The following is a 144,179-nucleotide window of genomic DNA, read 5'->3' as shown; positions in this document are numbered from 1 at the left end:
TGCACCTCAGGATTCCTGCACCCTGACTTTCCTAGTTGCATTGTGTGGATTAGGAACAGCTGCAAGTTGTTCCCTGAGAACTGGGTAATTACAGCATAAATACATTTTGAGCTACCAGTTCCTGCGGTAATTCTTAATTTTTGGACCTTTGCTCACCTGTATATTTTTTCAGGTTTTTCAGCTGAAATGTCTTTGGTGGTTTCATCGGGAGTGTGGTTTTATCATAAAAGTGTCTTCTAAACTTGTGTAACAGCACCTTAGTCTGGGCACTAGATGTAGGCTGGTATTGGTGATAAATGCGCAGACATTGCCATGTCAAGTCAGGTGCACCTGAACGCAGGTGAGACTCTGCCTCAGCACCCACTGTGATACAGCCATGAGCCCTATTTTCCCTCCAGAACCACATTGTACTAATTTTAAACAACTGAAGTATTTATTGTAAATTTCTCATTTAATAAGTGTGGCTGTCATTAACCAAGTGTTTGTCTTATGTCATTGTATATTTGTATCTCCAACGGAGTTTGTTGTTATGACTAATTTGATCTCCGCAAAGAGGGAAACCTCCTTCGCTTCAGAAAGTCTCTGAAAACAATTCTGTTCAGAGAGGCTTTGAGATTAGCCTAAGCACATTCCCCTTTTGGTCATCCTGCTGAGTAAGATGCTGTTTCCTTTCGGTCAAAAGCGCCTTGAGACCTGCCGGTGAGTTGGCGCTATATAAACCGGAAATACAAATACAAATACAAATACCAGTTTGATCTGTCTGACTTTGAAACAGTGAGTGAATGAATGAGGGATTTTGTGGACATTACTAAGATACTGTTTGAGGTATGAACAAAACTAGTGTCTCGTCTGAAAAATTGACAAATGAACTGCAGGGCATTTGTAACCCAATCTCGTGCCACTGCTCTAAAGGCGGGAAGCTGACCCTTGAAAAAAAAAACATATATATTTTTTTTTTCATATCAAACGTGAAAAGATCTACCTTCCCTTGGAGACTTTTTGATCCACAGCATTCAGCTGAAATGCACCGATTGCAATAGCTTGATTAGTTTCTGGTCACATTCAGTTGATGCACAAAGGAAACAAGAAAAAAAGATACCGTAGCTGCAGATCATTCGAGAAAAGCCATTGCTAGACACCACTGACGTCATAAGCCAATTACCATCCCATTGTGGGGTGATGATAGCTGGGCTCTGTGCTCAATAGCATTGATTTCCAACTAATTTAGTTAGCCCCGCTTTTGCCCTCTTATTTCCGCACTTATTCACATGTCCAGTGTAACCTGGAAGCTTCTAGAACATCTTCAATCAGCGGGGGACGCCATGGCCTTCCGGTCTGTGCCTGTTTGACTTCCTGATACTTGCCCCTGAGGCAGATTGAAGACAGAAGCAAAAAGTGACGAGCTAAAAATAGGCATCAACTTTAAAACAGCAATGACAAAATGTAACACGCCACAAAAGCAGGTTACAGACATTTAATTAAGTTGGCTTGGTATTCGTTATTTCCTCTCCTAGCTGTAGCTTTCATCAGGGGCAGGAGGGCATGCACTACACAGAGTTTAATTCAATGCTCAGATTCTCGTTTATAAATTTCATCAGAAGCCAGTACTTTTCCACGCATCTTTTTAAGGCAGTCAAGTAAAGAGACGCATGTGCACGCACAAAATCATACAGGCATGTGCGTTCAATGAATTAATCAGAGTGTTTTACTAGTTATTTTGGCTCAGCTGAATCGAAGTATAGGATTATTGCACCTGATAACTATAATCGGTAATAGTAAAGTTCTCCTTTATAAAAAAAAATGCCCGAGAGACATTCAGTAACCCTAATGTCACGTCCATCAACCCTAGCGCTAACACACACATGCATTTCCACACCCACAAACACACACACATTGCTTAATTTCATCACAATATAAGATGTGCATAAGCATATTTGACATATTTTTTAGAGGTAGATATCCTCACTGTTAGACCTTGCATCCTTGCTGTGGTTTTCCCACTAACATTTTGCCTTCAGACCTCCCTGTTTGTGGTAACTCGTTTTTGCTAGAGATAGGACTGTGCACAGCTTACAATGCTAAAGTGCTTGTGCTCTCTCCTTAGATTGGCTTATACCTTATTGGCATAAGTCGCCCCAAGGGTAGACCCTAGACACCCTAGAGTGAAGGGTGCAATGTATTTAAAAGGAATGATATGTACTTTTAAGTTTTACATGTTCTGGTAGTGAAAGACTCTTAAATTGTTTTTCCCTTCCGCAAGAGCTATCTCTCGCATAGGATAGCACTGGGGTTGCCTTATTACATTTGATAAGTGTCATTTCCAAATGCTAATAGGTAGCCAATTTATCTTTGGTGTCTGTGTAACTGGAATTTGAATTCCTAAATTATGGTGAAGTCGAAATACAAATAGCAATTTTTAAAATGCCACTTTCGAAACATTGGTATTTTCTTGACTTATTCATTTGATGCCTGAAGCCTGTCTATGGGTCACATGACTGGATGTAGTTGACAGTTAGGCTTGTGTATTCTTTCTAGACAGCCAGCCACGTTAGGGTGCTTAGTTATGACTGGATTGGCCGTCATTGGCTAGATGGAAGAGAGGTGCTTGGGCCAGCCCAAATTACACTTGACTAGGCGGGGTCCTGTTTCCACTTTAAGGGCTGCCTACACCCTGTAGTGAACCTGGAGCCAGGGCTATGAAGTACATGTGTACTTCAGAGGCATGCTTCTAGAAGCTTCTCTCTACATCAAAGGCACACGGGGTATAACTATTGGACTTCAGACACCACGTCTTCAGTAAACTTCTGAACCTATGGATACTCAGCCAGGAAGAAGGGCTGCCACTCTCCTGGACTGCTGCTCTGAAGGAGGGCTGTTGTGCTCTGCTGACCTTCTGCCTGCTGCCCCCTTGCCTTTGTGAGAACAAATGGGCTTGCAACTCTTGATCCCAGAAATCAGAGTGACTCTAAAGGCTAGTTAACTGGCCTCCTGATCTACACCCTCAGGGACATAACAGGCTTCCAACAAACTTGCACCTGCACCTGGACTCTGCCATCTCGGACTCTACCCTTCCAAGTGGTGCCACCACAGTCCTGGACTCTTGGAAGTGGGCTTAAGGTGCTCTGCCAGCCCCTCCAGATCTAGTGCAGCTGACACATGTCCTCTGATCTGCTACACAACACTGAGCAGAATCAACATATATCCGCTGCTACATGGACTGGACCCATCACAAAGACACACATCACAACCGCAGCCCACAATGCCTTCAGAACAGCTGCTGTGTGATGCATCCTTTGTGCAACCTCTTGCATCCCTCCTCAACTGCAGCCTCGATGATGACGCTTGACTCTGCATCACAGCCCTGCAGCTCCTCAGAACCGACTCATCACCCTGACTGCATGCAACATCCTTGATGCAGGATTCCACATCGCAAGACCTATCAAGAGAAACTTGACAATGATGCAGGCATTCGCAATGTAGTCTCACTGCATTTTGGAACCGATGAATCACTTCAGCTGCATGATGCATCTATGAGACAGATCTCTGCAATGCTCCGCCAACTTGAATTTAAGGTACTATATTGAGCGTTCCTAACTCGGTCCCTGTAGCTGGCCCATGCTTCATTGTGTTCAGCCTGAACTTGTGACTTTGTCCCGGTCCAGCGCGACTAGATAGGCACAGTTGGTGCTTTGGCCTTTTTTGTGCTATTGTCACCAAAAGCTAGAAAATTGTATATCTCCGGTTTTCCTGATTGTATATTTTAATTGTTTTGGTCTTATTTTATTTTTTAAAGAAAGCTCTATTCTTCTAATTTTGTGTGGGATCATTTTTGTGTGGTGTTTACTGCTTGACGTGTTGCACAAATACCTTACACATTGCCTCAGTGCCAAACTACCATAGGGTTGAGCACAAGTTAATTTAGGATTTGCTTGTCCCTGACAAGGATTGTGGTAGCTACTTGATGAGGGTTCACACTCCAATCAACCAACAACCCAATTTCTCACACTCACTTTTAAGAAAAAAGGGATGTTTATTGAGTCTTAGAGTAACAGTATAACCCCTTGCAGGGACAGATCCCTCAGCGCCTCATCATCTGCCCACAGACTCCTCTTACCTTATCATGGAGAATAGATTGTCACATTAACTATACAACACACCCATCTTTACCAAACAAAAACAAAATAAGCAGTATGGTTAAATTAAAAACACGTACACAAAAGTAAGATAAACATATGTTAGCATAAAACAAATTAAATAGATTGTAAAAATGACACCACCTGTCAATACTAACACTTTGCATTAAGGCATTCCACAGCCATTACAGGTTTTGTTTTCTTGATAGAAGTGAATATAACAAAAGAAAATCTAGAACATACATAGTTTTCAAATCTTTTGGGTTTGATCTTTATCCGACTTTGACCCCCAGACACTTCCTTTTTTTTCTATCTCAGACTGACCTTCTGAAGTATCTTAGCTCCTCCAAAATGTTATTTCCAATTCGCTGCACCAAGGTACCTTCATCATATTTCACCACTTGCCACCAGACAAACATATCATTTTACCATTTGCCTCACACACTTCCTTAGGACACAGCCATTTGTAATTGCCTTTTTTGCAGATTTGTACTTTAACTCACACTTAACTTCACTTCCTTATTACCCTACAGTGTTCTATCACTTTATTGTGTCTACAGATGTTTGAAAAAAATAACGAGGAAATGATTGCAGGACTTGGGTATCCCCACCATTGTAACCAAAAACAACAAACCCAACTCCCACACCCTAGGACAAGTAGGTTGCTATCCCCATCCAAACAAATCAAAATCGGGGGAGAACCCCTGAAGTGACTAGGAGGGACCTGGTCAAGTGGTTTCCCCCTGCAGCAGTTACCCTGGCCAGTATTATGCTCAGGATATGTGGTCTCAGCCTGGGGAAAAAGAACACGGGTACCTTATGCAAAAGAATTGTGTTTTTTGACCAAAAAGGATCAACACCCAAACTGTTGTCAATGTGTCCAATGCTCGATATGATGTCATTTGGGGTAGCATCAACTTCAAGCCTGTTGACATGGTGGAGTCTTGATCAGAGTCTCTCATGTTACCATCCTCCTCCGGTGTCGTGTAGCTTGCCCCTCATCCGCTAAGCAATGCCACTACCACCATTGCCTGCTAAATATCAGGCTGTCCTTCCACCTGCGATGGGGCAGTTGAACTGTGTGCTGCCCTCCTCGCCTGGGCTTGGATCTGCGCAGATGTTGTGAGCACGGGCCCTGCTCAGGCTGCGGTCCCTGTTGGTGGGAGAGCCAGTCCCGTATCTCCTGAGGGGAGCAAAATATTTTGGTGCCCTCTGGCATCATCACCCTGAAACGGGCCGGGAATTGCATTGCATAGGCATGGCCCATCTGTTGCAAGCATCTTTTTGCATCCTGGAAGGAGGCTATTTGCTTCTGCATCTCCCTCAAAAGTCTGGGGAGATCCTCACCACCAAATTGTTGCAGTTCTCATATTCAAATTTTAGCCTACTTTTTAGTCATGTTCTTGGTGGTCGAGGTGAGTGCTAGGGATATATATGCCAGTGTGCTCTCATTTGTGATGACATGTTTCACAAGGCGCTTGTGGACTTTGCCCAAGAGAGCCAGATCCAAGCGCATGGTGTTTATGTCAGTCTCCAATGCCTCTTGGGGGGAAGTGATAGCCAGTATAACATCTTGCACCGTAAGGTCCTCTGCCGTTCTGGTGCCTTCAACTCAGAGCATGTGTCAGTCGGGGGCCCACCATGCCTCCCGGGTTTGATCCTTTCTGCGGGTGGTCTTGCCCATGTTTCTCACAAGTCAGAATGGGCCAACCAGAATTTGGCGTCACCCTTCGTTTTTGCTGTATGTTTGTAGTTTTCAATGTTAGTATAGGGATCAAGCCAGCAACAGATTCTCTGTGCCAGTCAAGCACCAGGGTAGTAGGTACAGGGGTTGCAGCAACATGGAACCTCTTATATGTCCTGGGAGCCCTGGATAGCAATGCCCCCTATTCCTTCTCGTGTGCATGCCAGGCGTCAAGCTGCGACAGCGCTCCAGCAACTCATCAGTACACCTCAATAGACAGACATACCAGTGTAAGTCCAATGCCCTTCTCCGCCATGCCCCATTCGGTGCTAAAGAGCACTTAGCCAAGTGTCCAGTATCTCCCAGAGCCACTTACAGTCTTCAGTCATAGATGAGCCACATGGGTATAGCCAGGAAGAACCTCCAGATGAGGTTCAAGGACGTCAGACTCTCCCAGAGAGGCAAAGGTTCAAGGCCCTAGGAGCGATCTGCACCTAGTAATCACCCACGGCCAGACCAGCTCCGTCCCAAGTGCCAGGGGGCTGCCTCACTCAGCCCTGTACATCAAGAGTGCCTGCTGATATGTGGGCTGAGAGGCCCATATCGTCTGGGCTATTCAGACACATAAGTGCTGTGCATGTATTTCAAATCGAACACTTTCTCACGTTTTAACCTCTCGGCTCACTTCACACTAACGTAACAAGCACTTTTAAACCCCGAACACTCCAGAAACTTAGGCATGTGATAAATGTTTTATATATCCAATTGACTGTCTTGACATGCTTTGATATGCTTTACATTAGAGATATGTGATGGCTATATTTAATTTGTTTTTGATTCGTTAGAGCTCCTTGAGAAAGGGCATGACAGCCCGAAATGCATCGGAGCTTTGCATTAAGATGTTGGATATATGGATAATACAGTGATGATGAACTCGATATACAAAAAGATCTTATAAATAAACATGGAAAAATACTAAAAGAACAGAAAAAAACTGTGTGGCGTCTTTCATAAAAAGAACCTAAAGTGTGCCCACACCAGGGATGCATTCATGATGCATGTTTGCACAAACTAAGGGTTAAGTAGGAACGTACAGGTCGGATAAGTTACCTGTTGGAGCACCTTACCCTAATACTCAAAATATCTAAACTTTTTTGGAATAAATTAGTGTTGTGCACCTCCTACAATCACAGTGATACAGTACTTACTTGCTGTACATTACACAGGATGGTATGAATTTGAACACATCATGTAACAAGTGCAACTTAAATTAAGTGAATTATATGAACCTAATTTAAGTATCACCTAGGCCTAACCCTCACCAACAAGCTATTGCCTGCCAACCATAGGTGTGGCACCTGAAATCACCAACTGCGCAGATGACTTCGCCCCACTAAAAAACACCCACAGCGAGACCACCACCAGAAAACCTTCATGGTTCACAGACGCCCTCAAAGCCGCAAAGAAATCCTGCCGCACCCTCGAAAAGACCTGGCGCAAGGAACGGACATCGGAGAACATGACAGCCCTCAAAACCGCCACCCGCGAATACCACCAGCAGATCCAGGAACACCAAGAGGAAGTCGCTCAAGGAACGACTAGACAACAACACCCACAACAGCAAGGAACTCTTCAACATCATCAAAGAGTTTTCGAGCCCTGATGCCAGCAACAACGACATCAACCCTTCGCAAGACCTCTGCAACTCCCTCGCGTCGTACTTCCACCGCAAGATCACAGACATACACGACAGCTTCGGACCCCAATCTCCACCCCCAGACACCAGCCCAACGACCCCCACCACCACCATCAACTCCTGGACCCCCATCAGCAGTGAAGACACCATCCACATCATGAACACCATCCACTCCGGCTCCCCCGCAGACCTATGCCCTCATCACATCTTCAACAAGGCCGACATCACCATCGCACCCCACCTACGGAACGTCATTAAGAGCTCCTTCATGTCAGCCACCTTCCCAGAAAGCTGGAAGCATGCTGAGATCAACGCCCTCCTGAAAAAACCCACCGCCGACCCCAGGGACCTCAAGAACTTCCGGCCCATCTCGCTTCTCCCCTTCCCAGCCAAAGTCATCGAGAAGACCGTCAACAAACAACTGACCGCCTTCATCAAGGACAACAACCTGCTCGACCCCTCCCAGTCCGGATTCCGAGCAAATCACAGCACCGAGACCGCCCTCATCGCAGCCACTGACGACATTAGAACCCTGCTGGACAACGGAGAAACAGCCGCCCTCATCTTCCTGGACAACTCTGCAGCCTTTGACACCGTATGCCACCGCACCCTAGTACACCGCCTCAACAACACGGGCATCCAGGAGAAGGCTCTGGAATGGATCACCTCGTTCCGCACCGGCAGAACCCAGAGAGTCCGCCTCCCCCCCTTCCGATCCTCGGCAACTGAAATCATCTGCGGCGTACCCCAAGGATGCTCTCTCAGCCCAACACTCTTCAACATCTACATGAGCCCCTCGCCACCATCGCAAGAAAACACAACATCAACATCATCTCCTACGCCGACGACACCCAGCTCATACTCTCCCTTACCAAGGACCCAGCCATCGCCAATTCAAACTTCCAGGAAGGAGTGAAGGAGGTAGCTGACTGGATAAAGCACAGCCGCCTCAAACTCAACTCGGACAAGACTGAGGTCCTCATCCTCGGACAATCCCCCTCAGCATGGGACAACTCCTGGTGGCCCTCGGCACTGGTGTGGAAAAGTAAATTTTGCCATGTTCTGTGTCCCCGGAGGCATCCAGTAACTTTCCGCCACCACTAGTTCCGATCAAGTTACGTCACAAACAGACCGCAGCTGATATTTTCATCTCGTCCTATTTGGACGACACAGTCCCGGAATATGCAAATCCTGTTCCTGCTCCGCCAGTCCCTGTAAATCAGGTAATTCCTGCTCCTCCAGACACCGGGGTACCCTTTGCAGTCCCCCCGGTTCAGCCCGCCATACAAGTCCAGCCCGCATTTCAATTTCCCACCCTGCCAGGACGAAAAGCGTCAGTTGATGATTCCAGTTTAGGGGCCGCAGGAGGAGGTCCTCCTCAAACCCCGCCGCCACATAAGCGTTTAGATGCAGCCGCATTACATATGCAAGCGTCACAACGTACGCCCAGACTGTCCGTTGCAGAAATAAGAAAATCCCTTGCCGAATGCTGTTATGACCCAGTCCCAGGTGAAGATGATATGGTTTTATATTCATTACGCGTAAGAAATGTGGCCGAGTATCTGGTCACCCTACCAGATATGAAGGAAGATCTAGACAGAATATATTGTTTCATCCGTACAGGGGAAGATCCAGAAAGTATTAGTGACGTCATGTCGCACAGGAAAGCTGAGACCCAGCTCATGATATTAAAGTTCCTGATCAATTGTCTAATAAGAGAACAAGATTACCCGTCCAATAATAAGGCCGAAATGAAAGCCCTGATGAAGTGGAGTAATAGTATAGCCGAGGGTAAGCATAAGACTATCAGTGCTATGGAGAGTATGTACAAGAAAATCCGTAGAGAAATAATAAAGATACACGAACAACGTAAAGCAGCACAAGTAAGCGAGAAAGAAAGTAACTCTGATACTGAAGAGATAGACGACGAGAATTCCGCCAGAATAGCGTATGTAGGAAAACCTAGATTTCCAGATCGCCATTTACGTCTAGAACCCAAGTCCACTTTCCATCATTCAGCACCAGAACAAGGTTCCCTAGAACAAGTATTCCAAGCTACCGATCACATTCTGAAATCACGAATCGGTTATAGCGAGTTAAGTACTATGCATGAACAAGAACTAGCCCGGTCAGCAGTCCGATGGATTACTGATTCTACCACTTTTCCAGACGAAATAGTGGCACAAATGTTTCTGAAACTGCCCCCAGCCGAGCAGCGACTGGTGGGTATGTATATGATCCAGCACCTCATTACATTGTATGAGGGTCAGCATTCTGATCCAGGTCCGTTACATGATATCCTGAACGAGTTACTCCAGTACAAATGGAGAGGTCTAGGTACCGATTTAATTAGTGTCATTCTAGAACAGCGTCACAAATATAGAACATTCCTGAACCCGCATTTCGTTCATGTCTCACCCCCAGAAAGTAAACCATTTTACATAGACAGACAGAATCCGTTACGAGAAGTCCACCCAGTCAGAGGAACGGGTGGCGAAATGCAGCGAGTGTTTGTATACACTCCGATTACAAAGATGGAACTTCTAGAGATGAAGAAATTAATTCCCTGCCATGATAAAGATCCAGCAGGGTTCCATAGAGAATTAAAAGACATGCTCCGTATGGGAGAATACACGTACCCGGATATAATTAAAATGTTAAAGGTTCTGTTGCCCGCAGGGGTGTATGAAAAGCTCAAAGAAAAAGAATGGGAGGTGGGAGAGAAAAAGATAGATTGGGCAGTCCTAGAAGCTGAAGACAAGATACGAGTACCAGGTACTGGTCTCGGAGAGAAATGTAAAGAATTACCTGAATTATTAATTCAAGTTTTACCTAGATTATTAACAACGAAAAAGGAAGACTGGGATGCAATCTCAGCCTGTAAACAGAAACAAGAAGAAGACATTAGTGATTTTTATTCTAGATTTGAAAAATGCTTTAGCATTAACAGTGGTCTCAAGACGAGTAGTGAGTCGTACCCTCACCTTTTTGTTACTAAATTAGTCGAGAATTCAAGTCCACCAATTAAAAACCGAGTTCTGAAAGTCGAAAGTACCTGGCAAGCTAATACCCCGTCCCAGATGTTGCAGATGCTCCAATACCACCAGAATAGAATCAGAGAAGAGCAAGAACATGAGAGAAAACGTATAAAAGATACGAAAATGAAAGTACTAGTTGCACAATCTGTTCCTCAAGACAGTCAGAAGAGGGGTCCGAGTCAAGCCAGTCATCCTGCAGCTCCCGTTAAAGGGAACTGCAATTATTGTAAACAGCCAGGTCATTTTATAAACGAGTGTGCAGTTCTGAAACATAACATAGCTACTGGTAAGACTAAAGAAAGACCACGTCCGCCTAGACAAGAACAAGTTTCACAGACTCCTCAGTCACAGAATGCACCACAGACAGTTACAGCACCACAGCCTATTGCTGCAACACAGCACGTTACACAGCAGATGTACCAGTATGTACAGTCTGAGTATCCAGAGTATCAGCAGTATTCATGAAACAGCCTAGAGAGGGAGGTAGGCTTGCCTCTCATCGAGATACCTGTAGATCAAGAAGGTCCCTATGTTCACAGTCAAGTATTAGGGAAAGATAGAAAGTTTTTGATTGATACAGGGGCAAGTAGGACCACAATTAGTCACGCTGAAGTTCCAGGGGCTCCGCTCTCAGGCTCAAGAAATGTTTCCCTTGGATTTTCAGGAAAGCCTATCGTAAATGAGATCTCAAAGCCAGTTACTCTAGAAGTAGGTCCATTGTCCCGCACTACTGATCTGTTACTTACTAAGTCATGTCCAGAAAATCTATTAGGCATTAAAACACTGAAAGAGTTAGGTGCAGTTATATGCTGTTCCCCAGAGGGAATACGATTGTTCCTACGTGACTTTAAGGGTCACTATGTATTACGAGATTTTGATCCCAGACTGTCTAATGTCCCGCAGCATTTATGGGCGCAAGGTCCAACTGATGTTGGTTATATGCAAATCACACCCCATCGTGTGACTCTCAAACCAGGTGTAGTGTTACCACGAATCAGACAGTATAGATTGCCACCTGAGGCTGTAGCAGCCTTATCCAAAATTATTGACGAGCTCATGGCTCAAGGAGTAGTTGTAGAAACTGACTCCAATGTATGCAACTCTCCGATCATTCCAGTCATGAAACGTACTGATCCAAATGCACCCCCAGTATATCGACTAGTGATTGACCTACGAGAACTTAACAAATGTATTATTCCTCAATACCCAGTTGTTCCAGATATCTCTTCCCTATTGACAGCCATTGATTCCGAAGCCATGTTCTTTACTGTAATCGACCTTAAGAATGCATTTTTTAGTGTCCCCATTCATCCAGACAGCCAGTTTCTTTTCGGATTCTGTTTAAATGGAAGGAGCTATATGTTTACACGAGCTCCTCAAGGTTTCACAGAAAGCCCTAGTATTTACAGTCAAGCACTTAAGAGACAACTAGACAACATTCACATGCCAACTGACACTGCCCTGCTCCAGTATGTCGATGATCTACTGATCACAGCCCGTTCTGAACGTGACTGCGAACGAGCGTCACTGACGGTTCTGTATTTCCTGGCCGAGATGGGGCACAAGGTGTCCCCTTCGAAGCTTCAATTCTGTGTCCAGCAAGTGGTCTACTTGGGACACTTACTGTCCAAGAGGGGTAGGCAGTTGACACCAGACCGTATCCAGTTGATAGCGAGTCTTCCTCAGCCCAGGACCCAGAAGGAGGTACGTGCCTTTATTGGCCTTACTTCTTATTGTAGACAATGGATTCCGCAGTATGCATTTCTAGCCAAGCCACTGATACAGTTAACGACACAGGAGGCAGCCGCACCGACTGTTCTCCCTTGGACATCTGAACATACACTTAGTTTCAACGAGTTAAAGAAAGCTTTATGCCAAGCTCCAGTTCTAGCTACACCGAACTACAGTAAGCCTTTTACACTTTTCGTCACTGAACGCGAAGGTACAGCTTTATCTGTTCTCACACAAGATCAAGCAGGACAATACAAGCCATGTGCTTATTTTTCTAGCACATTAGATCCAGTCGCCCAGGCTTTGCCTGCGTGCCTCAAGTCAGTTGCAGCCACAGCACTAGCTATCAGACAAAGTGATTCCATAGTTTTAGGACATTCCCTGACAGTACAAGTTCCACACTCCGTGGAAGTTCTTTTAAATCGAACACAAACTCAGCACTTGACAATTGCACGTTTAACTGGTTATGAACTGACACTATTCCAGCCACACATAGAAATCAGACGCTGCAACATCCTTAATCCTGCTACACTGTTGCCATCAGTTAATTCAAATTCTGCCGCACACGACTGTGTGGAAGTAGTTAACATTACGACAAAACCAAGACAAGATCTGACAGATATTCCATTACCAGATCCCGACCTGACACTTTATGTGGATGGTTCATGTATGAGAACAAGTACAGGAGAACTAGTCGCCGCGTATGCAGTGACTACTGACACTGAAGTTATTGAGACACACCGCATTGACACTCTGTCCGCTCAAGCAGCAGAACTAGTTGCTCTGACACAAGCCTGCATATACGCCAAGAACCAGAAAGTTAATGTTTACACAGATTCACGCTACGCATTTGGAGTCGTCCACGACTTCGGAGTGCTCTGGCAGGAGAGAGGTTTCATGACTTCTCATGGAACCAAGATTCAGCATGGTCTCCTTATTCAAGCTCTGTTAGATGCAATACATTTACCGACATCCATTGCTATCATGAAATGCAAAGCACATACGAAAGTTACTGACATTATTTCCCAAGGCAATGATCTAGCAGATCGCACAGCCAAGCTTACAGCACAGACTCCAGACATTCAAGTTAATCCGACACAGACACATACTCCAGGTCCGACTACATGTATGGCAGTTAAGGACCCTACACAAGATGTCATAGACATACAGTTACATGCTACTCCCGAAGAAATTAAGAAATGGTCCGAACAAGGAGGGGTCCAGACAGATCAAGGATGGTTAACGAAGGGTAGAGCCACTTGGTTTCTCCCCGACTCTATGGTTCAAGTCATTATTAATACCGCACATAGTCCTGCACATTTAGGTGAAAAGGCAATGTTAGACAGTATCCAGAACATTTGGTTCAACAAGCATTTACGAGCTGCAGCCAAGCAGAAAGTCCGTACCTGTATGATATGTTGTCAGTTTAATCCAGGTAAAAGTGTCCCGGTGGAACAAGGTGGATTCCAGCCTCCTGACCACCCTTTTGAGGTCCTCCAGATGGATTACATTCAGATGGAGCGATGTCGAGGTTTCAAGTATGTCCTTGTAGTTGTATGCGCTTTGTCCAGGTGGACAGAAGCATATCCAGTCCCAGATTACACAGCCGCGACCACTGCCAAGCAGTTGGTTCGTGAGTTCTTCCCTCGTTATGGACTCCCTAGAGTCGTATATTCTGACAATGGTCAGCCATTCTCATCTGAACTCATGAAGCATGTTTCCCTGTTGTTAGGGTACCAGTGGAAGTTTCATTGTGTACGCCATCCTGAAGCAGCCGGTCTCGTCGAGAGACATAATCAGACTCTGAAAATCCGAATCGCCAAAATATGTAAAGAAAAAGGTGTGGACTGGCTAGTAGCTCTGCCAGTTGCTTTGTTTTATATGCGCATGGTCGCACATTCCAGATCAGGTCTGTCCCCGTACGAGGTCGTATTCGGCCGCCCCCCAAATATGTGGGGTACTCCTAGACCCCGAAGTATTACCGATGTTTCAAGTAATATGCTGACAGATTACCTAGCTTCCTTGATGTCTGCCCTCAACTCGTTCACAGGTTGCCGCCGCATTTCCAGACAATACCGAGGTGGCACCGCATGAAATCGTTCCGGGATCAATGGTTCTTGTCCGCAACTTTGACAGATCAAGTCCGCTGGAGCCAAGCTGGAAGGAGCCCCGACAAGTCCTCCTCACCACCCGTACAGCCGTGAAGTTGGAAGGACGCAAAGGCTGGGTGCACCTTTCGCACGTTAAAAATTTTTATGGATTAAAGCCCGTCTCCAAGAACATTTCCCAGGATTTAAAGAATTGCCAAAATATTGTTCTCAAGGACTGTCCCGCAAATGACATTGTTACTACAACCCCTCCCCTGTTAGAGAAAACTCCGCAGCAGGAGTACAAGCTAAAGCTCCGGTCTAGTAAAATAAGTCAGTCAGTTTGATTGTATAAGTCCTCCCCTAGGTGAAACGGTTAGACTGTTTCTGACATGTATAAAATAGACCCCCATAGTGAGAGAGTTAGTTAAAACTCAATCCGATGTATCGTTTTTCTAAGTTTCATATTATTTCTCAGCATTATGATTTCCTGCACCAGTTATGCGTTCTATCTGTATCTTCCAGTTCCTCATGTAAATAAGCCTTCTAATATTACAGTAGAGCACACGTTTAGTGATCTGCCTCCTCATGAATTCTCATACCGCCTCGCAATGCGAAATAATACTTTTATCCGCATGTTACATTATTCACACCAGACCAGCAATGCCACTAATTGTTGGGTGTGTGGTCGACTCCCCCCTTTCCAGACACCAAAAGGAGTTCTGCCACTTTTTCCTTATCCTTTTTCACATAATGGTTCGTGTGGAGCATGGTCCACGTTGACGTCATCCTCAACAGATATGTCTTTTCTTAACAGTACATGTTTTCCAGACAAGCAAGGTCTCCCCCACAGAACAGGTTTAGATCTAGAAAATGAAGTGTACAATTTAGGTAACTATTCGTCGAATTTTATGGTCCTGAATGTTCAGTCTGATACCACTCCAGACTTACCTGCTATTTCAGTATTACCAGTCAAAGGTGAATTATGTGTCCGAAATTATGGTTCTGTACATGTAGGACATAGTGATTGTAATACTATTGTCAAGTATAGTGACAGTAGGAAATCTATTTTCAAAGCTTCACGTCATTCTTATTTTGTTTGTGGTCAGACCGCATATGTTCGTCTGCCCCTTGATTGGGATGGAACATGTTACATTGCCTTCCTACTGCCACCAGTTTTCCTAGCCCCACCTGACTATCATAGGAATTCCCACCTAGTACATACTAGACACAAGAGAGACCTCCCGATTGTCGATTATACTGAAACTGCTCTAGAGCAATACATAGATATCAATAAAGGTGTCTTCCCCTACTTAGGTACTGTTGTAAATAGTAAACTGATACGTAGATTAACCAGAACACTTGAAGCAGTAGTGATTGAGACTACTTCTGCTCTAGGTAATTTAACCGAAGAGCAATCCTTTATGAGAATTGTCGTGCTCCAGAATCGTCTCGTCCTTGACGTCATACTGGCCGATAGGGGCGGGGCCTGTAGAGTCATCGGATCTAGTTGCTGCATTTTCATTCCAAATAACGCGCCGTCTGTTTATTCAGCTATAACCAGACTCCATAAAATTGCCCATCTGTTACACCAAGATCCAGGCACCTGGACATGGTCCGGTTGGTTCTGGAATATAATTTCCGCCTGGGGATGGAAAATATTGTCCTTTCTAGGTATTGCAGTAGCGATCATATTCAGCTGCTGCCTCTGTATACAATGTGGCCCTGCGATTTGCGGCATTTGTGCTACCTCTTGTATTCCTAGTCCCAAGCCCCGTTCTAAATCCCGTTCCAAGACAATTCGAGATGAGCAAATGATACTGTATGAAATGATAGATGGTATCATGAATATTGATGTTTCCTGATGGAAACGTAGTGACAAGGAGGGAATGTGGAAAAGTAAATTTTGCCATGTTCTGTGTCCCTACGTGTCATCCATCATATGTTATGTGTGCATGATTAATATGCATATGTATTCTCCATGTTTGATTAAAGACGCAATTATAGTTGTGTCCACCTCTAGTATGTCAGTTTCCAGTCCTCGTGAATACTACGAATATCAGGCCTATGTAAAGCTACGTTGCCACGTTTCTCAGTGTGCACGTTATTTCATTGAAAAAGTCCCCGTTTCTAGGCCTCAAAAGAGCCCGGACATCAGATTCAGCTCCTGTCTCCTGAACCCTCGCTGAGGAGCGATCCAGCCCCCACCTGTATCCTCGACCTTTCACTTACTTCCTGCCTCGCAGTGCCCGGTGCAGCCTGGCTTTGCTTCTGAGTCTGCCAAGACTATGGGCCAGATGTAGGTAAATCTATTTTACCGACACTTAAATACCGAATTTTACCGATTCGGTATTTAAGAGTCGGTAAAATAGATGTACCGAGATGTAGGTAAATCCAGATGTGGATTTACCGATTCTTTAAAAGTCGGTATTTACCGATTCGGTAAATACCGACCTGTAATGCTCCATTCATTCCTATGGGCTTTGAAGCCCATAGGAATGAATGGGGCATTACAGGTCGGTATTTACCGATCGGTAAATACCGATTTTTAGCAAGGGTGCAGGGGGTGTCACTTTGACACCCTCTAGCACCCCCAAAAAAGGTTCGGGGGCCATATGGCAGGCAGACATGCCCTAAGGGCAGGTCTGCCTGCCATATGGCACAGGTGTGCATGCACACATTTGCATGCTCACCTGAATCGGTATTTCACCATCAAATTGAATTTGATGGTAAAATACCGATTTCTTAGGCCTTGTGGGACTCATCAGAGTCCCACCTACATATCGATTTTACAGAATCGGTAATTTTACCGTTCTGTAAATTTACCGACCGGTATATTTACAGATTCTGTAAAATTACAGATCGGTAAATTTACAGAACGGTAAAATTACCGATTCTGCCCCCTACATCTCAAATGCCTTTTACCGGTCGGTAACGGCCGAATTCGGCCGTTACCGACCGGTAAAAGCCTACCTACATCTGGCCCTATGTTATGATTCCAGTTATCAGTTCAGTCCTCCTTCTCTGCATTCCTAAGCTACTGAACTGCATCAATAGTTCCGTCATTGTCTAGCCTTCGCGTCTCCATGTAAGAGAAATACTGTATTTAATGGTCATTTAATATTCTTCATCACGCACTACATGTAGAATAATGCATGCTTCAGTCTTAGAGTCCGTTAGCTTTTCCCCTCCTGACTTCTAGTTTATATCAACGTGTTCCCTAAACATCAGATACTAGATACTGCTTGGGTACATGTCGCCCTGACTCTCCAGACTTTAGTCTCTGCTCCTAGCACAGAGTTCATAGCCCCCAGTTTCTCCTAGTAACACGTCATTGCCAGTTTGCGCGCACCACCAGGTTAGAGGTCCCGGCTCCTTAGGTATCCCCCTTCAATGTTTCCGCCCATTCATGACATATTCTGTTACATTTGCATCACATGTCTATGTATACGCCCTGTTACACCTTCTTTTCGCCCTTATCTTTCGCGACTGCTACGCGTCACGCCTCTTGCTCCACCCACTGTTACGCCTACTGTAATGTAATGCTATGTGTTTGCGCTATGTATATATGCTCATGTACTGTTATTAAAAGGTTATCCCTTGTCCAGATTCTGACCACGGCAGCGCTGCCAGGGCTTGCCATCCTATTCCTGTGCAGGTTGTCCTGTTCCTGTCCTTATGCTGTATTAAACCTGCAAAACTCCTACTACCTCGAATTTTGACTCTTATTTATTGAGCTATCTGTTATTCATTTATGCATTTAAAAAATAGGGTATTATTTATTTATTTACCACACTGGGCACCGCACCAACACCCACAGACCACGCACGCAACCTGGGTTTCATCCTGGACCCGTCACTCACAATGACCAAACAAGTCAACGCCGTCTTTTCCTCATGCTTCAGCACCCTGCACATGCTCCGAAAGATCTTCTGATGGATCCCCACCGATACCAGAAGAACAGTCACCCAGGCCCTCGTCAACAGCTGACTGGACTACGGGAACGCCCTCTATGCTGGAACAACCACCAAACTCCAGAACCGTCTCCAGCGAATACAAAACGCCTCCGCACGACTCATCCTTAACATCCCCCGCCACAGCCACATTTCAACCCACCTGAGAGATCTTCACTGGCTCCCCGTCAGCAAAAGGATCACGTTCAGGCTGCTCACCCACGCAGACAAAGCACTCCACAACCTGGGCCCGGAATACCTCAATAGCCGACTCACGTTCTACACCCCTGCCCGCCAGCTCCGCTCAGCCAACCTCGCTCTGGCCACCATCCCACGGATCCGCAGAACCACCACCGGAGGAAGATCATTCTCCTACCTGGCAGCAAAGACCTGGAATTCCCTCCCCACCCACCTACGACCGACCCAGGACCACCTCAGCTTCAGGAGGCGCCTAAAGACCTGGCTCTTTGAGCAGTAGCAGCACCCCGCACCCCCAGCGCCTTGAGACCCTAACGGGTGAGTAGCGCGCTTTACAAATTTCATGATTGATTGATTGATTGAAAGAACCTTCCTTAAAACCCTCTTTGGACCTGTCCCAATGAAAAAATCTTGTCCGAGTGAAGGTGCCATAAGTCTTCGCTGACAAGGGACTTAACTTGGTTCGAAATTCACCTTTTCCACATTTGAGGTTTTCTCACCAAAACCAACAGCTCTAGCAGTGACTTGTGGAATGTATATCTGTTTTTGAGATTACTTCCTCAGGGACAGCCTACAGCCTTTGTCTGCTGTAGGGTTTTGACTTCCATTTCAGAGACTAACAGCTAGATGCATCAAGCGAAATACAGTTCGGAAAGGGGCAGATTCTCAGAATCTGCCTCTCTGCGACCGGTATTTATGCATTTGGGATGCATCATCCCAAATGCATAAATCTCTATTTGCGATTGCATTTAAGGAATCTCAAATTGAGATTCCTTAAATGCAATGCATGAATGTAAAATAGCTAGCGATTTTGCTGATAGGGGTCGCTATTTACCGTGAAATCAACGATCATGGTAAATAGCGAAAAATGCACTAAAGTGCATCTTTCAAAGTTGTATGTTACACACACACATGTCCTTGAGACATGTGTGTGCGCAATACCAGTGTCCAGGTCAATTTACAGGGTGCAACAGGGTGTCCTTTGGACACCCGTCATCCTTGAAATCGCATTCTCAAATTGCGATGAGATAATTGCTAATCGCAAATTGAGAATTCCTCCCCATTCATTCTTATGGGCCTCTTGGCCCATAGGAATCAATGAGATGTCATTCCTTATTTGCGAATCGCACTCTGCGAGTCGCAGATAAGGAATATTTAGGATTTGCTTGTATTTTAGCAAATCCTACATGCATCTGATTTTGCGAGTCCCTAAATGCGAATCCTTAAACTTCGCAGTTAAGGACTCGCAAAATCGAACGTTGATGCATCTAGCAGTAAGTTCCAGGGTAAAATCTTTGATCAGGACGAATCTGTTTAGTTTATCCGACCCTCTCTTTATTGGCCAATAGTTTGCAAATCAACTGCATAATCTAGTATAATGAATGATAATGCTGTATCAGATCCTGAGGGAAGGACTGGCGATAATTTAGATGAGGTTTGGGAAAAGTTAATTAAACTGATCCCAAAAGATTTACCCTGTAAATATGTGAATTTGTTTGCTAGGAAACGAAGAAATAATTCATTGAGTAGACGCAGTGATTCATAACTTTGCCTAATTTAGTCAATGAAGCATCAGAGACATGTAAAGATTGTATCCACCACATGTAGAGTTGAGCAGGAAGATTTATTCAAGCATAAGAATACAGGTCTAACAGGCCCAGAGGATCGGCACCAACTGAAGCTGATGTTCTCATCCACTGTTATCCAACATTCTATTACAGCATAACACTAGATATAAGGACATGAACATTATCTTTCCATTGAGAAGAATCAGAAACTGAATTAATTAAAGAAACAAGATTCTTCTGACCAGGTCTTAGGATCCTACCAAATTCAGCCTGGTGCCACCATCCTAAAACATTTATGCCTTTGAGGATGACATACACTTTGACATGGATTTTTGTATTTTGAAAAGTAATGTCAGCCCAAAAATAGCCTGCAAGATCAATCCTGCTGCCCTCAAACACAGAGGTAATTACTTCAGGAGGAAGTAAAACCATTTTGGACCAAGGTTGTTTAAATTTAGCAATTAAAATGATGGGAATTCTGGCTCCTGAATCTATGAGCAATGGAATTTCATGAGACTGAATGGATACTTGAACAAAGGGATCCCCACACCTTTTATCTGAATGTACATTATTAATATTTAAATACTCAACTGACACAACAGATAAAGACAATTCTTACATTCCCTTATCTAATTCATCAGAAATTATGTTGGAATGTAAATCTTGAACACTTCTTTTTTAGAGTTTAAGATGCTTTCTTGAGATTATAAAACAATGTAAAACATAATAACAAAGTCTAGAGAAGCAGGAAACTTAATAACGTGGATCATGGACTAAAAACAGTATTGTTCATAATCCTTATGAGATATAACTGTACTAGGTGAGAATGTATTTTTAGAAAATTTTCCGTGAAGAGAAAAAGGAGAGAAAGAGGAGAGGGGGAGAAAAGGAAAGAAAGAAATAGGAAAGAAAGTTCAAGTTCAAGTTCAGGAATTTATAAAGCGCACTACTCACCCAGAGGGTCTCAAGGCGCTAGGGGGAGGGGTTTATTGTTTATCAAAAATCCAAGTTTTCAATTCTTTCCTGAAGGAGATGTGATTCTGATTAAGGCGGAGGTGGGTGGGGAGTGAGTTCCAGGTCTTGGCAGCCAGGAAGGAGAAGGATCTGCCGCCCATGGTGGTTTTTCGGATGCGCGGGACTGCGGCGAGGGCTTGACTGGATGATCTTAGTTGGCGGGTGGGATAGTAGAAGGACAGTCGGGAGTTGAGGCATTCTGGTCCTAGATTATAAAGGGCCTTGTGTGCGTGGGTGAGAAGGCGGAAAGTAATTCTTTTGTTGACGGGGAGCCAATGGAGGTTTTTTAAGTGTCCGGTGATGTGCTCTTGGCGCGGGATGTCTAATATGAGTCTCGCTGATGCGTTTTGGATGCGCTGGAGCTTTTTCTGCAATTTTGTTGTAATTCCGGCGTAGAGAGTGTTGCCATAGTCCAGTCGACTCGTGACCAGTGCGTGGGTGACAGTCTTTCTTGTTTCGAGGGGGATCCAGCGGAAGATTTTTTTGAGAATGCGAAGGACGTTGAAGCAGGAGGACGATACTGCGTTGACTTGTCTGGACATTGAGAGAGAGGAGTCTAGAATGAAGCCAAGGTTACATGCATGGTCAGTAGGAGTGGGCGCTGATCCCAAAGCGGAAGGCCACCAAGAGTCGTCCCACGCTGAGGGGGAGGATCCGAGGATGAGCACCTCAGTTTTGTCTGAGTTGAGTTTTAGGCGGCTCTGTTTCATCCATTCGGCTACTTCTTTCATGCCTTCATGAAGGTTGTCCTTGGCGGTGTTGGGGTCTTTGGTGAGGGAAAGTATCAGCTGGGTGTCGTCGGCGTAGGAGATGATGTTGAGGTTGTGTCGACGTGCGATGGGGGCGAGGGGACTCATGTAGACGTTGAAGAGGGTGGGACTGAGTGAGGAGCCTTGAGGTACACCGCAGATGACTTCGGTGGGCTCTGAGTAGAAAGGGGGAAGTCGGAATTTCTGTGTTCTCCCTGCTAGGAACGAGATGATCCAGTCCAGGGCTTTTCCTTGTATGCCGATGTTGTTGAGGCGTTGTATGAGGGTGCTGTGACATACAGTGTCGAAGGCGGCGGAGAGGTCGAGAAGAATGAGGGCTACTGTTTCACCGTTGTCCAGGAGTGCCCGGATGTCGTCGGTCGCCGCAATGAGGGCGGTCTCGGTGCTGTGTTTGGTTCGAAAGCCGTTCTGTGAGGGATCCAGGGAGTTGTTGGATTCAAGGAAGGCTGCGAGTTGGCTATTGACGGCTTTCTCGATGACTTTGGCCGGGAAAGGGAGGAGGGAGATGGGTCGGTAGTTTTTCAGTTTTGAGGGGTCCGCTGTTGGTTTTTTCAGAAGGGCGCTGAGTTCGGCGTGTTTCCATATTTCTGGAAAGGAGGCTGAGTTGAAGGAGCAGTTGATGACATCGCGGAGTTGGGGAGCGATGATGGAGTTAGCTTTGTTGAAGATGTAGTGGGGGCATGGGTCAGAAGGTTAGCCAGAGTGGATTGAGTTCATGAGGCGAATGGTGTCTTCAATGGTGATTGGGTTCCAGGAGTTGAGGTAGTTAGTTGGAGGGGTGGGATCAGAAGGGGTTGGGGTGAGTTGGTCATTGGGAGTCTTCTTGAAGCTGTTGTGGATGTCGGCAATTTTGTTGTAGAAGAAGGAGGATAGCGCATTGCAGAGGTCTTGGGAGTTAATGATGTCGTTGGATGCTGCGGGAGGGTTCGTGAATTCTTTGACGATATTGAAGAGTTCCTTGCTGTTGTGAGAGTTGTTGTCGAGGCGGTCCTTAAATGCTGATTTCTTGGTGGATCGAATCAGTTGGTGGTGTTTGCGGGTGGCTGTCTTGAGGGAGGTCATGTTGTCTGAGGTTGGTTCTTTTCTCCAATTCTTCTCCAGGGTGCGGCAAGTCTTCTTGGATTTTTTAAGGTCATCATTGAACCAGGGAGCCTTTTTGCTGAATGATTTCAACTGGTGTTTTAAAGAAAGAAAAAAGGAGGAGAAGAAAAAGAGAAGAGTCCAAAGAGAGACTGAGATATAGAGAAATAAACATAGTAAGAACCAAGTTAAAGTACATTAAATAACATTGCAAAAATTGTAACATTAAGATTAGGTTAATTTCCTAGATGAAAAGTTAGTTAAAGGTAACCATAATAAGTCTCTTTTAATCACCAAAGAAGTAGAAGTGGCGTAGACTCTGTCCATTCTGTGATGGTGGCATAATAAATTCCACCATGCTTGAAAGGAGATTTTTGAGGTGTCTTTCCAATTGAAGGTAAAAATCTGAAAAGTAACAGCTAAAAATAAATTGATACAATTGCCAACATCCCTGTGATTATCAAATACAGGGGAGAGGTTACCAAGGAAGACATGTTCAATGTGAAAAGGAATGTCTGACAAAAGAATTTCATTTAACTTAGACCAAATAGTAGACCATAAGGTATCTATTAGGGCACATTGGAAGAACATATGAAGAAGATAAAAACGTGGGGGCAGGACCAGCATTTAGGAGAGTCAAGTAATTTGAATCTATGAAGGTCACTGGGGGTAAGAAATAACCTATTTTAGAAATAATATAGAGTCTGTGTTGTGCTGGCTGAGCGGGAATTGGTGTGGATCCTGGACCAGAGGAGATAAAGGAAGATCAAGGCCTAAGTCCTTCTCCCATAGAATTTCTAAAGGGGACTTAATTCTAATAGAAGGTGTATAGGATATTAGCTTATAAATGGTAGCTGCTTTAAATTGGGAGAAGAAGTCAATAGGGGTAGGGGAGGGAGATGAGTGAATGGGAAAAAAAGCGGAACCAGTGTTTGCAGGATAATAATAACATGTGAGAGCATCTCTGAGAATACTATAATGAGAGGAATGATATGGGGAGATGTCATATAGAGATTGAAGCTCAGAGAAGGGTAAGAAAGTATAATCTTTCTTCAAATGTTGGGGGCTGATGACGCCTTTATCAATCCACTCCTTCAAAAATAAGGCGCGATTATTCATCTTAACATTTTTGTTATAACAAAGAGGGATATCAAAAGAGCGGGTGGTAGAAGAAAAGTGCTCAGCAATGCAGGAGAGAACTAAAGCCTTAGAGTGAACAAGGGTAGGTGAGGACATGGGTTTCTGAGGTAAGGTGACCTGAATGGCTGAGAGAAGAGAGAAAGGAGAACATTGGGCCAGTTCTAAAGCACTCCACGCAGTGCATGGTAAGGCATTGGAATTGGACAGAAAGGTCCAAATTTGTTTCAAAGAGAAATCAGAATGATATCGTCTGAGGTTGGGAAAATGAACTCCTCCTAGATTTTTAGGGAGTTGAAGACGAGCCAATGAGATTCTGGGTTTACGATTGTTCCAAAGAAATTTGATGAGGAAACTATTGATAGTGCGAAAGAAAGTGTTGGGGAGAGAAATAAGAAGCATGGAAAGGTAAACATTAATAATGGGGAAAAGCATCATTTTCATCGTAGCTAATCTACCCCACAATGAAAGTAAAAGAGGAGACCAGCTATCAGTAAGGGGCGAGAGTTTTTAAAGAATTTCAGTATGATTGAGTTTAATAAGGTCTTTAAGATTATTGCAGTATAAAATACCAAGACATTTAATATGGGAAGGAGTCCATTCGAAACCAGAATCAGAAAACATAGAAGGGAGACAGTATTTATTTAGAGGAATGATTTCTGATTTGTCAACGTTCAATTTATATCCTGAGACGCTGGAGTATGCAGTTAATAAATAAAAAAAGGCCGGTAGGGAGACAATTGAGTTGGAGATAAAAAGGAGGATATCATCGGCATAAGCAGTGAACTTTATGTGATGGTCTCTAGGAAGGGTTTAAGAGCTAGGATGAAAAGAAGGGGAGAAAGGGGACAACCCTGTCTGGTACCTCTGAGAAGGGGAAGTATCGCGATTGACAACCGTTTACCCAGACCGATGTAGTAGGTGCAGAGTATAAAAGTTTAATGAAGTTAATGATAGTGGAGCTGAATCCATGCCATTTCAGAGACCCGAATATGAAGTCCCAGCTTACCCTATCGAACGCTTTTTCAGCGTCTAAAGTGATAGCTGCAATAGGGGAATCAGATTTCGAGGCTAAGTGTATGATGTTAAGAAAAGTGCGTGAATTATCTGTAATTGAGCGTCCTTTCACAAAACCCGATTGGTAAATGTTAACTAAGTTAGGAATGACCTTGTTAATGCGGAGGGCAAGAAGTTTAGCATACATTTTACAGTCGGTATTTATTAAGGAGATTGGTCTATAGTTCTTGCACAAAGAGGGATCTTTATCTTTTTTGGGTATTAGGCACAACATTGCTTGTGTAAAAGAGCCCTGTGACTCGCCCATGAGCAAAAAGGAATTTATAAGTGACAAAATATGGGGGATCATAAATGCTTTGAAGTGTAGAAAAAATCGAACAGAAAAGCCATCCGGACCCAGAGTCTTATCTTTAGGTAACAGGGCTAATGCCTCCGTAAGTTCGGTAGCCGAGATAGGAGTGTCAAGAGAAGTAAGATCTGGGACATTTTTTAGGGGATTTAGGAATGTTTTCCAAGAAAGAGTTGATAAGATCAGAAGACGGTTTAATCTCAGGCGTATGGAGAGAGGAGTAATATTTTGAAAAGCAGTCAAGTAAGGAAGAATCTGAAAAATGTAGAGATCCTGAATCATCCTTGATGGCTGTGTGGAAAATTAGTACGGTTTGGTAAACATTATCTGCGCCATCTTGCCTTTTCCCCTGATGCCACACTTTTGTCGTGTGCACCCGCCATTTTAGGTGCCTCGATCAGAACCACCCTCTGCACGCCACTGGCCCCCAGCATAGCCCTTCGCCCTCGCAAAGCCCGCACGCTGACAACCCCCACACTCGCATGCCTTGGGTCATAAACCCCCCTTCAACGCAGCTCTGCCTCAGAACCCCATCCTGTTCCCAGCGCGACACCTCCCTTCATTCCTTTTCATGGTCCCAGGCCCTTTGATACCAACCCCCCCCCCCTTTTTTCTGTGTGCCCGTTTGTCTTCCTCTTTCCCAGGCCGACACCTAGCTCTGCCGATACTGTTTATTGCCCCTCCCCGTACAGTAGAAAGCTTCCCTCATCAAAGGACCCCCGAGTTGATCAAAGCCCCCACCCTATGAGATCCGATCAAACCCCCACATTCCGTGAATCGGCGGAATGTCCAGCTGCGCGATAATCATCACCTGTTGTGACCGGGGTGGGGACTTCAACTGTAAATGTGTGTGGGAACGGGCCTGTAGGGGAGATTCAGAGGATGTCCTTTCATACTTCAAAGCATTACAAGACTGTGTTACCTGCAATAAAATTCATTTAACTGTGTATAAGAGGCCAGGCCTCAGAGATGCGGTTAGAGCACCTCGTGACGATACCTGCTGTCTGAACTGATGTGTTCTCCTCCGGAGAGAATAAACCTTGTTTCCTGCCTTCCCGTCTCCAGCGCCTGCCTCTTCATTGATTAATATTTTGTGGGTTATAGAGGCGATACCGCCGGGCAAATATTGATTGTCCCTGACCTTAGATTTAACAATTGGCGTCCCAAGCGTGGGGCCCATCAGTGACTCGTGGATCCAGTGGGAGAGGTCCTGACGACAGAGTGAACGACTGCAACGATCGGGAGAGCTCTTGCCCAATAGACCCTCGTCTGGCAGCCGATCATCCGAACTTCACTGGCTCCGAACAGACCTCTCTCGAGTGATCTACGGTCCTGACTGGGAACCATCAGGAGTGCCGCGAGGAATACGAGAAAAGGAGGACGATCGGGCGCTGGATTCGGAAGATAAGAAACTGTCCATACGGTCCGGGTAAGGTCGTGTAGACACTACGAATTGCGAAATAGTTGTTTAATTGTTTAGAAAATACTAGTATTACTCTTTGTTGACCTATTTGGAGATTCACTGTCTGCAAAAGGAGAAACAGTAGGCTCTTTCTCTTTGCAAACAGTGAAGGATAAGTAACGCAGCCAGCGTGCCTATCTTTCTCCCCCACTGATTGTTCATTTGTTCACGAATTATTTTCGGGAGATTTTCCCCTCCCACACTGATTAACGGTTTTTTGACCTCGAACTACTGTTCGCGGATTGTTTTCTGGAGATTCTCTGTCTACAAACAGGAAAGAACAGGTTCCCCTTTGCAGATAGTGAAAGGGTAGAGGACACAGACCTTTGCGGATCTACTTATTCTCCCCACTGGTCGTTTATTTATTGTTTTGATATTGGTTCATGAGGTATTCACTGCCTGCAAACAACGTAGAATAGAAATATTCTGTCTAGTCTTTGCACGCAGTGATAAGATAGGCAGTGCTGACTTTTTGTCCTCTTCGCGAGCCGTCATGTCTGTCTTCTCCCCACTGGTCGATAATTGGTTCAGCCCGGACCGTTTATTAGAGGTGGATCATCTAGCTCCGCTGGAAGGCACCACTAATAAAGACATGTTCATAAACTATGGATTAGTTACCATAGCCTATAGTAAACTGTGGCACAGGTATACCAAAGAAAATCAAGAGAAACAGTGGCCACTGATAGGATCCTTCGATCTTGATAAAATAGAAACGTTAGAAATAGCCCTTCGTAATAATAAGACAACGCCTATTATGCTCGACAGTCTCGGTATGTGGCGCAAAGAAGCAATGCAACGAAAGAAAAGAGACGAGGACAGAGCAGGTAAAGGAATATATCGACAGGACAACCCCAAGACACAACGTCCCGAAAGTAATCCCCCGACACTACGCACAGGACGGCCAGACTTAGGACAAAACCAATGTGCTTTTTGTAAATATGCCGGGCACTGGAAAGCCCAATGTCCGACTCTACTGAACGAGAGTAGGAGCAGAGGGCCGACAGGAATAACAGGCCGGCAGAAAGGGAAAAGGCGCGAGACAAAGATGAATCAGACTGACATGGTCAGGCCAGATAGAACCACCACGTTCGATTATGCCCGATGGCACAGATTTCGCCAGGCCGATTTCAGCGACATGTTCGAGTCCTCCTAGATCAAACAACGCCAAGACGGGAAACCCAGTCTAGCTCTAAATTAACAGGCGACGAACCCCGTACTATCACTACTGTTCCCCACCAATTGACACCAACGGTTTGTCTCAGCCTGGAAACGTACTTGCTAAAGTGACTCGAAAAAAAAACCTCTGTGAACATTAGCCCGACTAGGTTAGTTCATGACCAGTTGCCAAAGGCGTAAGTGCGTACAATCAAAGCCACCAGAAAAAGGCAGCCAACGAATAAAAAGATAAGAAACAGGTAAAAAGAACTCAGAACAATAAGTATGCGCAGCATACAGAAAAAGATAATTATGGCCAATAACTGTTTTATGTTTGTCTTGGGTCTTTGTATATAATACTTGTACTGTCTCCCCGTCTGAGTTTGTGTGTACGTGATGCATGAATCTACGTCATCCCTCTGCCTGTGTTTCCGTGTTACTTAACTTCTGTTAACAGAAGCTTTAGCATGAAACAACCTGGAAAGAAAGGAATGGGAAAACGAAATCAGTAGGCCACTGATGAACATGAACTTTTATTTAACATAACGAGCAAGAAACAATAACAATACGTAATAATAACACCTATTAATGCCCTAACAACAGGAAACGTTAGAAACAAGAACGGTAAACTGTAGAAAATGAAAGTCAGCAGAACATCCGCCCCCCCCACTCTGGAAACTTCCAAGGTGGGGCAGGGTTGCGGCTACGCCCAGCCGGCAGCAACCCATATAAGGCGGGTCCTGCTGCCAACAGTCGGCCGGGAAATCGTAACATAGGGTGGAGCCGGAGGAGAGACAGGGGCCAGCGGGACCCAGCCAGGGGATCGCCTTGACCACACTGGAGAGTTGTAGGGGGGGGATGTCTATGTCCTCGACTCTCTCTCTCTCTCCCAGTCCGGCCGCGGTGGCACGTGACAGTTGCAGATAGTCCCGCCACATGCTCCCCCGGTCCGGCCACCAATGGCCGGGGACTGGGGCCAACTGGATCCAGCTGCAGCCGATGAGCCAAGGAACCCGTTCATGGGGCCAGAGCAAGGGGCGTCCGGCCGAAATCCACCGGAAGCCCGGCCCAGAGACGGACGGGACACTTCTTTCTTTTCTCCTCCGTAATGGCAGCAGCAACACGCCAGGCGCCACTTCTTTCTTGAATAATGGCTGCGACAACTCTGGGCGGAGGGATGTCTTGTACATACATCCGCGAAAATTAGTCCAGGTCGGGCTGGGAGGGAGAGGCGACGCGGACGAGCCTCTCCCACCTCCACAGGTAGGAGGCTTCCCAGCCCCAGTCCGGCCATCACAAATACCTCTGCAGAAATTTGTCCAGGTTGGGCTGGGAGGGAGAGGCGACGCGGACGAGCCTCTCCCACCTCCACGGATAGGAGGCTTGCCAGCCCCCGGCCCGGCGCCGAAATCCTCCAACCGGGCGGCGCCAATACTAGCGCAGCACTGAACATGCAACGGTGCCCATATTTGCGCAGCACCGAACATGCAACGGTGCCCAATACTTGCACAGCACCGAACATGCACCGCAGGTGGCCTTACTTCCGCAGCACTGGACATGGGGCTTGAGGAACACGGGATGTGGAGTGGCCATCATGCATGCCCATGAAAGAGAGCAGTGTGGGGTGCACCGGGAGAGGGAGATGGCGCGAACGAGTCTCCCTCGCCCCCCCAGGTGGGGGCGCCACAGCTGCACCCTAGCCGAATGTCCTGCTCCAACGACACAGAGTTCCATTTCTTTTCACTCCAAAGGGTCTCCTCCACTCTTGCAGACTCGACGAAGGGCGGCTGCTGCAGGGCCTCAAAATGGCGTCCGGGCCCCCTGGAAGGCGGGTCTAGGCCGCTAGAGTAACTTTGACCTGACAAGGTAGCTGCTGCTGCGAGAGCGCTTCGCGCGTTTTAGCAGTAAAACTGCTGTTTTAAAAACGCTTATTTATAATTTCTGCTGGCTTTGGTCATTTTGACCCTTTTTTAAATCCCCCCTTACCTGCACCATAATTTTGTGCCCCTCACCGCCGTTTGGGCGGGTCTGGTCCTGGGGTGGGTGCCCTGCTCGTTTTTGGTGGCCATCTTGGAGTGGGGTGAGTGGAGTGAGGCATTTCCATCTGCTAGCGCTTGTTTGCGCATGTGACGCCTGGGAACACCTACTTAAGGCGAGTCCCTCCTGTTCTCAGCCCCTGACAAGGTAGCTGCTGCTGCGAGAGCGCTTCGCGCGTTTTTGCAGTAAAACTGCTGTTTTAAAAACGCTTATTTATAATTTCTGCTGGCTTTGGTCATTTTGACCCTTTTTTAAATCCCCCCTTACCTGCACCATAATTTTGTGCCCCTCACCGCCGTTTGGGCGGGTCTGGTCCTGGGGTGGGTGCCCTGCTCGTTTTTGGTGGCCATCTTGGAGTGGGGTGAGTGGAGTGAGGCATTTCCATCTGCTAGCGCTTGTTTGCGCATGTGACGCCTGGGAACACCTACTTAAGGCGAGTCCCTCCTGTTCTCAGCCCCTGACAAGGTAGCTGCTGCTGCGAGAGCGCTTCGCGCGTTTTTGCAGTAAAACTGCTGTTTTAAAAACGCTTATTTATATTTTCTGCTGGCTTTGGTCATTTTGACCCTTTTTTAAATCCCCCCTTACCTGCACCATAATTTTGTGCCCCTCACCGCCGTTTGGGCGGGTCTGGTCCTGGGGTGGGTGCCCTGCTCGTTTTTGGTGGCCATCTTGGAGTGGGGTGAGTGGAGTGAGGCATTTCCATCTGCTAGCGCTTTTTTGCGCATGTGACGCCTGGGAACACCTACTTAATGCTCCTCCCCTAGCGCAGCGGGATCGCGCAGCGGGCGTGTCCTCGCGTGGCCGGAGTCGTGCCAGAGTCCTGCCCGTCTGCGCCCGTCCGCGCTCGGTTGCGCTGGTTTCGCGGTGGCCTTAACATCAGGTACATCATTAATTATGCTTACGTACACCAGGGAAACTCTCCTGGCGATTAACAATTGCCTGCCTCCTTGCGCTGGAGCCCGTGTTGACCCTTTGTGTGGCCCCCACCATTGTGCTTGTGGTGGTTGGCTACTCGAAGCACCATCTTGCTTGGGGTCCAGTATAGTGCAGCCTGCCATAAGCAGCAACGTCTCTTCGCGACATCTCACCATCTGGAATTTGAACGTAAGATCGGCGGTCAAGCATTATCAGGATATTGCTGATCTTATGGACAATGACCCCCCTGACATCTTCTGTCTGACAGAGACATGGCTGCAGGATACCGATTCTACTGTATTGAATTTGGCGCTCCCCGCGGAGTATTCCATCTACACGCTCAACCGCTCTTCGAGAGGGGGTGGAGTCGCTCTTGCAGTTAAATCTTGTTATCCTTGCGCCTGGAGAGTGCAGAACATCACGGGATGCGAGAGCGCCCTGTTCAAGGTTGCAGTTACATCGCATTTTACCATGTCAGGATTGCTTATTTATCGCCCACCTGGTAGTTCCGTGGCATTTAGGGAGGCTCTTCCCGAGGCAGTTAGTTCACTAGCAGTAGGGTCTGCCAATTTTTCTATCATTGGAGACTTGAATCTCCATTTTGACACTCTGTGTCTTTCTTCAGTGGGAGGGATGGTGGCGGATCTCGAGGCCCTTCAACTGTTCCAGCTGGTCTCGGACCCCACTCATAAGGGTGGCCACATTCTGGACCCCTTTTTCTCCAACTTAGAGGGGGCTACAGTGGCCCCCCCTCTCCCCCTGACCTGGTCAGACCACTCGCTCGTGACTATCTACTGTCCTCTTATAGAAGCCCCACTTAAGGCGCCACTGCGAGCTATGCCCAGACGGCGCTGGAGCAAACTTAAGGCGGAAGATCTCCATCGCCTTCTCACTGATGATCCTCTGGGTGCAGTGGAGAACGTGGAATCTGGTTATGACCATTTCTGCGGATGGGTAACCAGAGCCCTCGACTCCCTTATCCCGATGGTTTCCAGTAAGTGTGGCCTCCGCGCCCCCAGACCCTGGTATGATGGCAATCTGAGGGCTCTAAAAAGTGTCTGTAGACGTGCAGAGAGAGACTGGAGGAAGAGGTATGACAGCAGCAAAAAAAACCTGTATATGGCTGCGGTTAAGTCCTATCACCGCGCGGTCTGTAGAACCCGGGCGGCATATTACGCTCTGGAGTTTCGCAGCAGTGGGAATCCTGTTAAAACCATCTTTAAGGCCCTTAAAGACCTTGTGGCTAGGAAGCCTGCCGGCAATTCCATCAGCTCCAATACCCATTGTGAAGCGCTGGCGGCTTTCTTCCTGGAGAAGGTCCAGACCATCTATAGGGCCTTCCCCACCACTGCACAAACCAGTACGGGGCCACCCATCCAGCAGGTTCAGGTGGTGCTAGATTCTCTCCCCTGTCTCTCTTTGGAGTCTTACACGGCATTGGCCCTTCGAGTCAAGTCTGGGTCGCCGGTTGACCCGCTCAAGCCACCAATGTTCAGAGACCAGACTTTTGCTCGCCCGGTCTGCGACTTAATCAACATGTCGCTATCTTCTGGCCAGGTGCCTTTGAAATGGAAGCATGCGGTAGTTATGCCCATTTTGAAAAAACCATCTCTCGACCCCTTAAAATCGGAGAACTACCGCCCGATTTCGCTTCTCCCGTGGCCAGCCAAACTCGCGGAGGTGCATGTTAACACCGCCCTCACTGATCATCTGTCGCGTGCCAACATTCTGGACGACACCCAGAATGGTTTTCGGGCCGGCCACAGTACGGAGACAGCATTGTTATTTATGGTCGAGCACCTGCGGGCAGTTCTGGATGCAGGTCAAACGGCGGCGCTTGTTTTGTTAGACCTAAGCGCCGCCTTTGACACGGTCTCCCATGAAATTCTCCTGCAGCGGCTGGAGGAGATAGGGGTGACTGGCACTGCACACCAGTGGTTTCGTTCGTTTCTCAGGGATCGTTCCTTCTGTGTGGCGTCCCCGCCCTATCAGTCCAAATGTCATCCTCTGTCTCTTGGGGTTCCGCAGGGTTCCTCGCTGAGTCCCACGTTGTTTAACATCTACGTGAGGCCGCTGGCTGAGGTGGTGAAGCTCTGTGGTATGACCATGGTGTCATACGCAGATGATACCCAGCTAGCGGTCACGATCAGCGGGGACTCTGGGGTGGATGCCCCAAGATTCAGAGAAGGACTTAGGGCGGTGGCTGGTTGGATGACGTCCAACTGTCTCCAACTTAACGCCAAAAAAACGGAGGTGATGGTCTTTGGGAAGCGGACGGACCTTTGGGGAGATACCTGGTGGCCCCCTGAGTTGGGTCCCACCCCCACTCCGGTTGCGGAGATCAAAAATCTTGGTGTCTGGCTGGACCCTTCCCTCAACTTTGTTGGTCACACTAAAAGGACGGCGGCGTGCTGCTTTGGCATCTTGCGCAATCTGCGACCTGCCCTTAAATATTTTGATGCCGCAACCCGTCAACTTGTGGTACAAGCAACGGTTTTGGCTCGGCTGGACTATGCCAGCTCCCTTTTCATAGGGTTAAACCAGGCCGAGCTAACCCGACTTCAAAGAGTGCAGAACGCAGCGGCCAGAGCAATCGTAGGTCTTCCTAGGTTTTGCTCGGCCGGTCCAACCTTGCGAGCCTTGCATTGGTTACCCGTTAGGCAGCGGATCCATTTTAAAGTACTGTGCATATCTTTCAAGATTCTGAAGGGCCTACCGCCTCCCTTACTGTGCCAACTTTTGTGCTCTTACATCCCGGGCCGCACTTTGCGTTCGTTGGACCAAGAACTAGCGGCAGCCCCTCGGTTCAAACTCAGTCGGGCGGGGGGTCGCTCTTTTAGGGTGCGGGCAGCCGCGCTCTGGAACGCTCTCCCCTTGAAACTCCGGACCCTTGGCGACTTGCTTTCCTTCCGCAAGGCCGCTAAAACCCTTCTGTTCTCTGAGTTATGTTAAAATCCATACCCCCATTTTTAAATAATATTTTCTGTTTTCTGTTGTGTTGTGTTCGCCACCTTGTCGGTGCGCCGGGACGCTCCTTCGCTGGAGCAGCCGTGCGCAATACAAATAGCCCTAACATAACCAGCAATGTAACTCGGACGCTTGTCCACCGGGGCACGAGCCCCCACCTCCGACAGCATCCCCACAGCCTTGAAGATTCTACAAAAGTCCCAGGAGCCCTCGGCCCCTGCCGGCTCCCGGCGAGGAACGACTGCCTTGGTCGCTAACGAAAATAACCACGACATAGCCACCCCTTCGGTTAGCACGAGTGTTTGAACTGCCGAAGAGGACTCTGGTCCAACCGCCGGTTATGGGAAACATTTTGTCTCTGATGCTACTTCCGGACTAGCCCGGCCCCGCCCAAAATGGCGCCGGAATCAATGAGAACTCACAAACACCTCGTGGTGTTTTTAGCTAAAAAGACTCGATGTTCTGAAATATGTATATGATCCTTTGTACACTTGACGAAAAAGAGGGAGGGTTCACTCGATAAACATGTAAAAGGGCCCTGTGAAAAATGTTTTTTTCAATGTACAATTTATTATGACATTATTGTAGCCGATACATAACCTCGCTTACGACACACGCACACGGTATACATATAGGAAATTTGATTGCAACTAGTCCAACTGTACTGCCAACTATGAAATGAATGCCCCTTGATCCCTCAACTATCGATAGACATTTTAGTTCCCTGCAAATGAATGAATAAGCCTTTTTAATATTTTTAATATTCCCAATACTGCAAAATAACCCCCCTACTGTACGCACTTTAGCCATTGCCGTGCCCGGCCAAATACGATTGCACTATCATATCTACATGCTGAACGATTGTGCAAATAAAGGTTTTCCGAACTATGAAATGGGTATTGCATGCTTTTTTTTTTAAAAATGTGGGGTCAGCGGGAGAGTTTTTGTGCACCCTGCTTTGTTCTCTTTTTAAGGTTATTAGAAGATGGTTGCTCAGCTCCAGAGGGAGGATCGAATCCAAGACACGATACTCTGCCTCCAAGTATGCGACTGGCTCTGGAACTAACGCATGGAGAAGGACCTCGACTTCTGAAGACGGGTAACGTGAAGCGGTGTAAATGATAGAACGTTATGAAGGTACGACACTCAAAGGTACTAGGGAACAGAGTTGGCCGAAGAGCTGGTATGCCTTAGGCCATCACAGCATTGGAAAAGATTTAAGGGCCCCGATAGCTAGATACATCTACCAAATAGATACCCCGCACTAAGAGCCCCTGATTTTTAACGTTTCCCTACACGCGACCTATAAGGACACACTGCCCCCTTTCCCCCCCCCTGGCTTCAGAAACCAAGACCCCAGGGATTCTATCCCGAGGAGACAAGACGAGTATGAGGTAAGTAAAGAACGTTCGTGCCCATGCATTTGAAATGCGCGAATGTTGTCCCCCTCCCTTCCCCTCTTTTCCTCCCTCTACAGGTTACACCAGAAATTACGACCAAGGTATGGTGAAAATCTGAAGCCTCGCCATGTCTGATACATGAAGCGGACCAACACTGCAAGGTGGCACCTAAGCACACCCACCAACTGCTCTTGTAACGAAAGAGCTAATAAGTTGTATAATATGATAAAACACGGTCACCCCTAATCCGTGTTGCGTGAATGGGCACGTGTCACGTATGTCTGAAAACACGGTCACCCCTAATCCGTGCTGTGCGAATGGACACGTGTCACGTATGTCTGAAACTATGAGAACATGTTTTTGTGCAACTGAGGCGCTGACTTGACTGGTCGGCGGACCGAGAGTGCGAGAAGTGCGATACAATGGTGTCTTTTACTCAATGCATGCCCCCTCTACCCTGCCTAATGCTCGTCCGTCCCAAACTGCATGTTTTCGAAATTCTAACACGGACCCGTAATGTCTTATGCTGTGTAATGCGCTGAATAGCCTATCTTAATACACGGCCACCCCCCATGTCGCACGTGTACTATTTAGCCTATTGTTGCACATCTCTCTCTCTCTCTCTCTCTCTCTCTCTCTCTCTCTCTCTCTCTCTCCCTCCCCTCCACACTCTCGCTCTTCCGAACGACTAACACCAAAATTGGCAGACCGCCACCCCTAGTGCACCCCCCAATTGGCTCCAAATACCGCAAGTATTTGCACAAAATGTGTCTTAAATATAATCACCCTGATGCCGTGTCACTACCTCTCCTTTCTGCTAAATATTGATGAAACCTAGAATTGGCCAAACGGGAAAGGACAGGTAAGACGACTAAGGTTCCCTAATCTGGCCCGTAATAAGGGAACTACATGTCAGCGGCTTCTATGACAAAAAAGGTGCCTCAGATAACGCGACCTTCCCCGTCCCGAATTGTCGAAATACCCAAACAGTAAAGGTGATCGAAACATCCCCGTCTTCCCAGAACCCCCTCAGTTTTGTATCAGCTGCCCCGGACGAGAGTTTTAAAAATGTCCCTCACCCCTGTTGTAAGAAACAAGTCGACTTACAACTAACACAGGCCAGCCGTTGTTCCTAGAAACGATCTGTTGATGAGCAAGCTACGGAATTTTAGAATTCGAGAAATGTCACTGAACGCTTACCAACTGAACGGTGGCCTTCTGCTAAATAACGCCCTTATGACACAAAGCAAGATGATAGTCCCTAACCACAGTTTGCTATGTCCCTAGTTGTTTCCATAAGACCCCGGTTTTTTAATTAAGTAGTCAGGTTGTAAGAGGCTATGCAGGAACTAGAATGATGTTTGCAAAGTTAAGATTAGACCGAAGTGAAGAAATCGTTGCAATGAACCCTGTTGAAAGTAAAATGTTTAGCTGAAAGGCAGGATGCATTGATAGAATGAAAAATGTTTAGCCTGTGTTCGTCTCTCAGAAAGATACCTATCAGACCATGGTGATAGCACGTTGCAGCTTTTTTAAATGTAAAGCCCTGGAGAACGGTATAGCTTTGTAAGGTTCGTACTAGGAAGGTGGGTCTCAGTCAGAAGAACTGACGTAACTGTAATACACAAAATGCGATGAATAGGTACCAGATTTCGTACCACGACAATGAATGTAACGCCAACAAGCACCAAAGAAATAGTTACGAAGGAAAGTTATAGGAAATCCAACAAGCCCATCATCAATTATTTACATGATGGTTGTGAACCCCAATGTAACGGATGTTTCTCATTTGCGTGGAGCTGGGAGAGAAATAGATTTATGTGATTACCTTCCTCTGCCAATTCTCTAAAGACTGTCTTTTCAAACTCATTTAAGGGTACCGCTGTCGGAGGAAAGAGAGACCGGATGTGGGAGCACGTGGCCTGACTACAGATCGTGGAACATCTGCGACATTGGCCAAGGCGAGATCGCGACAGAAAGGAGTTGCAGGACGAGGCACTGTTTCCGACAAAATGAGAGGAAAGGGCTGACCGGATGCCCCTGCTCAATGTTCAACGTGTGCCGAAAAGTCCCCGCTCTCTGAATTCAGTCATGAGCCCGCCTACCTGAAATTTTCCGTACCCCTGGTCTGTTCCCGATTTGGCCCTGCTCCATCCCCCCTTTTTTCTCCGACCTACCCTATGGACTACTTACACACACTCTTCTTCCACCTGAACTTTTTGACAATGGACTCAAAAGGACACAGGGCGAAAAGGACCTCTTTGACCAGAAAAGCGAGGAAAGGGTCATGCCCTGCAACGCGAGACTTAGAATAGAGCTGGATCCATAGCTCCACCGCCGGTGCTCCACAGTGCCAACAAACGACGACAACGAATGCTGAGAACTCACTAACTTCGAACAACGACACCCTTGATTATTGTTTTTACTATGTCTCATTTCTCTCCCAGCCACCATTGTATTTATTATGCTCCAACCAAATATGAACAGAACTTGCATATGTAATGACCTATCAGTTTACATTCCGAACGACTATAAGTATCTATGAAATGTACTCCATGCTCTCACTACAGAATCGTTTTTGTCCGATATTTCATTACTACGACTTTCCTGCAAACGAGTTATCGATAGACCCGCCTCCTAAGACGAAAGATTTTAAATGTAAAGTTTATAGCTCCTTCACCTAGGTTCCTGCTTCTCTGCTTCTTTCACCACAGTAGACATGGGTAGGAACTAGGCCAGCAAGATGTCTTGGATATGTTAAAGGGAGGACTGTGGAAAATTAGTACGGTTTGGTAAACATTATCTGCGCCATCTTGCCTTTTCCCCTGATGCCACACTTTTGTCGTGTGCACCCGCCATTTTAGGTGCCTCGATCAGAACCACCCTCTGCACGCCACTGGCCCCCAGCATAGCCCTTCGCCCTCGCAAAGCCCGCACGCTGACAACCCCCACACTCGCATGCCTTGGGTCATAAACCCCCCTTCAACGCAGCTCTGCCTCAGAACCCCATCCTGTTCCCAGCGCGACACCTCCCTTAGTTCCTTTTCATGGTCCCAGGCCCTTTGATACCAACCCCCCCCTTTTTTCTGTGTGCCCGTTTGTCTTCCTCTTTCCCAGGCCGACACCTAGCTCTGCCGATACTGTTTATTGCCCCTCCCCGTACAGTAGAAAGCTTCCCTCATCAAAGGACCCCCGAGTTGATCAAAGCCCCCACCCTATGAGATCCGATCAAACCCCCACATTCCGTGAATCGGCGGAATGTCCAGCTGCGCGATAATCATCACCTGTTGTGACCGGGGTGGGGACTTCAACTGTAAATGTGTGTGGGAACGGGCCTGTAGGGGAGATTCAGAGGATGTCCTTTCATACTTCAAAGCATTACAAGACTGTGTTACCTGCAATAAAATTCATTTAACTGTGTATAAGAGGCCAGGCCTCAGAGATGCGGTTAGAGCACCTTGTGACGATACCTGCTGTCTGAACTGATGTGTTCTCCTCCGGAGAGAATAAACCTTGTTTCCTGCCTTCCCGTCTCCAGCGCCTGCCTCTTCATTGATTAATATTTTGTGGGTTATAGAGGCGATACCGCCGGGCAAATATTGATTGTCCCTGACCTTAGATTTAACAGCTGCAATTTTAGATTTTTGTTTCTTAATTTTGAGATAATTTGCGAAAGATCTGCCAGCCTTATTGCGACCACCATACATTTTAGCATTGAATTTTAGAAGTGTGTTGCTTGCCGAATCCCAAGAGAATTTTTTATATTGAATTTTGGCTTGAATAAGGAGAGGTAAGGTATCACGACAATTAGAAGTAAAGTATTTGTGCTCCAGGGCATTAATTTGTTTAAGTAGCGATAAGGAGTGTGAAAGAGCTTTCTTTTTTTTCCGGGATACAAAGTCAATGAAAAAAAACCCTAGCAGAGGATTTGAAAGCATCCCAAACAATGTGAAACTGAGAGACAAAGGCAAGGTTCTGTTGAAAAAACTCCTGGGCAAATTGAAGAAATTGGTCGGAAAATTGCTTATCTAGAAGGAGGGAGTTGTTAAAGCGCCACCTCTTGGAAGAAGGAGAAGGAAGGGGATAGTCCAAATTCGAGAATTACAGGGGCATGGTCAAAAATCAGTATGGAACCAATCTCGACTTTAATCATAAATTGAAATGCAGATTGTGTAAAAAAAATATAGTCAATCCGTGAATGTGATTTGTGAACGGGGGAAAAGAAAGAAAATTCTAGAGTATGTGAGGTGCACCAGGAATCTATTAGTCCCCTATTGGTAATGGTTTTAAAGAAGCCTTTCTGCATCCTATTCGGGATATATCTGGTCTGGGATTTCCTATCAAGGAAAGGGTCCATGAGTTGGTTACAATCCCCACCCAAGATTAAGTGCTCAGCTGCATGTGATGAAAGAAAGGTGGAAAGGTCACTCCAAAAAGATACTTCCACGCCATTTGGACCATACACATTGCAAATATATATAATATAATTCACATTTATAAAGCGCAAACAATCACTCATAAGGGTCTCTAGGCGCTGAGGGCCGTCTGGAAGATTAAGCAAGCTATTGCCCAGAGTCACATGGTACTGGGCTAATCTGCCGCTGGTGCTGGGGATCGAACCGTGATCCCCACGTTCCGGAGTCAGTCACCCTGGCCGTGGCGTCACATCTTTTGCAAAAAGATAACTGGTAGCTATTAACAGTAACATCTAAATATAACTATCTACCATCAGAATATGAGAATGCGTTCTGTAATGTAACATTTAAAGATTTGTGATACAAAATAATCACACCATTCTTAATATTAACAGCAGGTGAGCAAAAGGTGAGCAAAAGATTTCACCAACCCAATGTTTATGTAACATAGATAAATCTTCAAGCTTGAGGTGTGACTCTTGCAACATAGCAATTTGACAATTCAATCTAGCAAGGTGCGATACCACCCTTTGTCCTGGGATTGCGTTGTCCCTTAACATTCCACGTTATAATACGTAATCCTTTCATAAATGGGAGAGATAAAAAGATAGAAAGTTGAGAGAAAAGTTAGAAGGAGGGAGACCGTTAACAGTGTGTGTCTTAAAATAAAGGAAAGAACAAATAGGAAACATGAACGAACCGGTTTGAAAAAATATAAAAAAGAGAAAATAGGAAGAGATAGAGAGGTCGTACAACAAAAGAAAGAGATTGTAGGGATAAAAAACTCCGAAAATTTTGAAAAAAACAAAACAGCAACTGATAGAAGAAAACATGGTGAAAGAAGAAGGAAAAAAAGAGACCGAGAAATCTGAGGAACGAAAAAACAGAAGAGGACCCATAAAAAGAGGAGAAGAAAAAAAGAAAAGAGAGAGGAACAAGTACGAGGGGAAAAGTTGGTGGAAGAAAAAATTGCACCCAACCTAAAATCCGAAAGAAGATGACCAAAAGTCCACAGACTTTAGCCATAGAATGATTCAGTAGAGAAGACAATGAATAGGGGAGGGGGCGGCGAAAGGCAAAACAACCACAGAGAAGAGGAACAACGAGAAGAAAGAAGTGATGATGCGGGACAAATAGATGGAGAGAAATGTATTATGATTATGAAAGAGACTGATAAAGAAGTGACAATAAACAGGAATTTCAATAAGGAAAAATAAGGGAAGCTTACCATACACTGGGGGAGACAGGACCATGTAGTAATACAATTTGAAAAGGACATACATGAGGGCCACGAGTGGAAGGGATATCATCAACCATAATGGTGGAGACAAAGCTAGAGGACAAAAAAGAGAATGAGGATGTTGGAACTGGGGTCACCAGTCCCCTAGGGTAGCATGGCACGAGCGGGTAGGCATCCGAAAGCACATGTGTTAAGCGATCATGCAGCACACACTCACACTGAGACAGAAACCTGGGCACGCAATAAATGACTCCACTCCAGAGCTTGTATAAAAACAAGTGATTTGTATTAAGATAAATAATCAGATAGATAGAGCAGGATCAGGGAAATCATAAATTCATTTAAAATACATGTGTCTCAAAACTTGCAATCAATATCGGATGAACAGATATTAAATAATCAATAATTATTAAATATTGGATCAATAAATAGTTAAATACAATTTTAGTGGGACACAGGCCCAACCTACGCCTTGCTTCTTGGTCAGTACCTGAAAGGAATACATCTCAAAGTCATAAGAACAACACTGCATTAAGCATCAATATTCATTTCCTCAGGTAAACAAAGGGACAGTTCCATAACAGAAACATCTCCCCGCTGTAGGAATAAACAATTCGTTAAGTGTAGTTCAAACATTTCCTTAAATATGAAACATTTCATTTGCCACAAAAGTATGTGGACGTAACTCTCCTCCTGTAATAGGAAGTAAACATTTCATTAAGAATAATTATTCCATATAACAAGGTTGGGCATCCCTTTGGGAGAACTTCTCATTGGGCCCAGCTAACCATTGCATTAGCCAGCACTAACTAGGAGAAAACATTGCAATCTAGGTAACCATCCCCTTGTGCAGGTTTAACTGTATCAGGGCTACACCAACATTCCATCAGGGAAGTAGAAATCCCTACATTGAGCAGGTGTAAGTAGATCTCTGTTATAGCAGGGGTATGAGACCCTTCCCTGGGCAGGAGTAAACATTGCCTCAAGTGAGGTCAACACCTTTCATTAGGCATAAAGTATTTCTTTAGGCATCACACACCATCCTATTACCTGATGCCTGAACAGGCAGGGCCTTCCCCCTATTAATCAGGAGCTTACAGGTAAAACATGTCCTGCAATAGAGATAATCAGTTTAGCAGAAGTAAAACACTTCACTGAGGGTAAAACATTTCATTAACCATTTCCTTAGGCAGGAATGAAACTCCTATGGCAGGAATAAAAACACGCCACTGCGGATAAAACATCTCATTAGGCAGTGTAACTATATCCTAATAGCATTAACGTTCCCCTACTCAGCAATCAACAGTTAACAACTCTTCAAGGCAGAGATAACCATTTTTAACAGGCAAGCCTGAGCTTAGAAGACTTGGTTTATGCATGTAAAGCCTTTTAGTAAATGTAAACATTTCTTTAAAGCAAGGAGCACCTCACTCCATAACTGTGGGCATGTGCTCCACCTTTCAACCAACATGAATAAATGTTTCATTAGTCAGCAGACACAGTTCATTATGCAGCTGTTGGCGTTTCCACCCCCAGGCCAGGATCAACATTCTAATTCCTACATTAAGCAGGCATAAACCTTTCAGCACCCAAGAGTAATCCTGTAAATAAGTAGAGGTTATAACACTGGGGCAGGGGTGTAATAAAACTTCTATAGTTATTATTATTATTATTATTATTATTTATTTTTGTAAAGCGCGTAGTCACCCAGAGGTATCCCAGCGCTAGGGACCCTAATTCTGAAGTACGGTGGGCCAAGGACCAAGAGAAAAAGAAGGAGGTGGGGAGGGACAAAGATACAGAATAAGGAGAGGGCAGACAGATATGATTAGGGAAAGAGATGAGTCTTTAACTGCTTCCTGAAGCGCAGATATTGTGGTTCAAGTCGTAGGTCACGAGGGAGCGAATTCCAGAGACGTGCAGCCTGGACCGAAAAACGTCTTCCTCCTGATCGGGCTTTCTTGAATCTTGGGGCGTTAATGAAGTTTTCTGCGTCTGAGCGGAGGGATCTTGTAGATTTATAGGGGGTGATGAATTTGCTAAGGACTGGGGGGCCTTGATTGTGCAGTGATTTATGGACAAGGCACAAGGCCTTGAATTTAATTCGCTCCCTTATCGGGAGCCAATGGAGGAGTTTGAGAGCAGGTTTAGCCGAGGTTCTGGCCGGGGTGTTTGTGATAATCCGGGCAGCGGTGTTCTGGATACTCTGAAGCTTGTTGAGGGTCGCTTCAGGGGCTCCCAGATAAATCACATTACTGTAATCCAACCTCGATATTATAAGGCCTTGGATTAACAGTTTTTGGGACTTGGGGGGTAGGAGGGGCAGGACTTTCCTCAGAGTTTTTAGGAGACCAACGCAGGTCCCGACTACCTTCTTAGCTTGAATATTGAATGAAAGATCAGAGTCGATCCAAACACCCAGACTTTTTACCTCTGTTTTAGGTTCAGGGGGAGGGCCCAGACAGGCTGGCCAGATGTCCGGGGAAAGTGAGATTCCTTTTGGACCAAGCAGAAGGACCTCAGTTTTCGTCCCATTTAGCTTAAGGGCTGATCTATTCATCCAGCGGTGGACCTGCGTAAGGCAGTTGAATAGGTCAGCTGTGTGTTGTCTGGGGTGGGACAGAGACACCACTAGTTGCGTGTCGTCAGCGTAGCTGACGACGCTCACTCCGAATGGGGTGATAACCTCCTCCAATGTGGACATATAGATATTAAATAATGTGGGGCTCAGGGAGGAGCCCTGAGGCACACCACATTGGAGGGGCATTTCGGAGGAGCGGGCGTTCTTCTCCCAGATCTGGTAGGTCCGTTGGGCCAAAAAGGATGAGAGCCAGGACAGGGCTGTGCCTTCCACGCCAACTCTTTTAAGTCTTTCAATGAGGAGTTGGTGGTCAACGGTGTCGAACGCCGCACTAAGGTCGAGGAGGATCACTGCCACTGATCCTCCCCCATCCAATAGCGCTCTGGCCTCCTCTACCGCTGCCAGGAGGGCGATGTCAGTGCCCTGCCCTGGTCGAAAGCCCGTCTGGGAGCTTTTTAGTTTATTATTGACCTCCAGAAACTGTGAGAGTATCCTATTGACTAGTTTTTCTGCGATTTTGCTGACTCCTGGGAGAAGGGAAATAGGCCTGTAATTGGCCAGATTCTCAGGGTCAAGAGATGGTTTCTTCAATAGGGCTTTTACGACAGCCGTCTTCCAACTCAGGGGTACAACTCCTTGTTGGAATGAGGCGTTGATCAGATGAGTAAGGGGGGGGATGATAGTGGAAGCTACCTCCTTGAGGATCCGGAGTGGAGCAGGGTCCCTAGGGGAACCGCTCTTCATGGAATTAAGCATGTTTCCTACTTCATCTATTGTAACTTGGCCCCACGAGGAGAGACAAGTAGGAGATGACGGGCATGGGAGAACGATTTCTTCACACGAGCTCGGGGGAGGAATTGAATCCAGAATTGTTCGGATTTTAGTTCAGAATAATCCTGGTTCCAAGCAGGAATAACCACTTCAAAACTCTTCCCCAAGCCTAGGTAACACCCCCCTAATCAGGAGTAAACATTACAGGGAAGGAATCAGGCATAGGCATTTCATTAAGTAACTTATAAATAGAACATTACTCATTGCTAGCGAGCAACATCTCATTAAGCAAGCACAGGCCTTGCTTTAGACTAGTAAAACATTTCTGTTAATTAAGGTGAACATTTCAATAAGCAATTCAGTAAAGCATTCTCAATGAGCATTTTACTATGCCTTGGACTCCCCTATGCAGGGCTAAGCCATCGCAGGTGAACTCAGTATGTCTTTAGGCCTACGCCGGAACCAGGGCCCAAACAGTTAATGAATGGCAAGCCTGTCCTCAGGCATAAACAGTAACTTAATGGCCTCCACGTCACTAGAGGCACATAGGGGCCAACAGGTGGGCACTTAAGGTCAAAAATACAGCGTTTCTCTGGGGCCTACAAGAGAGCACTTGGAGGCACAATTACAGCGCTTCTATGGGACATTCAAGAATGCGCTTGGAGTGAAATTACAGCGCATCCCTGGGCACTACCTCAGTTCCTCACATGACAGCGCTTGGCCACAGGCAATGCTGGGGACAGGGCTTCAGCAGGCAATCAGGTTTAGATAATAGCACCCTGCAGGTATAGCACTTCACAAGGCAGCAACCCCCTTCAGTACCTCAGCACTCTTCACAGGGACAGCAAAGGAGCGTTGGGGGAGCAGGGAGTCAGCGCTTCAGAAGGCAGCAACTTCTAGAGCCACAGAAGTTCTTGGTGACACAGCGCTTCAGGGGGATAGCGCTTTTCAGGATTCACAGCGCTACGATATAGCAGGCAATTCACAGCAGAGGTAGCGCTCGGCAGACAGTTCATTCCAGGTAGCGCTGCTGAAGGGCACCACAGAATATAGCGCTTCAGGCAGGAATCACGCCCAGGATTCTAGCGCTTTACAGACAGCAGGGTGCAGGGCTATAGCGCTTTGGCCCACACGAGGTGGGGGCAAGACCAGCAGGTCTAATAACATTCAGTTCAGGGTGCTGCAGTTCAGGCAAATATAGCGCTTCAGAAGGCAGCAACCCCCTCCATTACTTCAGCGCTCTTCACAGGGTCAGCAAGGGCAGCGCTAGATATACAGGACAGGTGACACCCCAGTAGCAGGTTAGCAAGGGAGACCCCAGGTGACATCAGGAAACGCAGGATCAGTACCGCGCCAATACCTGTTTGCTTCTTCAAAAGTCCTGTGATGATTTAATTTCTTCTTAGCGCTTTAGGTTTCTTGCGCCCTTGTAAATAGAGGCTTAGTTTCTTCTTGGCGTGATGTTTCTTGCGCCCTTGTAACTAGAAGCTTAGTTTCTTGTTGGCGTGATGTTTCTTGTGCCCTTTGGTTTCTTGTTTCCTTGAAGGGGGTTAAGTTGGTGGCTGGTGTTAGATCTCCTCAGCCAATCCCCTAAAGTGGTCCCTGGGGGTTCCCTGCCGCGGGCTTAGGTCAGTGGGGGGGGTACAGGATGCCTCAATACTTGTAAAGCAGCACTCTAGGCCCTGTCATTTCCAGCATCATAAGACCCTGCCCTGACCCTCACTGCCTATCCTCCTGCGTAGGTTCTTCCCCAGGTCTTCCCCTCAGTCACTCTGACAGGAAAGTTTTCCTTCCTTTCCTTATACAGTGCCAGTTGACAGTTGGCAGTGGCAGTTGGTGTCACCTCACCGGTTCCAGAAGGTTCCAGGGGGTTCTAGGAGGTTCCACCATTCTACCTGTGGGCAGGCTGGCAGGCTAAGTTGATACATTGTTTGGAGGGTTCCAGCCAGGACCTAGCCACTAGAATGTGCCCACTAACCCCGCTGCAGCAGCAGTGGTCAGTGGCAGCCATGTTAGGGGTATAAGACACCTGCATCTTAACATCAGTTTCACAGTACACAGGGCTTTCCTCACTACACAAGGCCTATACATTGTTGTTACAATAGGGGCATTCTAAATTAAAAGGGGTAAAAAACGAAAAATTTCTGGGGAAAGGGCCAAGTCCCACACAGGAAAACTATGTTAAATAATTATAAAGAATATTAAGTTCCATTAGTTCTCCTTTGTGAGAGTGGATAAACTTTTGGAGTTCAGCTGGATCTTCAAAACTCAGAGTTCTGTCCTTATAGGTGACTTTAAAGAAACAGGGGTGGATTAAGCCGTAGCGTGCATTCATTGAGCGCAATGCATGTCTCAAGTCAAGGAATTCTTTCCGTTGAATGGTGGTTGACTTAGCAACATCTTGACTGAAGAAGATTCTGTGGCCAGACCAGAAGAGTTGTTAATGTTTTTTTGCAGCGCTGAGGATAGCCATGAGATCTGAATTAAGAAGGAAATAGGCGATGAGGCCTCTTGGCTTGGAAGAAGTGGAAGCATTTTGAGGCCCAAGTCTATGTGCCCTTTGGATATTGAGATCCATAGTCTTAGGAAGGCCGACAAGTTGGATAACTTGGGTTTTCAGGAACGTGATCAAGTGGGTACCTTCAGAATTCTCCAGAATACCATAAATACCCAAATTATTGTGTCTGTTGCGGTTTTCCAAATCCTCTGTGATCTTTTTCAATTGAGTTACTTCTTTTGTAAGGTTTTCAACTTTGGATACAACATCTTGGGCATCACTAACCTTCTGTTCGATGTCTGACAGTCTGGTGTCAAGACCCGTCCACTTATCTTCGAGGCGTTGTAGTGCGGCAGCAGACTTAGTCTTGAAAGGCCTAATGAGGTGCAGTTCCTCCATGATGTCTTCCAGTGTGAGAGGGAGTGGCGACTTGGAGGGTGAGGGGGGTCCCATTTAAGGCGTTTGCCTGCTCCAGCATTGTAATCTTTGCGCCCACCAGATGAGGGACCCTGAGATTTGTTGGAGTGATCGAAAATTGCAAAAAAACTGAAGCAATAAGAATGATAAATAACCGCAGAGATGATGGGAAGATAGCACCAGTTGAAGTTGCGTCAGTGCCCTCAGAGTAAACAGCAAAATAGCACCAGCGGAGAATTGACAAGAGAAAATAAGGAAAGTCACTGAAAACGGTGCATTAAAATATTTTCACATCCACCAGAATGAAGCAAGAGGTGGTAATACAGTCAGCGTAGGGAAGTTCTTGATAGCATTGAAAAAGGAGTAAAAGGAAACCAAAGCCTCTGTGTTGCCACTGCTTTGTGCTCCAAAAACAGCTTGGTTATGCAGTATGAAGGTGATGAGGGAGATTGAGAAAGAAAATGCGGTGTAGCAACATCGCACTGACAGGGATTCTAGCGCTGAGAGAGAGGAGCTAAAATGGCGGTTGCAAGGTGTCGGGAAAAACGAACGTGCAAAAACAGATCATTCAGACCCTAAAAAGGTCTGAAACTTCCACAGTGTTGTCACCAGGCATTCCGATGCCTGAATCTTCTGTCGGGATGAAGCAGAAAGTTCTGTAAGAGGTCCCTGGTATTTCGAGCGCTGCTCGATGTGTTGGGACTCTTCAGGTGGCGGCCATCTTGCATCACTGTCCCAAATCTTGAACACTTCTGACCGGAAAACCTTTGCCCCCTCTACACATTTTCAAAAATCCAGTATAAATGTAGTAAAATAGTACTTGAAAACAATTGTTTCCAAACTGAAGCTCATAAAAAACAAATAGCTCCACCTGGGGCTATTATGACATTGTGACAGCAATACATCCAAAGAACGGCACTGACCGCGAGGTGCACGACATCAGGTATGGAGTCCCACGGACCCCCAAACAAACAGCACCTAGGAAACAAAGTCTAAGTAGAGAATACGATCTTTGATTAACACATATTGCAAAGAGTAACTATTTCTCTACATAGCTGTAAAGAGTTTCATCTGAAGAAGTATAATACCTAACGATGTGTTAAAACACATGTCTTGAAACATCTCAGAATAGGTTCATATCTGGGCCATATGCCATTTTTATAATGCATTAGTAGTATGTTAAGAAGAAACATGGATGGTGAATGATTCTGATGTCTACAGCTATGTGGTACGTTGCAATTCTGCATTTCCATCCAGGAATCACACGCTATGGATAGCTTAGCCATATTATTGGCAGGAATTTTAGCGGTGAAGGTAAGAGGTTTAATTTGATTCTACTTTTGATGATAGTACAACAGATATAGTTCATCAAATGTATTACCACTCTTTCCTTTTAGAACTGTAGGTGATTTAACACTCATGTTTCCGTGGACGTTTATGTTTCATCTGCTTTAGTCAATCTGTATGTGAGCGGGTTGGTACATTCCCCAGAATATTACAATTCCACAGTGGTAAATGATAAAGACACAGAATGCTAATTGACTGGGAATCTATGTTAAATGTGGCCTTCATTAATAGTTGAGCAATTGGAGATTAACAAGGTGCAAGGTTTGCCCTTGCAAATTGAAAACTGTGAGGCTGGCCTTTTTACTCTTAAACTTGGACCTCAACACTCTGTATCGGGAATTCTTGTTTACAGACCCCCAGGAAGGCTCAACGATTTTAAATCTAGCCTAGTGGAAGCTGTGGCTCATTTAGCCATAAGGAAGAGCAGAATCCTGATATTAGGAGATCTCAATATTCACCTTGAGGATGAACAAGCTAAAGAGGCTAGTGACATCAGGCAAGAACTCCAGGCCTTACAACTAGAATTAAAAAATAGTGCCCCTACCCATAAACACGGCCACTTACTGGACCCTGTTTTTTGTAGCTGGAACGGAGTGAGGGTGAATTCGCCCTTACCCATACCGTGGTCGGATCACTTCTTAATTCCTTTTGATATTCATATTCCTGAGTCGAACACAAGCAGGGAGAACAACAACGGTTACCCGCGTGGCAAATGGAAGAACTTCTCACAAGACACCTTCAACAAACTATTAGAGTTAGGTGGTCAGTCAGGGGATGCGGACTGCGAAAGCGCAAATAGCGAGCTAGAGATGCGCATTCTAAATGCCCTAGATGCAGCGGCCCCGATTTGCTCATCTAAGGTAGGGAGCAGAAGGAAAAAATCTGCCCCTTGGTTTACATCTGAGTTACAAACTGCCAAATCAGACTGCAAAAAATTAGAGCGGAGATGGCGGTTAGACTTCTGTCCTCAAATTAAGTTGAGTTATAAGGAAGCACAAAGAAAATATCAAACTAAACTGCGTGGAGCTAAAGCTACGTATTATAAAGATCGCATTGGGGAGGCAGAAAACTCCTCGAGAGAGCTTTTTAACATTTTCAAGGAGATTTCAGTGGTAGTTAACGCTATTTCTTCACAAAATAACTCAGTTGAAGAATGTAACAGAGTAGCTAACTACTTTGCAGGAAAGGTTAGAGATATTTATGCGACTTTTCCTGGCAACTCGATATGTGGACGCGATTTTGAAGAGAAGGCAGGTGCAAGTAAAGTAGAGGAATGTCTAAAGGTCTTTTTGGTACCCCCTCCAGAGACACTAAGCAGTATATGCCAGAGTATTAAATCTGGTACCCCTCGGGATCCAGCACCACCTCGGGTGTTGAGAGAGAGCCTCACGGTGCTGGAACCGCATATTAGGCATGTGCTTCAGATCTCATTTGCATCCGCAATACTCCCGGAAGATTGGGAAAAAGCGATTGTGCTTCCCATTAAAAAGAAACCTAATGTAAGCAATGAAATACTTGAAAACCTAAGACCGATCTCCCTGCTACCGTACTTAGCCAAGGTGGCGGAGAAAGTGGCCAATACTCAGCTAATGGCACATCTGGAGAAGAACAACCTCCTGCACCCCTCTCAATCTGGGTTCAGGCCGGGCTTCTCTACGGAGACGGCCCTTCTGAGAGCGACTGAGACCTTGCGACAAGGGGCAGATGCCGGACACACCATGGCACTGATTATGCTGGACCTCAGTGCGGCGTTTGACACTGTAGCGCATTCCATCTTGCTGCAGTGTCTAAACAAAGCAGGTGTCACTGAGTCTGCGTTGGGATGGTTGAAAGCGTTTCTTACAGATTGCAGCTTTCAGGTCCAGCGGGGCTCCTTTACATCATCTACGATAGCCTTAGAACAAGGGGTGCCTCAGGGCTCGGCCCTGAGCCCTACTTTGTTCAACTTATATATGGCCCACCTAGCAGATGTGGTGCAAGAGTTCGGTGTAGAGCTAGTCTCATACGCCGACGACACCAAACTGCTGATCTCCTTGTCCCAAGCTCCGCCAATAGCAGCAGCTAATTTTAAGTCCTGTATGCAGGCCCTAGCTGGATGGATGAACTCTCACTGCTTGAAGCTTAACGGCTCCAAGACGGAGGTAATGGTGATTGGAGGGAACAATTCTAGCTGGACGGCTGACTGGTGGCCGCCCTGTCTGGGCCCTACGCCCATTCCCTGTAAAGAGGCTAAAAACCTGGGAGTGTGGGTTGATCACAAACTATCTTATGAGAGCCACATTCACCGACTAGTGGGAAAGTGCTTTGGGGTGTTAAAAACCCTCAACCACACCCTAGATCTACTTCCGCAGGAGGCCAGACGCACCATGACCCAAGCATTGGTAACCTCCCGTATGGATTACGGTAATGTACTACTCCTAGGCACCACAGAAAAAAACAGGGGGCGCCTACAAGTTCTCCAAAATACAGCAGCACGCTTGATCTTAAAACTCCCTAGAAGAACAGCTTCTAAACCCGCTCTGGCGGCTCTGCATTGGCTGCTGGTCAGGAAGAGAGTCATGTATAAAGCACTCTTAATATGCCATAGGATTATATGGCATAAAGCTCCATCCTATCTCCAGGACCTTATTCACACCTATGAGCCTAACAGAGCACTACGCTCAGCAGGAACGGGCCTACTGAGGATCCCCGTGTAAAAAAAGCAAAACTGGGAGGCCGCTCTTTTAGAGTGTTAGCAGCTAACAACTGGAATCTGCTCCCGGCCGACCTTAGGCTGGAAGAATTTGAGACCAATTTTAGAAAACACTTGAAAACGTATCTATACAATCTCTAGCACGCTGATGGGGGGAGGAGCCAACCATAACACTGAACTTACCTTATCTCCATAGCGCCGGGACACGCTGTGATGGCGTCACCAGGCGCTTTATAAATGTCCTTATTATTATTATTATTATTATTATTATTATTAATATTATTATTACTACCAGGCTTTGATGTGTATGTAAATAAATCGCTGATAATTTATGTGTGACTTATGGTAACTTAGATATGGTGACTCACCAACAGACCTGGTTTGATGCCATAAGTAATCTTAATTTCATTGATAGATCTTTGTGACTAGTCAATCAAACATTCAAGAGACTGGTATGGGTATAGTTTTACAGGGCAAAGAAATGGCATAATGAAATCAAGTGATCATATCAAATGTAAATGTGAAAGGCCATTAGATCAACTTTATACTGTGAAATCTATAGATCATCCATTGGTGTATGGTTTGAAGTTACCATTACCTGATATATAAAGTCACCATAATAATACATATATGCCTATTTGATCAGTTAATTACAGAGACCACATTCAATAGTACTAAAGGGGAAAAAGTAAGCCACAGTAACCAGCTTTGCGAAGAAAGACCTTTATACGCAGAATGAAGTAACTAGAGGATGTGTAAGTAAAAATGTTTGGAGTCACAGGATTGATAAAGAGAAGGGCACAAGGAAACAACGGTGTCCTATTAACAATGTGTCCATTAGTATGGGCCAAGATTTTATGTCTTCGCTTTAAAATACATATTAAATCTGGTAGACTAGCTCTGTCTTGAAAAAGGGAGTTTAATCTTACGAATTTTTAAAAAGGGTCAAAAGATTTACGCTGCCAGACACATCAGTGACTTTGTGCTTTTCAGACTGTACATAAATAAAAAAGGCAATATTGAAACAGATACATCATAAGATTCCTATTCCCATATGCATAGGCATATATCAAGATCATTGATCTTGAGTCATTCTACACACTAAAACTGGTCAACACTGGCAAATAAAAAACACATGGTTAATGACCAATTTATTTCTATATTGACAAATTTCTTATGTATTTGTATTGTTGTTGATGTATATATATTTATGTATTGAGATGTTAATAAATTCACCAACAGTCCTTTATTAGACCTGTGTTAACTGTATGCTTTGATGGTCTTACTTAAGCCACCACCTCTTTATCTTGAGTCTTTTTCCCTACCTAACCATAGGAAGGCAGCCTTTCATTTGCAGACTCTGTAGCCAGGTCCTTGCTTATCGGGAAGTAGACACCATGTAACATTTTTAAGAATGCTAGGTTTTCTATAAGACTGCAATGATAGCAGGAAAAATTATGTGACTAAGTTAAATGTCTTTTCTAATCAGGGATCACCAAAAAATGACACCACAGACATGCACACAGGCGGGAATATTTATGTAGAAGTTGCAGCACAGCATGTCGTTCTGCCGTGCTGCCCTGTATAACAGGGAGAGGGCAGGAATGTGCTTTATTTATCATAATACACCATATTCCTCCCTTTTCCTAGTGCTGGCGCACAATGCGATGCCTATCTACAAAGCAGGCCCTCTCGCACCACGGTCTACCCTAGGAAGGGGTAGCATTTTAGCGCATTCCCGAGTCTACGAGTAAGGCTAAATTTGTAAATGCATCAAACTCCATTGGTGCTGCATGGGAACACCCAGACATGGAACGCCACCCTGGGGCAGAGTAACAGAAAGTAGTGATTTGCGCTGTGTTGTGCTACTCAAGCCTCTCAGGCTCATGAAATGTGGCCTTACGTGGCTTGATAAATCACATTCTAGGGCTGGGTCATGTATGCAACCCACACATAACTATGGCCCAAAATGCTTTCTAACCTTAAAAATATGTCCATCAATCCAGAACCCCTTTGCCATAGAGCTAGGTTAGCATGGAGTTTCCAAAGGCTTGCCCAGAGGAAACTGAGAGACATGGTTGAAGGCTATGGTAGGTTTCTAAATATTTTTTTTTAGTTTAAAGATAATGGGGCATATTACCAAGCAATAGCGATAATTATCGCTATTGCTTGGTTAGAGACAAAATTTTACCGCTGTGCTGCGGCGATTTTTATCGCAGATAAACCTTGGTATTACCAAGGTTTATCGCAAATGCGATAAAAAACAGCCGCAATGCATGAATATCGCTGAAAAGTCAGCGATATTCATGCATTACCGAGCTAATGCTCTTAGCCATGTTATCCACCTCCCATTGGATAACATGGCTAAGAACTGCTCAGGGCAGGTGTTAGCTTGCTGAGATATTCGCGCTTAGCGCGAATATCTCCAAAAGTTGGTAATAGGAGATAGCGATGTTAGCGACTATTTCCAGTCGCTAACATCTTGGCACGCCCACTTTGCATGTCATTAGTGATAAATATCACTGACATGCAAAGTGGGGCCCAAGATGGTCGCTATCTCCTACTAGCTGTCGCTAACTGGTGTTAGCGACAGCTAGGTAAAAGGGAGATAATTTTATCTCCGCTTTCTTGGCTTTTAAAGCCAAAAAAGCGGAGATAAACCCCCTTGATAATATGCCCCAATGTTTAGTAAAGAAGGAAGAAGTAAGAACAATTTACAATGTATAATAATATATTAGGATATCTACTGAGATAATAAATAACCTTTATAACAGAAATTAGAAAGGACACAGAGAAAAAAAAGGTGTGGCAGGAGAGATAAAGATGTCACAATACCATTATGAATTAAGGTTGGGAAGAATTAATATAAAACACCAAAATAGCAACAGTGTGGAATGAAATGGATAATAAATTGGATAAATTAAATAAATATTGATACAAAACTCAATTAAATAAACACAGTAGTTAAGGAAGGAAAATCGTTAATGGTGACCAAAGAATGTCTTTCTTGACAGCTAAAAATAGTGTGGTGGTATATGCTCTACTCTATAATTGTAACACCATACCACCATGCTAGGAATTAAACAGATTTTTTCAGGTTGTTGTTATTTGTTGGAATGCAATTGCAATTAGTAAATTTTCAATATGTACATTGAAATCACAATCATTCCAATCATCAAAAGACTTCCTAAGACCAGATTTGTAAAGGTAAAAGGTATGTGTGTATGAGAAATAGAGTTAATTTGTCACAAAACCTTTAACCAGCATTGATAAGTGGTAGGGAATTCAAATGAAACATGTTTTATGTATGAAATAGAGACATAACATGACCAGCAGGATAAATGAATAGTGGGATTACATTTCTTCAAGTTAGCTGGCTTGACTATAAGCCAGTTTAAAAGGAAAACTAGAGTTTGAGTTGTGTTGGTAGCATGAGAAGTTTTGAGTATCTTGAGCCCTATTTTATTTCATCGATAGGGAGAAAAAAGAGGTATGTAAATCAGTTTCCCATTGTAACTCTGATAATAATATTCTGTCTAATATCTGGGTAGGAAGTAAGGATACTATAAATACGGAATGCTTTGGGAAAGGTCAATAGCAAGGATTATGGAGGGGAATCAGTAAAGATAGAAGTGGTGATTACACAGACAGAAGCAAAGGTGTTGGAAATTGACAAACACGATGAATTACATTTATTACTATTGAGTTAGGAAAGTTAAAGAGGAGTTGAGCCTGAGAAAATGAGATAAAAGACTGATCTTGAAAGAATTGATGTGTCTATAATAAACGTTTCTCACTCCAGAATTTCCAAAAGACAACTATGTTATTAATTGTAATGTGCTTATTGTACCATATCGAGGATTGAAGAAATTGATTAACCATAGAAGAAAAAGAAACATAAATGTGGCGTAATAATCCGCAGCCATTTTTGAGAATAGGAGCAGATATAGAAGAAGGGTTTTGTGAAAATGATGAAGAACCCGGAAAAGGAGAAGGGATTTTTACAAAATAATCTAAATCAGGCGTTATGATATGATTGGAAATCAGAGAAATTAACTCCTCCTTAAAGTTTAGAAATTTTTGATCTGCCATGAGCCATACAAGGTTTTTATTGTTCCATGAGAAAGTAGTTATGCTAGTGCATAGTTTTTTAAGAATGGGATGTTAATGGGGATTACATAAAGATAGAAAAGGGTACCACTATCAATTTGGTAGAATGGAATCTACCCCATCATGACAGTAACAATAGATGTCATTGGGAATCGTAAGAGCGGATATGTTGGTAAGAAGAATAGAAGAATTAAGAGAAACAGTATTTTCACATTTCGCAATCTCACATTTTCAAAAATAAACCTAAAACCGGGAAGAGAGGCAAAATTAGTTTCTGTGTCCAAGGATGGTTGTAAAATGATTCAGGGGGAGACATATATAAAGGAATTTCAGTATAAAGTGAGGAATAAAGTTGTTTGTCTCAATATTGGTAGCCCTGTATGTTTTTATGTTGTGGAATCATTGATAAAAGGGGGCTGAGTGCAAGAATAAAAAGGAGAGGAAAAAGAGTACAGTCTTGCCGACCTCTCTGTGAAGAGAAAGTGAGGTAGTGATTTGGCCATTGACTGACATTAATGCTTTAGGAGATGAATATAAAAGGGACACTAGATTGGTGAACTTTTGCCCATAACCAAACCAAGTGTACGTAGAAAAAGTAAAACTCCAGTGCATACAGTTGAAGCCCTTCTCAGGGTCCATGAAGATAGCAGCAAATTCATGTTTAGACATTTTAAATTTACTCAAGATGTCAAAGAAGAGGTTGGCATAACTGGAACAATTCCTGCCATTAATATATCAATTTTGTTCCCTGCCAATTCTATTTGGGATTCGGAGATCTGGATGTAAAGCAAGAATTTTTGCAAAAATGTGATATTCTGAATTTGCAAGGGAGATTAGCCTATAATTTTTATATAATCAACGATATTTATTATCTTTAGGAATAAAACCTGATCAAATCATCTTGAAAAGTAACAGTAGCGGATTTGGAAGAGGCAACAAATTTAAGCAATTGATGTAAATTTAGGAATGAACTTTTTCGACTAATGGAGATAACATTCGATAGGGAATCCATCAGGCCCAGGGATTTGCCTTTTTTTAACAGAACTGATTGTAGTGTGAATGTCTTGAACTGAAATATCTGCTTAAAAGGAATTAAAAATAGTTGTTTAAATTGAATTCACTACAGCTCAATAAGCGGTATGCGTTCATGTCAATTTGAAATTGATTAGTTTCTGGTGTTTAAAGAGCTTTATGTATTCTGTAAATTCATAGAATGGTTTCTATTTTGCTGCATTCCTTTGATACTTTTAGAAAATTTGCCCATTATATGCATGCTTTATTTTGGCCTCCATAGTATTTGACACTGGATTTAAGAAGATAGGAGACAGCATCTTTCATAGAGAATTTAATCTATTCAAATTTAGCTTTTACTAACTCATCTAAGCATGGCTTGGATTTCAATGAAAAATAGGAGTATTCTAGACTTCTAATATGAGTTATGATATCTAATTGTTTTCCGAATTTGCTCTCTTTTTGTTAGGAACATAGTTAATAATAAAGTCTTTAGAGGCAGCATTGAAGGAATCCCAAACACAATGAAAAGATATATCCAGAGAGTAGTTCAACATAAAGAAATTAGTTCTAAAGAATCAAATCATCTTGAGAAGAGGAAAACGAAAATCTAAATCTAACGTAACTGGGGCATGATTTGAAATTAAAATGGTACCGATTTCAGCTTGTATGATGTGTTGAGATAAAGTCTTAGAGACAAATATGTAATCAATCCTGGACTGAGAGGAGTGAATGGGAGAAAATAATGTAAATTCCCTTAAACATGGACACCAAATTCTCTATGAATCGATAAGGTACCTTTGTTTAATGGTTGAAGTGAATTGTTTGTGTTTCGAAGAGGGAACAAAAGTAGTTTTGGAGGAACAATCTAAAAAAGGATCCATAGCAGGATTACAATCACCACCAAAGATTAAATAGTCATCAGTGGGGGCGTGGCTTACGCGCCGACGAGTTATGGCGCTGCCGCCGTGAGCTCCGTGACGACGCGGGATTTGAAGTTACTTTCCCGATACTTTCTGCACCTACGGAGACCAGCAAGCGGCATCCCTGCACGGCGGAACATGGTCCCCGTGTGCTGCGAGATGCGGCGGCCCTCCTAATTGCCGTTTTCAACCAGTTTTGCCGCTCAACATCTCTCGGCTGTTGTGGAACGCGAGCGGCCGCCATTTTGTGCCGCCGAGCTCGCGTTCCGTTTTTCTTTTCACCTTTGCCGCATTAGCAGCCTGTTCCCTCTCCTGCTACGCCATATGGACATATGTTGCTCAGGTATGTTGTAGGGCACGTCTAGTATGCTCCTACTCTATCTTCATGACTTTTGGCGCCGCAGCTGTCTTCATGTCCTCTCATTAAATTACTACTGATTAGCGGCGGCCATTTTGTGGTGTTTCTTACACACTATCCAACACATCCCTCTCATCTACTTATAACCCTCTGTGGAGTACCAATTGATCCCCTTGGGTCTCATTTCCTATGGACGCTTTGCTGTTGCTCTACTACAATACTCCTGGATGGTTTTCTGCATGCGTATTGCTTTGATTTTTGCTCCATTTCGTCGCACGTCAAGAGGATTTGAGTTGTTGCTTCTCCATTGTTCCTTAGTACCTCTTCTGTGACCTCTTCCTTCCAGTGCCTCTGCTAGCTATATATTTAGGGTCTCAACTTGTTGGCTATTGCGGTGTGACTTTCATTCCTGCGGTCCTCCTAGTTTGCCCATCTGTTGATATCATGTCGCAGAACGCGGGGTCATACGAGATCGTCTGTCACTAGCACTACACCGAAACGCCTCAAGAATGACCCTCCTTCTCCAATTCGTTCCTCTCAGAACCCTGTGCTGGACTCCATCTTAGAAGAGGTACGTGGCTTACAACCATTTATGGTGGCAACTAATGAGAAGCTCAAGCAGATAGAAGAGCGTTGGGTCGTTATGGAGAACAAGGTTTTACAACTCGAACAACGCATCAGTGACGTCCAGGATGTCTCTACTAAAATTCCTATTCTTGAAAAGGAGATACAGCAGTTAAACCTTCACACAGAGGACCTTCAAAATCGTAACAGAAGGAATAACCTTCGTATTTATGGTGTTCCGGAGTCCCTTGAGGGGGCCGACATGGTGTCCTTCGTCCGCAAATTCCTCTATGAACTTTTGGACCTCCAACCAGAGTCTACTCCTCTAAATATACAGCGTGCTCACCGCTTGGGCCGGCCCACGTCGAACCCGACCAAACCTAGAGGCATTATCCTGCTTTTTCTTGAATTCACCGAATTGATGACTGTTCTTAAAGCTGCGAGACTAAAACGTCGCCTCCTCTGGTCGGGCCATACCATTTTTCTTGCCCAGGACTTATCAAACGCCACGAATGCTCGTCGCAAGGAGTTCCTCAATCTACGACCACATATGAGGGACTTGCACATTCAATATGGAATCCTACATCCTTGTCTCTGCAAAATAACTCACAACGGTCGTTCCCGTACATTTGATGATCCTCTGAAGCTTCGAGAATATCTCCGGAATGTTTCTGCTTCATCTTCCACTATGGACACCAATGACTGAAAATGATTCTTATCTCTTTCCTGCATTCACATATCTTATGTCCTGACGACTGTTGTGGCCTTGTCCTGGTCTCTCTCATGTAATTCTTCCCTATGACTTCTCTTCTTTTTGTTTATCTCCTATCTCTATTCCCGCGTTTTCCCTCGCTCTGTGGGGTTGGCGCCTTCGCCGGCGTCTCCATGCTCCTAATGTCTAGATCTTCTCTGGTCTCTCAGATCTGGCTTCTTTGCCTTGATCTGTTTGTTATCTTTCTCCATCTCTTTCTTTCTTCTCTCTTTTCTCTTTTCACAGGCCATGCATGTTTTCCCCATGTTCATTTAGGTTCCGTGGTCTTCTTTGTGTGCATATCTTCCTTTCTTCTTATTACCTACCGTACTTTTCATTGCTCCCCTTCTTCTATCCTTCTGCTTGAAATGCTCCTTCGTCTAATGTTTCCCTGTTTTTACCCGACTTTCCTTGCTTTTTGCCATAATCAGTATTTGGTTCTCATTTCTAACATGTTTGTCTCCACTGTCTCCCCTTGTAGTTGTTCACCCGCAGTGTATTGGACCCAGATGTTATCCTTATACCTTGTCTTCCATCATGTGTAATTTTGTGACGTGGAATGTTCGTGGTCTTGGACACCCTGTTAAACGTCAAAAGGTACTGTCCCACTTATCCAAGTTAAATGCTCAGATTGCTTTTCTCCAAGAGACTCATTGTACAGATGTTGAATCATTGAAACTTAAGAGGGCTTGGGTGGGTCAAGTTGTATTCTCTCCTGCTGTTGATAAAAAAGGTGGTGTTGCTATACTATTTCGTAAAGGTTTGGATGTTCAAATTCTCTCATCTCAATCGGATGATGGGGGTCGCTGGGTTATGTCAAAAGTGGTGTTACAAAACAAAACGATGGTCCTCTTAAATATTTATGGGCCTGTCCGACCTGATCCTAAGTTTTGGTCTGACATCAAAGTCCTCATTTCCTCCATTGACTGCCCTAACATTATCATAGCTGGCGACCTTAACCAATGGTTAGATCCCTTTTCAGATAGACTGTCTTCCTCCAAATTCCAGCCTGATAAGACACATAAATCCTTTCAATCAGCCATTGCCTCCCGTCCCCTTTTTGATGTCTGGAAAACATGCAATCCGAACTCGCTTGAATATACATTTTACTCCAATGTTCACCACACCAGGTCCAGAATTGACTATATTCTAGTCAGCAAATCCCTTCTCCCTGCAATTCAGAAATCCGAGATTGGTTCTATTTTTTTGTCGGACCATGCACCTGCTTATGCCACTTTTGACCTGGTTAAACCTCCTCCTCTTTTAATCGTAGGAAATTTAATACTTTCCTTCTCTCAGATTCTGTCTTTATGTCTAAAGTTAAAGATTTTATCTCTGAATACTTTTCCCTCAATTTACCTAATGACACGTCAGTCTCGAATAATTGGGATGCCTTTAAAGCTACCTTACGTGGTTTCACAACTTCGTATGTTTCTCAAAAGAAAAAACTCACCCGCGCTAAATATATCGCCCAACTCTCTAACATCAAGACCCTAGAACACTCTTACTTTTCTTCCAAGAATCCTGACGCTCTCCTCCAACTTATCAAAGCCAAATCTGACCTCAATCAGCTTGCCATGGTTGAAGCTTGTAACACCCTTTTGAAGATTAAATCTAAATTTCATGGAGGGCAGAATAAAGCTGGGAAAATGCTAGCAAATTATCTCAAAATTAAATCTGAACGGAAATCAATTGGCCCCATTCTCAATGAAGTAACTAACACCCTGGTTTCTTCTGATGAGGATATTGCACAAGTATTCCATAATTACTATAAACTCCTATATACTGATGATACGCTTCCTGATGATGATGACCTCTCCCGTTTCTTCAAAGACCTACCCCCTCCCCCATCTCTCCCTACCGAATTCCAGCAACTAGAGACTGAAATTACTCCTCAGGAAATTCTCAAGGCAATTACATCCCTAAAGAAATCGAAAGCCCCTGGTCCAGATGGTCTCCCTATTGAGTTTTATTCCACCATGCACACTATTTTTGTTCCTCATCTGTTACAACTTTTCAACTCCTTTATTACTAATGCCAAAGCCTCTGGGTCCTTTTTGGATGCCCTAATAATCGTAATCCCCAAGCCTGACAAAGACCACTCCTTGTGTAAAAATGTCCGTCCCATCTCCCTCATTAATTACGATTGTAAAATTTTTGCCAAAATTCTAGCTGCCCGCCTTGACTCCCTTATCCCTCTCCTAATCAGCACTGATCAAGTCGGGTTTGTGAAAGGTAGACTTGCTGCTGACAATGCCCGTGTTTTTGCAAATATTATTTCACATAGTAAACGTTTTAAAGCCCCCCTAGCTGCCTTATCCCTGGACGGTGAGAAAGCGTTTGACCGTATTACTTGGAATTTCATGTTCAAATCATTACAATGGTTTGGGTTTGGCCCCTCATTCATTGCCTTAGTTAAACTACTCTATTCTGCTCCTCGTGCAAGTGTTTTTGTTAATAATCAATTCTCAAAATTTTTTGCCTTAACCAGAGGAACGAGACAAGGCTGCCCCCTCTCCCCTTTACTTTTTATTCTTTGCCTTGAACCCTTTCTCATTAAAATCCGTTCTAACCCTCTCATTAATGGGTTCAAATTGTCGTCATTTGAGACAAAAATTTCGCTTATGCCGATGATGTCCTGGTTTACATGGCTAATCCTGTTTCTTCCCTTCCTCCTTTTTTGGAAGAAGTCCGCTTATACTCCTCTGTTTCTGGATATAAGCTTAATCTCTCTAAAACGGAGGTCCTACCCTTAAACTCATCCTGTTACCAACATATGTTTGCATCAACTGATTTCGCCTGGTGTCCCTCCAAGATCAAATACTTGGGTATTTGGTTCTCCTCTACTTTAGGTGACACACTTAAACTGACCTTTACCTCCCTTACTCAAAAAATTCAGTCACTTCTTCAATTATGGTCTCCCCTTTTTCTTTCATGGTGGGGTCGTTTAGACACCATTAAAATGATGATTTCCCCACATATTTTGTATACTGTCTCCATGCTTCCTGTGAAAATTCCTAAATTATATTTCAACCGGTTGAACTCCATCTGCTCTAAATTTTTGTGGAATAATAAAAGACCTCGTATTGCTCTTCATAAACTTATACGCCCGAAATCTGAAGGTGGGGTTCGCTTTCCTGATTTTCAGTCATACCACTCTGCCTTTTTAATAAAACAAGCTTTTTCATTGGCTTTCAATTTCACTGATTCCTCTGCCCAGATGGATTGCATTTGAAAAGATTTTACTTTCCAACAATCTCTTTTTATGTCACATTGTTCATTTTTGGCTACCCACCCTGTACTGAAATACTCACATACTCTACTGCACACTGTATTCTCGAAAGATTCCTCCCCCTTACAATGTTTTCTTTCTTCTAGTGTATGGTATAACAAATATCTTAAGTATAAGGGTAAATCTTTTTATTTCAAGCATTGGAAAGAAAAGGATATTATGTTTGTATACCAATTCTTCTCTGCTTCCTCCATTATTTCATTTTCTGTAATGCAAACCATGTTTGATTTACCTGTACATTTTCGCAGGGAATATGACATTATTACTTCTGCCATTTTATCTCATTTGTCTACCCTTCCTCCTTTTGATTCCCTTCCTTCCCTTACTCCTACCACTCCTCTGTATCCTTTGTTACCTCAACAAATCCCTAAAGCTGCTCTAATTTATAAACTGTTATTGGATAATGTTGGTCTTAGACCTTAAACCATTATTGAAAATGTTTGGGAAACTGATTTATCTTTCTCGTTATCTGTTGATGTTTGGGATCGTTTATGGTGTAAGTTGTTTAAGACTTAGATGTCAGCTCGTATTACTCAATCCCTTTTTTTTCTATACCATAGAGCTCTTATTACCCCTGTAAGCATAACAAAATTCTCCCCTTCATCCTCCCCCCTTTGCTGGTCATGCTCATCTCATCCTGGCACGCTCAAACACCTCTTGTTTGACTGCTCCTCTGTTCTTACTTTTTGGAGCTCAGTTTGGGGTTATTGCATGCGTATTTTTCATTTTTCTGAACCATTCTCACCACTGCACGTTTTTCTAGGTTCCATATCAGATGTTTTAGAGTTACATTCCTATAATGCTAAATTATTTGATCTTTTCATTGCAACTGCTTTCAAAGTAATTTTGTCATGTTGGAAGGATAATACTAAATTGTCTGTGCATACATGGTGGAATTTCATATGTTATGAGCACAGAATTGCAATTGCTTCTTCTTCTTCTGTCACTTTAAAAATTAAGTCTGACCTTACCTGGCTGCCTTTTGCTACCTTCTTATCCGCTTATCCCCCTCCCTAACCATCCCTCCTTCTCTCTCTCTCCCCCTCTTTTTTCTTTTCTTTTCTTATCTTTCTCTTTTTCTTCCACTTTCTTCCTTTTCATGTTTTCTCCGAACCATTTTTTCCTCTCCATTTATCTCCAATTGTTCTCTCATATTGGTTCGTATTTTTGTCATGCTGTTATCTTATGATGTACTTTTTTTTTCTCTTAAACAAAATAAAACTTTACTAAACTGAAAAAAAAAAAATAGTCATCAGTGACAGACAACAATTTGTAAGTAATATTGGACCAGACTGATTGCTCAAAGTGTGTCAGAGCACATCCATTAAAGATCATGAGTAGTATCTTATTAATTGATACTTTTCCTATAAGTCAATTACCTTCCTGATACAGTAATATTGGTGCAACTAGGTCTTTATTACAAAGAATCACAACACCATTACATATTCCAGATTCTAGTGAAGTAAAAGCATGGCTTTCCCAAATGCGAACAAGTTTTTTGGCTTCTGAATCAACAACAAAAGTTTCCTGTAATAAAGCAATGCCGGTATTTAATTTGGCTAAGTGTGTCAGTTTTCTTTGCATTTTTATGTGTGGACCCAACACTTTAACATTTCAAGTAATCACAGGTATAATCATAAACATTTCAAGTAATCACAGGTATAATCATAAGGAACACATTCAAATATAACTAATATACTCTACACATAAACAGTTGTTAGAAAAAAAATCTTTTATATCCCCTTCGCTGCTAGGCCTTAGTCACCACCCCGCTGCCCCCCCCCCCCCCCCCCCATGTAAGCTTTTTTTAGCTCTTTGGGGTAGTTCACACTTAGGCCACTGTAACTTTTTGACAATATAAGGTATTTATGCCAAATTTGCGTCCTTCTCTACCAACATCATGGGGATTCTAAAGGTACCCAAGGTTTATAGATTCCCCTGGAGGGGACCCAGAAATTATCCAAAATACAGCTACATTTTTTTTTTTTATTGAAAAAAAAGGGCTACAGATGAAAGTGTCTGGATTTTCCCTGCAAAGGGTATCAAAAAAGGGGTTGTTGTGCTGAATTCACCATCACCCCAGCTTTCAGGGAAAAGCAGACTTTCATCAGAAAACCAACATTTTTTGCACAGTTTTGGCATTTTTCGGGGACATAGCCTATTTTTGCTATTTTTTTGTGCTTTCAACCTCCTTCCAGATAATGGTAGAAATGGGTATGAAGGCAATAATGAATCCTGGAAAGCTATACATTTTAGAAAAGTAGACCCAATTCTGAAATCGGCAGGTGGTCATTTGTGTAAATCCTTCAAGGTTTCTCCCCTGTGTCTGATGATAGACTTGGGAAAGCATGACCTTTTCTTTTAAGTCTTTTCTTCTTCAATTTTACTCTGCAAATGTTCATAATACTGTGCTATTGTCATCATGTGAGCTGGGGTAGACAAGGGCCATCTACTTTCACTATTCTGCAATTTCATGGACATGGGGGTCAGTAGCCTTTAACAAATGTTTGAACCAATACGTATCATCCAGTGTCGGTAGCGGTGTCTTGTCCGCTATAGTCAGTAAAGACTTGGCCGAGTCTAGAAAAATTATCAGAAACTGTCTCGTCAGTCTTTTGTTTGCATGCATTAATAATGGTCCAATCCACCTTTCGAGTTGGGACTGACTGTTTGAGCTTTGCCACTATAAGGGCTGGGAGAGCTAAGATGGCAGCAGCTGGTCGTTCGCCAGGTTTTCTGTCTGTATCCATTCTGTCTAAGTCTAGCCAAGTATAGTGAAACCGAGTTACGTCATCCACCTTGCTAATGGGTCTCCAAAGGTCATGGGGTAGAATTAGTCCGAAAAACTGGTCTATGTCCACTAGCGCCATAGTTTAGGTGGAGACAACAGTGTCTAGTTCCTCATAGAAGGAGGCAGGGTTTTTCCTGGGGTCTGGTAAATCCTTCTTAAAAGCCAAAATATCTGCTCGGATCCAAGGAGTGTATACCCAATTGTACAATGTCATGCTGTTTGCATCTGGGCTACCTATACCATCCTGTTTTCCGGCCCCTCTGGCCAGGATGAAAACCGGGGCCGCCTCTCTCATTGGCGCTATCCTTTCAATCATTCCACACACTGCACCACTATCACTTTCTTTCCCTTTCTCTTGATCCCCCCTTAGTTCTTCCATCATTCGTAGCATAAACACAAACAATGCATCTCTTTCCTCCTCACTTGCTCCACGTTCTGTCACTTTACGGTGTGGCCTTCTAACATAATTTTCTTGTGTAACCTTATGGTGTCCCTCATATAAGGTCATCACTTCATATGCGAATCTACAAGCAAAATCATTTTTCAAGTGGTTCAGGTAGGCCGAATAGACCTTACGTATGTAATCAAGGGTACAATTGTCTTCCAAATAGGGATGGGTCAATTGATCTAAAGCGAGTTTCTCGTCTGTAGTAGGGCAGGGGGTTCATAAACTATCATCTACTGAGTGTTCGCGACTAGAGAGAGATGGGGTTGGAGCTGTATGGTTGGGACCCAAGTCTGGACTGGGAGGTTGTTGTCCGTTAGCGTTGAGGAGTTGTCCATCAGCGGGAGGTAGAGGGGGAGGGTCGTGATATGGTGGTGGCGGAGTAATTCCTCCTCATGGGGGTCTGACTGTGCCAAGGGAGTATATTGCATAGGATACTGGCACTTAGACGCTGTGAGACCTATGGGTGATACATGCGCCTAACAAATACCCATATACTTACAAATTCAAATAAACATGTAATATTCAAAGCCACCTTTTCTTGTTGGAATTCTGCCAATTCTTGTTTCTCTGATTTCCGTTCTGCCTTCTGGAATCGAGCTTGAGCTCTCCTCCCTCTTTCTATAATTGCCTTCTTCCATAACCCCGAGGAATCAAACATGTATTGTCTACATCTGCGCCTATGCAATTGGGCTTCTACTTCCTCTATTTTCTGAGGGTCAAAAGAGCCATATTTGGCCAGGTTTTATCCCTATCTTTTGACGTGTATTTGTTCCATAATGTACTGTACATCATGGGAGAAATACCGTACTTTACATAGATTTCTTTATTCGGGGTACCTTTCCGAGGGACTGGTTGACTTTCTTCTAAAACATCTGACAGAAGTATACAACAGCATGTCCGTACAAATTTACTACACACGGGCATGTTTACAATAGTTTTTACCAAACCTTTTTCTTGTTATCAAAAGATCCTGCGTTGGACATTACCCGCTTGCCTTCAATCTTTGCAAAGAGTGAAACAAACAAAATCAAACAATAACGAATAAGAACTATAACCAGAGCATAATGGTGTTGCAAATTAGCGACCATACCAGAATCCTTTGCCTCGTCCTCCAGGTGGTCTCTTACTGCAAAAATCGTCCAAATCTATTGAGGGCCCCAGTCAGGACTGGCACCATTTCTGGGGGTCTTCGCAAATGAAGAGAAAGTTGGGTAGTGGCTACGAAGACGAGGGTCTCTTGGCATAGGTGCACCCCACTACCGTCCGTTTAAGCTTCTTCCTTGAGACCCCTCGACCGGGCAGCCACATCTCTGATGGGTCCCTATTCTGGCACCAATTGTAAGACCAACACTGGAGCACAGAGAGAAAGGATGTATTATTATAGTCTCATGAGAGAGAGAGCATCAGCAGCAGACACCCGTAGCTGTCTGAGTAGGCAATCTGAAACCTGCAGAGCCCTCATAGTTCTTATACCCTTATCTCCCCTACCGTTTGCGCATGAGCTGAACAAAGAAGACAAAGTCAGGAGATGTGAACGTGAAAAACACATCAGCAGCTGTTCCATGTTATCGTTGAATTATCGCCACAGGCATACTGAAAAGAACGTAGCTTACCGCAAAATCAGAGAAACTTCCCGTCTCGACTCTTGAGGTACAAAAAGCGCATACAGGGGTGAACGTTCCAGCACACAAGCTGTTGTATGCAGAGACAAGATGGGGGAAAGAGTACAAAATGGCTGAGCGAGTGTCAAGATAAAGTATACATTTTCCATACATTCTGCTATTAATACACCATTTGCAAACACATTCATGCAGAGAAATGAAACTCATATACATTGTACAAAAAAAAGACTCTTAGCAAACACATGCAACTACATAAACAGCAGAACCACCAGTAACGAAACCGCAACCTGGAACATAGATGCCGAAAGCGCACGCAAAATCTTGGACAGGCGCATTATGGAGGCACTGGATAGCACCGCCCCCTGGTCAATAAAAAAACCAGGAAGAGTACAAAAATCTGCTCCTTGGTTTAACGCTGCCTTGAGGATGGCTAAAGCAGGCTGCAAACGCCTAGAAAGGCGGTGGAGGAAAGACTTCTCGGACCAGGTGAGGAGGGAGTATAAAGCTACGTTGAAGATCAATCATGGACTCATTAGAAAGGCTAAGGAATCATACTACCAGGAAAGAATCGGGATGGCAGAAAATTCAGCAAGGGAACTGTTTAGGGTCTACAAAGAGATATCTTCCCTAGCAACAACAGCAGCACCAGTAACTGGCTCAGCAGAGTTATGCAACCGCATGGCAGATTTTTTGCAGATAATGTGGAGAAAATTCATTCCACCTTTTCGGATTCTGCTCGAGTAGGCCACGAGATCTCGGAGGAAGTGGGGTATACTCTGGAGAGTGAATGTAGTGATAGATTTACTGTTCCCCCTCCAGAGTCGTTTGTATTAGTGTCAAGTCGGGCTCTCCTAGAGACCCTGCCTCCCTTAAAGTGCAACCCTTGAGCCATATATTAGACACCTCTTGGAGGTATCTTCAATGAAAGGGACCGTGCCAGTAAGATGGAAAGAAGCAGTGGTCCTTCTGCTACCCAAGAAACCGCACATTAGCCCAGACCAATTTGATAATCTGCGCCCAATCTCCTTACTTCCCTGCTTTGCAAAGGTTGTGGAGAAAGTGGTAAACACGCAATTTACTGAGCATATTGAGAAATATAATCTCCTCCATCCCACGCAGTCTGGATTCCGGGCCCTCCACTCGACGGAATCTGCCCTGCTTTTCGCCACAGAAACAATTAGGAAATATGTGGATGCTGGACAGACGGCGACCTTAATCCTGTTGGATCTAAGTGCCAACTTTGACACTGTTGCTCACCAAACTCAGTTGTAGTGCCTACTGAAGGGGGGGGGGTGTCTGGAAGTGCATTGAGCTGGATGAAATCTTTTTTGTTTGAGCGCAGTTTTCAGGTGAGGCAGGGCTCCCACTATTCTAAAGTCATCAAACTGAAACAGGGGGTGCCGCAGGGATTGATCCTGAGCCCGACCCTGTTCAATCTGTATGTTACACCTTTAGCAGAGAGAGACTGCAGACAGATTTGGGATTAGGGTTGTGTCCTATGCCGATGACACTTAACTGGTGGGCTCCCTGACACAGGCACAGGATACGGCAGCCTCCAATTTCATGGCATGCATGCAAGAGCTGGCATTATGGATGGCTAACAACTGCCTGAAATTGAATGGCAATAAGACAGAGGTGCTTGTGGTAGGGAGAGCTCCGTCAGTGTGGTCATCGGCAAGGTGGCCCCAGAGTTTGGGGTCCACCCCCATGCCCTGCGCTCAGGCAAAGAACTTGGGGGTATGGCTGGACACTAAGCTCTCCTTTGAGTACCATACCAGGCGGGTAGCAGGTGCTTGTTTTGGAGTCCTGAAGGGCCTTTGTAAAACCCTGAATATGCTGCCTACTGCAGCCAGGAAGTTCATGGTGCACGCCTTGGTAACATCGCGCCTTGACTACAGCAATATTCTCTACCTGAGTGCTAAGGCTAAATGCACGCAAAGACTCCAAGGTATACAGAACGCAGCAGCTCATCTGGTTCTTATGAGCCTCCTCGAAGATGGCGCTGGCTTCCCTCAATTGGTTGCCGATAAGGGAGAGAGTCTTGTTCAAGGCACTGTGCGTCTGCCACCGTATCATTCAGGGGACGGGCCTATCCTATTTGTCTGATCTACTCACTCTCTATTCTCCCACTTGCAAACTTAGATCATGTGGGAAGGGCTTGGTGTGCGTTCCAGCTAATAAGAGGGCAAGGATGGGTGGTCGATCCTTACGCTTTCTGGCTGCACAGCAATGGAACAAGCTCCCTCTGAGCCTCCGGTTAGAGGGCTCGCAAGGTACCTTCAGGAAAACTTGAAAACCTATCTCTTCCCCTCTGGATAGTCACGCCTGGTTTAGGATAGGGTGTAGCGAGCAAGGCAGTTAGCACCGCAGCGCGGGGACACACTGGCTGAGTGTAACCATGCGCTTTAAAAATGTGCCTATTATTATTATTATTATTATACTGGTGTCTAGTGGGGGCATTCCCGTTGTAGGATTGTGACGCTGTGCGCGATCGTGCAGCAGGGATGCCCTGCATTGAGACATCAGGGGAGAGGAAACACTCTTTCCTCTTCCCCGATACATCAATGCCTGATGATCTGCCCACCCACCCCACCAGAGCACAGAAACATACCTGTGCCTCCCTGGATGCCTGGAAGCAAATGGTTTCAAGGTCGCCCAGCGCTTCCTGTTGACGTCGGCATGCGCTGACGTCACAGGATCGCACGTGGGTGTGGCAGCGGAAACTCTTCAGCTGGCATTCCTGTTTGGGGATGCAGATGGGCTGCCCATGGGGGGAGCTCCAGCGCTTCCTCCATGGGTAGGGGCCATGATGGAGCAGTTCCATCATGAGCACACGCCTACTGTGTGGCTCATGACAGAACCGCTCCATCATGAGCACCGAAGGGGTTAAAATGAAAAACTGTATACATTAAGTCACCCACATAAAAAAAGAAGAGAAGATCTTGTGAAATGTGGAAGATATCTGACGTATATACAAAGAGACAGGGGAGATGTAAGAAAAAGAGATGAGAAAAAAGATGTAGAAAGGATAAGAAAGATATGAATATTAGTAAAAGTCGGTGGTAAAAAAGAGGGAAGACTATATGCAGAGATATATATATATCTATGTATATATAACCATTGGATGCAGGAGATGAATACTCCACGCCCATTGGCTCCCTCCCCCCTCCCAGCTGCTCCTCCCTCCCACCTCCCCTTCTTATGGCGGCCGTTGCGCCGCCGTGCCGCTGGCGCGCCGCTGGCATGCCAAAGGCAAGCTCGTCTGCGCCCGTCCGCGCCTGGACCGCGCCCAGCGCCAGAACCCCTGGACCCCGAAGCCGCCACAACACCAGACTGCACTACGACTCCAGCACCCTCCACGCACTCAACCCAGGACAAGAACACACCTGCTACCAGGCCACCCCGAAGCGCACCAAAGGGCACTTCACCTGCCGGAACTGCAGTTTCACCAGCAACCGGCCCGCCAAACCGTCAACCAGAGTATCCAATCACCTCTGATGCATCCTCCTCAACACCCACACTGCTCGCAAGCACGCCATGGAACTCTGGGACCTCCTAGACTCAACCACCCCCGACGTCGCCTTCCTGACTGAGACATGGCTGAACACCACCTCAGCACCAGACATCGCCATAGCCATCCCAGAAGGCTACAAGATCTCCCACAGAGACCGCACCAACGGAGTGGGAGGGGGAATCACCATCATCCATAAGAACACCCTCCGAGTCTCGACCAACACCGACAACACCCTCACCACCGCCGAGCACATGCACTTCCAGATCCATACCGATCCCAACACCACACTCAGAGGTGCACTCATCTACAGACCACCTGGACCCCGACCACATTTCAGGGACACCATTGCCGACCTCATCAGCACCCATGCCCTTGCCTCCACGGACTACATCCTCCTTGGGGACCTGAACTTCCACCTCGAGAACAACAACGACGCCAACTCCACCGCCCTGATTGCCAACCTCGCCAACCTCGGACTTAAACAGCTCATGACGACACCCACCCATGCCGCTGGACACACACTGGACTCCATCTTCTCTGCAAGTCCCCACGTCCACCGAACCCCACTGGACCGACCACAGATGTGTCCACTTCACCTTGAGGAAACCCACCACACACCACCGCACCCAACAGATGCCACGTCGCAGCTGGGGCAAGGTCACCGAGGACCAACTGACCACCACCCTCGCCTTGGGACCACCCGCCGACCCCACTGACCCCGACACCGCCGCCATCAACCTCAAACAGTGGGTCAACGACTGCACCGACACCCTCTCCCCACTCAGGAGCCCCGCCACCAATCACACCGACAAGAAAGCCACAAGGTTCACCGAAGACCTCTGGACCTCCAAGCGCATCTGTCGGAAGCTATAGAAGAGCTGCCCCGCGAGTAACACCAGACAGCTACACAGCCCACAAGAACGCCACCTGCAGACACCCCCAACTCATCAGGACCGCCAAGAGGACCGCCTTCAAGGACCCCCTAGACAGCAACACACACAACAGCAAAGAGCTCTTGAACATCGTGAAAGAACTCTCCAACCCCAGCTCCAACACCAAAGACATTCCCCCATCGCAAGACCTGTGCGACTCACTGGCCACCTTCTTTCACCCAAAGATCACCGACATCCACGACATCTTCAACACTGCCACCTCCACATCCACCACCAAGACCACCACCCCTGCGACCACCACCCGCACCAGACGCCTGACCGCCTGGTCCAACGTCAGCGACGAAGACACCATCAAGACCATGAACTCCATCCACTCCGGATCCCCATCTGACCCATGCCCACACCACGTTTTCAACAAAGCCAACACAGCCATTGCACCCCATCTTCGGAAAACAATCAACATCTCCTTCGAGACAGCAACCTTCCCGGAGAGCTGGAAGCACGCAGAGATCAACGCCCTATTGAAGAAACCCAAGGTGGACCCCAAGGACCTCAAGAACTTCTGGCCCATCTCCCTGCTCCCTTTCCCAGCGAAAGTCACAGAGAAGATCGTCGACAGCTGACCCGCTACCTCGAAGACAACAACATCCTGGACCCATCCCAGTCCGGCTTCCGCAGCAACCACAGCACCGAGACCGCCCTCATCACCGCTACCGAAGACATCAAGATCCTTATAGAAAAAGGAGAAACAGACGCCCTCATCCTTCTGGACCTATCAGCCGCCTTCTACACGGTCTTCCACCGCACCCTAACAACACGCCTCCACAACGCCGGAATCCAAGAGAAGGTCCTGGCCTGGACCACATCCTTCCCCTCCGGCAGAACCCAGGGAGTCTGCCTTCCACCCTTCCGCTCCAAGACCACCGAGATCATCTGCGGCGTTCCACAGGGATCATATCTACATGGCACCACTCGCCCACGTCGCCTGACAGCATAGCCTCAACATCATCTCCTACGCCGACGACACCCAGTTGATCATCTCCCTCACGGAAGACCCCCGCACCGCCAAAGCCAACCTCGACAGATGAATGAAGGCCATCGCCAAATGGATGAAGGACAGCAGGTTGAAGCGGAATTCAGACAAGACCGAGGTACTCATCCTCGGCTCCACCCCCTCAGCCTGGGATGACTCCTGGTGGCCAACATCACTAGGAACAGCCCCAGAACCCACCGACCACGCACGCAACCTGGGGGTCATCCTCGACTCCGCCCTCTCCATGGCCAAGCAGGTCAAGGCCATCTCGGCATCTTGCTTCAACACCCTCCGAATCCTCCGCAGGATCTTTAAGTGGATCCCCTCCGTCATGGGATAAACCGTCACTCGGGCCCTTGTCACCAGCAGACTGGACTACGGGAACACACTCTACACAGGAACAACAACCAAGCTACTGAGACGGCTGCAACGCATCCAGAATACCTCGGCACGACTGGTCCTCCATGTCCCCCGACACAGCCACATCACACCCCACCTGAGAGACCTGCATTGGCTCCCCGTAAACAAGAGGATCACCTTCAAACTCCTCATCCACCCACGCAAAGCCCTACACAACGCCGGACCAGCATACCTCAACGGTCGACTCAGCTTCAACACCCCCACCCGCAGCCTCCGCTCAGCCAACCTCGCCCTCGTCACAGTTCCACGCATCAGGAAAACCACCGCCGGCGGCAGATCCTTCTCTTACCTCGCCGCCAAGACCTTGAACACTCTCCCTACTGGACTACGACAGACCCAGGACCTGCTGGCCTTCAGAAGACTTCTCAAGACCTGGCTATTCGATCAGTTGCAGCCCCCTTTACCCCCCCGCACCTTAAAACCCTCACGGGTCAATGATTGATAGATTGATTGATTGATGGAAGGAAGAAAAAGATGTACATTATCATCACATATGAAATCCATAAAGCAAAGATATGAAGATAATGAATCAGTACAGGTAGATGATATAAATAAAAATATATACAAGAGATATAATTAAAATATAGAGTATGAGAAAGAGTATGATTAGGAGTATGAAAGTTTAGTAGTATCCATTGCTTCAATTTTACAATTGTCTATATAATTCAGAAACAGGGAAGGGTCTTCGCACATTGTTGATTTTTTTTATAGGTCACTTTAAAGAAACATGAGTGAAAAACTCTAAAACAGGCTTCCAGGGAGCATAGAGCAGGGCTCACGTCTAGAAACCTTTCCCGTCTATCTGCAGTAGGTTTGGCTAGATCCTGAGTAAAAAACTATTGAGTTACCATACCAAGTAATACAGTCTTTATTTTTTGCAGTTTTTTTAGGGGATGGGATGTGGCCTAATGGCTAAAGCTGTCAACCGCGAAGCTGGGAAACCGGGTTTGAGTCTCTGCAAGGACGCTGAACATCCTGTGATTCTGGGCAAATCACTATATCTCCCCGTGTCTACCAAAAAATGGACGTGTCCATCTGTATTGTAACTGGAGGCTCATGTAAAGTGCTCTGATACCTTTGGGTTGAGTTTGCGCTACATAAATACCCCCCCAAAAAAAATAACTAGGAGGAGATCCTTTTATCCCAGAAAGAAGATCATGACACCTCAAGGTTTGTTTGATGACAAAAATAGTTGGGGATGGTGACCAAGTCTGTGGGCTTATTGTATATTTAAAGAAGTAGATTCTGCAATATCAAGAAAATTGGGAATATATGTTTGAAAAACTGAAATAGGCTGAGAGCCCTCCATACCCTAAGCAAGGCCATAAATGCATACATTTTTACGTCAATTGTGGTTCTTCAGTCAATTCTTTTGGATATGTACTTTCGGTTTGGAGAAGTTTACCATCTTGAACATTATCCTGTATGTCGCTAATCCACTGCTCTACATCAGTAACTCTGTTCTCTAATATAGACAACTTGTCATCAAGCTGCTGAAGTTTCTTGTTAGTGTCCTCCATGTAAGGTTTCAAAGCTTGGATTTGATCTAGTATTAATTCCATGGAATCAGAGGTAGTAGCTTTGATGGGAAAGTGTCGGTCTTTCTTAGGTCATTTGTTGGTTGGTCGAGGTCATGTCCTAGTAGTTTTATAGAGAAAACCTTAGAAGAGGGTGCAGATGTGAAGGTTAAGCATGATGGCATACTGTTTTGAGGAGGAGCATTGAGGCTCTCCATAGTAGACTCTATACCAGAGAAGGTATTTTTGGAATCAACAGTATATTGAGTAAATATGAGTTCAACAGGCGGATTCAGTTATAGATTTCTAGTTTTACGCACAAGATCAAGGAGGAGTAGGCACAATAAAATCACAGTTCTTGTTAAACTTTAAGAGGAGAGACAAAGAAAAGGCTTAAATTCCTGGATTTTCACACGTGGTAAAAGTATATATATTGAGGCAGCCACTAATAACTTGTGAGGAAAAGCATCAGTTTTTTTTTCATTCTGTGCAGGAGGGGTTCTGCTGCACTCATGATGATTTGGGAGCGGACAGGCAGCCAGAAAGATGTCAAAGTCCAAACTACTCCTGCGGTCGCTCCTGAGTTCCGTAATCAGGCTACATCTTTCTGAGGTGTCAAGCCACACCCCGTAGGGTTCTAAACATAAACTAGCAAAATATGGAAATGGAGTGGCAGAATGTTGTTCCCGGCTGCTAAAAAATGACTTGGTTGAGATTTTAGTGGAGGCCACATCACATTGATCATTGTTCTGAAACAAGCTCTTTTATTCTTAAATGCAATTATGTTCACACGGTACATGAAATATACTATACCATACATGGCAAAATACCCTATTCAGGTGGGAGACTTTTAATTTTGAAAGCAAAAAATGCCTTTGATTTAACTTTCTCCCTGTCTGAAATGATACACTTTTTGATACAAAGCAATGGGGAAAATAAATCCTCCTGTTAATTTATTTTTTAAATCACCTTCTTTCTTCTCTCCTAATGTTGGCATGTGTGCTGCACAAAGAAAACAAATGACATTACATTTTTTCTGAAGGTAATACACTTTTTTTTACTTTTCCCTATATTTTATCATAAAGAGGCTTTGCAGTCAGGGCGGATATCCCATATGGTGAAGTATAGGGAAAAGTGAACAGTTTATTAAACTGAAAATAGTTGGTACCAATATTTTATTTTACATATTAATGTAAATTAATTGTATATATTTATTTAAAATGTAGTACTAAAGAAAAAACACCACTGCACTATTATCTTAGCTGCAATACTCCTTAGCACACGTAAATTACAATGTTGCTTATATATGCCAGTGTCTCCACCAATTGTCACAATATAGTAAAGATGAGTTCTTGTTCTTGTAATTCAGTTTCAAATGTATTCCCGTTCACTGGAAACTTGCAATCAGCCGACACGTGTTTCGTCGTAAATGGGAATGTAACCCACGACTTTTTCAAGGCTATTTCCAGATCTGTTCTCTCGTTAGTGTAATGCTGTGATAATTCCAACCCGCATATGGGCTCTACGGGGGTCATCCGTTGTGTTTTCTCCAGGTGAATTATTTGCCTAATTATGGCTCCAATATGATCAAGGTGTCTTTCGCCAGTCCAAGTAGTCTCTCCGGCGCCACTGACTCTCAGCATTGTATAGCGGCCTGAAGCTGAGCACTTCTTGATGGTGGGGCCACAGCAAAAATCCGGCAAAGCACCCCGACCCTTCCATTGAGACGGAGCGACTTTGTGGGTGAGTAGGATCGGCGGATGGAGTGAAGATGGCGCTGGGGCTGGTAGCATGGGGATGTGGCCTGCGGCCTAGGATGGCCTTTAATGCTTGGGGTGCCCACTGGCTGCACCTCGGCCTGCATGGTTGGTCATGCTATTCGCCGCAGAAGGGACATTGGAGGCACTGACAGAGATCTGTTTACCAATCCAACTGCCAGTGGATGACCTGAAGCAGCCCACACTCTGAACATACAGAGTTCTGAGACCGGTGCATACTCCTGACCCCGCGATAGCCAACAGAGAGGATCGAAGGAGGAAAGGTGCAGTACTCCCTGCGGGGAGATGTGGACACCCCTGGTGTGCCCCCATCCACAGCCTGGAGTCTTGACGGCCGGGGGTGAATGGAGGAAGAGCAGAGCTGAAATGTGCCTCTCCGGCTGAGCTGTGCGAGCCATAAGTCACCCTAGACAGAGGTGCGACAAGTTGAGGCACAAGAGTAATGAGCTGGGAACTGGAGGCTTCTGACAGCAATCAGAGGCTGGTGGCTCCATGGTGGTTCCCATCGCTCGGAGGGCCATCCATGGGACGGACACCAGGATTACCGGGAAGCGGCTGGCCCCTGCGTGTGTGACGGGTGAGTCCCTTGTGTCTGCAGGCCTGTGAGAACCGGATGACGCTGCTGTGGGCCGACACTGAGAGCGGGGGTGTTGAAGCAATCCTTAACAGGCACCCCCTCAGCCATGTCAACAGTAGAGGAAGATCACAGTGAAGGTATAGAAGCCTTCATGGCCTCACTTTTCACCTCTCTCTGTGAAGACTTGCACTCTATGCAGTCCCAACTCTCGGCAGACCTAGAGGAAGTGCAGAAAGATCTGAATGAGGTGGGGGATTGAGTTGCATCACTGGCAGAGACGAGAAGCTGGAGATGATGCAGCAGGAGATCCTGCTCCCAAGCCAACAGACCACGCACGCAACCTGGGCTTCATCCTGGACTCCTCCCTCTCGATGACCAGACAAGTCAACGCCGTCTCCTCATCATGCTTTCACACCGTACGCATGCTTCGCAAAATCTTCCGATGGATCCCAACCGAAACCAGGAAGACGGTCACCCAGGCCCTCGTCACCAGCCAATTGGACTACGGAAACACCCTCTACGCCAGAACCACAGCCAAGCTACAGAAAAGACTCCAACGCATCCAGAACGCCTCCGCCTGACTCATCCTGGACATCTCCGGCCACATGAGAGACCTGCACTGGCTCCCCGTCAACAAGAGGATCACGTTCAGGCTACTCACCCACGCACACAAATCTCTCCACGACCTGGGCCCCAAGTACCTCAACGACCGCCTGACCTTCTACACGCCCACCCGCCAGCTACGGTCTACTAGCCTCGCCCTGGCCGCCGTACCACGCATCCGAAGAACAACCGCCGGAGGCAGATCCTTCTCCTACCTGGCGGCCAAGACAAGGAACTCCCTCGCCATCCACCTTCGGCTGACCCAGGACCACCTCGCCTTCAGGAGACAACTCAAGACCTGGCTGTTCGAGCAGTAGCGGACCCCCTCCCCCAAGCGCCTTGAGACCCTTCCGGGTGAGTAGCACGCTATACAAATGTTATGATTGATTGATTGATTGATTGTGGCTATTGGAACAATATATCGAGGTACAAGCAACTGCTGAAGACCCTGAAAATTGTTCGCGGAGTAATAACGTATGTATCAGAGGGGTGCCACCGCAGGAGGAAGGGGAGGACATGTGTCCATACCTTCTGACACTCTTCAAACAAGTATTGGGAGATGAGAGCCCCGCAGACATACAAATTGACAGAGTTCATGAAGTCAGTCTCCTCAAAAGCAACAAAGCCCTGCCGCCTGACATCCTGGTGTGTGTCCACAATTTTCAGACCAAGAAGCTATCTTCCACAAGGCAGGAAAGCTCACCCAGTACAATTCCTGGGCCACATGCTGCTCTTCTTCCAGGATTTCTCTTTAACTATACTTTTGAAACTTAGGGAATTTCGGTCCATCAACACACACCTCAGAGAGAAGGGGATCTCTTACTCCTGGGGTCATGCCACACCATACTCAGGTCATCAAGCTGGGAGAAGGACTCCCAGATCAACAGCACCACAACAACCAAAGCCCAGTGCCATGTCTCTCAGCGCGACAGCCACTTCAATCTAGGGACAAGCAATGAGCTGCTAGGTAACGAATCATTGCAGTAAACTGAGCAAAGTGGACAACATGAGCCACAGCCAGCAGCAGTTCTTCCTGAAGTAGGAACAAAACAGGTGGTATAGCTTCCTGCTGAGCAAGATAAAACTTTTTAACCACTGGCGTCCATCAAGAAAAGGAAAGGGTACTCCACCATTTTTTCTAACCTCCTCTTCTGTATATGGATTGGACCATGGCTGAGTTTGAGACCTGCCAGGAGAGGCAAGTTCGAAGGAAAGATCCTGAAAGCCTTGGAGTTATGGAAATTGACTGTGATGAGGACAAGCCAGTGATTGTCAGTATGGATGGTGGCTCAGAGTACACTGAGATTACTCTTCCTAATTAACTTGTTCAGAGGATGTGGCACGGGATCCACCACCACCATCACCCTCAGCTTCCATATTTGTAAGCCCCCCACTGAGCCATGTATCCACCTCGACCTCAGTCATAGTTCACCCCAAAGAGAGGCAAATGACACACCCACCTACATCTCGTTAGTCAGGCATTGTTAGTGGCACACAAAAAAAGTGCTTCTCCCTAGTTTGGGACTGCTTTACGATCAGCAAGCAGGAGAATAACATTGCAACATGCCATGCAAGTGTTCATCGAGGTAAGCCTGGTTCACACTATGCACCCGTCCGCGCCTGGACCGCTCCCAGCACCAGTCCCCCTGGCCCGTGGCCCCCCAGACGCCATTACACCACCAGCGACCTCCACACCCTCAACCCAGGACGCTCTTCCACCTGTTTCCAGTCCTCTCCCAGGACCACCAAAGGACCCTTCGCCTGCCAAGCTTGCCACTTCACCTGCACCTTAAAGCACCATGACAGACGTGCCAACAACCACCTAAGCTGCATTCTCCTCTACATCCGCTCCATCCACAAACAAGCCATAGAATTTGGGACCTGCTGACCTCCACGTCACCGGACATCGCCTTCCTCACCGAAACCTGGACAATCTTGGCCTCTGAACCCGACATTGCCATTGCCATCCCTGAAGGCTACAAGATCACCAGGAGAGACTGCACCAATAAACCAGGAGGAGGAATCGCCAAAGTCCACAAAAGCACCATCAAAGTCTCGACCAGCACCCACGACACCCTCAACTCCGCCGAACACCTCCACTTCAACATCTACATCAACACCAAAACCACCCTCAAAGGAACACTGATCTCCTTTGATCTACAGACCCCCAGGCCCACAAGCACATTTCTGCGACACCATCGCCGACATCGTCAGCGCCGAGGCCCTCGCCTCAGCGGTTTACATCCTCCTCGGCGGTCTGATCTTCCGCCTAGAAAACAACAACGACGTCAACACCAACCACCTGCTGGACAACCTCGCTAACCTCGGCTTCAAACAACTCATCACTTCGCCCACTCACACCGCAGGCCACACACTCGACCCCATGTTCGCTGCCAACAGCCACGTCTTCTTCTGCCACACCACCGAACTCGACTGGACAGACCATCACTGCATCCACTTCTCCTACCAGAAACCACCTACTCACCACCACCGCACACAACCCCCGACGCAACTGGAGCAAAGTCTCAACAGAACAACTGATCTCCACCCTCGCCCACACCCCACCGCCAGGAACCACGGACCCCAACACAGCCGCCACCGACCTGCATCCAACACCCTCGCACCGCTCAAAAAGTCCTCCTCCACACCTGGACCCTCTTAACGAAGAAGACGTCACTCACACCATGACCTCCGTCCACTCCAGATCCCCATCGGACCCCTGCCCTCACCACATTTTCAATAAAGTTAGCAACATCATCGCTCCCCACCTCTGCAACACCATCAACAGCTCCTTCGAGCCAGCCACCTTCCCGGAAATCTGGAAACACGCAGAAGTCAACGCACTACTGAAGAAGCCCAAGGCGGACCCAGACGACCCGAAGAACTACCAGCTGATCTCCCGCCTCCCCTTCCCGGCCAAGGTCATCGAAAAAGTCATCAACACCCAGCTCTCCCGCTTCCTGGAAGACAGCAAGGTGCTTGACACCTTCCAATCCGGATTCCGAAAAAATCACAGCACCGAGACCGCACTCATCGCTGCCACAGACGACATAAGGATCATGCTCGACAAAGGAGAAACCGCAGCACTTATCCTGCTGGACCTCTCTGCCGCATTCTACACGGTATGCCATCACACCCTCCGCACAAGTCTCCACAACGCCGGAATCCGCAACAAGGCTCTCAACTGGATCTCATAATTTCTCACCGGCAGATCCCAGAGAGTCCTCCTTCCGCCATTCCTGTCTGAGGCCTCCAAGATCATCTGTAGCGTCCCTCAAGGATCCTCCCTCAGCCCAATGCTCTTCAATGTCTACATGGCTCCTCTCGCCAACATCGCTCGGACACACCACATCAACATAGTATCATACGCAGACCACACCCAGCTGATCCTCTCCCTCACGAAAGACCCCACTACTGCCAAAAACAACCTACACAACGGACTACACGTCATCTCCAACTGGATGGAATCAAGCAGCCTCAAGCTAAACACCGATAAAACAGAGATCGTCATCTTCGGCTCCAATCCCTCAGAATGGAACAACTCCTGGCTGCCCAACTCTCTAGGCACCGCACCCTCACCCACCACCCACGCTCACAACCTGGGCTTCATCTTGGACTCCACTCTCAACATGACTCAGCAGGTCAACGCAATCTCCTCCTCCTGCTACAACAGTCTCCGCATGCTCCGCAAGATTTTCAAGTGGATCCCCGTCGGGACCAGGAAAACCATCACCCACGCCCTGGTCAGCAGCAGATTGGATTACGGTAATGCCCTATATGCAGGAACAAAGGCCAAGCTACAACGTATCCAGAACGCATCCGCACACCTCATCCTTGACGTCCCCCGCCGCAACCACATCTCCCCGCACCTAAGAGACCTACACTGGCTACCCGTCCCGAAAAAGATCACCTTCAAGCTCCTGACCCATGCACACAAGGCTCTCTACAACACCTGTCCAGCCTACCTCAACAACAGACTTTCCTTCGACACTCCCACACGCCATCTCCGCTCCGCCAACCATGCTCTTGCCACCATCCCCCACATCCGCCGCACCACCGCTAGAGGAATATCCTTCTCACACCTCACCGCCAAAACCTGGCACTCTCTACCACTCCAGCTATGCCAGACCCAGGACCTCCTAACTCAGGAAACGCCTCAAAACATGGCTTTTCGACCAGTAGCATCCCCTCTCCCCAGCACCTTGAGAAACTAACGGGTGAGTAGTGCGCTTTATAAGTATATTGATTGATTGATTGATTGATTGATATGGTACTGGAGGCCAAACATCCCATATGAAAAAACATCATGCAATCCGGTGATAGGAGCACCTTAAAATGTAGCTGGTGGATGCGATGAGATAGGGGAAGCAGCTCCGGTCATGGTGATAGAAGAAGGTGATGAGGAGGAAGAGGATGATAGCTTTACAAAGCAGCCCTGTCCCCTGCAATGTACCAACATCAGCCACATCAGCAACCTCCAAATGATATAAGGCTCGGATGCAGACACCATTGCATACAGTGAATCCCCCAAGATGCACATTGAGTCTAGCACCTCCTAGATCTCTCCAGAAGTCACTTATGTCTGTGGCACTGCAAAAGAAATACAAATCCAAGCTACCATTATGGGCATCATTAGGCAGGAGGGGCCCTATGAACACAACCAAGTAATGGCACGTTTTTACAACAGGAAGCTGGCTAAAATGTTAGCGCCAGACCTTCTCCCTTTTTTTTCGTGGGGGATTTTTAGAATTTGTGGCAGCCATGTGCCTGAAATGGATCGTTATGACACAGACTTATTTTGCCAGAGTTGCTGTTCCAGCACTCCAGCTTGATGTGCTGCAATTGGTTGGACAAGGTGTGCCGCAGAGTCCTGCTCACACTATCCACCCGACGACAGACGTGTGGATGAGTCATCAAGCAACTGATTACATGTGTATCATTGCACAATGGATCTCTTTTGTGGGGGTTAAGCAACAGCTACATGCAGGTCTTTGCACTGAGGAAAGTTTTAAGGGTGTTACAATATATGCAAGAGGTAGTGGTGGTATCTACAGTAGCACATCAATTCCAAGTAACATATGTATTCAAATTTGTCTATAGAAGAATGCCAGTATTGGTGCCCCTCGAGGTAACAATTCAAAAACACCCCACTACCACTGATGTCACCACACAGAAGTCCAGTTGAACTGCTGTGCTAAGCTTAACGAAACAGCTGTACCTCAGCACTCACAAAATTCACATCTCTATTCATGAGTAATAAAACATATCTATGTATCAAAAACTCAGTATAGTAGCTCACAGGAAACCTATCTAGCTCCCACGACAGGAAATGGCCCAAAACACAACTTGGACAAACCACGGGGCATATTACCAACAACTAGCGATAATTTTTGTCTCTAACTTGTTTAGAGACAAAAATTATCGCCGCACATCGGCGATTTTTATCGCAGATAAACCTTGCTATTAGCAAGGTTTATCGCAAATGCGATAAAAAACGGCCGCAATGCATGAATATCGCTGAAAAGTCAGCGATATTCATGCATTATCGAGCAAATGCTCTTAGCCATGTTATCCTCCTCCCATTGGATAACATGGTGAAGAACTGCTCAGGGCAAGTGTGAGCTTTTGGAGATATTCGCGCTTAGCGCGAATATCTCCAAAAGTTGGTAATAGGAGATAGCGATGTTAGCGACTGTTTCCAGTCGCTAACATCTTGGCACGCCCACTTTGCATGTCATTAGTGATAAATATCACTGACATGCAAAGCGGGGCCCAAGATGGTCGCTATCTCCTATTAGCTGTCACTAACTGGTGTTAGCGACAGCTTGGTAATAGGGAGATAATTTTATCTCCGCTTTCTTGGCTTTTAAAGCCAAAAAAGCGGAGATAAACCCCCTTGATAATATACCCCCACATTTTTATTGTAAAAACTGACCCTTTTTTTGCAATGTGCCAAGCTGTTGATTTTGAACCCCAGCTCTGCTGGCACCTAGGGAACCCGAGCAAACCTATACTTTTTAAAAAACTAAACTCTCAGGGGAATCTAGGATTGGTTGACTTTTCAGGATTTTACCAGGTTCTATTACCCATAATCCCTTGCAAACCTCAAACTTTGGAAAAAATAAAAAAACACATTTTCCTCACATTTCCGTGATGGAAAGTTCTACAATCTGCGTGGATCCACAAAATTCAATGCACCCCGCATTCCCCAAAATCTTCCGATAAAACTGGTACCTTGTAAGCCTTGTGCCCGAGACAGGAAACAGCCCACGACGCAACGTGGACATACCACATTTTTACAGTGAAAACTGATCCTTTTATTGCAAAGTGCCTAGCTGTAGATTTTGAACTCTAGCTCTGCTGGCACCTAGGTAAACCTGCAAACCTATATATTTTTTAAAACTAGACACCAACGGGAATCCAGGATGGGGTGTCTAATCTGGCTCCCACCAGGTTCTGTTACCCAGATCCCTTGCAAACCTCAAACTTTGTAAAAAAAAACATTTTCCTCACATTTCTCTGATGGAAGGTTCTGGAGTGTGCATTGACCCACATTCCCCAAAGTCTTACAATAAAAATGGTACCTCATTTGTGTGGGTAGGCCTAGCGCCTGTGACGGGAAACGGCCCACAACACAATGTGGACACACCACATTTTTAACAGTGAAAACTGACCCATTTTTTGCAAAGTGCCTAGCTGTAGATTTTGAACCCTAGCTTTGCCTGCACCTAGGGAAACCTAGCCAACCTATGCATTTTTAAAACTCGACACCCAGGTGAATCCAGGATGGGGTGACTTGTCTGGCTTACACCAGGTTCTGTTACCCAGTATCCCTTGCAAACCTTCAAACTTTATAAAATAATTACATTTTCCTCACATTTCTCTGATTGAAAGTTCTGGAATCTGTGTGGCTCCACAAAGTTACACGCACCTGCATTACCGAAAGTCTTCCAATAAAATGGGGCATCACTTGTGCGGGTAGGCCGAGTGCCTTTGACCAGAAACGGCCCCACAACGCAACGAAGACACACCACATTTTTACTATGAAAACTGACCCTTTTTTTGCAAAGTGCCTAGCTGTACATTTTGAACCCTAGTCCTTGCAAACCTCAAACTTTGTAAAAAAAAAAAAAGATTTTCCTCAAATTTCAGTGATGGAATCTGGAATCTGTGCGGATCAACAAAGTTGCACCCACCCCGCATTCCCAAAAGTCTCCTAATAAATATGGTACTTCACTTGTGTGGGTGGGCCAAGTGCCAACGGCAGGTAAGGGCCCAAAATGTATTATGGAGACATCACAAATACCTATCACAAAACAATCTAGTTTTGCAAGGGGTGTCTCCTGGGTTTTTGGTCTCGGGCTTGGCAACCATCTAGGGAAACCTACCAAAGCCACACATTTCTGAAAAATATACATGCAGGAGCGTCCAGGGAGGTATGGCTTGCATGGACCCCTGAACATTTTCTTACTAAAAAATGCATACAAATCTCCACATTTCTGTATGGGAAAGTTGTGGGATCACCGTGCTAACACAAATTTCCTACCACCCAGCATTCTCCCAGCTCACCTTATGAAAATGGTACCTCTCTCGTGTGGGTGACCCAAGTACCCGTGCCAGGCAAGGGCCCAAAAAGTATTGAGGAGACATAAAAATTATCTATCACCAAATGACCTGGTTTTGCAAGGGGGGTTACCTGGACTTTTGGCCCCAGGCTCGGAAGCCATCTAGGGAATCCTACTAAACCCACACATTTCTGAAGGTCTGTAAGTGAGTGGGTGTTTGAGTCTCTGAGAGGTTCCCTAAGTAAGTGTGTGAGTCTCTGTGTAGATCTGTGAGTGAGTGAGAGAGAGTAAGACTGATTCTGTAAGTAGGTATATGTGTCTGAGTTCATCTGTGAGTGGGTGCATAAGTGAAGGGGCCTGTGAGTTGCTGTTAGAATGTCTGAGTTGTTTTGTGAGTGGGCAGGGCCGGACTGGTAATTTCGGGCACCAGGAAATCCCCTGCCGGCTGGATGGGGTGGGGGCCGGTTTTTTGACAGGGGGACGGTTTTATTTTTGATCTGCGCCGTGACATGATTCAGAGAGACACAGTCTTGTCTGACTGTCTGTCTGACCTTTGCTGCGGAGGTCAGAATGACCACTACTCTGTGTCTCCGCTCCACGGTGCGGGGAAAAAGCACAACTGCAGTAGTGCACCGTCTGTGACCCGGTGCAGCCAGGTGAATTTAATAATCAGGAGGAGGTGTCCCCTCCACCGCCTCACTCTTCAGTTCACCCTTAGGGTGGGACTGGTGGGTCATGCCGCATTAGGGCTTGTGCATGACTGCTGCTGAGGCATCCCAGAGACGACTGAGACAGCAACAGAGGCACCGCTGTGGCCATATTTTAAATATGTCTAGCTCCCCTGGCTGTTTGCCCCCCACAGCAGGTGAATCAGGTCAGTGGGCATTGACAGTGGGCGGGCGAGCAATTAAAAAAAGGTATACCCCAGGAACCTGGCCCGGTCCTAATCTACGCATTGTTTGTGAGCAGCGGAGCAAAGTCAGGTGACTTGAGTTGAGCACTGTCGCGGGGCGGGCAGTGGCTGGCTACAGGCAATAAATCATAAATTTTATTCATGATGATTGTCACTGTCAGCCACGAAGGTAATTGCAGGCTGCTTCGTTCTCCTACTTATGTAACTGGTTGTTGCTACTGTGGCCCTGACCCATTTCAGGGAGGGGTGTTAATATTTGTTATTTGGTGTCACTGCCTTCTTCCCATATCACGTGGTACTTAGTAGGCAATAAAAGTGACGGCTGAGCACTTGATGCTGCTTTTAGCTCATTCTGTCCACGAAAGACTAGACTCTCTTAGCTCTAAAGTGCATAACAGCCCCAGAAGTCAAAGCTAAAAGCGCAGATACTTGGCAATTCTGTGAGCTCGCAGCGGTATTTGGCTACTGGGTTTCCAAGGAGAGTGGCCTTGATACACCTAGACCCGAAGAACTGGTATGGCAGCCATACACAATCTCACATGCAGTGTACACAAACACACGTACAAAACGCTGTGCACTCTTACTGCACAAACAGGCAATAATGAAATCCTGGTTCTTGCGCCCCTCGGAGGCACGTGGCAACACATTTGCAGCCAGTAGATGTTATCCAACACTTATTCAAAGCAGCACAGAACAACGGGGCAACGCACATGCCACTGGAGCAGCAGGGCTAAGAGGCAGTGCTAACAGACGGTACGTGCTATCCAAATACCAACTGCAGCGCATATTTTGTGAGGGCTTATGAGTGCCTCTCCCGTGGAGTGGTGCGTGTCTGTCGCAGACATGACCATGTTGGGGGAATATTTTAATGTCTCTGCGGGGTGAGTTCCCACTAGGTCTGCGACCTGGCCTGCTTCTCGCACACTGCTGTGATTCAAGCAGCTCTTGGTGCAGCACGGCCAGATATGGCCAAACAGCCCAGATGCCAAGGAAAACCTCATTTGCAGCCCCTCGGTTCCATTCCAGGTTGAGGATGGTGTAATGATGGGGCCCTAGGCCCGCATGATGAAATGAGTGAGACACAGGACACCAGTTGGGGGATAGTAATTCTGGCCACGAGCACGTGCGCTCGGGGTCTTTTATTAACAGCGTCACCTGACCCAGTGACGTCTGTGGTGGGTGGGTGTTTAGTGTAGGGTTACACTTGGAAACAACTAGACTGTGTCCTGGCAGGACACTACATCCCTTACCAAAATTTAATATAAGGAAAAGCGACTGTCCAACCTGCAAGAAAAACAGAATACCAGAAATTTACAGCCCCCAACGGATTCTCTTCAGGCGGCCGGCTGGGAGATGTCAAAAGTTCTGGACTGCAAAGTCAATCAGATGAGCTTCACCTCGGCGGTGTACTTCAGACCATCCTTGTCTTGCTGTGTTGACGCTTATATACAGTGTTCATCACTTGGGGCATCGGGAGCAGAATGGGTGTGACCCTTGAGGGGTCTCGCAGGTGTTCCTAGTCCAGTGGATGACAACGCTTGTTGGTTGTTGGAGACGACTATGGCACGAGAGGTCTTTCCTTGGATTTGCTGATCTTGATGCCTTTACACCTCCGTCCGGCCAAGTAACTTCCAACTGCCTTTCTTGCCGGACTCCTCTCTCACTGGAGCCTCGAAGACTGGCCTCTCCTGCTTGGACTCTTCTCTCACTAGAGACGCTGGGAGGACCCTCTTGCCCGACATGATGGGACCGGGTGGACCGTGCGGGGCTTCGCATGAGCCGCGCAAAAGCGTCGCTGAGGAACTGCCAACGGATTCACCGCCAAGTCTCTCATGATGTCCTCGGGGGTGTTGATGTCATCCACCAGGATGGTATTGCCGTTAGGACATGGGTTCAGTGTCTTCACCAGACCGTTTCACGGTGCCAGGTGTTCACCTGGGGCCTTCGTGCTTCCTGTTGCCTGTCGTGGAGCTGCCGCTGCTGCACCTCTCCCATCCGGATTCCTCTCTCACAGGACATGCGGCCGAGGCCCTTGTCCCCTGGACTGCCACTTGATCGCGTGGGCTGTGCGAGTCGCTGCGGAACTTCGGACATGGCCACAGTCGAGTCTTGTGTAGTCCACAAGGGTGGATTGTCTAGTGCTCGGGTATGCTCTGCTTCGGCAAGCTTCAGGTTCACGGGGCACCCATACGGTTCTTCAGTGGTTGGTCTCCTCGAATGCAGGTTGTAGGGATTACTGGGATCCACATGGATGTTGCGATGTTCCTTGGACAGCACCGATGTTCCTGTGTGCTGACTGTTGCGATGCTCCTTGGACAGCACCGATGTTCCTGTGTGCTGACTGTGGTTCTCTTTCTTCCTCTGTGGAGTGATGTTGTGTTACTCCATTCTTCCTCTTCGTTCTCTTCCTCGACGCGGTCAGGTCTTCTTTCTTGCTTGCTCATGCTAACCAGGCTTCTCCATGTAGCAGGCCCTCTACATGTCGTCCCCTTGGTCTAGTCCATGTGGTAGGACACTGTCTTCCCCTGGCTTGTTGACTAGACCTGTCGTCGTATCTTCGTGTTACTTGATCACTTTTGTTGCCCTCAATCAGGATACCCTTCCTTGGTCAATTCCATTGTGACTCTCCTGTCTCGTCGGGTTCCTTTGGCTCTACTGTTCCTCCTTCCTTTTCTTTATGGCGTCGTGCCCTTCCTTTCCATGTTCCTTCTTGCGACGTGGTCTGGCCCTCTTGCTGTCGTTGGCCTTCCCGACCAGTCTTCCCCAAGCAGCGTGCACTCTACCTGTTTCTCTCTGGTCTGGGCATAGCTCTCCGGCATGGTGTTCTTCTCTTCTTTGACTGGACCGTTTGTCCCGATCTTCTCTGTTGCTTCTTTTCTTTCCTTGGTGACCAGACTGGGTGGTCGGCTTTCAGCTTCGGCATGAGTTGTCATGCTGTGCTATCTTCTTTGTGGTCGCTATTCACCTTCACGGTGTTTTGGTGTTGGCGCGCTTTGTCTGCGCGGAGGAGGGTTGCGTCATTGCTCCTGGTGCATCTCTGGTGCATGCCGTCATGCGTGCTGATGATGGCGCTCTGGTTGCTTCGAGACGTCGCTGTCTCTCTTGGGGACCTTTGTGCGCTGTCCCGTGGCGTTGGCGTGTCGCTGTGCAGCGTCACTCTGGCGCTCTTGATTCCTGGTGCTCCTGGCACGTTCCGGCGCAGTGCTGCGCGGTCCTGGCGTGCGGGTGTGGAGTTCTTGCACTCCTGTCGCGTTCTTGCGCTTCGTGGCATTTTTCGGCGTTTCTGGCGTGTCCCTGCGCTGTCTCCTGGCGTGTTCCTTGCGCTTTCTGGAGAGTACCTGTGCTTCTGGCGTCGCAGTGCTGACCTTTGTTCCTCGCTCTCTTCTTTGAGCGCTTTGGGCACTCCTGGTGCTCTCTTGCGCTTGACCACTGTCACTGTCTTGCTGGAGGGCGATGAGTTGCAGTCTGTCCTTGGCTTTTAACCTTGCTTTTGCCGCACTCCCTTGCTGCTACAGTCTTGTGCCGGTGCTGGCTTTTCCTTTGGGCGCTGCTGCGCTGTGCTCCTGTAGAGGCTTGACGACCCTGGTGTGCACAGGTGCTACTCCTGGTTATGTCTCAGAGGTGCTGCAGAGATTTTGGCTGGTCTATTTCCATTTGCTGCAATACCGAGACTGTCCACCAGAGGGCCTGGGAGCTCTTTTGCAGGCACCGGCAGTCTTTCCCTAGTTCTTCGTCTTTCTTCATTCTGCCGGTGTCTGGCTGTGTGCTGGATGGTGTCCTGAGGCTTCAGGCTAAACTGGTGCTGGAATGTTTGTTGGGAGAATGGGCCACTGGGACCACAGTGAGTGCTTTCACCTTTTCTTTTTGCCTTAGTAGTGGGGCACATGAGTGTTTATGGTGCGAGGGGGGGGACAGGGCCCACGCTGCTCGGCGGTGCTCCTTTCTTTTGCGCTGGGAGCTACCGGCAGCCACTCATGCCTCCTGCCTCGATCCTCTGCACCCTTGCTGCCAGGACGGGGGGGGGGGTGCTTGGCCTCAGTTTATACCGGCCGCTCTGGACGGCCTTCTACTGCCTCTTGTCTCTTATCTCCCCGCCGCAGCCTCGCACTCCACACGGGCCCGGCGGGGGAGGGGTGTCAGCCTTGCAGTTTGCAGTGTCACGGCTGCACCTGCCGCGCTGCAGCTCTCCTTCAAGCGCTGTCACTGGGGTCACTGCCCCTCCAAGTTGTTCCACCTTACTCGCGCTGCGGGGTGAGCTCTGATGATCCTGCTGGTGAGGCTGCGCAGAGGGGGGGCTTGCGCTGCTCGTACCGGCTGCGGCTAGGCGCTGTTCTTCTCGCTTCCCCACCTCGCCGCCTTCACATCACACGTGGCGCTGGGTGTGGAGAAGCTAGCGCTTTGCGGGTTGGCTCCGCTTCTTGCTCAGTGTCCGCCTGGCAGCACTTCACCCACTGCGGGCGCTTCGCTCCTTGACGGGGCAGAAGTCCTCCTTTTCGCGATTGGGCTCCGCTTGGCTTCCCTATACTAGGGGCACAGTGTACAGTTTATAGCTGGTGGGCTCCGCTTTCATTCAGTGTCCCGCTGCGGGGCTGCCGGGGACAGGAGGTGCTATCGGCAGGCCGCGGGTGGGCTCCGCGAGTCTTGCTTAATTACGGGCGATGCTGGCACCGCTTCACACTGTTGGGCACAGTTAATGTTCGTAGTGGGTGGGCTCCGCTTTATGTGCTTGACTGTAGGCTCACCTCCGGCCTGCTGGCCTTGTTCAACCCCGCGGGTGGGCTCCGCAGGGGTCTCCGCTTTCCGGGGCACTCCGTCGTGGCTGATGCGGGCGGGCACCACTTGGCTCTCACTTCACCCCCAGGCAGGGGGCAGCTCACGATGTGCTCACAGGTGCGGGGTCGGCTCCCGGTCACCTCCTCTGTCGTGTCAGCCCGGGGCGTAGCTCACACCCCGCGAGCCTCTTGGCGCATCGCGCCGTGTTGCAGGGGTGCCCTCTAGCCGGGCAGCTCTCTCCCCCTTTTTCTAGGATGCTTGGCAGTCGCACGCACGGGCTTCACTACCGACCTCGTCGCCATTGTAATGATGGGGCCCTAGGCCCACATGATGAAATGAGTGAGACACAGGACACCAGTTGGGGGATAGTAATTCTGGCCACGAGCACGTATGCTCGGGGACTTTTATTAACAGCGTCACCTGACCCAGTGACGTCTGTGGTGGGTGGGTGTTTAGTGTAGGGTTACACTTGGAAACAACTAGACTGTGTCCTGGCAGGACACTACAGATGGCACTCGGCATTCTGTCACTTCGCAAAACACAATGTTCAGCCAACATTCACCCTCCGTTCCCTGAGCCTGCCCCTGTGCCCTGGACAATCACACTGGTCACGGTGAGGAATCTGGAGAAGCCAAGAGCCTCAAAGGACCTTTGGAATGCAGGTCACCTTCGTTCTCTACTGTAGCCCGAGGCTGTGGGTGAGGAAGGAGATCTGCCTGCGTCTCTGTATGTCTGCCTGACTGACTGGCCGCACCTGTGCGTTTGCATGAGCACAACGTTCTACAATGCGCACATCTGTAGCTAAGCGTGACAGATTACTGCTGGTGTGCGTCATCCTGAAACCGGCCCGCTTGATATACAGGTATTTCAAGCGACTGAGCCTTTCGATTATTGTTATCTATAGCTTTTCATTACAGATTGTGGTTACAAACTAAAAGGAAAATGAAAGCATATTTCTATGAGACGCACATGCATTATTAGTTTGTAGTTTTCAGTTACAGTCATGCAGACAAACACTGTGGTTCAAAACTCATACTTTGCTAATAAAATCCTCTTTTTACTAAACAGCTGCATTCCAAAGCACATCAAGGAGAGGCTGCTAGCCACCCTGCCCTCACTTTCATCAGGGATTACTCTTCCTTCTATTTTGAGCCTAGGGCAGTGCTTTATACCAACCAAACACAATGTTTTGCCGAGCCTTTCTTTTTCTGGTCAGTCAAAGTGTCTTTCATTGAATGGCATTATGCCGAGTACAATTAAACTGGGCTACAAATATAGCACATCCAGTACATTGCCTTCCGTTACATCATCATGGAAAAGAAATGATTCTTTTTACCTTTACATGATCTACTTACCCTTTTGGTTTTTGATTTAAAAAATGCCTTTATTGGTCCAATTCCGGCCATAAAAGAGAACAGATAAAGCATATAACAAAGAAAAAATACAAAGATCAAACGTCCATAAATTCGATTTAAAAACGTTTTTAATGGTAAAATTGGCTTATACCTAATTGGAAAATTTAATGTACTTGTAAGTCCCTAGAAATGTGGTTCTACATGTACCGAGGGGTCGGCAAATTAAATGCTGCTACTGGGCCTGCAACACTTATTGTGCCACCCACTTAAATAGTCTATATAAACATGTTTCAAGGCCAGGGCCTGCCATTTTGACATTGCCAGGCTTAAAAATATTCCCTTTTACTACAGGATGTCACCACTAGCGCAAGCCCTGTCCATAAGGCAGGGTGCAGTATGCAGAGTATTTAAATGGTTTGGCATATACTTTTAAGTTTTATATATCTCGTAATAGGCGAGGCTCAATTGCAACCCCTGTTCTTTGTGTTATTCTTGAATTTTTTACAATCCCATGAGATGACAATAGTGATGTACAGGCAACATTTATGGCAGCACCCACACTCTGAAATGTGTTCCAGAGCCACTGGCCTGGGTGCCTTTGTGTGAATTGTTCATCCTTTCTGGCCAGTGTGCCATGTGAGACATTACCATGCTTTCTGGCCCAGGTGCTTATGTGTGACGTTTCCATGCTTTCTGGCCTGCTGTGACCAGGCCGGGGTGTGAAGTTTCCATAGTTTCTGGCCTCTGTACCCAAGGTGCTAGTTAGATAGATAATTTGTATTACACAATTAATAAAAACCATTGCAATGAAATAACATATAAATATACAATATAACATGTTGTTCCCTTATCGTACAAGATAAAAAGACACATATTTCAGAAACCAGGCCACCAGCTGCGCTGATTCACCTTTCATGCACTCAACAAAGGCGGCGTGACATGTTGTATTTTTAAAATGCGCCAAATTGGAGGAAGCCAGTATATTGTCAGTGGACACAATTTCGCACAAATGCACAATATGTGAATTAGTGATTCATCTGCTGCTCCGCAAGCTCGACATTTGGCAACTATAGACTCTTTATACCCTTGCCCATATTTGTATACCAACAGTGGGATCAGTCGGTACACCGACCTCATTATTTGTCGCTTCAATATTGGTTTTAAAGGAGAGGGCAGATAGTACGGGCAAAGTCACACTGACGTAGAGGGTCGAGGCGCAGCTTCCATGATTTAAGTTTTTTAATATTTGCATATCACAGTCAGCAGACAGTAGCTTCAACTGTTTTGTTAAAAGTCTTGAGGCCACTGGTGTAGATAAGGAGGCTGATCATATTTCCTTTGCATCCAATACCTCAACACAACGGCCTAGATATTCACACCATGTGGACCCTTGGGTATTTTTATCATTGTCCAGATATGTAGATTCAAGGTGTTTTCCCGAGCTTGTTTAGCCTTTAGACAATATGCAGTAAATCTCGCCTTCAGGGTCCATTTTTGGAAATAAAGGTTGAGTTCTCTCCGAATTTGAGCATGAGCAGTGGCAGTTGGCAGGAAAAAAACTTTACGAAAGCTGGCCAACTGTGCTCTTTCCAGTCATGTTGTAATCTTATCTTTGAAAAATATTGCACCATGGGCTACTGATGGTAACAATTTTGCCCCCATTAATCGAATTAGGGTAGAAAAGCTCGGGGAGCTTATGGCTTTTCTTTCTCTACAAAAAATGCCTTCCAAAAGATTGAGCTGTACCTTGCATTGCAGTGTTGTGGGCAGAGGGCCGTCCTGTGTGATCAATCCACACACCTAAATAGTTATCGGTGGTCACAATCTTGATGGGTTTACCTTCGATGTTCCATACACCCTTTCTTTTTAATTGATGCAATATTATCATTGCCTTTGTTTTTGCTGTATTCAGTTTTAGGTTGTTCTCTCTACAATATAGGGATAGTACCGTTAACAGACGCTGTAGACTAATCTGGGTTTGGTTGAGCAATATTGTATCGTCTGCATAATGGAGTGATTGGATTTTGATTTTGGCTATTTTGGGGGAAGTGTTCGTGCTACAGCCAACCGTTGCGGCAAATCAGCCAGGTATAAATTGAAAAGCATTGGTGCCAATAGGCATCCTTGCTTTATGACCTTATTTTTATGATTTTCTTTGGTGGTAACTCTGATCTTAATGCAGGTGTCCAAAAACAGGGCAATCAGTGCTGTTAGTTGCTACTTATCAGATGCTTATGTGTGACATTTTCACAGTTTCTGCCCTCAGTGCCTAGGTGCTTATGTGTGACATTTCCACAGTTTCTGGCCTCAGTGGCCTGTGTGCTCGTGTCTATTTTTGGTGCTCTCTGAAAGAATATCTATGGGTACATGTGACTGGGTTGGTCACCTGGTGCTCTTCAAGGTCATCATCTACTATTTACTGTGCTTTCAAAGTTGAGACCACTGAATTTGTAAGGAAAAATGTGCTGTAAAATTCACTTTTTTGGTCTATCTTCTTCCAAAATTTTCTTGGGGGAGAACGCACACAAACCCCGCTAGTAGTGGTCAGGGTCGCTCACTGTACTCACTTGCTACGTGCCGGACGGCGGCTGGTCTGGTAATATTTTCCAGGACTTCTTTCAGTTCCAGTTCCCACTCCGGCCCTGTGAGTGGGTGCATGAGTGACTGAGTGGGCACCGCTCATTCAATGTAGGCCTGGGATGAGCTCAAAGAGTTTCTATCTGTGGAAATCCCCAGAGGTACTGAAATTAACGGAGTATTGCTCCCCACCCTTATGAAGTACCCTTGGCTGCTGAAGGTCGTTGGTGGTGAAGAACCCCTATTATTGCCACAAGTAAGTCCCCCACAGCGAGATTGCTGAGACCTTGTCGGGGGCCCAGCCCACTTTCTCAACCACTCTGCAAAGGGGCCTCTTGGCTCACTACAGGTTGAGGGATCAAGTCCCCTTGGCTGCTAAGGGTAAAAGGGGATCAAGAATCCCTATTGTTGCCATAAGCAAGTCCCCCACAGCGGACTGCTGAGATCTTGTTTGGAGCCCGTCCTCTTTCTCAACCACTCTGCAAAGGGGCCTCCTGGGCTGCGCAGTCCCTCTTCCACTTTTTCTAAATATTTGGCACCAGGAAGGTCATGGTCTTAGGGTTATGGGAGTCCACGGAGCCCTGCATTGCTGTTATTTTCCCCCTGGAAGGTGGTGGACCTCGGGGCTCAGAGGGGTCAGCGCAGACCCCCATCAATCTTTCTTTAGCCCTAGGGAGGTGGTGGTCCCCAGGGCTTATAAACCTCATGAGGAAGGCCCTGTGGTCTCGCTCCTTTTTTCAAGAAAGCACCAGGGTGGTACTTGTCCTTGGGGCTCAATAAACCTTAGTTTAGGGGCATTTGCCTCCTCCTTTATAAAGAAAATTCCCCTGGGACCTTGCCCACCGGGGGATGTAGTTAAAATAAGCACAGAAACCAGGCGCTTGTTTTTTTTATTTTTACTGTGCATTTGCAGCTCACATTTTCGAGGCAACAATTTTAATAAAAACGTTTTTGTGGCCCTGCTGGGAGTCACAGGAGGACACCACCACCACACCACTCCTAACCTGCCCCCCTGTTCTTTTGTTTAAATGTTTTTTGTGGGACTCAAAATCAGTTCTCACAATAAGATCTGTGCTTCGGCTCAACTCAGATATCCTTATTTGCTTTCCCTTAAATTTCTTAACAACTACTGAACAGATTTACACCGGATAACTGAAAGCTTGTCTGCAAACCAAAATCTACCTTCCTGACATATTTGGTGTGATTCCATTTAGCGGTTCGGGATATAGTCGTATTTGTAGCTCCTATGGAAATCAACATGGGAAATCGTATTTATTTACCCCCTTTTTTCTCTGCCCTCACTTAATGGATCACCCCAAAACGTTCCATGCACAACAAAACTCACTATGACACTTTTTATGGGAAATTTCATGAAGATTCGTCAAATGGTGGCAAAGATATAGGCAAGTCAAAAAAATGCTTTTTCTATAGAAACATGGTCCTAACTATAACTGTAGAATGTTATGTTATTAACTCCAAACTAAGGTTATAGGCTTATGCTGATAGAGTCTGGCAGGTTGGACACAATGGACAGGTTACATATATCCCATCCTATGTATTACATCAGACAGTGCATAGATAAATATAAATGATTTGGGGTACCAGTCACCTCACTCAGGCTGGGGTCACCCCAGGATCATGGTTTAGGGAACTTCCTGGACTCCATAGATGTGGGAAGTGCAAAGCACTCTCCCAACTGGCAAAACAGTGAAAATACATACGTTTATCAACTGTAACAGTGACCATGTTGTGTATGTTATGGTGTGTGTGTGTGGTCTGCGTTACCTGGGGAAGTACCAATTTCCTGGTAAAAAAGAGGGTCTTGGAACATCTGCGAGCGATCAGAAACAAAGATCTTATATATGCTGTAGCGAAACATTGTGAACAAGTACATGGGAAGGTCCTTGACATTTATATATATATATATTACCTACTGGCGGTCGCCAGTAGGTAGTTATAGTTAGGATTGATTTCCATAGGGAAATCGCAACATTCTATTGGGATTTAACTTTGGCGCCGGTTGAGGAATCTGCCTGAAATTTTCCTCAAATTTGCCTCGTTGTTCTCTGGTCCTTCCCTGAAAGTTTGGTGGGGATTCGTCAAGCGGGGGCCGAGATAAAAGGGGGGTCCCAAAACGTGTTTTCCCCATGTTAATTTCCATAGGGCGGTTGGACTCACTTTTAGCCCGAACGGCTGAATGGATTCCCACCAAACTTGGAAAAATTGTAGGGACTAGTAGCCCGATGTGCGTTTGCTATGTCTCAAGATATGCGCTCCAGTGGATTTTTAGTAATTTACGTTAAAAAAAATATATATATCTATAGGCGCGCCCCGGTACGCGCACCGGGGCGCGCACAAGAGCGCTACGCGAGTTCGCGCGCGGAAAGCTGATTGGCTCTCTGGTGTCTGTCAACATTCGAAACAGTCCGGAGCGGCCGCCATCTTGTGTCTCGGTAGGATCGAGACACAAGAGATGGCAAAAACAAAGGGGGAAATGACCATAAGGGGGCAGGGTAGACCCCTCCTGACCCCCTAGGTTTGATGTGGGGGCCATAAAAGGGCCCCGCGGGGCAAAAAAAATAATCCGATTTTCGCAGGGGGAGCGCCCGGTACGCGCACCGGGGAGCGTACCGGGGAGCGTACTTTGGTGAAAAATAGTGAAAAAAGTTAGTGTAAAATAATTATTTTGAGTGATCAGAGGTGGGGTAGCTGAGAAAAGAGCTTTTGGGTTCTGTGGTTGATTTAGGTACCTATAAGTACATCCCACACACATCCACATGCACACACCCCACACACACATCCACACATACCTCACACACCCACACCTCCACCCACACCCACACACCCCACACACCCACACACACCCCCTCCCCCCACACACACACACCTCACAGACACACCCCACACATCTCCTACACACACCTCCACCCCCCACACATGGGGAAAACTCAGTGAAACAGTAAAATAATAATTAAAAGTGCTTAGAGGTAAGGTAGCTCTGAATAGAGTTGTTGTGTTGTGTGGATGATTTAAGTACCAGCATGTAGGTACCAATACAGAGTCTTAAATTCAATGTACACCGTCTCCTCTGTAGATATCTTGCATGTTGTTACAGAAGTTATTTTGGTATATGGAATATATACCATAGTCTGTCAGGAAAGCAGAAACAACATGGAGGTAGGCGATGAAAAAGAGATGTCAAATACACATTGGAGATAATATAGTGGGAGAAAGGAAGTAACTATGAGCAAAATTATTATCTAACACAAAAAAGTTGCACAGTATACTATAAGTCTCACTTTATGTTATATTCATTTTGGTACTATTTCATGAATTACATATAAAAAAGAATAATGTCTGGAACAATTTTTAATTATTAAATAAAAATTTATTGCTCAGATTTTTCAAAATTTAATAACACTTCCAACATTATATGGTCAGGAATGTCCTCATTTTCAGTCCATGATTCCATTTCTTCCACACAATTAACTAACTCTTCGTCTAGAGACTGATCCATAAAGTCCAAGTCTTCCTCAGGATTCTATTGAATAACTATTTCGAAAGAAATATTTGCTTCTCCTTCCATTTTCTTGCTATAAATTGCATTAAAAATAAATATATCAGTAGAGTTAGGACAGTGTTGGGTTTAAGTTGAGACAGGTACTTCTGAGTTTTTAACAGTGAAGTTGTCTTTGGGCAGTTTATGGTATCAAGCAGGAAGTAGAAATATCAAAAAAGTGTATGTGAAGAAGCCTAAGTAATTTCATAATTATACCAGAGAAGCCTAACTCAATCCATAACTATAACAGAGAAGCCTATCTCAATCTATAACTATAACAGAGGGACAGTAAATAACTATCAGAAAACGTTTTTACAAATTAACTTAAAGTGCCCCATACAAATTAACAACTTACCTTATTAAAAGGTGATGAAGATAAATGGAGAAAATTGTTTCAAGATGTACCTCAGGTAGGTGTAGTCAAAATGGCCATGTTTCCTTCTCATTGTTCATTTATATTCATGTACATAACCAATCAAATGTCAGGAAAAAATAGTAGAAAATGAAAGTAACATTTTAATTGGTTGTAAATCCTAACTCTTCATATGTGTTTTTGTCATGTAGTTTACCTCAGGATATTTAGACAGGGCTACAGGGCAAATGGCTCAATGGAATTCCACCAAATTTGGGAAAATGGTAGGGACTAGTATGGCCTATTCTATATTTGGTGAACATCTCTACAGAGGTTTTTATGTAAATTAAGTTTTACAATTTTTGGTAGCGCTTACCGGTGAGCGCCCCGGTACGCGTACCGGTAAGCGCAACGGGAGTCCTCCATTTTGTGTTTCGGTAGATTTGAGAAGGAAGATGGAGGACAAACAACGTTGGGAATGGGTATAAGGGGGCACGGTAGGCACCCCCTGACCCCCTAGGTTTTCTGAGGGGGACTTAGGAGGCCCATATAGGCCCCAAAAAATTTAAAAAAATTATAATTTTCTCGGGGGCAGCGCCCGGTACGCGCACCGGGGAGCGTACTTTGGTGAAAATTAGTGAAAAAAGTTAGAGTAAAATAATCATTTTGAGTGATTAGATGTAGGGTAGCCCTGAAAAGAGCGTTTGGGTTCTGGGGCTGATTTAGGTACCTACAAGTAGGTTCCAATGCACAATCTTAAATTCAGGAGGGATATTCTATTCCCCTCATCTGAGAAGTGCACACCATCTACTCTGTAAATATCTTGCATGTTGTAACGCAAGTTGTTGTTGTATATTGAACTCATTCCATAGTCTCTCATGTAAGCAGAAACAGATTTATTCACATGTTTCCGTGCTCTCTCAAATTGTGGACAAAATTGGTTGGACCACTTCCATTTCTGTCTTTGGCATATATTGGAATATACCAAGGCAGTTTGTGAAAAAAGTGTCATCAATTGCCCAAAGGTGTCCTTTAAAACCATCTCCAGACCTACCCCAGTCAAAGTGCCTAGGTCATTTCCACCACAGTGCAAAATTATGAGGTCAGTGTGTGGCAGATGGTAAAAGGTTTTCACCAATGGTATCAATTGATGACATCTCAATCCTCTTTGGCCAATCCACTTTATGTGCACATTTGGTAAATCAAGGTTGTGAAAATTTCTGATAGCTGCATACCTTTGAGCCCAGTGAATGTATCTATGTCCAATAATCCAGACAGAGTACATGGTGAGAGGAGGTTCTGGTGCAGTCAGATGAAGTGTAGGAATGAAATGGCAGTTGGAACAGTAGGAGTTTGCAAAAAAAAAACTGATTGGAGGATTCAGATAGTTGAAAACTGAAAGTTAGGGTGCATGGTTCTGTTCTGTGAAACAAGTAATTTGAATGGTCAAGAAAAAGTAATTAAATGAAAGATTGCACCTGATAAGCTGGTGTATTGAGACGTCAAACACCCTTGCTAAGTTCATTTGCAACATTGTAGAATAAACTTTTAACCCTGAGAGCTCAGTGAGGAGGGAGTTGCTATGGTAACAGGTAGAAAGGGCTGAGGGGGGAAGGGTGTTGATTTGAAAATAGAGAGGGAAGAGTTTTGATTGGTTACCATGAGGAATATGTGTGTAGAATTAGAGGATTTCTGTGCCATTCATGGTTGCAGTGCCTGGAGTACATACCTTTTGCTCTGCTAAAGAAATATTGGTGTGTGTATCTGACACTGTTCTCAATCTCCCAAAGCATTTGTAAAGGTGAGTTATGATTCATTCAATATAGATAGAGAGTTTAGATTAAGAAGCACATTGAGCTTCTTTGCTGTTTGTTTGTGTGATGCTTTTTGAAAATGCATGGTATCAATATTTGCAATAGCGAGGAAATGTATTTTGTAAAATAGTGAGTTTTCAGTACTGAAATGGAATGCTTGTACATAGGACCTGCGCTCTGTTTCTAAAATGTTATTCAAAAAACGATTTTGGGGCAAATTAATGGCTTTTACATTTTTGAGAAGGAATAAATAGTGTGTGCATGATTGCATAAAAATATTTGAACCTTTCACAATCATGTCACCTGTGTTACCTCAGATTAGGAAGCAGACTGAGCTTCTTTGCTGTTGGTTTGTGTCATTTTTTTGGTAATGCTTGGTAGGAATGTTTGCAAGAGAGAGGACATGTATTTTGTAAAATAGTGAGTTTTCAGTACTGAAATGAAATGCTTATACATAGGACCTGCGCTCTGTTTCTAAAATGTTATTCAAAAAACGATTTTGGGGCAAATCAATGGCTTTAACATTTTTGAGAAGGAATAAATAGGCTGTGCATGATTACATAAAAATATTTGAACCTTTCACGATCATGTCACCTGTGTTACCTCAGATTAGGAAAGACACTGAGCTTCTTTGCTGTTGGTTTGTGTCATTTTTTTGGTAATGCTTGGTAGGAATGTTTGCAAGAGAGAGGAAATGTATTTTGTAAAATAGTGAGTTTTCAGTACTGAAATGGAATGCTTGTACATAGGACCTGCGCTCTGTTTCTAAAATGTTATTGAAAAAACGATTTTAGGGCAAATCAATGGGTTTCAGTAGTGAAATTGAATGCTTGTACATAGGACCTACGCTCTGTTTCTAAAATGTTATTTAAAAAACGATTTTAGGGCAAATCAATGGGTTTCAGTAGTGAAATTGAATGCTTGTACATAGGACCTGTGCTCTGTTTCTAAAATGTTATTCAAAAAACGATTTTGGGGCAAATCAATGGCTTTTACATTTTTGAGAAGGAATAAATAGTGTGTGCATGATTACATAAAAATATTTGAACCTTTCACAATCATGTCACCTGTGTTACCTCAGATTAGGAAGCAAACTGAGCTTCTTTGCTGTTGGTTTGTGTCATTTTTTTGGGAATGCTTGGTAGGAATGTTTGCCAGAGAGAGGAAATGTATTTTGTAAAATAGTGAGTTTTCAGTACTGAAATGGAATGATTGTACATAGGACCTGCGCTCTGTTTGTAAAATGTTATTCAAAAATCGATTTTGGGGCAAAATCAATGGCTTTTACATTTTTGAGAAGGAATAAATAGTGTGTGCATGATTACATAAAGATATTTGAACCTTTCACAATCATGTCACCTGTGTTACCTCAGATTAGGAAGCACACTGAGACCTTTATTTATGAAAACAGTGATGCGTCAATTTTCACTGCGAACTCTTTGTGACACCAATGATGTGTTATATTTAATGTATGACGCATCATGTCGCAAGGACTTACAGATAAGTCAGTATTTCTGACGTATCTGTAAGTGCAAAAGTGACGCATTGATGGAGTGTGTCACAAAAGTGACAAAACTGCAGCAATGCGTCCTTTCACATGGGGAAAGTCCCATGTGAAAGGGCTTGCGTCAGTCTTACGCCTGCTGTGAGGCAGTCGTAAGATTTTGACGTAACAGCGTCCTAAAAGTGACGCAGTGAAATCTCATAGATTTTACTGCGTCACTATTACGAGGCTTTTTGCGGGGGAGTGCCCCCTCTGCATACATTATACCTGACGCAGGTATAATATAGCGCAGGGGTTTACAAAGTGACGCATCTGCTTAGATGCGTCACTTTGTAAATAGTGCGCAACAGGAGGCATGTTTTACGCTGCCGATGCGTCACAAAAAGTGACGCACTGGCGGCGTAAAAGTGACGCACGGCCTCATAAATGTATATAGGACCTGCGCTCTGTTTCTAAAATGTTATTACAAAAACGATTTTTGGGTAAGTTAATGGTTTTAACATTTTTGAGAAGGAATAGATAGTGTGTGCATGAATACATAAAAATATTTGAACCTTTCACAATCATGTCACCTGTGTTTCCTCAAATTAGGAAGTGGATTGTGCAGATGAGGTGAGGCATGTCCAGGGGTGCAAAGGAGTTGAGGCCTGTGTCCATGAGTGCAATGGAGAGGACTTACCTCCTCTGAACTTTTGACAAGCATTATCTAATCTGTGCCCCTTGGACAGACCTCAATACATTGAGTATAATTGATGGTAACAGGATGCAGATGAGATGAGGCGTGTCCAGGGGTGTTAAGTCAGTATTTCTGACGTATCTGTAAGTGCAAAAGTGACGCATTGCTGGAGTGTGTCACAAAAGTGACGCAACTGCAGCAATGCGTCCTTTCACATGGGGAAAGCCCCATGTGAAAGGGCTTGCGTCAGTCTTACGCCTGCTGTGAGGCAGTCGCAAGATGTTGACTTAACAGCGTCCTAAAAGTGACGCAGTGAAATCTCATAGATTTTACTGCGTCACTATTACGAGGCTTTTTGCGAGGGAGCGCCCCCTCTGCATACATTATACCTGACGCAGGTATAATATAGCGCAGGGGTTTACAAAGTGACGCATCTGCTTAGATGCGTCACTTTGTAAATAGTGCGCAACAGGAGGCATGTTTTACACTGCCGATGCGTCACAAAAAGTGACGCACTGGCGGCGTAAAAGTGAAGCACGGCCTCATAAATGTATATAGGACCTGCGCTGTAATGTAATGTAATGTAATGTAAAAGGATTTATAAAGCGCATGGCTGCCCGGGAGCGTCCCAGCGCTGAGAGTGCAATGGAGAGCTGAGGAGAAGCGGAAGGGTGGAAGAGGTGGATTTTAAGTTATTGTGGGAAAAGGTAGGTTTTCAGCAATCTACGAAATTTCATATGGTTAGGTTCAGAGCGCATCCGTGTTGGCAGAGAGTTCCACAGGGTTGTAGCTGTGACCGAAAAACTTCGCCCTCCAGTACGGGCCTTCTTGACTCTGTGCACAGTGGCAAGTTGCCTTGAGATGAGCGCAAGGACCTGGTGGGTTTGTAGGGGTAGAGCATAGTCCTCAGCATAGGGTGCCCTTTACCCTGCAGTGATCTGTGAGTAATACACAGGGCCTTAAATTTGATCCTTTCACTGATCGGAAACCAATGGAGAGTTCTAAGCGCTGGTTTTGCTGATGCTCTTCGAGCGGTGCCTGTAAGTAGCCTCGCTGCTGCGTTTTGAGTTCGCTGAAGGATGTTAACGGTGGATTCTGGGGCGGCCATGAAGAGGGCGTTGCTGTAATCTAATCTTGATAAGATGAGCCCTTGAATAAGCAATTTTTGGGACTGTGAAGGGAGAAGAGGGAGGATCTTCCTAGTTGAGCGAAGTAGGCCCACACAGGTACCAGCAGTCTTTTTGGCCTGAGTTTTCAAAGAGAGATCTTGCTCCAACCAGAACCCCAAGCTTTTGAGTTCTGTCTTGGGTTGTGGAAGGGCTCCTAGACATGATGGCCACATCGCGATGGGAAAGGATGTTAATTGATGACCCAGGAGCATGAGCTCTGTTTTTGAGCCATTTAATTTAAGTCTCGAGTCACACATCCAGTTATGGATTCCTGCAAGACAGTCATGCAGATTTCTAAGTTTATCTCTTTCAAGTGAGAATGAGACAACCATCTGGGTGTCGTCAGCATATGTGATGGCTTTGATCCCAAAGGGGATGACCACATCCTCCAGGGGGGCCATATAAATGTTAAATAATGTAGGGCTCAATGAAGAGCCCTGAGGAACCCCGCACTGGAGGGGGAAAGGCTTGGATCGCACATTTCCTTCACAAACCTGGAAGGTTCTGTCCTTTAGGAAGGATGTGAGCCAGCATAATGCGGTATCTCTCACCCCTAAATTAAGGAGTCGCTGGATCAGGGTCCTGTGGTCTACAGTGTCGAATGCAGCGCTTAGATCCAGGAGGATCAGTAAAACCGATCCTCCTGAATCCAAGATGCACCTAGCTTCTTCGACCACTGTCAAAAGAGCGTTTTCAGTCCCCTGACCCGGGCGAGAACCTGTTTGTGAGGGGCAAAGAAGATTGTTAGTTTCTAGGAAGGCCGAGAGTTGTTGATTAACGTCCTTCTCTGCAATCTTACTCAAACCTGGCAGAAGAGAGATTGGTCTGCTTGGCGCTCTGTTTCTAAAATGTTATTACAAAAACGATTATGGGCTAAATTAATGGTTTTAACATTTTTGAGAAGGAATAAATAGTGTGTGCATGAATACATACAAATATTTGAACCTTTCACAATCATGTCACCTGTGTTTCCTCAAATTAGGAAGTGGATTGTGCAGATGAGGTGAGGCATCACTTTGTAAATAGTGCGCAACAGGAGGCATGTTTTACGCTGCATATGCGTCACAAAAAGTGACGCACTGGCGGCGTAAAAGTGACGCACGGCCTCATAAATGTATATAGGACCTGCGCTCTGCTTCTAAAATGTTATTACAAAAACTATTTTGGGGTAAATTAATGGTTTTAACATTTTTGAGAAGGAATAAATAGTGTGTGCAAGAATACATAAAAATATTTGAACCTTTCACAATCATGTCACCTGTGTTTCCTCAAATTAGGAAGTGGATTGTGCAGATGAGGTGAGGCATGTCCAGGGGTGCAAAGGAGTTGAGGCATGTGTCCATGAGTGCAATGGAGAGGACTTACCTCCTCTGAACTTTAGACAAGCATTATCTAATCTGTGCCCCTTGGGCAGACCTCAATACATTGAGTATAATTGATGGTAACAGGATGCAGATGAGATGAGGCGTGCCCAGGGGTGTAGATGAACTGAAGCCTGTTTCATGGTGCAGATGTGTTGAGGTCTATTCAGGGTTGCAGATGAGGTGAGGATTATCCAGGGGTGCATAGGAGGTGATGCCTGTGTTGAAGAGTGTAGTGGAAGAGAGGTCTGTCCAGGGGTGGAAAGAAGGTGAGGGCTGTATCTAAGAGTGTAGTGGGGGATAGGCTTCACAAAGTCCAGTCCAGTGCACTCTTAGACACCGGTCTGACCACCTATGCTCCCCAGGACAGGCCTTACCTCATGTGCACAATTTGCTTACTAATCTGAGGAAACACAGGTGATATGATTGTGAAATGTGCAAATATATGTTTTTAATCATGCAGATACTATCTAATCCTTGTCAATAATGTAAAACCAATTCATGTGCCCGAAATATTTTTTTAGAATTATATTTAAAAAACAGAGATAAGGTCATATGTATAAGCATTATAGTGTTTATATTGTTTGCTTATTGTCATTGTTTTGTTGTTTGGTAATAGTGGTCTATAATGAGTTTTTTTGTTTTTTTGTTTACCACAGATTAAAATCAAGATTTCAATAGTAAGGAAATATGCCCTCAAGGGAAAGGAGACGAAAAGATGCTAAGCGGAAAAAATCAAAAACAGCAACGGAATTAAAGCAGTCTCCTACAACAAATACTTCAAAAAATAGGAAAAAAGCTCCTGGTAAGACAACTAAATCTTTCTTACAGAACATATGTAGATCAAAAAAAATGTTGGACTGAATGTAGAAAAAGAGAAGAAGAGAGCAAATTTGAAGAGGAAGGAGAGATCCCTAAAATATGTTACTACTGCAGCAGGAGACAATAGTATGTATAGGAATAGAAGGCAAAATCAATTTAGGGACATTCGTAAATGAATGTTTCGCAATAGGGTGGTTTTAAATTTGTTACAAAATATTAAAAAAGGTAAACAGAGATCTGCTTTTTATAAGAAAAAGAAAAATGTAGAGAAGATTGTTGATCAGGCTTTTGAAGTTAAGAAAAAAATATTTATTTTAATAATCAATAGAATTAGGACACTTAACAAGACAATTGATGTTTTCAAATCAAACAGTAAATGGAAAAGAGTAATTAATCAAACTAATTTTTGTAAAGTTTTTTCCGGAGAATGGATGCACAGTTCAAGTTGTGAGCCATTTTTTAATGAGGAGAGTTACTTCCAGGAGAATGATTTAGTGCATGCAGTTGACACCAGCGGTCGAGCATATGAGGTGAAAGACGGTTGTCTGATTGAAAAAGAGAAACTTGTGCCGAGAGAACCAGAAGAGGTGTTAACTGATGAAGATTTAGGGAGACGTACTAAGTGTCCAGTGTACACTTGGAAGTGTAGTAGTATTTGTAGTGTGCGACAGGAATCAATCGATTTGTTTTGTAATTTCTTACGTACATATAGTAAGAAAACTCTAAAACAGAAAATAAAGATGTTGCAATACTTAGATCCTTGCAGAGTGAGAGAAAACACAGGTTTGCAAGGGCATTCACTGGCTTGTCTTTCTAGAAAATTCTGTCAGAGTGTTTTTCATCATTTTAGGATGTTAGCAGTGCATCATAACAAAATGAGGAAATTAGTGAGAAGGTTGTATTATGCAAAAAGTCCAGCACTTAAGCTTAAACAATTAAACAGTGCTCTTTTGCATGGGACTGAATAAGATGTGAAGAAGATTTGTGAAGAAATTGAGATTTGTTATTTTGGTGAAAAAGAGGACAGTGTAGAAATTGACACAGAAATTCAAGGTAATGTGGAAGACAATGTACAGATTTCAAGTACAGAAAAGTTTGACCAGGAAATTACCAGGTTTAAGGTGAAATCAAGTGAAAGGCCGAATTTTACTTGTGTGTGTTGTCGACGAACTCATTATAAGCATCAAACTAGATTAGTTGATTTATACGTGAAAAGATAAATAATTATGAGTGGAAGGATTTTGCAACTTATTTGTGGGTGGAGAATTCTTTTGATTTGAGTTCTGATCAGCGTATTTGTAAATATTGTTATGATAAATTAAATCAAAACAGAATGCCTGATAGAGCTGTTCATAATAATCTGGAGTTGGTAGACATTCCTCCTGAATTGATGGATTTAAATACATATGGGTCTATTTTGATTCAATGTGTCCATCCTTTTCAGGCAATTGTTCGCATGGAGCCTAAGATAGGGAAATTGCCTCCTTCAGATTTACAGAGAGGATTAAAGGGAAGAATTGTTTATTTGCCTCTAGATTTCAAGAAAAATATTGATACAATTGGTGTAGAGAAAGTGGAAGAGGAACCTCTGGTTATTCTAGTTAATGGGGTTCCGACAAAGAGTAAGAAAATCTGGCAAGATTTAGTGGATGTTAGGAAAGTCAAAAAGGCAACGTTGTATTTGGTCAAAAACAATGAGTACTACAAACATGTATGTGTTGGAGCAGAGGAAACAGCTGCAGATGAAGACAGTGATTGTTCAGCCGGCCAAATTGAAAAAGTTGATGTGTCTAGAAGTGAAGAAATATATGAACATTATACTGTTCATCCTTTGCATTCCAAAGAAGTAATGGGGAATGCAATTGAATGGTTTCAAATGAAAGCAGCAAAAGGAAGTCCCATTAGTGTATGGGAAGAAAGTTTGGAAGCTCGTTCTTTTCCACAGCTATTTCCAACAGGTCGAGGTGGACGATATGACTATCGACCACTTCAAATTCCTGCATCTGAATACCGGACTTTAAGATTATATGCTGAAGATCCAAGGTTTCGTCAATGCATTCCATATTTGTTTCATCTACTGTATGAAAGTCACTTGTCCGGCCTTTCTTATGCAGTAAATCATATACTGAAAAGTGGAGCACATCTGCAAAATGTTTCAGCGAGGGACTTTATGGAGAAAGTCAATCTGCAAGATAATATTTTGGAATCTCATCTAATCAATCTCATGGCATGTCAGCGTGGTACAAACGAGTATTGGTACCATCGTCATGGGGAATTGAAATGTATGCTAAGAAACTTAGGAACTCCTACATGGTTCCTCACTCTTAGCTGTGCCGAGTATGCATGGGACGACTTACTTCAATTTATACGCGAGGCAAATGCAAATATACAAAATATACAATTCAAAACACCTGGAGAACTGTGTTCTTTGGATCCAGTGAATGTATGCAGATATTTTAATCATAGATTTGAAGCTATGATGTCTTTTATTACCAACAAAAAAAATCCTCCCCTTGGAGATGTTTTGGATTTCTTTTGGAGAAAGGAGTATCAAGCGAGAGGTGCTCCTCACATACATATGTTGTTGTGGATTAACGATGCACCCAAATTTGGAACAGATTCGGATGAAACAGTGATGAGTTTCATTGAAGAGTATTCAACATGTACTGTTCCGAAAACTACCGAGGAAAACAGATTAAGGCAACAAGTTTTACGCTTTCAATCCCATCGTTGTGGGAAGTATTGTCGTTGAAAATTCAAAAACAAGGAAAAGTTCTACACAAAATGTCGTTTCGGCTTTCCACGACCAGTGATTTCTAAAGGAAGAGTAAATAATTTGATGTCTTCTCTACGACATACTGTGACGAGGAAATCACCCAAAAATACATACAGTTTAAAAAGAAACGAAGAATCCAAGTACATCAACGACTACAACCCAGTGATTTTGTCCATGTGGAATGCTAACATGGATATTCAATTCGTTGCTGACAACTCTATTGCTGTGGCTCGATATGTGACGTCTTACATCACAAAAAAAGAAAAGACAGAACTGAAGGAAATGTGGGAGGACATTTCACATGAAAAGAGTCTAAGCAAGAAATTATACAGTTACAGTCTGAAGATGTTGTCGCATCGAGGAATTGGAGCATATGAATGTTCTGATCGATTGTCATCAGCAAGTCTCTATGCCAAATCTAGAACCATCATTTGGGTGAGTCTAGGTCTTGCTGCAACACGAAACCGAGTTTTGAAATCTGTACAAGAAATAGAGTATTTGGCAGAGAAAGAACCAGAAAGTACAGATATTTTGAAGACAAACATGTTGGATACATACTATCCAAATAGAAGTCCTCACCTTGAGAACGCTTGTCTCTATGAAGTTCTGCAAAGCTATATTTATAAGAGGAACATCAGAGAAGATATCAATAATGGAATATATGCTGTCATTGGATGTGAAGGATGTCTAGTGAAACAGAGATAAGGTCATTTGATTAATCATCGAAAATTGAGTTGCGAAAATCCAGACAAAAGGGAATTTTACTATTTGGCTCTTTTGCAACTCTTTAAACCATGGCGTACAGAAGAGGAACTACTTGGAGATTTTCTCTGTTCCGAAGATTCTTTTAATGCAACCAAGGATACCATAGAATGTCCTGTTTTTCCAAATTATCTGCAAACGTTGAATGAAGAAATAGAGCAAGAAACCACAATTGCTGCAGAGATTGCTAGAGACAGTTCTCAAGGCAGTCAGAGTTCTACTTCATTAAGTCAGGATCCACTAGGAGGACCACTTATTCAAAATGAGGCTGCCACTGCCATGGATGAGGTGGAAAGAGCTATGGAACAAGCTGAAGAGGATGTAATTAACTTAGAAGATTTGGAGAAACAACTAAACATTGAGCAGAAACAGATATATGACGAAGTCACAGAACAGATTGAACATGGATTCAGTCATGAGAAAAAAGAGTGCTCATGTACATCATTTACAAAAAACACACTTGATGGACAGAATGTAGAACAATGTCATACATTCACCCCAGTACAAGGATCTGGGCCTAAATCCATCGTTTTTTTGCACTCCACATCACCCTGGGTTAGACACTGGCTATATGCAAATCAGCTCTGACCCTGTGCCCCATTGGAACAGTCCAGTCCGAACTACCAAGCCATGTCTTTCCCAGACCGGAATCAAGCATCCAAGGACCGGTTTCTGGCTATCAGCCTTCATTCAGCCTGGATAGCTTGACTCCAGTGATGTGCAGAGCCTGGGACTCACGTCTGAGCATCCCCAGCCCACTCGGGGTGAAAATTGGAAAAAACACACTTGATGGACAGAATGTAGAACAATGTCATACATTCACCCCAGTACAAGGATCTGGGCCTAAATCCATTGTTTTTTTGCACTCCACATCACCCTGGGTTAGACACTGGCTATATGCAAATCAGCTCTGACCCTGTGCCCCATGGGAACAGTCCAGTCCGAACTACCAAGCCATGTCTTTCCCAGACCGGAATCAAGCATCCAAGGACCGGTTTCTGGCTATCAGCCTTCATTCAGCCTGGATAGCTTGACTCCAGTGATGTGGAGAGCCTGGGACTCACGTCTGAGCATCCCCAGCCCACTCGGGGTGAAAATTGCAAAAAACACACTTGATGGACAGAATGTAGAACAATGTCATACATTCACCCCAGTACAAGGATCTGGGCCTAAATCCATCGTTTTTTTGCACTCCACATCACCCTGGGTTAGACACTGGCTATATGCAAATCAGCTCTGACCCTGTGCCCCATTGGAACAGTCCAGTCCGAACTACCAAGCCATGTCTTTCCCAGACCGGAATCAAGCATCCAAGGACCGGTTTCTGGCTATCAGCCTTCATTCAGCCTGGATAGCTTGACTCCAGTGATGTGCAGAGCCTGGGACTCACGTCTGAGCATCCCCAGCCCACTCGGGGTGAAAATTGCAAAAAACACACTTGATGGACAGAATGTAGAACAATGTCATACATTCACCCCAGTACAAGGATCTGGGCCTAAATCCATCGTTTTTTTGCACTCCACATCACCCTGGGTTAGACACTGGCTATATGCAAATCAGCTCTGACCCTGTGCCCCATGGGAACAGTCCAGTCCGAACTACCAAGCCATGTCTTTCCCAGACCGGAATCAAGCATCCAAGGACCGGTTTCTGGCTATCAGCCTTCATTCAGCCTGGATAGCTTGACTCCAGTGATGTGGAGAGCCTGGGACTCACGTCTGAGCATCCCCAGCCCACTCGGGGTGAAAATTGCAAAAAACACACTTGATGGACAGAATGTAGAACAATGTCATACATTCACCCCAGTACAAGGATCTGGGTCTAAATCCATCGTTTGATGTACATCATTTAAGCATGTCCGACTGTACGTGAGTGGAGAAGCGGGAACTGGAAAAAGTTTTCTGATTAAAGCAATTGCAACTTGTTTGCAGAAAAGGACTGAATCACCGCTGTCTTGTGTTGTAACCGCTCCAACTGGGCTGGTAGCACATAACATTAAAGGGATTACATTACATCATTTACTGATGCTACCAGTTGAGCATGATAATAAATTGCAATACCACAAGTTATCTGGAGATGCGTGTTCTGAAGTTTCGAGAATCCTGAAGAAAATGAAACTTCTTATCATTGATGAAGTAAGCATGATCTCAAATCTAATGCTTGCTTTTGTGCATTTGAGAAAGCAAAAAATTCTTAGAACAGACTATGATGTCTTATTCGGAGGAAAACACATTATTGTTTTTGGAGATCTACTGCAGTTGACTCCAGTGAAAGGACAACCTGTGTTTAAAATGCTCACGCATGAAGATACCAGGAAGTGCCTAGGAAGCATTGGAAACGTTAATACATGGTTAAACTTCAAATATGCAGAACTGCTTCAAAATATGCGACAGGCAAAGGATGAAGATTATAAAAATATTCTACAAGATGTAAGAATGGGAAAACAAAGTGCACGATTAATTTCAAACTTGTATCCAGATGAAAACATTCTTCCAGAGGATATTTTTAAGAAAATTACTGACACCAAATCTGGGATATGTTTGATGCCAACTGTGAAAGAATGTTCCATGTTCAACAACAAAATGTTAAAGTTAGAAAATGAAGAGATTGTGAAACTGGAAGCTGTAGATAAAATAGAGCATATATGGGAGCAACAATTATTTTGTCTGAAAATTTGAAATCAAAATTGGATTCATTAGAGAAGAGTATAGGTAAAACTGCTGGTTTTGAAAAGACTCTGAATGTGTGTTTAAATTGTCGTATCATTTTGAGAAGGAATTTACATGTTGAAAGAGGTCTGGTAAATGGAGCAATGGGTCATGTTGTTGATTTTGTGAATTACAGAAATAGAGATGGAATTGAATTTCTAAAAATTAAATTTGATGGTATTGGGGAAGTACAACAAATCAGTCGTTGTTCGGCTAGATTTTTGCTTGTGAAAGACTTATATGTTCGCCGAAAACAGTTCCCTATTTGTCTGGCATATGCGGTGACAATTCATAAATCTCAAGGTTTAAGTGTAGATAGTGCTCTGGTGAACATTGGAACTTCTGTGTTTAAAGAAGGTATGGCATATGTGGCATTATCACGAGTCAGAACTTTATCAGGATTGTACTTGGTTGAGTGTGATGAGACAAAGATTTGTGCAGATCTCGATTGTGTTAAAGAATACAATAGGTTAAGAAGAGAATATGCTCCACATTTGCCTCAATATCCTCTGTTTGAAAAACGTGTGGTAGGCCGAAAAAGAAGAAATGAGAATAATTGCAGTGAGGTACTAGCAACAAGACAAAAAGTAGATGAAACTGTAATTGTAAGCAGAAAGAAAAAGGATTCTGTTGAAGATGTTGTTGGATTTCAGTTTGAAAACAGTTCTGGTGTCAACTGCTATGCTAATGTAGTGCTTAATGTTGTTTTTTTTCTTCAAAATGTACAAGAACAGATTGTTGAAAATCGGGATGAAACATTCTGCTGTTTATTGAATTCTGTGTTTCAGAAATGTAGCAGTGATAGAGCAAAAATACAAAGTGTTTCAGAAATTCGAAATCTTCTAGACAGATGTTCTGGTCAAAATCAATTTTCACAGAATATTCAGCAGGATTGTCAGGAATTAATAATGTATATGTTTGAGGTATTGCAAGATGAAGGAGTAGATATAAAAAATATTTTTAGTCTTTCTTATCAATGGCAGCATGAATGCGACAATTGTAGTTTATCAAGTAGTACTAGAATAGACACTGAAAGATTTATATATTTGACTTTACCAGACTGCAAATCAGTGTCTTTTAATAATCTAGTTAAAGCAGCTGATCACAATATGGTGTGTACTCAATGTAAGTCTGCAATGCTGTCTACATTATTTTTACAAAATTATGGTCAGTATGTCACTTTGTATTATGTAATTTAAATTGTATTCCCATTGTCTGACACTCACTTTCCTTTTTCCACCCTCTTGCAGCTCTTTTTACTCACTTATAATGTCTTTCTCTCACTCTCTCTCACCCCCGTTCCTTTACTCCACTTCTTTCACAACCCCTCAGTCTCATTTCAACTGTCTGCATCCCCTCTCTCCCTTGCATAACTTTTCAGCTTTCAGTCTCTCTGCTTTACTTCCCTTTTCCGTATTTTCCTCCTTTGCTCTTTTAGTAATTCCTCTTTACTCACTCAGCAGTATTGTCGCACTCTATCCGTATAAATCACCCACTGTCCCTCGCTTATCTTTGTTTGCTCCTTTCTTTTGACCTCTTCTCTCTATTTTTCGTTCACTACCTCTATGTCCTCAGTGCCTCACTCTCCTTGTGTTATGGTCACTTGTGTTTATCTACCTTCTATCATTTCTTTTACAACAACTTCACTGCTCCTCTCTCATCGTTCTTCATCCCATTTCTTTTACTCTGGTTCCATTACTATCCCTCATTTCCTTTATTTCAGTGTCCTTCTCTTTACTTTCATCACCAAATCATTTTCTCTCAGTACCACTGTTTTAGTCCTCTTCTCCTCTCTTTCCTTTTTTGCTCCCTTACTCATTTCCTTTGCTCACTCATTGTACTCCACTTCACTCAGTTTTTCTCTTAGTCTGTCTGTCTACTAACTTCCTCACTCCTTTTCCCTCAATCCTTCTATATTATCCTCTCTCCCTTCATCCCTTCACTCTATGACTGTTCTTCACTTACTCTTAGTTATCTTCCATTCCTCATTCTTCTAAATGCATCCTTAATTAGACTCTTTTCCGTCTCAGTCATTATCTTTTTACTTACTACTGTTTCCTGATTTCGTTTTGCTAACTCACATTGTTTTAGTATCTTTCTTACCTTCAGTTCATTTCTCTGTTCTTCTCTTCCTCTCTGTCAGTAAATCTATATGCCTTACTCTTAGTAATTTGCTCTCCTTCAATTTCTTTTTCTCTCTTTTTGTCCTTCTACCTTACTTTATTTCCCTTTCTGTGTCCTTCACTCTTACTTCATTTCTAAATACACTGTTATGATTTTTAACCTCTTTGTTTGTATCTTTTAATTTAAAATACATATTTTACTAATTATAACTTATTTTTTCTTCTCTCTTTCACAGATACAAAGTGTAGTAAAAAATGTAATTAAAGTTACATTTATTATATGGTAAGTGTGAGTAAAAAAATGTAGTTTGTCATCACCCTTTGCTTTAACCTCACTAATATTTTCTCAACGAACCTCACTCCTGTTTCTTTACTCTGCTTCCCTCACTTATTCTTATTCTCCATGTTTACTCCCCTTTCCCTATTTCCCCTCTCATATTCAACTTCTTTCAGTCCCCATTCTTTACTTCACTTACCCTCTGTTCCCTTACTTTGCTTACTCACTCATTCTCTCTTTCTTAATTATTTACTTCACTCCTACACACACACACCTCATTCCCCTCCCAACATATACACACACCTCTGACATACACCCCACACACACCACAAACACACCTCACACACACACACCCACACACACTCCTCACACACACACACACACATATTCCACACACACACACATCCCACACACATACCCCCCACACCCACACACCCCTCACACATGTCTCACACACCCACACCTCCACCCACACCTTACACCCCACACACCCACACCCAAAGACACACCTTACACACCCACACCCCCACCTACACCCACTGACTCCCTATAAGTCACACACACTGCCTTACTTACCTTTCTTTGCTGTTTCACTCAGACCCTTTCAGGCACTGTTTCCTTTACTCTCTCTGTCCTTTCTCTCTGTCACTCCCCATGTCTTATCCTAATTCCATTTTTTCACCCTCTTTCACCCCTCTTTACTTACACTCACTGTTCTTTTCTCACCCTCCCTCACCGTTGTTCATTTAATCCGGTTCCGTCACTACCCTTCATTCCCTATTTTTTACTGTACTTTGTTTTTCTTTCAACACCCACTCACATTCTCCCACTACCTCTACTTTAGTCTTCTTCCTCTCTCTTCCCTTCTTTCGCTCCCTTATTCATTTTACTTTTCTCATTTTCACCCTATTACACCTTCTCTGTTTTTTACTATGTAATAAACAATCCCTCTGTGTTGCTCCCTGTAGCTCTCTTTCTCTTAACATTACTCTCTCTGTGTTCTTCCCTCATGCTAACTCCTTCATTAAATTTTTTTTTTTTCGGGTGCGCGCCCCGGTGCGCGTACCCTAAGGAAAAAAGATTGACAGAGATTCTTTAAAAATATAGGTTTATTTTTTATAAATTAAAGGTAGTTCTAAAAAGAAGTTTTTTTTATTCTTTTTGTTGTTTTATATTTTTTTATTGTTTTTTTGAACATGTTTAACTTTTTTCGGCTTTTCTGAACAGTTTTATATTTTTTTTGTATTTTTTATGGGAGAAACAAAAAACAGGGAATTGTAAATGGCTCAACTGGAGCAAAAAAACATCAGGAAAAAATTAGGTGTTTTTCGGGCACTTGTGGTTATCACTAGCACAGAGGATAAGTTTTAGACTTTGCTCACCATAGCAAAGTGTCTTCCCACAAAATGTGCACACGATTTTAAAATTTGCAAACTTGGGTTGAATTACAGACATTGTCTCTTTCTGGATCCGATGGAGTGGGTTGCTTTCTTTGGGAGGTGCTTGGTGAAGATCGAGAAGGGTTCCTGGCCATTTCTTGGACCTCTGCCCTAGCATAGTTGTTGGGATGCTTCCGCTCCATATGCTGAATCATGGTGTAATTACCAAATGAATATTTTCTATTAGGGTTCCCCCTTGAAAGTTCCATGCCACAGATTAGGCAAGTCACCTTTGGTGCATTGACTTTCTTTTTGCCCTCTGGAATGGAAAAAAACTCCCATACTATGTGCTCCTTTGGCCTAAATAGGGTATTGTCTTCTGGGAGGAATGTCCTTCTCCCCTCCTCATCCTCCTCCTCCTCTTCTTCTTCCTGACCACCAATGTGATGTTGTGGTGGTCCTCTTGGTGGTGGTTGTGGTGGTGGTGGTGCAGATGCTCCAGCTGCTGCTGCTACTGTAGCCATTTTAAAGTAGAAAAGATTAGAGACAGATCTCCAAACAGGTCTTCCTCAGTCAAAAGACAAAGTCAGAATAAGGAAAAAAGGTGGGGGCTTTCATCATCATTTGGAAAACAAAACTGTTCTGGACCAACGAAAAGTGTTATTTTCAAGTCACATGATCCAGGCTTTCATCATTTGGAAACCAAAACTGATCTGCACCAATGAAAAGTGTTATTTTCAGATTACATGACCCGACGCGCTTACGCTACACGTAAGCACGTCGGGACGTTGCGCGATCGTATGTGCTCGTGTGCTTCCGGGTGCGCTTACGCAGTGCGTGATATGACGCATCACGCGGCTACGCGATACGTCATGATGTTGTTTTCGTTCGCGGCAATAGCGCTAACGGGACGCTCACCGGTACGCGCCCCGGGGTGCGCCGTAATATGGCGCTTACCGGTGAGCGCATCGGTATGTGCCCCGGGAGCGCTCCAGGCAAAAAAAACCAAAAAAAACTATTACATAATTATACGATATAAAATTCGTTATAAAAAATATTAGTTTTCGTACCTATATTGATTTGCTATTAAAAAACCATTGAAATTCACAGAAAAAACCATAGGTTTTACACCAGTTATAGTTAGGAATTAGCATTTAAAAAATCTATTAAATTCACTGAAAAAACCATAGGTTTCACACCAGTTATAGTTAGCTGGAAGTTTTACTCGCATAAAACCATTGAAATTCCCACGTTATAGTTAGTTGGACTCACTATAACTTGCGCGTGCAATGCACTGCTGATGACGTCACATATTACATCACTCATGACATGGTCAGTGACATCACTCATGACATCACTGATGACACCATCCAGTGAATGTGTGTCTTTTTAAAAAATAAATATGTGTTATATATGTATATGTAAAAGTTGATGGAAGAATAAATGTTTAAATACGTGTTTACATGAATGTTTTTTTTTTAAATTGATTGGTTAACTGGTTTATTAAGTGTATCTTAGTGAATACATATATTAGAGAGTAATGTTTAAATATTTAAATATATGTATTAGTGTTTCACTTTGTGTATAAGTGGCTGCATGGGTTGGTGAGTAGCTACATGTGTATGTATATGGGTTATTAGATGTTTTTCTTAGTATCAGTATGAGTGTTTGTATGGTTTGGCGGGGGTATTACTTAGCACATAGATGCATGAATGACTGACTCTCTCTTTGTATGTGTTTTGAAGACAGCATATGTGCAGGACTGTATGGGTGGATGAGTGTGTATATGTGTGTGTTAGTGAGTGAATGACTGTCTCACTAGTGTCTTTATCAGTAACTACATATGTTTTAATGTAGTATATGTGAATATTGATATATATAAGTGAGTATATGTGAGAGTGAGGGATTGTAAGAGTTCCTGTTTAAATAAGTATGTGTTTCTATAAGTGATTGTTTAAGAGAGTAAGTATGTGTAAGTTTCCTTAGAAGTAAGGTGGTAGTGTGTGTATAGCTGTATATGCAAATAAATGGATGTTCAATAGTTTATTTGCATGTGTGAGTATGTGTGAGAGTATCTTTTGGATGACTGTCGGTGTGTAACAGGATGTATAGCTGTATCACTACATATGATGAGTGAGTATATGTATGAGTGACTATATAGAACTGTTGGTGAATGAGTGGATGTGTATATAGATGGTGAAATTATTGAATTGGTTGTTGTAACTGGTATGGGTATCTCCATTTTTTTGAAAATGTTACTTTCTATTATTGAATATGTGTTTCAAGGGTTACATTACAGTGAAAGGAGGTCTATCACTCTGTCACAAGGATGGTGTCATCAGTGATGTCATGAGTGATGTCACTGATCATGTCATGAGTGATGTAATATGTGACGTCATCAGCAGTGCATTGCACGCGCAAGTTATAGTGAGTCCAACTAACTATAACGTGGGAATTTCAATGGTTTTATGCGAGTAAAACTTCCAGCTAACTATAACTGGTGTGAAACCTATGGTTTTTTCAGTGAATTTAATAGGTTTTTTAAATGCTAATTCCTAACTATAACTGGTGTGAAACCTATGTTTTTTTCAGTGAATGTATATATATATATATATATATATATATATATATATTTTCGCACAATCCACTCCAATCAGGCTAGAAGAATGACCAGCACGCCGATATCGTAGCGATGTTTTTTAATTCAAGCCCCTAACCCCCACAACAGACGCATTTCGCCAAAAGGCTTCGTCAGTGTTAACCAGTGCATTAATACACGGCGCCATTTAAAGCCACTTTCCACATTTACATCAACAACATAAATGACGGTTTGTTTGTGATTCAGAAGACAGATATAGCTGCCATCTTTTAGTATGCAAATAAGCAAGTAGATTCGTATTTCTCAAACAGCGCTATGTACAATAAAGTGCTAAAGTGCAAATTTAAAAACAATTATAGCAACCAGTTATTCTTTCATTATTTATGCGTATCTTTTGAGACCAGTTAATTGAGCATTTCAACACAAGGCTAAGAGTTGGTGATATTCTATTTGGCATCATATCCATTTCCCCCCCCCCCACTTTTGCCTAGCCAGAAGGCATTGTTGCCCTGAGTGGGCCTATCTGAATTAATAGTAGGGACATTACTAAATATATATATATATGCATACATATATATATATATCAAAACAATGCCCTATAAGGCTTAGAGTGCCGTATAAATTCTGCCAAAAAGAAAAAGAGAACTCTGGGTAATGCGCACGTTTAGGTGGAGAGCAGCTCCTATACAGAGCAACCTACAACACCAGTGACGCTCTGAATCTGCTCACCTCAAATGCCTGTTTTCCTAGTAAAGTTTGTAAAACAAGTCTCCAGCTACCCAGATCCGGACGGATCTCACGCGCTGGTCAAAGCAACCTCTCTCTCTATTGGGGAGGGTTGCAGCAGTGAAAATGTCGGTCCTGCCTAGAATCCTCTTTCACACCCTCCCGGTTGCGCCCCCAGTGGGCACCCTAAAGGATTTGCAGGCCGCTCTCCACCACTTCATCTGGAAAGGGCAACGCGCGCGTCTTCATAAACAGTTGGCGCACAGGAGTATGGATGAGGGGGGCCTTGGCATTCCTGACTTGCTGCAATACTTCCAGGCCTCTCAACTCCATTACTTAGTAGAATGGTACAGGCGGAATCAGAAAAGCGATGGCTCTTTCAGGATAGAGCCATGGCTCAGACTCCGCTCTGGAGAATTCCGTTCCTCGCCAGACAGCATCGGCCACGTTATCTATTGAAATAACCTATCACCCACACGACCATGCAGGTCTGAGACAGATTTGCTCTCAAACGGGGCTTGACAACCTTCCCCTCCCCATTCACTCCCATACTGGACAACCCCGAATTCCCTCCGGGCAATGACCCACATGCATTCTCACAATGGCGCGGCTCTGCGTGTCATTCTGCCTGTCATCTTTTTGACTTACGGGGCTTTCTCTCCCTCTTAGATATCAAACAAGGATACGAGATAAGCGACCCTCACCTTTTCCAATATTTCCAAATCCGGCACTGGCTCACCAGCCCGACCACTGCCACCATGGTAGGGCGCCCAATGACAACCTTTGAGAAGTGGTTGCTGACCAAAGAAACAGACAAACATCTCGTTTCAGATATTTATAGGATGCTCACACCACCACTCACCCCAGATAAAACACCAGGTCAAAGGTGCTGGGAGGCGGAGCTAGGCAGGCCACTGACACCCAAGGAATGGAGTTATGTTTACTACAGGGTTTCACACACAACGCGCAACACGGCGGCCAGGGAAGCTGCGGTGAAGCTGGCAAAATACTGGCATCTCACTCCAGTTCGACTTCACAGGGGGAATCCGACACGCAGCGCACTATGCTGGAGGGGCTGTGGGGAACAGGGCACTCTAACCCACCTCCTTTGGGACTGTCCAGAAATCCGGAGTTATTGGGAAACGGTTCTAGACGACATTAATTCCACCTTTGACACCGACATTCCGAGATTTCTGGCCTATACTGTACTGGGCCTCCCCAATGCCCTCACCTTTCTTTTGAAATCAATGCGAGGTCGACAAATGGGGATCGCCATGCAGGCAGCTACACAACACATCTTATCACTGTGGGGCTCAACAACCAAACCTACACACACAGGGTGGTTACACAAGCTTTGGTTCACCCTTGGGATGGAGCGCATACAGTCCACACTCACAAACTCGACCAATACTTTCCAAAAACTATGGCTTCCATTGCTGTCTCTCCTATCCAAGGAATTCAATGAAGTCACGTGCCCTAAGTATCTTCGTGTTCTACGTCTCACTGACGCTTTGCATGACTCTCGGTAAACATTTAGCTACCCACATCACTCAGCGCTGGCCTACTCGTCGATCTCCTGTTGGCATGCGGCACACTGGTTGGGGTGGGGGAGGGGGGTTGTGTTGGGGTCGGGTGGGGGGGTTTGGTTTTTGATTTTATTGTCCTGCCTCACTACTACGGTTAACATTTGCTTCTCGGACATCGCTCTCCATACTTGGCATATGTACCTCCCTTTTCATTTCCTCCTAAGGGAAGACATGCTTGTCTGTCCCGTCAGCTGTGTACGCCGAATGCCTTTATATTTTGTTATGATGTCTACCACTGCTTTTGTTTTGAAAACTAATAAAACACATTTGAAACTAAAGTTTGTAAAACATAGGATTAGCACTGTGCCATCTACACTGAACTAGAAAGGAACAAAGGGCCAGATGTAGGTAATTCTATTTTACCGACTCATAAATACTGAATTTTACCGATTCGGTATTTATAAGTCGGTAACATAGAAGTACAGAGATTTAGGTATATCCAGATGTTGATTTACCGAATCTGTAAAAGTCGGTATTTACCGATTCAGTAAATACCGACCGGTAATGCCCATTCATTCCTATGGGCTTTGAAGCCCATAGGAATGAATGGGCATTACCGATTCGGTATTTACCGAATTTCACAAGGGTGCAGGGGGTGTCACTTTGACACCCTCTAGCACCCCCAAAACAGGTTCGGGTGCCAGGTGGCAGGCATACCTGCCCTAAGGGCAGGTCTGCCTGTCATATGGCACAGGTGTGCATGCACACATGTGCACGCACACCGGAATCGGTATTTTACCATCAAATAGAATTTGATGGTAAAATACCGATTCTGTAATGCTTGTGGGACTCAGAAGAGTCCCACCTACATATCAATTTTACCGAATCGGTAAAAATACCGATTCGGTATTTTACAGAATCGGTAAATTTACCGATCGGTAAATTTACCGATTCTGTAAAATACAGGGCCCTACATCTCAAATTGCATTTACCGGTCGGTAACAGCCGAATTCGGCCGTTACCGACCGGTAAATGCCTACCTACATCTGGCCCAGTGTCTTTCGTTATGTCTGCAGCAAAGTCTTTAAGAACTGGAATTTTCCCTGTGCCATCCATGCCGAGCTGTAAAATTACAATATCATTTTACCACGCTAGGCACAGACTACAGGTTCTGCTCCTGGTCAATGAAATCTTCCCATCGGTGCGTCAGCTGCTACTGGGTGTATGTGATGCCAGTGCAGTGGTGGACACACGTTGCACTCACCCCGGAGCACCCAACAGGCCCCACAGGTGGGAAGCTAGTGATGTAGCCATAAAATGAGTGCAGCTACCTCCGCCTCACCGAAGAAGGGGTAGAGCTGGACCCCTGCCCATCTGCATAACCCACATGGAGTGAGGCTGGTGCTCGCACTGTCTACTTCTTCCACTAGTATTGGGACTGGAGTTTGGGACCGAGCTCCGGTTCCGAACACCAGAGTCGAGAGGGAGTTTTACTGGGATAGGATGGGAATGGGAAGGAAAGAAACAGGATGACAGACATACCGGACAGGCCAGGAAAGGATAACAAAAATCAAAGCACAAAAATGGCACAGAAAAGTAAAATAAACACAGTGAAACCTAGATGGTAACAAAATATGCAAAACAAGTTTTGATTGGTATAGGGAAGATCAGATGAGGTGGGATTGGGTTGGATGGAAAGATGGACACAGGAAAAGGCATGCAGCTGGGAGAGAGACAGGAGCAGGCAAAACAAGATGGTCGTGCCCTTGTATATCGCGTGGTGCCATTTGTGCTTATTTTTCACTGCGCAATGCACTACTGGCCTGAAAAATCTGCCCGAATGACTGGACGTGCAATCTTTCACCCATTCATCTCTAGGTGCTGATTCTCATCACCCCAAGAGTAACAGCAATAGATGTATTCCTTCAAAATGAACAATAAAATAATCCCCTATGGAGCATCATGTAGTGTCTGGCTGCAATAGACTTCAGCACATTTTAATCTACTGTACTTCTTTGGCTGGGATGCGTGGTTTACATTGTGCCATATTAGGGGCCTCCATATCAGCCCATTGTGAGTCACTATTAGAATTCGGAAGCAGACCAACCGTTGGTGCAAAGTGTATGGCCTTAAACAAACCCTTGCATCAATCTGTCACAAGCTGCTGTTGGACACAAATAGATGCCTGACATATGTGACAAGAGGCCACCTATTCTTTGTGGTCAACGCATATTTTTCAATTTTCTGGATGTTTGTTTTGATGGTTTTATGAATCTGTTCACTTCACCTCTGCTAACCAGGAATAAAGTGCCTGTATGTCCCTTTTAAACCTGGGTAAATTAGATCACTTCTAATTGGTAAATTTAGCTTGCAGCTAGGGTCAGGAAGTTAAATGCCACTAGTGGACTGCAGCACCCGTAGTACCATTCACTACAGTGGCAGTGCAAACATGGCTGCGGACCTATTCTTTATAGACTGACTGCTTCAGAGCAAAAACTCCAGTCTGACCTGGCAAAATAGCCATTTTTGACTGGCCTTTTCTTTTAAATAAAATTAGGAAGAAGTAGGGTTTAAAAAGGTACCTTTCCCTTGTCCGTTTTTCCTTGAAGCTAATCTGCATTACCTCAACAGTAAGTCCCAGCATCTGCTCAAACCAAGAGGAGGTGTTAAAAAGGTGTGAATTTTCTCCCAAACGCACATCAAAAGGCTACCCTGAATGCTGGAGATAACTCATTTGAGCTCAATATAGTATGCGTGATGGGGGCTGTAGGTATTCCTCTGACATCACATTTTCTGCTCCTGCCTGACATGATTGTCGAGCCAAGTGCAGAGGAGTTGGCCTAACTTAAAATCTGGTGAACTGGGTTCGGATCTCGGCAAGGATGCCAACATCCTGTGATTCAGGGCAAATCACTTAATCTCCCCAGGCCTGATTCACAGAACTAACTTAAGACAGAATCCTAAACTTACTACCATTTTGGTATTCACAGAAGGCACTTACTCATTTTGGTATTCACAGAAGGCACTTACTCATTTCGGTATTCACAGAAGTTAGGAGTCCTAACTTTAGGACTCCTAAATGCCTTCTGTGAATACCGAAAGTCTTAAAGTTAGTATTTTCCTCAGTTTAGGAGCACTAAAGTGAGGACTCCTAACTTTAGGACTTAAATGTCCTCTGTGAATGCCGAAAGTCTTAAAGTTAGGATTTTTCTCAGTTTAGGAGTAGTAAAGTTAGGACTCCTAACTTTAGCTCTCCTAGATGCCTTCTGTGAATACCGAAAGTCTTAAAGTTAGGATTTTTCTCAGTTTAGGAGTCCTAAAGTTAGTTTACACATTTAACATATGCAGCAAAAGTTGCATTTATTTCTTTATTAGATACAGGATTGTACGCGTATAACCCTCCCACTGACATTTAAAAATTCTGATCTGTGGCATTTAAATCTTAAAAATTTCAATTGAACTAGAACTTACAGAACAACATAACAAGATCAGTTACCTCCCATTTGTATGTATTATTATTGTTTCCGGAACAAGCTGTTCCATAAGAAATAGCATTGTACCGAGTTGCCTGCTCCTCTTTTAAGCAGTGACGAAAACGATCTGATCAGGTCTTAGTTAAAATGACTAATTATTAGTTTACAAAATGTACTTCTCGGATGCTCTGCAGTGATGCAGCAGACTTACTGTAACAAAAGATAAATTCAGATCTATTTAAGGATAATAAATTAAATAGAGCACAGATGCTACTGTGGAGAGTTTACGACAGACACAACGTTCTTGTTAATTGTAACCTAATATTGCATTTCATAATATTATTGATATTCTCTTCTCTTTATGATATCTAAGGTAAGTGTAGCCAAATATAATCACAATTGATTGGTGAGTCTATTTTTCATGTTTTTCTATTACCATATGCATGACATAGTAGATCGCAAAAAACATTCACATGTATGTAACTAAAAGTAATTACATTTCTGGATATGATAGTGTTGTTGTAGAGTAATATTTGGGGGCTTGATGTATTGATCCTCTTGCATGGTGATTGAAGTTTTACTTTTGGTATGACCTGAGTTGAAGGGGTTGTATAACATTTGGAAAGTTCATTATTAAAACATTGCAACTGTTGTATATAATGTAAGAAATGAATGGGCTTACCTAGAAAAATTGACAAATTCTCTTTTTGCAAAGTATCAGAAGCAAATCTGCAAATGGGATTTTTGCTGAAAGTGTTTGTGGCAAAATAAAGGCGTTTTATGTGCTGCAGCACATCTCATTCGACCACCTCATCCCCATCCTGATGAACGTCCACAGACTCCCATTGCTGTTTCGCTCAGTCTTCAAACCCAGAGGTGTAGTTAGGTTGAGCCTAGCATTGTAGCTCATGCGGTGCTCGCTTTGCGAGACATGCAGTATTCGGTATAGTGTGGAAGCTTCCTTGAAGATCCGCCCACTCTCTGCCCATCATTTTCATTGGCTTGTGTCTTAAATGCTGCCTTCTGATTGGCTGTAGGCTAGTTAGTCTCTCCTTATGACGGCAATGTCATCATTTGTGTCCTTCTACGGCTACTGGTCCCTTTACTGAACAGACTACTTTCTTTCTTCCCCCCCCCCCCACACAGTACGATGCTTTCTCGCCCACCACCCCCCTTCATGCTTTGTCTCCTGCCTGCACTCCCATTTGCAATGCAATAGGTGTCATGCAGATGCGAGTCCTATTGCATTGCAAATACTTGTTTAAATATTGACGTGATGCCACGGCTACGATAGCAGGTTGAGCTATACCTTTAGGGAAATGTAGTTCCATATCCACCTGAATCAGTCTTTATGATAGGACAATTGGACTAAGTATCCCATCTTGCCATGAGATGGCTGGCTTCTAATAAGAGCTTTGTTCACATACTGGGATACGAAGTCCCACCCCTGCCATGCTCCATTGCATTTTACATTTGCAGGACTTGTTTTTCCATAGGGCCGTGTGATAGAGAGTGGTGTGTGGCCCAGTGGTAGAGTGCGCAAGGGGTGGACTGAGGCGCAGCGGCTGCAGGTGAGTGAGGCCCGTTACGCAGCCTGTTATGGAGAATGGGATGCAGCTGTTGATCTGGCAACCAAATGAATAATCGGTCACTTATGGTTGGTAGTGTTGATTGGGAAACCAGGCTGGGGTTCGACCATTAGAGCGTGGTTGTTGAAACTGTGCGAATGAATACACGCACCGTGGCTGCTGTGGTAATAGGGGAGGGTGTCGTTCACTGGTTACAACCCCTGCGGGTCCTACTGGAAGCCCTGGCTCTGACCACGTGAGGGTGGAGTCATTTCCACAGCTGCTGATACAAAGGAAATGTGTGTGTATCTGCTGAATGGAGGCCTGGGCCGTCCATGTGCCGAGCTCACTTTTATTGTGATGCTTGCATCCCTCGCTCTGGGTTTTCCCCTGAACACACAGACTATTCAGCAGGGCCCGTCACCCCCAGCCAGGCTGCCCCAGCGGTGCTGTCCCTTGTGGACCTGCAATCACACTTGCGTCCTTTGTCAACATGCTCTCCCAGATGAAGCGAGGTTATCCGGGTTCAGGGGGCAGGGCTGCTGTCAGGCCAGCTCCCATGGCCTCTCGTGTACTGCATCTAAACCTCTTGTATTGTTGAAATCCAGGATGTGAGCAGATGTCTCTTTCGACCCTCTGTTGTAAAATGGCTGGAGGACAAAGACGGCAGGCCCCAGATTTGCCGCAATGACTGCCTCATTGTTAATTAGGTTTAATGTCAGCTTTAGCTGAGCATATGACTGCCTGGCGGTGACCACAGGCCCCATGAATCACCGCAGAGGCGCAGGTGCCGGCACTGTCTCTCGCATGAGAGGATTGAAGGATGGCTTCCATGTCACCAGTCCCTTTGTAGGCTGCAAGAGGAGTGATGCAATTGTGGCCAATTAGAAAACAGTGAGCCATGGCCATGTGTAGTGTGTGCGGACCATTGCACCCGGTACTGCTCTTTGGGTGCCCCAGGCCTCCTGCCATGATCTTTAAGGTGTCCATAATGGCTAGAGCGTTGAATGAGCAGTCTGCCAACCATGCACGTTAGACAACCAGACCGGTACAGCCCTTAGGGCACCACATAACTAGTATGAGAGTGCCATATCCATATATGATACATTGAATGTGACTGCGAGCTGCACACGCCTGTGTACAGTCCCATGCCATTTTACTATAAAGAAATATGCAGCAAGCAGCAGAAATACACTTACCAAATCCTCCTACTCTATTGTGCACTATGTAAGTGCTATCACCACCCCATAGGGAGGTTTAAACCCCCAAAGCTAACTGTTTGCAAAAAACCACACGCTTATGAAACCATGGCCTAGCAACCAGCTAGAGCCCAGTTTCTTTTAGCGAGAATTGCAGAGCATCCTGGACAGAGAAGGACTGGGAACTGAAAGCAGCCCTGGCAAATTTTGCCGGACCAGCCCTTCTCCAGCACGTAGCAAGCGCATGCAGCGAGCTATCCCGACCACTACTATCGGGGTTTGGGTTGGTTCTGCCCCAAAGCAATTTTGGAAAAAGACAGACCAAAATGGCGCATTTTACAGCACATTTTTCATTACAAATTCAATTGTATCAACATTTAAAGCACAGCAAATTGTAGATGATGACCTTGAAGAGCACCAGGTGACCCACTCAGTCCTATGTACCCGTAGATATTCTTTCAGAGAGCACCAAAAATAGACACGAGCACACAGGCCACTGAGGCCAGAAACTGTGGAAATGTCACACATAAACACCTAGGCACTGAGGGCAGAAACGGTGAAAATGTCACACATAAGTATCTGATAACTAGCAACTAACAGCACTGATTGCCCTATATTCGGACACCTGCATTAAGATCAGATTTACCACCAAAAAAATCATACTAATAAGGCTTAAAGCAAGGATGCCTATTTGCCCCAATGCTTTTTAATTTATACCTGGCTGATTTGGCAGAACGGTTGGCTGTAGCACGAGCATTTTCCCCCAAAAGAGCCGAAATCAAAATCCAATCACTCCAATATGCAGACGATACGATATTGCTCGACCAAACCCAGATTGGTCTACAGCGGCTGTTAACGGTACTATGCCTCTATTGTAGAGAGAACAACTTAAAACTGAATACGGAAAAAATAAAGGCAATGATGATATTGCGACAATTAAAAAGGAAGGGTGCATGGAACATCGAAGGTAAACACAGCGAGATTGTGACCACCTATAAGAATTTAGGTGTGTGGATCGATCACAAAGGCTGGCCCTCTGCCCACATTCCTGCAATGCAAGGTACAGCTCAATTTTTGGAAGGCATCTTTTGTAGAGCAAGGAAAGCTAATTCGATTAATGGGGGCAAAATTGTTACCAGCAGTAGCCCATTGTGAAATAGCCTTCAAGATAAGATGACAACATGGCTGGATAGAGTACAGTCGGCTTGCTTTCATAAAGTTTTTTCTTGCCGACTGCCACTGCTCATGCTCAAATTCAGAGGTAATTCAACCTTTCTTCCCAAAAATGGATCCTGAAGACAAGATTTATTGCATATTGTCTAAAGGTTTAACAAGCTCAGGAAAACACCTTGAAATGACACATCTGGACAATGATAAATATCCAAGGGTTCACATGGTGTGAATATCTAGCCCACTGTGTTGAGGTATTGGATGCAAAGGAAATATGATCTGCCTCCTTATCTACACCAGCGGCCTCAATACTTTTAACAAAAACAGGCGAAGCTTCTGTCTGCCGACTGTAATATGCAAATATTAAAAAACTTAAATCACTAAAGCTGGGCCTCGACCCTCTACCCTCTACCCTCAACCCTCTACGTAGGTGTGACTTTGCCACACTATCTGTCCTGTCCTTTAAAACCAATATTGAAGCGACAACTAATGAGGTTGCGGTTCGGACTGATCCCACTGTTGGCATACAAATATGGACAAGGTTATAAATAGTCTAGCTACCAAGTGCCGAGCTACCGGAGCAGCAGAGGAATCACTAATGCACATATTGTGCATTTGTGCGAAATTGGGTCCACTGAGAATATACTGCATTTGTCCAATTTTGCATATTTTAAATAGACAAACATGTCACACTGCCTTTGTTGAGTGCATGAAAGGTGAATCACCGCATGTGGCAGCCCGGTTTCTGAAATATTTGATGGCAATAAGGGCTTCTCTGGACTCCCCCATCGTATAGAACTTTAACTTGTAAAGCTGGGCCATGTCATGTACTCCATTTATGTTTTTTTTGTTTATAGTAGCCAAAACAGTGTTTTCATTTTCTTAACTTATGCATAATTGATTAAAACAATCTGTCTTTTTATCTTGTACAATAAGGGAACAAAATGTTATATTGTATATTTATATGTGATTTCATTGCAATGGTTTTAATTGTGCAATACAAATTATCTATCTAACTAGCACCTGGGGCACAGAGGCCAAAAAGTATGGAAACGTCACATATGAGCACCCAGGCCAGAAAGCATGGTAATATCTCACATGGCACCCTGGCCAGAAAGCATGAAAAATTCACACTAAGGCACCAAGGCCAGTGGCACAGGAACACATTTCAGAGTGTGGGTGCTGCCATCAACGTTGCCTGTATACCACTAAAGTCAACTCATGGGATTGTGAAAAATTCAAGAATCTCACAAAGAACAAGGGTAGCAATTGAGCCTCGCCATTCTGAGATATATAAAACTTAAAAGTATATGCCAAACCATTTAAATACACTGCACTCTGCATACTGCACCCTGCCTAATGGACAGGGCATCGCTAGTGGTGACATCCTGGTGACATATGTAGTAAAAGGGAATATTTTTAGGTCAAAATGGCAGTTATACACCTACACATGTTTAAATAGGCTACTTAAGTAGGTGGCAAAATGAGTGTTGCAGGCTCAGTAGCAACATTTAATTTGCAGTACCTGGGTACATGTAGAACCACATTTCCCATGGACTTACAAGTAAATTACATTTCCAATTCGGTGTAAGCCAATTTTTCCATTAAGAATGTTTTTAAATCTAATTTATGGACGTTTGATATTTATATTTTTTCTTTTTATATGCTTTATCTGTTCTCTGTTATGGCCGGAATCGGACCAATAAAGACATATTTGAATACAATAACCGTTAGGGTAAGTAGATGATGTAAAGGTAAAAATAATAAATTATTTTCCATGATGATGCAACAGAAGGCGATGTACTTTATGTGCTATAATTGTAGCCCAGTCTAATTGTACTCTGCATAATGCCATTCAATCAAAGACACTTTGACTGAGCAGAAAAAGAAAGGCTTGTTGGGTTGGTATAAAGCACTGCCCTAGGCTCAAAATAGAAAGAAGAGTAATCCCTGATGAAAGTGAGGGCAGGGCAGCTAGCAGCCTCTCCTTGATGTGTTTTGGAATGGAGCTGTTTAGTAAAAAGAGATTTTTATTAGCAAAGTATGAGTTTTGAACCGCAGTGTTTGTCTGCATGACTGTAACTGAAATCTACAAACTAATAACGCATGCACGTCTCATAGAAATATGTTTTAATGTTCCTTATAGTAAGTAAAGACAAAGTGTAATGAAAAGCTATAGATAACAAAAAACAAAAGGTTCAGTCTCTTGAAATACCTGTATATCATGCGGGCCGGTTTCAAGATGACGCACACCAGCAGTAATATGTCACGCTAAGCTACAGATGTTCGTATTGTAGAACGCTGTGCTCACGCACCCGCACAGTTGCAGCCAGTCAGTCAGGCAGACATACAGAGACGCAGGCAGATCTCCTTCCCCTCCCACAGACTCGCGCTGCTGTAGACATCAAAGGTGACCTGCATTCCAAAGGTCTATTTTCTGAACGAGCATTGCACTTGAACAGAGAAAAACGTTTTCAGTCTTGTTATATATTTCCTTTAAATCCTTTTTTTCAAATCCAAATATGATTTCATAAAAAGACACTTTCTCTAAATAGGAGCTTACCTTTTGCGACTTGTTTATGTGCCGGTCCTGCTGTGGGGGTGACGCTCCAATCCTGACCGGTGAATCTACGCAGCAGTAGTCCAACGGAACGCCCGGTCTCTCCCTGCCGTCGCAGCTACCCTGTCATCAGCGCGACCGCAGTGGGGGGGAGACCGAGGGGCAGGGAGGAACCACATTTCCCAAGTGCCCTTGTGTTTCCCAGCCGCCTCCGGGGGATTGTGACGCGCCAGGAGGCGCTTTAAAGTGCAGAGCGCCCTCCGCGTCGCGGGAGCGCGCGGGAGCAGCACCGGGCTAAGCCCGGGCAAAGGGCGGGCCCTCTACGGCCCTCCTAGGCCAAACAAGGCCGGGCTGGGCATACCCTTTAACTTCTACGCCCGACCCCCGATGTATGTATAAAATCTTCTAATTACGAACTTATACGATCAGGAATGTCTACATCTGCGGCTGATGAACTCCCACCCAGGGTAGGAGTATCTATCCTCGGCCCCTTGGATAGATACTTCTCGAGAGCAATTGCCGACGTAGATAGAGATATAGCATTGGCAGAGCGACGTGCGGAACGTCGCCTCTCTATTAAACTATTAAAAACACAGTCATTGCTCCAATTCCTAAGGAAACAAATATACCACACTTAGAAAAGTCACAATTGAAAACACAGACGCTGATCTGTTTAATACTGAGAGCATCCCTTTAATCTTTCAAGTCAGCTCTTCCCCAAAGCTGGCTAACATGTCGATATCTGTTGTCACCCAGTCAGACCCACCTCCCCCTACCAACCTTTTAATCGATCTTAACACCCCCATAGATCCAAAGGGTCCGGAACATCCCAGTCTAAATCTTTCTGTGGCTCAAATAGGCTCAGGGGTTGATCAACATGTGCAAACACGACCTCCCCCTCCTATGGAACTTAGATCATTAACTGATAACAATTCTTTAAAAAACAAACGCGGAATTATTCGCTCGCCTCCTAAAAAACGAAGGAAAAGAGGCGGGGGAAAAATAGCGAGCCCTCCTTGTACCTTGCTGCCATCTAAAGTCCCTTTGAGACAGGAATTAGCTGGAATTGTAGAAAGGGACCCAAGCTTAGCCTCGACTAGTCCATCTAATATCATCCCTTCTTATGTGTCTCCATCATTGAAAGACTTTACTGAGGTGATGGAACAGCTTTTGAAAGTCTTGCTGCTACCAATAGTAGAGAGACTCAAGAGACTAGGCGCCCAATTAGATACCCTTGTCGAAGGTGCTAAACAAACGATCCAAACAAAAAATTATGTAATAAAATCAACAAACTCGAAGGAGGCAGAAAAAGTGACAACTAAGGTTACAGCAACATCCGCTGTAAAAAAAGCTACCATGCAAATACCTTCTGCAAAAATAAAACTAGCGAATAATATGGTCTCTTCCGTTACCAAGAAGATGCCCCAAGAGTCACAGTCTCTTCGAGTAAATTCACTTGTGGAATCAGCAAGATTGGGGCATGAAAAGACCTACTCCCAGCTGAACAAGGACAAAACCAAACCAACCCAGATTCTACGTGAAAGAAATGTGGATCCACCCCCAGACGCCTTCAACTATGTTATTATTCTAACAGGGGTTTCGCCTTTACCATCAGGATCTTTTGAAAATCACACCAGCCTAAAAAATAAGGTTATTTATTGGCTATGCAACAACAGACCACTGCCACCTCACCTAAATGGTGATATAATTTCTGTGCGACGAACAAACTGGGTGGGAGTGCGACCAAAGGACATTGAGGGCGATGTCGTGATTGTCACTTTTAGAGATCACAGAGTCATCTCGCACATCAGGGATTGGTTTACAGATACTAGTAGGGGGGCGATTATTCCTAAAAATTTGAGTTACTTCCATCCTGAAGCCTTGATGCCCCGCAAGAATTATTGTTCAACACAGCCCTGTGAAAACTATTTTTCTTCCCAGCAATATAGATATTCACATAACTCCTATCCCTTAAGGCCAAGATACATGGAAAACACCTTTCCTCGTTCCTTCCCACATGCTTTCTCTGGCTATGGCCACTGCCCGCCACCTACAACGCCTCAGGGGAATATTCCTTGTTTTAAATGGGAAAAAATTGACCCTGCTGGCCTTCTTAAGAACTTAATAGAGATGAGGCGGGAAGAGGTGTATATTTGTCTGTCTATGACGGAACGCCCTCAAAAAAGTTTACAATCTTTTTCAAAAATACAAGAAACCCTAACAAAGTTACTTACCCGCCAGTTCAAGCCAGGCCCCTCTATATCTAAAGGATGGTTCGATAACAATTGTACATGAGCACTCAAGATATTGAAAAAGGCTTTACATTCCATCCCGAAGTGCTTACCTGAGATACGTCAGGCTAGATATTGTTACCGCCATGCTATCAAGAGCAGGATAAAAACTTTGAAGGCGGAGGCTTGGCAGACATTGTTGGCAACCTCCGAAAGTCGTGATTCCTCGGCTTTCTGGAAGTTAGTCAACGCCCCACTCCCGTGGGTTAAAATGCCTGAGAAGAAGTTAGACCTGGCCATTGATGGAGATACTTGGGCTGCCTATTTTCAACAGCTGTATAGCAACCCAAGTCCTCTCGGTACACCTCCATCGGACCTTATTCCTTCCTGTCCTAGTATTACAGTGGGCTCGAGAGAGTGTGTTCCTGACATTGTTTTTTCATGTGATGAGGTCATCCTTGCTATTAAGGAGAGTCGATCTGGCAAGGCCCCCGGTCCAGATGCCATACCAGTGGATGTATTCAAGGCTGAAATAGATTTTTGGGCCCCGTTATTAACTTCCGTTATGAACTGTGCAAACGTTTATGGTTTAATCCCAACCTGGTCAGAGGCCATTGTGGTACCTATATACAAAAAAGGGGATAGGCATGTACCCTCTTGTTGTCGTCCTATCTCTTTGCTTGATGCCCTAATGAAGGTTGCGGGACCCATTATCCTAAAACGTATGCATAACTGGACAGAGGAGGCAGATGTCCTCTCTAGATTTCAATATGGGTTTCGAACAGGTAGGGGCACGGTCGAACAGAGTTTAAATTTATATTTTTTAATTTCTAAATATGTCGAGGCTAAAAATGGGAACCTTTTCGTTACATTTATAGATTTAAGTTCAGCTTCGACTGTGTTGACCATAACCAGTTATGGAGTGTTTTGGAGCACTTAGGACTGAACTTATCTATTCTTAATTTTACCATTGCTTTGTATAGGGATGCAGGGGCCAGGGTGTGGTATGGACAGAGAGGGGAGTGCTCCTCAAGATTCACCATTGGCAGAGGTGTGAGGCAGGGGTGCATCTTAGCCCCCCTGCTTTTCTCGCTCTACATAAATGCCGTTGGCGATTTCATGCGGAGCTTTGAATGTGATTACCCTAAGGTAGAGGGCCATGCCGTTTCAATCCTGTTGTACGCAGACGATGCGGCTATTTTGTCTCAAACAAGGTTGGGGCTGCAAAGGGCGGTCACTAAATTTACTCTCTTTATGAAAGAAAAGGGTTTGAAGGTAAACATTGCTAAGACCTTTTCCTTGGCTTGTAGCAAGGGAATAAAGAAAACCCCATGCCCGATATTCATCGAGGGAAAAAAGATAGACACTGTAGAACAATTTCCATACTTGGGTATTTGCTTTCATAGAAAGGTGTCCTGGCAACCCGCAGTAAAAGCCAGGAAGCTTGCTTTTTCAAGAGCGATTGGCGCACTTCGAGATTTTGCTAGTAAAATTGGGGGGAGACCAGTCAAGCAGCTTATTACCATTTACAAAGCAAAATGCGTATCAAAGGCAATCTATGGGGCAGGTCTCTGGGGGACCGATACAATAACATCAATCCAGAAGGATGAAAATAAGTTCCTCAGATACCTCCCAGGTTTGGCGAAGTCAACATCCACCTATTTGACGCACATAGAGTTGGGGCTACCATTTGTTTCTGACACAATCAAGACTGAGCCCATTCTCTTATGGCATAAGCTTTGGACTACTCCAGAGACGGCCTTTAATCGTGAAGTAATAGCTGATTACCAAAAATTGGAGGGGGCAAAACACATAAAATGGATGTCTTCCGTTGAAAGGATGTGTTTTGAAATTGGCCGCACAGAGTTTTTTATTGACCCATCGAGTTTGGAGCAAATATCGAGGAAAGCCTTGAGAAGGCTCCTAATGGACCATTTAGAAGCCAAAAGATGGTCTACTCAAAAGGACAATAAAACTGTTTTGGCTTTCCAAAGGATCACTATGGTTCAGAGTCTTCAACTATACCTGGGAATTGATATTAATTGCTTTTCAAGAATGCTCCTCTCCAGATTCAGATTGGGTTTCTTTTTTCGGCTAATTACTTTCCCCTCTTGCAATGATTGGTCCCAAAACCTGCTCCCTTGCCCTTGTGATGATATTGCATCCCAATCTAATATACATTGCATACTTTTCTGTAAATACTATCAAGTACCTAGAAAATCTTTACTGAAACCTCTACTGAAGACCTAGGGATTGCGGTCTTGCAAGGATGCTTTTGTTCGCTTACAACAATTGGAGAATAGGGAAGTGATACTTATTGTGGAAAAGTTTTTAAAATTGCTGCTAAGGTTCAGGAACTCGATATGATACATGAATTTTTATAACTATTTATTGTCTTATATTCTTTTTAATATTTCTTTTATTGTTAAAGTTAACTTTTTCGTTTCTTGTGAAGCTATGTTTTTCTGGCATTTTATAGACTTATATGTGGTTTCTTAATTGCAATTCAATTATTGTAATTTGTACTTTTACGATATCCTTGTGATTATCGAATAAAGCTTATTGATTTGATTTGATTCATAAAAAGGCAGCCAATGTGTTTTGTTTAATACGGCAAAAAGCCAAAAGAACTTCTTCAGGGCAGGTAAGTTTTAGGGCACCAAATAGTCGCATATGTGCAAGAAGGCAAAGAACTCTTATCCCTCTGCTCATATATACGACTGTTTGGTGCACTAAAACTGACCTAAGTATTTAAAGGAAATATATAAAAGGACAGAAAAAGTGCACTGCTTGTTAAGAATATATAGTATGTGAATCTGTGACCAGTGGCACCAAAGGGCAACAGGTCCCGAGAAGTGTGCACAAACCACTACTCTAATAGGACTGTAGCACAGCTGGGAGGTGCTTTTCTATAAGTCTGTTGCCCAGTGTCTTTTGGATCTACCTGAATTCCAAAGGTCCTCTGAGGCACTTGGCTGCTCAAGATTCCTCACCGTGTTCAGTGTGATTGTGCAGGGCACATGGGCAGTCTCAGGGAATGGAGGGCAGATGTTGGCTGAACATTGTGTTTTGCAAAGTGACAGAATGCTGAGTGCCATCCTTACCCTGGAATGGAACCAAGGGTCTGCAAATTAGGTTTTTCTTGGCATCTTGACTGTTTCGCCATAACTGGCCATGCTGCACCAAGAGCGCATTGAATCACAGCAGTGTGCGAGCAGCAGTCCAGGTCGCAGACCTAGTGGCAACACGCCCCGCAGAGACATTAGAATATTCCACCAACATGGTCATGTCTGCGACAGACAGGCACAACTTCATGGGAGAGGCACTCATAAGCTCTCACAAAATATGCTCTGCAGTTGGTATTTGGGTAGCATATTCCTTTTGTTAGCACTGTCTCTTAGCGCTGCTGGCCCAGTGGCATGTGTGTTGCCCCGTTGTTCTGGGCTGCTTTGAATAAGTGTCGGAATACATCTGCTGGCTGCCAATGCAAATGTGTTGCCACGTGCCTCCGAGGGGCGCAAGGACTAGGATTTGATTATTAACTGTTTGTGCAGTAAGAGTGCACAGCGTTCTGTACGTGTGTTTGTGTACACTGAATGTGAGATTTGTGTATGGCTACCATAACAGTTCTCCGGGTCTAGGTGAATCAAGGCCACTCTCCTTGGAAACCCAGTAGCCAAATACTGCTGTGAGCTCACAGAATTGGCAGGTATCTGCGCTATACGCTTTGACTTCTGGGGCTGTTATGCACTTTAGAGCTAAGAGAGTCTAGTCTTTTGTGGAAAGAATGAGCACTTTAGAGCTAAGAGAGTCTAGTCTTTTGTGGACAGAATGAGCTAAAAGCAGCATCAAGTGCTTAACCATCACTTTTATTGCCTACTACATACCACCTGACATGGGAAGAAGACAGTGACACCAAATAACAAATAATAACACCCCTCCCTGAAATGGGTCAGGGCCACAGTAGCGACAACCAGTTACGAAAGCAGGAGAACGAAGCAGCCTGCATTTACCTTCGTTTTCCGGCTACTTTAATCAAGACCCGGCAGCCCGCACCATGCAGTTGCGCTGCACACACCAAATCCAAAATTTTAATCGTGATGATTGTCACGGGGCTGACGGTGACAATCATCATGATTAAAATATCTGATGTATTGCCTGCAGCCAGCCACTGCCCGCCCCGCGACAGTGCTCAACTCAGCCACCTGACCTTGCTCAGCTGCTCACAATCAAATCCCCAATTCACCTCGTAGATAATAACCGGGCTGGGCTCGGGCCTATACCTTTTGTTAATTGCTGTCCCGCCCAACTGCCAATGCCCACTGTCCTGACTCACTTGCTGTGGGGGGCAGACAGCCAGGGGAGCTAGAAATAATTAAATTGTGGCCGCAACGGTGCCTCTTTTTCTGTCTCAATCATCATGCGCACTTTTAATTGTGCAAGCCCCAATGCGGCATGACCCACCAGCCCCACCCTGATGGTGAACTGAAGAATGGCACGCAGACGCGGCGGTTGAAGAGACACCTCCTCCTGATAATTAAATTCACCTGGCTGCTCCGGGTCCCAGACGGTGCACCACTGCAGTTGTGCTTCCCTGCACCGCGGAGTGTAGACACGGAGTAGCAGTCTGTCTGAGGTCAGTCAGACAGTCAGACAAGGCTGTGTCTCTCTGACTCCTGTCACGCCATGGACCGAAAACAAAATCGGCAACCTGTGGAAAAAACGGTGCCAACCCCATCCAGCCTACCGAGGGATTGCCCGGTGCCTGGAATTACCAGTCCGGCCCTGATCCTGGACCAATCCTTCTCAGTAGTGTCAGCACGAGTGCAAGGAATTCTGCATGTTTCCTGTTACGTCTGCAGCATGCACGCAGTTAGAGGATGACCCGCGCGAGACTCAAAGCCTCACAGATGCATTGGCAGTAGCCAAGGGATCTTGAAATGAATCTGAACTGCAGGTTCAACATACCCTAACCCTGCAACCCAGACTCGGACAGTGTCTGCCTGGCAGAGCTTGCAGCAGATCAAGACAGACATGCTGTGCAGGCCCCACAGGAAATTCTAGACGTCAGTTAATATCTATGGCAGAACAACACTAATGCCACACAAGCAGCATGAGGCCACTGGATTCAAGATAGCCTGGCTGATGAGGATTATGAATCCGAAACCGGTCCCAGGATGCTTGTTTCCGGTCCATGGAAGACATGGCTTGGCAATTCGGACTGGACTGTTCCCATGAGGCACAGAGTCAGACTGATTTGCATATAGCCATGTCTGAAATGGGGTGGCTGAGTGGGCTAAAGAATGGTGATGGATTAAACCCAGATCAGTTGACTGGGGGTGAGTGTTTGATTTGCTCAAATGCTCCGTCCATCATCCCATTTTGTATCGCGGTGTATTCTGCCTGCCATCCCTGCAACAGGCGACAACCCTTGCCCTTCACTGCCCTGCCTAAGGGAGACTGACAACTGCACCTTCTCCTGTGTCTCTCACTGTGAGTGCATTCCCGGTCCTTGCATTGCTATAAAATAGCTAAAGGGGAAAGTGCAGTATAGACAAGAAACATACAGCTTCTTAGTTTACAAAGAAGGCCAATGTTCTCCAACAATAGTGTTGCATAAGCTGGACATGTAGGATTTTGTTTCTACCCCTACTATTCCTGTAGACCCAAACACTTTACGTTTTTCCCAGGGTTTCCAAATGTCAATGCAAGGTAAGTGTGCTCCAGACACATTGGACAGGGGGAGAGAGCTGCATACCAAAATGGGCTCCTGCCCCACCATCCACATGGGAACCAGTGAGTAAAGCAAGCATTTGCAATTCAAAAGGTCTCGCAATACGAAAGGTTTGAGCTATTGGCGTGCAACTAATAATGCAATGCCAATAGCTCAAACGTTCATATAATGCAAGACCTATTGCATTGCAATTGCTTGATTTTAATGCGTTCACTATCAGTAAACTTTCCTGCCTGGCTGACTGGTTCAGCACCTCTGGTGGCTATTGTCATACCGGCAGCCATGACACCATCAGACTGGAGACAAAAAAGAGTAAAATAGAAACTAAAAAGCAACGTGTCTTCTTTACCTACGCATTATGCACTCAAGATATGGAGCAACATTCCTCTATCCATCAGAGTGACAGGAGTTATGGCACCCAGGATTGCTGTACAGCTGTTACCACCGCCGCCTCCGGGCCCCATTCCAGAATGCTCAATCATGTCCCATGTGAGCACCTCAAAACCATGACCATAAGGCCAGTCTGATTGGCAGGCTACAGCAGGATTTAAGAATCTACAGCAGGATTGGAGGATTCTGGGAGTTGAGGATCTACCACTGGGTAAAAGCATGCTAGACTTCAAGGTGATCAGAAAGGTCTGATGATCTACAGGCCTTAAAATCGACACCAAGGATGGCCAGATGCTTGGATTTCCAGTGCTAATGGTGAGATGAAGTCGTTGCTTTGGCTATGCTTGGGCTATGCTTTTCACTGGTGTTCCAGTGCTTGGACTCCACTTTTAGCCTTTGTTTCTGGCTCTCCAATCAAGAATAATTTCAAGCCATACGTCGAGAACATCTTTCTGGATGTTTTATGTTTGCAGCCCTACTTACAACTCCCACAGTTCCATCTTTAGAGGTATCAGATTAGTGATACCTAGAGAGGATTAGAAATTACTTGTTTGGATGGTGGGAATCCTGTTGATCCTCTGTACTGTCCGATGCACCTATGTACCGGGATTCTATCATACAGATACTGCATGAACTTTTGTTTCTGATCTGTGTCTCAAGTTGTAGAGCACTGCTATAGGACTTTGGAATATGGCCAGTCTTGTAACAAAAATATTTCAGCTGTATCACTAATATGTTGGCTGTGCCACCGATATGTTGAATGTTTGCCATTGTGCAACTCCTGCTAAATGTTATCACGCATGTGAAATACATGTAACATTGTCTGTATTTTAAATGGAAGTAAAACAACAAATCACAGTAATCTTTAGTTTGTTAAAAAAGCGATCACTTGTAATAGGCTTCTGAAAATCAGAGAGAATTTCCATCCAACAATGCCAATTGGGATATTTCTCTCATATCTTTATAACCCTTCCCCCATCTTCACTTGCAGGCAGGGAAGGCGACTAAAGGTTTCCACGTAGTTCCTGTAGCACCTTTCGGATCTACAGGTTAGTGGTGCTTGGATCTTGACAGTACTATGCAAGTGATTAGCCAGAGTAATAACATATTTCTTACTTAGAACCAAAGCTCTGATGGCATCAAGCATTTGAACAAAGTAAGTCGACCCCCCCTAGAGGAACTCCTTTGCCTCTTCCATCCAAGCACCTATGCATTCATCCTTTCACCCTTCCATCCACCCGCTAATTTCCATCATTTCACCTTTGCATTCTGTCATTCATTCACTCTTTTGTCCATTATTCAAACTTTCACAATTTTATCCATCCATTCATGCATCCTGAAGTATGCACAAATTCATGCATATGGCCATCTAGTCATACATCAATACTTTGACTTAACACATCCATCAATAAACCAATTCATCCTACAACTATTCCTTTCTACCATTCATCCATCCACCCCCTGATATTTCAAATCCTCTGCCATTCTTTCACCCGTCTGTCCATCCATCTACTCCTTTATCCAGCCACTCATCGATCCTATTGCTTTTTTTGTCCATCGTTCACTCTTCCTTACATTCAAATTTCCTTCCTATCAACTTTCCATCCTTCTTTCCCTTTCAATGAATCAGTTTAACTTTTTTCCTTATAGCATTAAGTGTAAAATGAGTTGCAGACAGGAGAGGCCCATAAAAAACCCCCGCCCACTATAGCTGCTAAAGTGGGGGGTTCACAACAACAATGGTACTTTAAGGGAAATATCAATCAACGTGGTAACACTAGCCTCCTGACTGTAGAATACTAAAGAGGCCTAAAGCATCTGGTAGTGCATATAATTAAAACCATTTGAAGTTTATTTCAGATTATATGACTCACTGAAGGCTTCCACTCTCCTCTCAGTATTAAGTTACATGGTGAACAATACAAAAGCTCAATCAAAAAAACATTAAAGGAATGGAGCCAACCACATGTTGCTACCAGCCCCCTAGCTATATATATGGTATATGACAGAATATTGTGAACAATAATATTGTGACACTAGAATATTTTGTAAAAAATGACGACTACAAAAACTACAAAAATATTGAGATGAAATACTCGTTAGCTAAACTACCATAATATTGTATCAAATAATAGAGATTTTAATATTTGCAATAAATGTAGTAATAATAATAATATTGATAATAATATAATTAATATATTTTAAATTATATATATTAAAAAATAAATAGTTTTAACAAGTAGGGAGAGCGTTGGACTTCAAGGGGTTGATTTACTATGTACGCTCTAATGTAAGTGGATGTAGGGAAAGTTTTGGCATTTAGAGGGGGTAACGTCAATATTCCAAATCCTCATAACTATTTAACAGACTCTTACTAAAAAAATCCACTTCCTGCCTACTACCCCCAAAAACAAACAGAATCCCTAAAAACGTCATTAAATCATAAATAAACTAAATATTAAAATAAAACAATAATCACAATAACAAATATAATTAAAATCAACTATACATATAAAATTAATTTTACAAAAGTTAATGTTAAACACACTAGTGAACTGATTACTAATTAATCACAAAACAACATAGAATTACATAAACAAGCAATTAAAATAAAAAATCATTAAAACAAATTAATATTTACATAACTAAAATATAAATAATTAAGTTGACTGTACAAAACTAAAGTATATATCAAAAATCACAAAATGCACTTATAATTAAAATAACAATACATTTTCCAATTTGCATAATTCATCACCAATAAATGAGAAATGTAATTAAAAAAAAACAATAATTTATCATTCTGTTTAAATAACTTTCCACCCTACAAACTGAACAACCCAATATTTAATTATAAATTAACTATTAAAATAAAATACATTATTTATGCTTTATAAATTGCAAACTCTATTTAAAAAATGTGAACAATGGCAATAACAACACCTAAATGAATGTATTTACTAATATAATATTCAATTAATTAAAATGATATTTAATACAACTATAGTAAAGTAAGCAATATTATATGCAACAATATTTTTAAAAATGATATGATATACATAGAAAAAGTTACTCTGGAAGCAAGATGCCCAACTCAGTACAGCGCCCAGGTCTGCTCACTCTTCACCGCATAACGGCCTGGGCCATTCCCTCTCGTTTTAGGAGCTGGAATGGAACAGAAGAGGCAGGGCTCCTGCTAGGACCATAATTGGTGCCCAAAGACTGAGCAAGATCTTCCATGCACGGCCCACTCTCACCAACCAAATATGGGCTGAGGGACGGGGGACCTCACAGGAGCGAGAGGTGGTGTGACAGGCTGCGCAGCATGGGAGCATCACAGTGAGGATGGCGCTGTATTTACCTAAGTCCCCCTGATGCCCATCTTTTCTCTCACAGCTACCCCTTTGGACACCTAAAGGAGCCGACCGCTGTCCTATCGACGAGATTTCACCTTTGTTGGGGAAGAGGCAGCTTGAAAAGTGAGAGAACCGAGAATAAGGAGAGAAGGAACCCTGTCACCAACTAGCCCTACTAGCTCTGCTGACAGCGAGGAGTTTGAGCCTTCCCTTCACAGACTTGCTGTGCCCCAGGGAACTTGTGGTGTTTCTGCTGGGAACAGAGGTAGCGTCCCAGGTTCAAAATGACTGAACCATGCTTTCTCCACACGTTAGACTTCTGCCTACCCCCCAGGCCCCTGCCACAATTTATTTGCTGTGTCCCTCTTGGCCGAAACCAAATTGTTGATGGAAAGCTGTCCTGGCCCCTGCTCACTGCAACACTCCCAGGCCAATTGCTGCATGACTTCCTTGCCACCAGCAGGCATTACAGGTCATCACTGCAGACAAGCTGAAGAATGGTCCCCTCCTCCATAATGACACCAAGATCTATGTGGCAGGCGGTTTTTCACATCACGGTTATGCGGCGAAAGAATTTCCTGGTTCTCCGGCCATTGCTGCTTAAACTGAACATCTGCTGCAGACTGTTGAAATGGGCCACAATGATTTTCACCATTAATGGGAAAGACCGAGAGCTCACTGACCCAGTCGATCAGGAACAATATTTGTCAAACTTCTTGGACACGGACAACATGCTACTTGGGACGGCTTCCTATCCCAGTGTTAGTCCATCTTTGTCGGCTGCTGCACTGCCTGCGAATGGACTCTGTCCTCAAAAGATGGGAGTACAGGGCACCTAGGTCAGGTGCAAATGCCACAGACTGGGGCCCTTACAAATCATACTCCCCAATGAAGCTATGACCCTAAAAACCCTCATGTGGATCACTGATTGCTTCCTGCCTGCATCCTTGGTAAGATCCACCTGATGTTTTGGACAATGGGGTGTTTTCCATATCAGCCTATCCTGGGACACTTCTTCTAAGGGGTGGCTGAAGTTTTTGCTTCAAACCTCTGTGTGGATCCTGCACTTCGGTATGGTATGCCCTATTTGGTTGCACAATGATGGGAAGTTCATCTATAGACCCCAGCCAGGGTGTAGAAATATTTGGACCGCCCAATGCATGTAAAGGGATTTCCTGTGGGGTAGGTAGAGGTGTGAAGGAACTACCCAGAAACTCCATGGCCTGCTGTGTAGGACTGGCCACATTATGCAGCTTGATCAAATCTAAGCATGAGCGCAAAATCCGTTACGCTCGCGGATTTTGCGAATTTTCGGTAAATTCGCGATCCGCGAACTCCCGCGAATTTACCGCGAATTCGCAAATCCGCGAGCGGCGGATTCCAAGGGCAAAAGTTCAAGCCTTGCTGGCCTGTTGTAACTATTTTATGATGGCGCCGGCAAGCTGCCAGCGCCATCCTAAAATAGTTACTAAATTAGCTTCAACAGGAAGCACTAATAGATAAAATAAAGCAGCTGCTTGTGCATCTGCTTTATTTTATCTATTCGAGCTTCCTGTTAAAGCTAATTTAGTAACTAGTTTAGGATGGCGCTGGCAGCTTGCCGGCGCCATCGTAAAATAGTAACAA

The sequence above is a fragment of the Lissotriton helveticus genome, chromosome 2_2 (assembly GCF_964261635.1).
Source record: "Lissotriton helveticus chromosome 2_2, aLisHel1.1, whole genome shotgun sequence".
Taxonomy (NCBI): Eukaryota; Metazoa; Chordata; class Amphibia; order Caudata; family Salamandridae; genus Lissotriton; species Lissotriton helveticus.
The sequence above is the reverse complement of the archived record's forward strand: the minus strand, read 5'-3'. Positions refer to the sequence as shown.